Source organism: Erythrolamprus reginae, chromosome Z (assembly GCF_031021105.1).
Source record: "Erythrolamprus reginae isolate rEryReg1 chromosome Z, rEryReg1.hap1, whole genome shotgun sequence".
Taxonomy (NCBI): Eukaryota; Metazoa; Chordata; class Lepidosauria; order Squamata; family Dipsadidae; genus Erythrolamprus; species Erythrolamprus reginae.
Genome location: NC_091963.1, coordinates 148,918,007 through 149,057,881, shown reverse-complemented (window position 1 = coordinate 149,057,881; position 139,875 = coordinate 148,918,007). Strand labels below are relative to the sequence as shown.

General features: G+C 44.2%; 11 protein-coding genes, 7 non-coding genes and 1 pseudogene across 22 annotated transcripts; 8 read left to right on the top strand and 11 right to left on the bottom strand.

Annotated features, from left to right (window-relative positions):
• Nucleotides 1-3,847: 3,847 nt before the first annotated feature.
• LOC139154778 (histone H1.4-like) lies at nt 3,848-5,004 on the top strand. The gene has a single exon (XM_070729750.1). It carries the CDS (start codon nt 3,875-3,877, stop codon nt 4,502-4,504), a length of 630 nt encoding a protein of 209 aa, XP_070585851.1. The 5' UTR covers nt 3,848-3,874; the 3' UTR covers nt 4,505-5,004.
• Nucleotides 5,005-5,085: 81 nt separating this feature from the next.
• Nucleotides 5,086-5,564, bottom strand: LOC139154779 (histone H3). The gene has a single exon (XM_070729752.1). The coding sequence runs from the start codon at nt 5,553-5,555 to the stop codon at nt 5,145-5,147; it is 411 nt and encodes a 136-aa protein (XP_070585853.1). The 5' UTR covers nt 5,556-5,564; the 3' UTR covers nt 5,086-5,144.
• A 210-nt stretch (nt 5,565-5,774) lies between these two features.
• LOC139154780 (histone H4) lies at nt 5,775-6,296 on the top strand. The gene has a single exon (XM_070729753.1). It carries the CDS (start codon nt 5,856-5,858, stop codon nt 6,165-6,167), a length of 312 nt encoding a protein of 103 aa, XP_070585854.1. The 5' UTR covers nt 5,775-5,855; the 3' UTR covers nt 6,168-6,296.
• Nucleotides 6,297-11,457: 5,161 nt separating this feature from the next.
• Nucleotides 11,458-12,475, bottom strand: LOC139154727 (histone H2A.J-like; annotated as a pseudogene).
• A 1,073-nt stretch (nt 12,476-13,548) lies between these two features.
• LOC139154768 (histone H2A type 1-E-like) lies at nt 13,549-13,973 on the bottom strand. Its single transcript, XM_070729739.1, has one exon. It carries the CDS (start codon nt 13,958-13,960, stop codon nt 13,592-13,594), a length of 369 nt encoding a protein of 122 aa, XP_070585840.1. The 5' UTR covers nt 13,961-13,973; the 3' UTR covers nt 13,549-13,591.
• Nucleotides 13,974-15,790: 1,817 nt separating this feature from the next.
• On the top strand, nt 15,791-15,861 carry TRNAG-GCC (transfer RNA glycine (anticodon GCC)). The gene has a single exon. It is a non-coding gene; the product is annotated as a tRNA-Gly (tRNA).
• A 4,675-nt stretch (nt 15,862-20,536) lies between these two features.
• PDZD11 (PDZ domain containing 11) lies at nt 20,537-28,675 on the bottom strand. The gene is made up of 7 exons (XM_070726266.1): nt 28,435-28,675; nt 27,012-27,141; nt 26,701-26,784; nt 26,529-26,585; nt 24,182-24,280; nt 22,456-22,516; nt 20,537-21,807 (listed from the first exon to the last, which is right to left on the bottom strand). Exons 2-7 carry the CDS (start codon nt 27,108-27,110, stop codon nt 21,773-21,775), a joined length of 435 nt encoding a protein of 144 aa, XP_070582367.1. The 5' UTR covers nt 27,111-27,141; nt 28,435-28,675; the 3' UTR covers nt 20,537-21,772.
• A 623-nt stretch (nt 28,676-29,298) lies between these two features.
• Nucleotides 29,299-102,426, top strand: LOC139153468 (chromosome-associated kinesin KIF4-like). Of its 5 annotated transcripts, none has more exons than XM_070727430.1 (31): nt 29,301-29,589; nt 36,102-36,244; nt 39,244-39,358; nt 42,949-43,139; nt 43,920-44,012; nt 45,035-45,201; nt 47,950-48,044; nt 51,808-51,927; nt 53,917-54,092; nt 54,261-54,322; nt 56,633-56,765; nt 63,415-63,473; nt 65,772-65,877; nt 68,044-68,100; nt 70,144-70,194; nt 71,977-72,165; nt 73,927-74,030; nt 74,112-74,256; nt 76,746-76,856; nt 79,865-79,948; nt 81,598-81,711; nt 83,064-83,219; nt 83,403-83,488; nt 86,284-86,413; nt 86,593-86,763; nt 89,847-89,945; nt 93,399-93,476; nt 95,027-95,158; nt 96,756-96,875; nt 99,261-99,386; nt 102,114-102,426. In XM_070727430.1, exons 2-31 carry the CDS (start codon nt 36,119-36,121, stop codon nt 102,312-102,314), a joined length of 3,597 nt encoding a protein of 1,198 aa, XP_070583531.1. In that variant the 5' UTR covers nt 29,301-29,589; nt 36,102-36,118; the 3' UTR covers nt 102,315-102,426. The 5 variants fall into 5 exon arrangements, with proteins under 5 accessions (XP_070583533.1, XP_070583531.1, XP_070583532.1 ...); XM_070727435.1 differs by having other exon boundaries at nt 29,414-29,589; nt 36,106-36,244; XM_070727432.1 differs by lacking the exon at nt 96,756-96,875 and having other exon boundaries at nt 29,299-29,589.
• A 1,382-nt stretch (nt 102,427-103,808) lies between these two features.
• On the bottom strand, nt 103,809-114,418 carry LOC139153469 (transcription initiation factor TFIID subunit 9-like). The gene is made up of 7 exons (XM_070727436.1): nt 114,311-114,418; nt 112,866-112,947; nt 111,536-111,672; nt 109,276-109,410; nt 107,976-108,057; nt 106,449-106,562; nt 103,809-104,838 (listed from the first exon to the last, which is right to left on the bottom strand). The coding sequence occupies exons 1-7, from the start codon at nt 114,401-114,403 to the stop codon at nt 104,672-104,674; spliced, it is 810 nt and encodes a 269-aa protein (XP_070583537.1). The 5' UTR covers nt 114,404-114,418; the 3' UTR covers nt 103,809-104,671.
• Nucleotides 114,419-114,679: 261 nt separating this feature from the next.
• TRNAG-GCC (transfer RNA glycine (anticodon GCC)) lies at nt 114,680-114,750 on the bottom strand. Its single transcript has one exon. It is a non-coding gene; the product is annotated as a tRNA-Gly (tRNA).
• Nucleotides 114,751-119,588: 4,838 nt separating this feature from the next.
• Nucleotides 119,589-119,660, top strand: TRNAQ-UUG (transfer RNA glutamine (anticodon UUG)). The gene has a single exon. It is a non-coding gene; the product is annotated as a tRNA-Gln (tRNA).
• A 2,343-nt stretch (nt 119,661-122,003) lies between these two features.
• Nucleotides 122,004-124,397, bottom strand: LOC139176008 (tigger transposable element-derived protein 1-like). The gene is made up of 2 exons (XM_070767482.1): nt 124,176-124,397; nt 122,004-123,414 (listed from the first exon to the last, which is right to left on the bottom strand). Exons 1-2 carry the CDS (start codon nt 124,270-124,272, stop codon nt 122,150-122,152), a joined length of 1,362 nt encoding a protein of 453 aa, XP_070623583.1. The 5' UTR covers nt 124,273-124,397; the 3' UTR covers nt 122,004-122,149.
• Nucleotides 124,398-125,785: 1,388 nt separating this feature from the next.
• Nucleotides 125,786-125,867, top strand: TRNAS-GCU (transfer RNA serine (anticodon GCU)). The gene has a single exon. It is a non-coding gene; the product is annotated as a tRNA-Ser (tRNA).
• A 133-nt stretch (nt 125,868-126,000) lies between these two features.
• On the bottom strand, nt 126,001-126,082 carry TRNAL-AAG (transfer RNA leucine (anticodon AAG)). Its single transcript has one exon. It is a non-coding gene; the product is annotated as a tRNA-Leu (tRNA).
• A 3,603-nt stretch (nt 126,083-129,685) lies between these two features.
• On the top strand, nt 129,686-129,757 carry TRNAD-GUC (transfer RNA aspartic acid (anticodon GUC)). Its single transcript has one exon. It is a non-coding gene; the product is annotated as a tRNA-Asp (tRNA).
• Nucleotides 129,758-131,514: 1,757 nt separating this feature from the next.
• On the top strand, nt 131,515-132,135 carry LOC139175917 (histone H3). Its single transcript, XM_070767311.1, has one exon. The coding sequence runs from the start codon at nt 131,539-131,541 to the stop codon at nt 131,947-131,949; it is 411 nt and encodes a 136-aa protein (XP_070623412.1). The 5' UTR covers nt 131,515-131,538; the 3' UTR covers nt 131,950-132,135.
• Nucleotides 132,136-133,041: 906 nt separating this feature from the next.
• On the bottom strand, nt 133,042-133,507 carry LOC139154996 (histone H2B 8-like). Its single transcript, XM_070730167.1, has one exon. The coding sequence runs from the start codon at nt 133,483-133,485 to the stop codon at nt 133,105-133,107; it is 381 nt and encodes a 126-aa protein (XP_070586268.1). The 5' UTR covers nt 133,486-133,507; the 3' UTR covers nt 133,042-133,104.
• A 4,131-nt stretch (nt 133,508-137,638) lies between these two features.
• TRNAA-UGC (transfer RNA alanine (anticodon UGC)) lies at nt 137,639-137,710 on the bottom strand. Its single transcript has one exon. It is a non-coding gene; the product is annotated as a tRNA-Ala (tRNA).
• Nucleotides 137,711-138,069: 359 nt separating this feature from the next.
• LOC139153376 (histone H4) lies at nt 138,070-138,460 on the bottom strand. Its single transcript, XM_070727204.1, has one exon. The coding sequence runs from the start codon at nt 138,447-138,449 to the stop codon at nt 138,138-138,140; it is 312 nt and encodes a 103-aa protein (XP_070583305.1). The 5' UTR covers nt 138,450-138,460; the 3' UTR covers nt 138,070-138,137.
• Nucleotides 138,461-139,875: the final 1,415 nt, after the last annotated feature.

Below are 139,875 nucleotides of genomic sequence, written 5' to 3'. Positions count from 1 at the left end.
CTCCCCACCCCCCTGCCAGCCCACCTGGAACATTCAAAGTAAGAAAAACCTTCGGCTGCCAGGGGGATGGGGAGAGTGCGCGCCAGCCTGCGCGCCCGACATTGAAAATCACTTTCACCAGCCTCCAGAGAATGAGAGAGAGTGAGAGCTACAGAGCAAGAGAGAAAGAGAGAAAGAGGGGGGAGAGAAAGACATAGCAAGAGAGAGAGAACGAGAGAGAGAAAGAGTGAGAGAAATTTAAAAAAGAGAGAAAGTGAGAGAGAGAAAGCAAGAGAGAGAGAAAGAAAACAAGAGAGGGAAAATGAGAAAAAGAGAGAGTGAGCAAGAGGGGGAGAGATAGAGAAAGAGAGAGAGAAAGAAAGAAAGAAAGAAAGAAAGAGAGAGAGAGAGAGATGAGAGAGGAAGGAAGAGAGTAAGAGAGAGGAAGAAAGCAAGATAGAGAAAGAGAGAGAAAGAAAGAAAGAGATGGGAGAGGAAGGAAGAGAGAGAGAAGAGTGGAAGGAATAGAGAGAAAGAAATGATAGAAAAAAGGGGAGAAAAAAAGAGAAATGAGAAAATGATTGAGGCAGAGAATGACAGGAAAGAGAGAGAAGCAGAGAGAGAAGTGACTCTTGATTTAAAGCATATGGTAAAAGCACTTAAATAATAACAGAGAAAAAAAACCAGTCCTCACCTGTTTTTATTAATAGTTTTGCTGGTTGTTTTAGTTTTAATAGTAATGGATTTTGGGTTTTTAAAAATTATTAATTTCTTTTAATAAAAAAGAAGGGATTTATTTATTTATTTGTTTCTTTCTTTCTTTATTTATTTCTATGCCGCCCAGTCCCAAGTTTTTCCTTATTTCCAGATTGCATTTCTTCTTAGTGAGGTTCCGCCCATTGCTTCTTGTACTACCTTCAGGTGGCATGGAGAATAAATAGATGCCATCTGCTCTGTGGCAGCCCTTTAAGGATTGGGAAACTACTATTATATTCCCCCTCAGTTTTCTATTTGTTGAGCTAAACATACTCGTTCTCTTAGCCCTTGGTCATAGGATTTAGCCTCTAGGCCAGGGGTGTCAAACTCAATTTCATTGAGGGCCACATCAGGGCTGTGTTTGACCTCAGAGGGCCGGGAGAGGGCTTGCCCAGGGTGTGTGGCCATGGTGGCATGGCATGGGATTTGGGGGGCAGTAGTTTTAAAATGGCGGGGGGGGGGCAGACACTTAGGCTGTATGGGGCCCCAAAATTCCGGATGGCGGCCCTGCTGAGCAGGAATCCTAAAGCATCCCAGCCAAATGGCAGTCCAATCGAAAGTGTCCAGAGTTGGGGAGTTCACAACCTCCGCAGGCAGGTTGTTCCACTGGTTGATCGTTCTGACCGTCAGGAAGTTCTTCCTTACTTCTAGGTTGAATCTCTCCTTGGTCAGCTTCCAGCCGTTGTTCCTCATCCGGCCCTCTGGTGGTCTGGAGCAGTGATTTTCAACCTTTTTTGAGCCGCGGCACATTTTTTACATTTACGAAACCCTGGGGCACATTGAGCAAGGGGGGGGGGGGGCGGCTAAAAAAAGTTTGGACAAAAAAATCCTCTCTCTCTCTCTTCCTCCCCTTCACTCTATTTCTTTCTCCCTCCCTCTTTCTCTCCCTTCCTTCCTCTTTCTTTCTCTCTCTCTCCATCCCTCTTTCTTTCTCTTCCTTCCTTCCTCTCTTTTTTGCTCTCTTTCTCCCTCCCTCCCTCCATGTCTTTCTCTCTCTCTCCTTTCCTCCCTCTCTTTCTCTCTCTCTCTTTCTCTCTTTCTTTCTCTTGTTTTCTCTCTCTCTCTTGTTCTCTTTCTAGCTCTCTCGCGCTCTTTCTCTCTTGCTTTCTTTCTCTCTCTCTCTTGCTTTCTTTCTCTCTTGCTTTCTCTCTCTCTTGCTTTCTTTCTCTCTTTTTTTCTCTCTCTTGCTTTTTTTCTCTCTGAGCTTCGCGGCACACCTGACCATGTCTCGCGGCACACTAGTGTGCCCCGGCACACTGGTTGAAAAACACTGCTCTGGAGAATAGAGTGGCCCCCTCCTCTCTGTGGTAACCCCTCATATACCTATATACAGCTATCATGTCCCCTCTGCCCCTCCTTTTCTCTAGGCTATCTGTGCCCAGTTCCTGCAATCTCTCTTTGTAAGTCTTGGTTTCAAGTCCCCTTCTGTGGCTGTAGGCAGTAAGATTGCCTCCAGAAGTTGTGGATGCTCCAACAACTGGAGGTTTTTAAAGAAGGCAAACCATTTGTCTGAAATGGTGTAGGGTTTCCTGCTTGAGAAGGGGGTTGGACTGGAAGACCTCTAAGGTCCCTCCCAACTCTGCAATTCTATTCTAATTCTAGTTCCATTCCATATTCCATTCTATTTTCTAATCTAGTGAATAGAATAGAATAGGACAGAACTAGAATAGAATAGAATTAAAATAGAATAGTATACAATTAGAACAGAACAGAATTAGAATAAAATATAATTAGAATAGAATAGAATTAGAATAGAATAGAATAACAGAGTTCTATTCTACACCACTTCAGACAAATGGTTATCCAACATCTTCTTAACAACTTCCAGTGTGGGAGCATTCACAATTTATGGAGGCAAGTTGTCTAATTATTTAATTAATTAAACTAATTAATGGATTAATTGTTCTAACTGTCAGGAAATGTCTCCTTAAGTTGCTTCTCTCCTTGTTTAGTTTCCACCCATTGCTTCTTGTTCTACCCTCAGGTGCTTTGGAGTATAGGTTGACTCCTTCTTCTTTGTGGCAACCCCTGAGATATTGGAACATTGCTTTCATGTCTCCCTTAGTTCTTTTCATTAAACTAGCCATGCCCAGTTCCTGCAACTGTTCTTCATATGTTTTAGCCTCCAATCCCCGATCATCTTTGTTGCTCTTCTCTGGACTCTTTCTAGAGTCTCCACATCCTTTTTGCATCGTGGGGCCAAAAACTGAATGCAGGATTCCAAGTGTGGCCTTACTAAGGTCTTACAAAGTGGTGTTAACAGTAGCAGGGTAGTGCAAAGGGGGCTTAATTAGGTCTATTTTTCAAAATTATAATTTCTTTTTCTTTTTGCCTTTCTTTGCTTTGCATAACATTTTTTTTCTTCCCGAGAATGTAACTCCTGCTTTGAAGTAATATTATGATTATTAAGCAGAGAGATATACAAGGTATTTTTAAATGTAGGTTACTGAGTTTGAGAAAAAAAAAAATATAAATCAGAGTGCTTAAAAATAACCCCCCCCCCTTAAATTTTTAACTTGTCACTTGTCCCGGGCTTCTTTAACTACAACCCAATTCTCCAACTTTTGTGCGTTTGTCATTTTCAAGTCCCCGCATAAAACGAATGTTTCATCTGTGTAGGTTGTTCGATGTGTTACTTCGCTGGATTAAAGAAGCAATTGCGGGGAAATCGTCAGCCGAGATCCTTGCCTGGCGGGCGGGTCAAGATGCGGACCCCTCCAGGGTGCTGTTTCCAAGGGCTTTACACGGGGGTTTCCTAAGAGGCCCCTTCAGCATCTTAAGTTTACACGTGTCAAGGCGGAAGAAACCGAGAGAAGTGGTGCTCCGCGCTTTCTCCCCGCAATTCCGACGCTGTTCCAGCCAAGGAAAACTGGGATCCCGAAAGAGGACATCCTCCCCTCTAGATCCCCCTGGGAAGGGAAAGGATCCGCCCGAAGGATTTGTATTAATCGGCTGTTTTATGCGGATTCAGAAACACAAAAAAGTTTGCAAGCACCCAAAGAGCAGATTTGGGCCGGCAAAACGCAGTGCTGGCAACGGACCAATCAGCGCTCAGTTCCTCTCCTATAAATAGCAGCGCCGGCCGCGCCTCAGGGCAATTTTAGGGCCCTGTCAGAGCAGTGAGGTTTCCTTGTTAAAGATGGCAGAAGTCGCTCCGGCAGCGCCCGTGGCGGCGGCTCCGGCTACCAAGGCGGCGGTGGCGGCGAGGAGAGCGGCGGGGGCGACGAAGGTGCGGAAGGCAACTGGCCCCAGCGTGACGGAGCTGCTGATGCAGGCGGTGGCGGCCTCTAAGGAGCGCGGCGGCATCTCCTTGGCCGCGCTGAAGAAATCCTTGGCGGCTTCGGGCTACGACGTGGAGAAGAACAACAGCCGGATCAAGCTGGGCCTGAAGAGCCTGGTGACTAAGGGGATGCTGCTGCAGACGAAGGGCACGGGCGCCTCTGGCTCCTTCAAGCTTAACAAGAAGCAGGCCGATCCCAAGGACAAGGCCCGCAAGAAGCAGCAGCCGGCGGGAACCAAGAGCGCCAAAAAGCCTACCGGACCCGCCAAGAAACCGAAAAAGGCCTCCGTTGCCGCCGGGGCAAAGAAACCCGCCAAGAAGTCTGTCAAGAAAGCCCCCAAGGGTGTCAAGAAGCCTAAAGCCGCGGCAGCCAAGGCCAAAAAGACGGTCAAAAGCCCCGCCAAGGCTCGGGCAGCGAAGCCAAAAGCGAAGCCCAAGACACCCAAAGCGAAAGTGGCGAAGCCCAAGAAAAGCGTGGTGAAGAAGTGAGCGCTCTGGTTTTACCTCAGGCGCGCGAGTCTCTAAAAACCCCAAAGGCTCTTTTAAGAGCCACCTACAAATGGTTTTTAAAAGGTGCTGTTTTCACTCGAATAACTAGGCTACCTTGCAGGGCTGTTAAGTGCGGCAGTCGCCAGTGTATATAGTAGACCAGCGATTTTTTTTAATCAGGCAAAGTAAAGAGCAATTAAGAATAAAAAACTGGATGGTTTTGGGGGCCAATCATTCTGTCCAACCCACGTTCTACCGGATTGATAAAAGTAAGTCATCAAAGATATTTATCGTTTTATTGTATTCCATTGTAGTTACAATAATTTTTTATTGCCAACCCCTTATCTGAGAATTCCCCCAGGCTTTTTATATTTTATTATACTGTATATCTAATGTTATATTTTTATTGTTGTGAGCTGCCCCGAGTCTACATACCGTACGCTATTCCCATAAACCCACGTTAAATTAAGGCTCCAATTTTTTACGTGGATGTAAAGCAGATCCCAAGCGAAATGATTGGAACTTTGCGCGTTTGATTATTAGAAATAGAGGCGGTTGTGATCAGCACTTTCTTTTGAAAATTTGGTGGCTCTTAAAAGAGCCTTTGGGTTTCTGAATCGGAGTGGCCTGTTGAGTGATTTTACGCCCTCTCCCCACGGATGCGACGGGCCAGCTGGATGTCCTTGGGCATGATGGTGACACGCTTGGCGTGGATGGCACACAGGTTGGTGTCCTCAAAGAGGCCCACGAGGTAAGCCTCGCTCGCCTCCTGCAGCGCCATCACGGCCGAGCTCTGGAAGCGCAGGTCGGTCTTGAAGTCCTGCGCGATCTCCCGCACCAAGCGCTGGAAGGGCAGCTTGCGGATCAGCAGCTCCGTTGACTTCTGGTAGCGCCGGATCTCCCTCAGGGCCACGGTGCCGGGGCGGTAGCGGTGAGGCTTCTTCACGCCGCCCGTGGCCGGAGCGCTCTTCCGCGCCGCCTTGGTGGCCAGCTGCTTGCGGGGCGCCTTCCCGCCGGTGGACTTGCGAGCGGTCTGCTTAGTACGAGCCATCTCTAAAAATCACAGTTGAAATAGTATATTGCCGTGCCGCGCTTCAGGGTATTTATAGGCCCTTCGCACAGCCTGATTGGCTGAAGCATAGGAAACATCCGTTAGGATGTTTGAATTTCGAGGGCTGAGCTGCAATTGGCTGTAGAGGTCAGGCTAGAAATTCAATTACGTTCGCCTCTGATCGAGCCATTTCAAAGAAGCCCCAGTGCCTAAGTTTTCTTTCTGGTCCGACATTCTTCTTTATAAACCGTTCCTTGCGGACCATTGACATTAGTTTGTGCTGCTCGTCGTTCTTTAAACATGTCTGGTCGTGGCAAAGGCGGAAAAGGCTTGGGAAAAGGGGGAGCAAAAAGGCATCGGAAGGTGCTCCGGGACAACATCCAAGGCATCACTAAGCCGGCTATCCGGCGCTTGGCTCGCCGGGGAGGCGTGAAGCGCATTTCTGGCTTGATCTATGAAGAGACCCGTGGAGTGTTGAAGGTTTTTCTGGAGAATGTGATCCGCGATGCCGTGACTTACACTGAGCATGCCAAGAGGAAGACCGTGACGGCTATGGATGTGGTGTACGCGCTGAAGCGCCAAGGTCGTACCTTGTATGGCTTTGGGGGCTAATTTTCTAGACTAAGATAAAACCAACGGCCCTTTTAAGGGCCACCCACAATTTCAGAAAAAAGAGTTGGAGCATATGTAAACCTGAAATGATTTTATTTAATGGGAATAAATGGTGATCATGAAAAGCTAGTAGAGCATAGTGGGAATAAATGATATACAGTACTTTCAATTTGTATTGGACAAAATAAATATACTGTATACCGTAATTGAATCAGTGGTTCCTACCAGTACACCTAATTGGGTGCAGCTCCATGGGTCCTATTCTTTTTAATATATTTGTGAGTGACGGGAAGGTTTGGTAGGGAAGGTTTGCCTATTGCAATAGGGTTGATATTCCTGGAGGCGTCTGTAATATGGTAACTGATTGAGCTTTACGAGATAAATGGTCAAAGCAATGGAAACTGCAGTTTAATGTTTCCAAATCTAAAATAATGCACTTGGGCAAAAGGAAGCCTCAATCTGAGTATTGGCAGTTCTGTGTTAGCAAAAACTTCAGAAGAGAAAGATTTAGGGGTAGTGATTTCTGACAGTATCAAAATGGGTGAACAGTGCTGTCGGTGGTAGGGAAAGCAAGTAGGATGCTTGGCTGCATAGCTAGAGGTATAACAAGCAGGAAGAGGGAGATTATGATCCCTCTATATAGAGTGCTGGTGAGACCACGTTTGGAATACTGTGTTCAGTTCTGGAGACCTCACCTACAAAAAGATATTGACAAAATTGAACGGGTCCAAAGACGGGCTACAAGAATGATGGAAGGTCTTAAGCATAAAACGTATCAGGAAAGACTTCATGAACTCAATCTGTATAGTCTGGAGGACAGAAGGGAAAGGGGGGACATGATCAAAACATTTAAATATGTTAAAGGGTTAAATAAGGTCCAGGAGGGGAGTGTTTTTAATAGGAAAGTGAACATAAGAACAAGGGGGCACAATCTGAAGTTACTTGGGGAAAAGATCAGAAGCAATGTGAGAAAATATTATTTGACTGAAAGAGTAGTAGATGCTTGGAACAAACTTCCAGCATACGTGGTTGGTAAATCCACAGTAACTGAATTGAAACATGCCTGGGATAAACATATATCCATCCTAAGATAAAATACAGGAAATAGTATAAGGGCAGACTGGATGGACCATGAGGTCTTTTTCTGCTGTCAATGTCCTATGTTTCTAAGAAGGAAGAAAGAAAGAAAAATAAATATGTGAGCAAATCGATGATGGGGGGGTGGGGGTGGGGTGGTGGAAGGATTCTTTCAGGCTGCAAACCAAATTAAGGGCCTGGATAAAACACAGATGTGTCTCTCCTCCTCTTCCAGGGCCATCCCATTTGCCCTAACTGGAGCCTGGGTTCAAGCCCTTCACTGGCCTCCTCTGCAAACAAATCACGGGGGGGGGGGGGCATTCCTCCTCCTCTCTTTTTCTTCTCTTTCCTTCTCCCTCTGCCCCTTCCTCTTCCTTCTTTTTTGAGGTGGAGGGGGGTGGTAGTTCAATCAGGGAGGGGTCTAGAAGGACCCTTTCCAATGTTACCCCCCCACTCCTTTGATACCCAGGCAGTAGTTGTGTGTGTGAGAGAGATAGACTGCGCTGGCTGAGGGAGGTTCTGCTGCCGGGGTGGAAGCTGTGTGCGGAGGGGATGATGGGCTCTGTGGTCCCTTTCCTCCCCCCCTCCTGCCCCCTTTCATACCCAGGCAGGAGTTGTGTGTGTGCATGTGTGTGTGTGAGAGAGAAAAAATAGCTTTTTGGCAGGAATCACATTGAGCCCCTTGCCTCGAGGAGGGAGTGTGGCCCAGGCAGGGAGGAAGAGGGCGTTCTTGCACGGAGGGGGAGGAGGAAGAAGGGAAGGAAGAGGAAAGAGGAGAAAGAGGAGAGAAAGGCAGGATAGAAAGAAGGGGGAAGAGGAAGGAAAGGAAGAGGAGGAGGAGAGGAAGAAGGAGAGGAAAAGAAAAGAGAGGAGGAAGAGGAAGAAGGGGGGGAAGGCAGGATGGAAAAAAGGGGAAGGAGGAGGAGAAGAGAGGGGGAGAGGGAGAAGAAGAAAAAGAAAAAGGAAAGGGGACCACCCGAAACTTCAATGGGCTCTTCAGGGTGAGTTAAATGCAGCAATAAACTCCATCCTTCCACTGTTTTTAAAATTTTTATTTTTATTTATTTATTTACTTATTTATTCATTTGTCCAATACACAAATACATAGGAAGAAAAATAGACATGTAGTAATATATATAAGGGTAAAGTGAACTTAGAGGAGAGGATATATGAAAGGAAGAGAATATATATGATAAGTGAGAGAAAGGAAAGACAATTGGACAGGGGACGAAAGGCACACAAGTGCACTTATATATGCCCCTTACTGGCCTCTTAGGAACCTGGAGAGGTCAATCGTGGAGAGTCTAAGGGAGAAGTGTTGGGGGTTAGGGGCTGACACAATTGAGTCCGGCAATGAGTTCCACGCTTCGATAACTCCATTGTTGAAATCATATTTTTTACAGTCAAGTTTGGTGCGGTTCGTATTAAGTTTGAATCTGTTGCGTGTTCTTGTGTTGTTGTGGTTGAAGCTGAAGTAGTCATTGACCGGTAGGACGTTGCAGCATATGATCTTGTGGGCAATACTCAAATCATGTTTTAGGCGCCGTAGTTCTAGGCTTTCTAGGCCCAGGATTGTTAGTCTATTTTCGTAGGATATTCTGTTTCGAGTGGAGGAGTGAAGGGCTCTTCTGGTGAAATATCTTTGGACATTTTCAAGGGTGTTGATGTCTAAGATGTGGTATGGGTTCCAGACAGATGAGCAGTAGTCTAGGATGGGTCTGGCAAAAGTTTTGTAGGCTCTTGTGAGTAGTGTGAGATTGCCAGAGAAGAAGCTGCGTAGGATCAGGTTAACAACTCTAGAAGCTTTTTTGGCGATATTGTCTATCTTTGTTCAAAAATCCCCTTTGCAGTTTGCAATGCCAAAGGGTTTTTTCCCCTCCACCCGGCCTCTGTTTCTCTTTACCTTGAAGCCCAGAAGGGGAGGACGCTTTTTAGTCTTTTTGAAAGAAACACTTGGGATCTCCCGGACGGAAGAATTGAAATAAAGCTGCCAGGCGTTCAGTTAAATGGGAGGAAAGCCGGTACAGCCCAGCATAGAAACATAGAAATATAGAAACACAGAAGTCTGACGGCAGAAAAAGACCTCCTGGTCCATCTAGTCTGCCCTTATACTATTTTCTGTATTTTATCTTAGGATGGATCTTTGTTTATCCCAGGCATGTTTAAATTCAGTTACTGTGGATTTATCTACCACGTCTGCTGGAAGTTTGTTCCAAGGATCTACTACTCTTTCAGTCAAATCATATTTTCTCATGTTGCTTTTGATCTTTCCCCCAACTAACTTCAGATTGTGTCCCCTTGTTCTTGTGTTCGCTTTCCTTTTAAAAACACTTCCCCCCTGGACCTTATTTAACCCTTTAACCCCCAGCAGAGAGGAGGCGGAGGGGGCGGGCCACCCTCGGAAGAAACGGCCGAGGCAAAACTCTCGCCAGCGGTCCCAGGCTGCGCAGGGAAGGCAGCTGGAGACTGGCCCCCCCACCCCGACAACCCGCCTTGGCAGCAGCTCGAGCCCCTGCACCACCCCACCGTTCCGGCAGTGGGGGCTCCTGGGCGGCCTCGGCGTGTGCGTGAGGGGAGACGGGCAAGGCAGCCGGGTGGGAAGGCAGCGGCTCCGGGCTGTCCTGCCTCTCCAGGAGCCAAAGGTTTCACCCTTCCCCACGTGGGGCTTTGGTCCCCGCGGGCTTCTGGCAGGAGGGGGCGGCGGGCGAAGGATGGCCGGTGCTCCCACCACACATTTTGGTAGGGAGATGGGGGAAATCCTCTGCTCACCTTCGAAGGGGGGAATCAGCAGGCAGCGAGATGGGGCAATTGCGGAGAGCTCCTCGGACATTTATAAAAATAATGTTTATTTTTTATTTAAATTTTTATTTTTACGGAAATAATGCCAAAGGAGGCGAGGAATCCCACGAGGGGATTCCGGGGGGCGGGGCTTTGACGTCACGGAGACTCCTTCCTGACGCGTGCCTTTATTTACTCAACTCCCCGTTTCGGCCGGCCAGGAAGGAGTCTCCGTGACGTCAAAGCCCCGCCCTCGGCATGCCATGCTGGGATTCCCCGGCTCCTTTTGCGCCTCCCGACCAGCCGACAGTTCCCCAGTGTTCGCCTTCTTCTTCTAGACTAAGATAAAACCAACGGCCCTTTTAAGGGCCACCCACAATTTCAGAAAAGAGTTGGAGCATATGTAAACCTGAAATGATTTTATTTAATGGGAATAAATGGTGACCATGAAAAGCTAGTTAGTTCAGTATAATGGGAATAAATGGTGACCATGAAAAGCTAGTTAGTTCAGTAAAACGACTATATAAGTAAACTAAAAACGCTTTATTTATAATCTGCCTCGGCTCTTTTCTAGTGGATTAGCCTGGAACCAGGATATTCATATTGTATAGCTTAAATGTGGATATTCTAGGAGAAACACTCCTGGTCGCATTTTGAAAAAAGCCCCTTTGCTATATAACACATTTTTATATTTCGAGTGCTATAATTAGCATTTTTATCTTTACACTGTTTTTATTGTAAACCAAGATTGTAAAAAGCATCTACATAAAAAAAACCCCACCCCGTTAATTCTGGTGGAAGTCTGAGCCTCTTCAGGCTTTGCGTTTTTCACGGAGGCTTTTGCAATCTTAGCGGTTTATGATAAAGCTGTTGGGGGCTAATTTTCTAGACTAAGATAAAACCAACGGCCCTTTTAAGGGCCACCCACAATTTCAGAAAAAGAGTTGTAGCAAAGGGAAGGCGTTACATTTTCAGTTTGAAATGTAAAAATTGAGCAAAAGTTGCAAAAGTCACTTTTGATAGTGATAGAACTGCAGATTATCTCCGGGACCGCCTTCTGCCGCACGAATCCCAGCGACCAGTTAGGTCCCATCTCCGGGTACCATTTGGCGGGACCCAGGGGAAGAGCCTTCTCTGTGGCGGCCCTGGCCCTCTGGAACCAACTCCCCCCACAGATTAGAATAGCCCCCACCCTCCTTGCCTTTCGTAAGCTCCTTAAAACCCACCTCTGCCGCCAGGCATGGGGGAACTGAGATATTCTTTCCCCCTAGGCTTCTACAATTTATGCATGGTATGTTTGTATGTATGATTGGTTTTATAACAAGGGTTTTTAGCTGTTTTTAGTATTGGATTGTCACATGTTATTTTTACCATTGTTGTTAGCCGCCCCGAGTTCACGGAGAGGGGCCGCATACAAATCCAATAAATAACTAAATAAATAAATGTGTATTTATTACATAGGTGTATCTGAAAGGTCATGGACACTTCCAACTTTTTAAGTCGAACCCAGGATAAACTCAATAATGTATGGAAACGTTACCTAGAATAATTTTTTTAAATTTCTCTCAAACACGTGGTTTCACAATCCCCTGCAATTTAGGGACCACCGCAAATCTTCCAGTCCACACCCCTGCCCAAAATCCTTCGTACCATCCAGGCGGCGTGAAAAGTAGTCCTTTGCAAGACAAGCCTGCCCAACATTGTCCAACGAGCTACTGAAAAAGTTCGCTTTTTTCCGTGGGGTTGTTGTGGGTGGCTCTTAAAAGAGCTTTTGCAAAGGGTTTTTTTTCTTTCTGTTCCGAGAAGGTGGAAATGTATTTCGCCTGGGCCTCTTGGCTCCTGGTCTTCTTGGGCAGGAGCAAAGCCTGGATGTTGGGCACGCCGCCGCCCTGGACGATGGTCACCCGGCCCAGCATCTTGCTCACGTCCTCGTCGTTGCGGATGGCCAGGTACAGGTGATGCGGGTCTTCTTGTTATCCCGCGCCGCGTTGCCCGCCAGCTCCAGGATCTCGGCCGTCAGGTATTCCAGCACGACGGCCAGGTAAACCGGGGCGCCAGCACCCACCCGCTCAGCGTAGCGGCCCTTCCGAAGCAGACGGTGCACTCTGCCCACGCGAAACTGCAGCCCGGCACGGACGGAACGACTCATTCTCTTGGCTCGGGTCTTGGCGCTTTGCTTGCCGCGTCCAGTCATGGCCACTTCGAATTCCTCCCTTTCCCAAAGAAACGCCGCCAAAATCTTTGCAAGCCAGCGAGCCGACCCGCCTGTTAAGTTACTCAGCGGGTTTCTAGACTGTTTTGGATTGGACGGCAGCCGCGCGTGGGTAGTTCTTTCGGCCAATGGGAATGTGGCTGGTCTGTTTGTTTTATCCACTCGGGGGCCCGGCATGTTTTTAATTCCCGCCAAAATCGGAAGCCGCCTTCGAGCGGCTTGGCTGACATTTTTTTGTGGCTGGATTGGGGGATTTTGGTATGAATAAATAAATTAAATAAATGAAACAAACTTTCTCTTAAAGAAAAACCATTTATCCATCTATCCATCAACCATCGGTTCCGGCTAGAACAGAATCTTGGTGCTCAATCTCTCTGTTCAAAACTACTACACACTTGTACTGTTTACACACCATCCCACGCCAAATTTAGTAAAATTGTACACATTTTGCAGGCTAAACTATTTATAAATTGAAAAAAAAACACAAAAAAAGGGAGGCGGGCGGTCTTTTATGAACAAAATAAACCAATAAGCATTATTTTATTTCAATTTTCATTTCATTGTGTGCAGAAATGTTTAACCTAGTTTCCAAGGGAAAGACGTTTTCAAATATAAGCACTTAAAATAAAAGAATGTTTGGTGCAAGTCAGACTTGTAAACAGTACAAGTGCCCAGCAAAAACAAAGCCCACCCCCCTAAAAAAATTCTCATAGAAAGAACCCCATAATTGATGGAAGTCATGAAATTTCAAGTTTCAGAAATGTAGGGAAATTTTTTTTACACGGTCTCAACTTTCGATTTCGTGTTGCAGACTCGGAACAGAACAGCAGGGTTAAATGCGCACACACATATATATCACGTTTTTTTGCAGAATTTGAAAGTTAAATTAAAATTATGTTTTCGTAGATTTTCACGGGTATATGTACGTAGATTGTTGAGACATGCAAAATATTACACCGGGCAAAACCCAAACTCAGAACAATCTACATATATGTACAGTATGTCACACACTATGAAAATCTATATAGCTGGTATTGGTTTAAGCCAATTCCAAGACCCAAGTCAGCTCTTAGAGGAAAGGCTATTAAAGTCAATGAAAAATTCCCAGTTTCCCTTCTGGTCGGCTTCTGGGCGCCAGGAAGAAACTCAAACCCTGCTTTTACCACTAAAAACTTCGCGGGTTTTTGGCACCCTGCCGTAGACCCAAAGAACCTTTTGGGTTTGTTGGGGAGTGGGGGAGGAAATAAACACTAGAAAGCGCAACTAGCTCTTTCAAGACTTACGTGTGCGGCTCTGAAAAGAGCCTTTTGGAGGGTATGCGGGAGATCGAACCCGATCGCAAGGCGGAAGCGAACTTTTAATTCTTCTTGGGCAGGAGCACAGCCTGGATGTTGGGCAGGACGCCGCCCTGGACGATGGTCACCCGGCCCAGCAGCTTGCTCAGCTCCTCGTCGTTGCGGATGGCCAGCTGCAAGTGACGCGGGATGATGCGGGTCTTCTTGTTATCGCGCGCCGCGTTGCCCGCCAGCTCCAGGATCTCGGCCGTCAAGTATTCCAGCACGGCTGCCAAGTAAACCGGAGACCCGGCGCCCACCCGCTCGGCGTAGTTGCCCTTCCGAAGCAGGCGGTGCACTCTGCCCACGGGAAACTGCAGCCCGGACCGGGAGGAACGAGTCTTGGCTTTCGCTCTGGATTTGCCGCTCTGCTTGCCGCCGCGTCCGCTCATCGTGAGTCTAGCAGGAGTCAGATTCCAAGTGAGGCGCTGCGTCGCTGTCCACCTGTCTTTATAGCCCGCGCGGCTCCTGAGAGGTTAGAGATGATTGGACGAGAAACGAGCCGGTTCTCCAATGAGACAACGAGCAGGTCCTCTTAGCCAATCGAAGAAGGGCTCTTCAAAGGCGCCAATAGGATTGGTGGGGAGAAAGACCTAAGAAAATTTTAGAAGGGTTTTTTCTTTCTTTCTCAGAAGGGTCGCTTTGAACTTTGGAGAAAATGGTGAAACGGGGTTCTAGTTGAATGGTGCGATAAAGGGAATAATTTCTGGCAAAAGGAACCCCCCCCTCTGTCCCTCCCTCCCTCCCAAAACATATAGATATACTGTATATACATTGAGATAGTTAGGCAGGTAATAGATGGATAGACAGATAGATAAGTGGAAGATAGATAGATAGATAGATAGATAGATAGATAGATAGATAGATAGATAGATAGATAGATAGATAGACAGACAGACAGGTAAGTAGGTAGATAGACAGATAAACAGACAGATATAATGATAGAAGATATAAATGGAAAATAGATAAATGATAGATAGAAGATATAGAAGATAGATAATGACGGATAGAAGATAGATGATAGATAGAAGTAGAGCAGACAGATAAATGATAGATAGAAGATAGACAGACGATAGACAGATATAGATGATAGATGATAGAAGATAGATATAGAAGACAGATAATGATAGATAGAAGATAGATAGAGAAGATAGATATAGAAAGATAAAGATAAATGGAAGATAGAAGATAGATATAAAAGACAGATGGAAAATAGAAAAAAGATAGACAGACAGACAGACATAGAAGACGGTGTGTTAGAGAGACACTATAGAAAGATGGAAGAATAGATAGATTACATGTGTGTATGTTTGGGTTTTTTTATAATAAGGGTTTTTTAGTTTTTATTAATTGGATTGTTCATGTTGTTTTACCACTATTGTTAGCCGCCCCGAGTCTCTGCGGAGAGGGGCGGCATACAAATCCAATAAATAATAATAATAATAATAATAATAATAATAATAATAATAATAATAATAAATAAAACTGAAGGGGATATGCTTGTTTTCCATATACGGCACTGCAAACTGTGTCTTTTTTTGAAATTCTGTCAATAGTTTCCCTGAGGAACAAACCCACAATCCAGAGAAGGGAAGTGTGAGAGAGAGACACAAATGAACAGTTTCGAAACGTGCACAGGAAAACAACCCAACTCGGAGAACAATAAGGACCCTTCCCAGATACGAATCAATTGGCCCGATTTCCTCACCAAAATTTCAGGATCGATGGCACAGGACCAGCGTGACGGTTACGGCAGAACCAGAAAAGGTGGTTTGAGTGTGAAAGGGTGGAAATGGTTGCAATAAAATTGGCCGGCAACGAAAGCTGGTTTTGACACCCCCAATAAAACAGGAAGAGAAGAGAGTAGAGTAAGAATGGGAATAGATAGAAAGAATATAGAAATAGAATAGATAGAATATAGAAAAAGAAATACAACCGTAGAATAGAAAATACTAACATATTAGTTAGTATAGAAAATAGAATTAGTATTAGAATAGAAAATAGAATAGAATAGAAAATGTTACTAAAGTTAACAACTTGCAGGGGTTCCCTTAGGTGTCAAGAAAGATCGTAAAACAGATTAAAGCCTACTTAACAACTGTGGATCTGATGGGCTGGACTGGTTGTAAATCGAGGAGTGCCTGTAATTGACTTTGCAGTCCCAGCTTGAGCACCCAGCTGGAAAATATATAGGAAGTATTTCAAGACCAGCGTCCAGTGGCGCATTGGTGGTTCAGTGGTAGAATTCTCGCCTGCCACGCGGGAGGCCCGGGTTCGATTCCCGGCCAATGCAACATACATTTTTTTAAAAAATGTTACTTTTATTTGATTTTTTTTTAAAAAAAAAATATTTATTTGTGAACCGCTCAGTTTGGCAGAAGTGAGATGCCCCTTTTTTCCTCCCCTTCCTTGTAATCCACTCTTTTCCACTTCCACGACCTTGCCTACCCCCACCAAAGGAAAAAGGAAGGGGGAAATGAGAGGAGGAGCTCCGGGCAAAACCTGCTTCGGTTCCGCTACTGCGCACGCGCTCAGACGTTCAAGAGTGGGGAGGGCGGGGCTTAATCAGCGCATGCTCTCTTCCTCCCCGACGAAAGGCAGCTCAGTGCTGCGATGGAAGCGGCCAAAATGGCGTCGCCGGCGTCGCTGAAAAGTTCTCCGAAGGACGCGCAGGTTGGACCGGGCTGGCCGGGCAGCGGAGGGGAAGACGACCGCTCGAACAGCTCTGAGGAGCCGCGGGGATTACGCCGGCTGTCGCTCTCGCTTCCTCGCTCGCTCCTGGCGGCGGTTGGCGCTGCTGGATGGTGGGCTTTGTAGTCCGCTGCCTCTTGGGCTGCTCGCAGTGGCGGCCTCGCTTGTTTTTCCTCGCCTGTCCCGCTCGGTGGGATTGAGAAGGAGAGGGGAGGCCCGAAGTCTCTCTCTCTCTCTCTCTCATCCATCTCTTCTAGCTCCCTTCCTTCCTTTCCCTCTTTTCTTCTATTTCTCTTCCTTCTGTCTTCCCTCCCTTCTTCTTCCCTCATTCTCCCATCCATCTCCCTTATTTATTTTTATTTATTTCTCTCACTTTCTCCTCCCTCTCTCCCTTCCTCTTTCTTTCCCCCATCCATCTCTTCTAGGTCTCTTCTTTCTTTCATTCTACCTTCTTTTTACTTCTTTCCTTCTCCCTCCCATCCGACTATTCATCTCCCTTATTTCATTCTACCTTCCTTCCTTCCTCTCTGTCGCTTTCTTTCTCTCTCTCCCTCCTGCCATTTCTCTTTGTCTCTCCTATCTATTCCTTTTTTCTCGCTCTCATTCTAGCCCCTTCCTTCCTTCCCTCTTCTCTCCCATCTATCCATCTCCCTTATTTCTTTCTATGGTCCTTCCTTTCTCTCTCTCCCTCTCCCTCCTTCTCTCTTTCTCCCATCCATCTCTTCTCGCACTCTTCCTTTCATTCCACCTCCTTCTTTCTTCAATCTTTCCTTCCTTTCTTTTTCTTCTCTCTCCTTCTCCCTCCCTTCCTCTCTCTTTCTCTCTTCCATCCATCTCTTCTCTCTTCCTTCTTTCATTCTACCTCCTTTCTTCTTTCTATTTACCTCCTTCCTTCCCCCTCCCTCCATATCTTCATTCTTCATTTTCTTTTTCCTCCTTTCTTCCCTCCCTCCCTTCATTTATTTCTCTCTCTCCTATCCCTCTTCTATCTTTCTTCTTTCATTCTTTCTTAGTGTACTTCCTTCCTTTCATCCATATGTCTATTATTTCCTTCCCTCTTTTCTTCTCTTTCTCTTCCTTCTCCTTCCCTGCCATCCATCCATATGTCCATTTCTTCCTTCCCTCTTTTCTTCTCTCTTCCTTCTCCCTCCCTTCCATCCATTCATCTCCCTTATTTCTTTCCACAGTCCTTCCTTTCTTTCACATCCATCCATCTTCTGTGCTTCCTTGGGTGTCTTGCTTCCTCTTTTCCTCTGCACCCTCAGGTTTCTCTAAACGCTGCCCAAGGGAGGGTTTATAGGGGTGTGTATGTAATAATTGGCAGTCTGAGGGCGGAGCTCTCAAGAATCGCTTAAAAAAAGACCTGGGCGCCTGAATCCAAGCAGTGGCTCCTCCGGAGATCTAGCCTCTTGCATTGCCTGATCAAGAGTCAAATATTGCTCAAGCAGAGCCGGTTGAACTTAGCCAAATTGAATAAACATAGAAAAGACAAAAAAATAAATAAAAATGAAATGAGATATAAATGAATTGGCTACAGAAAGAAGAAGAAGCATTATTAGATTTGTATTTTACATTGTTTTTTTCTATTACTATTGTGAGCCGCCCCGAGTCTACAGAGAGGGGCGGCATACAAATAAATAAATAAATAAATATGATGGGCTTTCTGGAAGGAGTCTTGGTCTTCCCCCCCCCCAGTGCCGTCGTAACTTCAAAAAGTCACTAAAAGAATGGTTGTAAGTATGGGGAGTCCTCAACTTACACAAAAATTGACTTTCCCCCCCAATATGTAAAAGGTTTTTTAATTTTTTAACTCTCCCACAATGCACATCAAGAAATATACCATAACAACTTATCGAGTCTTAACATACATTGTTTTTACAAATAGACATAATAATATTCAAGCCTATAAAAAAGTGACTTTTGACTGTTCCTCACGGTTAAAACATTTGAAGCATCACCATGTCCATGTAATCAGAAGTCAGATGCTTTGGTCACTGCTTCGTACTTATGACCGTTGCAGCATCTTGGGGTCATGTGATCCTCTTTGCGACCGTCCATGGGGAAACCAGTTTCTTTTTCTTTTTAAAATATTTTTTTTATTATTTTCAAAAAGAACAAAACAAACAGAGAAACCAGACAAAACACATAACACAAAGAGGAACTACAATCACTCCACTCAGAATAAAAGTCCATAATACAATAAGGGAAAACTTGTTGATTAGATCAATTCAGAGGAATAAAAACCTCTATTACATATCTATTTATACACATTTCAGAATAAATATTTTTAAATTCATTGAGAGTTTCTTTTGTTCAACCAGGTATAGACCCTATCCCAGATTTTATAAAATTCTTATTCTTCTTGGTTATTCAACCGCCTCATCATGTCCAGCTCTGTGCATTCTATAATTTTTCTGATTACTTCCTCTTTTTTTGGGACTTCCGCTTCTTTCCATTTTTGGGCAAAAACAATCCTGGCAGCTACTAAAATATATATCTTTTTTATATTTATGATTTGTAATGCCTAGTAGGAAAAATTCTGGGGTTTTCTTGATTTCACAGAAAGTAATTTCCTTTATCCATCTTTCTACTTTATTCCAGTACAGTTTAGCTTTTTGGCAGGTCCACCATTGATGATAATAGGAACCTATTTCTCTTTTACATTTCCAGCAAGCAGTTGGGTGATGTGTTTGGAAATATTTTTGAAAGTCTATTAGGGGGGAGGTGCCATCTATAAAATATCTTAATCTGATTTTCCTTAAATTAAACTGATTTGGTTATTTTCCAATTATATATCCAAACCGTTTCCCATGTGTTTAACTCTATTTCTCTTCCAAAATTTCTGCACCAACTAATCATAGTGTCTTTTAAAATCGTACCAACTGTTTTAGAGCTAATCAGATATTTGTATACTGTGCCAATCAATTTCATATGATTTTTAGTTAGTAATTTCCCTAAGATATTCTCTTTTCAAAATATCTTACATATTTTTGAAATCTAGACTGAATCTGAGCGTAAAGCCACCAATCCATTGTTACTCCTGCCTCATGTAATTCTTGTCTAGTTTTTAATTTCAATTGATCATCTAGTAAGTCCTTATATTTCCATGTCTTACCTTCTTGTAGTAAATTAGAGCGGCATATGGCTTCAATTGGGGAAATCCATTCTGGAATTGTTAAAAAACATTTTTTTATGTCAATCCCTACTTCTAATAATGACTTTCTGATTATATGTCTTTTGAAATATGAGTGAGTTTTATACTTGTCATACAAAAGCATGCCAGCCTAGCATTAAATCATGGCCCTCAAGATTCAATAATCTTCTATTTTCCAAAGTAAGCCATTCCTTAATTCATGATAAAGCCGCGGCTTCGTAATATAGTTTCCAATTGGGGAGGGCAAACCCGCATCTCTCTTTTACTTCTTCTAATGCACTTAATTTTATCCTTGCTTTTTTCCCTTGCCAAATGATTTTTTGATAATCTTTGTTAATTCTTTAAAAAAAATTCCCCCAGGATTGATTGGGATAACCTGGAATAAAAACAATAATTTAGGCAGACTATTCAGACTATTCAATTTATATGTGGTATGTTTGTATGTATGTCTGATTAATAATTAATATTTAATAATAATAGTTCTACAGAGGAATCATTGAGTCTGTCATCTGCACCTCTATAACTGTCTGGTTTGGTGCTACAACCCAACAGGACCGACACAGACTTCAGAGGAGAATCAGAACTGCAGAGAAAACAATGGCTGCCAACCTGCCTTCCATTGAGGACTTGTAGACTGCACGAGTCAAAAAGAGGGCGGGGAAAATATTTACTGACCCCTCACATCCTGGACACAAACTGTTTCAACTCCTACCCTCAAAACGTCGCTACAGAACACTGCACACCAACACAACTAGACACAAGAACAGTTTTTTTCCTAACGCCATCACTCTGCTAAACAAAAAAAAGCTTTCAAAAAGACCAAATGTAAGTACCTAAAATGAACAATTTGCAGTCCGGGTCAAATAGACCTGGGAACATAGCATTAGGGTGTGTTTTTGAACAGAACAGCAAGGTTAAGTATTGGATTTGTACTGTTTGTTGTTATGGCTGGATGTCATTCCTGTCACCAATGCGGAGTTAAATTCAGCCCATAAATTCTTATCCTGCTCAGAGAGTGAAAAATATCTGCCTCTACCTAGGATCGAACTCACAGCCTCCCGTTTGTGAGGCGAGATCTCCACCTCTAGGCCCACCATAGCACTCATACACACGCCAGTCAGTATGATAGGAATACTTTTTTTTATTAAAGATGGAAAGTTATCCAAATCAGGGCCCCGATTACAAAAACCCAAGGAAGAGAAGACAATGTGGCAATGCAGCTTTGAAGCAGTGGGGAGCTTAGGAGGATTAAAATATATATACATATATATCTGTCCCTTCTAAGGCTGAACTGCAAGTCCCAAGTCCATGAAAAACAGCCATTATTTGTTCTTTGGGTTTACAAGGAGTTTTTTGGGTGGATCAAAGGCCAAACTCCGGAAGGGAACTCTTTTCTAGGCAAACCCTCTGCTCAGGTGAAGATCTACACAACTCCCTCCTGTTAACGCCTTAATGGCAAGAAGAAGAAAAAAAAGGACAGAAGCACCATGTAATCTATCTTCTCTAAAATCAAAGTACCAACTATTCTCCTGAGTTGGAAGAACGAGTAAAACGGGAAGGTGAAGGAGGATTCTTGCTTTGAAGGGGAAACAAAAAAAACCTGGAATTGCCTGCTTTTTGAAAGCAACAGATGTTCATGCCTGGCTGTGAGCCCTGAACCTTCCTCCCGGGCGTCCATTATCCCGAAAGAAATTTTGGAACCCAACAGGTGAACTGGGCGCCTCTGGAGGGCAGGTGCCCGCTCCTCTTCCAATTATGGAGAATAAAGGAAAGGGAAAAAAATGCAGTTCCACAGGGACATACAGCAGGACTGTTGACCATCCATCAGGGATGAGTTGAATTGGTCCGAGATCCCTCGATCTTTTGGTCCACAGGATGAAGTAAAAGGAAAAATGGAGCACTTTTATCTTGGTAGAACTTCCACGATGCATCTGATCGGAGAGGAACTCTTACCACCACCACCATCACCCAAAAAAACCCCTACTTGGGGCCTTCAGAATCCCTCTAAAGGCTCCAAGTAGGGGGTTTTTTGGGTGCTGGTGGTAAGAATTATTTATTTATTTATTAGATTTGTATGCCGCCCCTCTCCATAGACTCGGGGCAGCTCACAACAACAATAGAAAACAGTTCATAACAAATCTAACAATTTTAACAATTAAAAAAGAAAACATACATACACACAGACATACCATACTTAAATTGTATAGGCCTGGGGGAGATGATTCAATTCCTCTCCGATCAGATGCATCGTGGAAGTTCTATATATTAGCAATACTAATACACCATGGAATTTCACAAAGGAATGAAAAAATCGGAAGTAGCTGGGCACTGGAGAAAGGTGGTCATCTGGAAGGGACATCTAGTGGACTGTTCTCTCCTTTTGCCTGTGGTAATCTGGAACAAGCAGAAATGAAAACCAGAAAGTCAAATGGCCAGAATGACAAACTCAACAGCCTGCTTCTGGTGGATGGGGGTCAGTGTGAAACTCGACAAGGTGTGGATGAAGACACACACACACCCTCTTTTGGTTGGGGGGGGGGAGTATTGCTACCTTCAACCGGTATTCGGCACAGTGGGCACAGAAGTTGTGTTCCCTCATCCCAGCAACAACCCTTAGACTTATATACCCCTTCACAGTGCTTTTACGGCCCTCTCTAAGCAATTTACAGAGTCAGCCTCTTGCCCCCTAACAATCGGGGTTCTCGTTTTATCCGCCTCAGAAGGACGGAAGGATGAGTCAACCTCGAGCCTGGGGAGATTTGATCTGCCAAATTGCTGGCAGCTGGCAGGCAGTAGAAGTAGTCTGCACTACTGAACTCTAACAACTGTGCCACCATGGCACGTCACAAATGATATGAGTCACGCAGGATATTTTATGTATATATATATGTGACTTCTAAAGCTGCCTTATCTTTGGATTTGAAAATATACATTGCAGTTAAAATCTCTTTAAAAAAAACTATTTTAAAACAAACCAGTGAAAACTATTGAAACAAATCATTTAAAAAATATTTCCCCGTAGAAAGTACCAACAATACTTACTGTACGGAAAGAAACGGACTCTCATAATGATTTCCCGAGCGGTTTTTAAGATCTCTACAGCCTGGGAAAGGGAGGGGGGAGGGAGAGGGAAGAGAAAGAGAGGGAGGGAGAAAGGGAGGGGACAGAGAGAGGTTGACTATTAACAGCAGCAATCATATTGGTCTGGTCTAGTATTTGAAGTTTGAGGCTAGGAACTAGGATAGTGTAAATTCATATTTGGCCTTAGCCACGAAAGCTGGCTGGGTGACCATATGGCTGGTCCCTCACTCTCAGTCCAGATTGGCTCACAGGATTGTTATTGTGGGGGAAATAGGAGGAAGAAGTCCTAGGTTTGTCGCCTTGAGTTGTTCATAAAAATAATAAAAAGCAGGACATAAAATAAATAAATAAATAAATAAGGCTTCCTTGATGGATTTCAGCAGCCCTTAAAGAGTGCAAAACAATCTTCCACCCAGCCGTGGAGTGACTGTGCTGTGGTTATCTCAGGGACGCCTTCTGTCGCACGAATCCCAGCGAACAGTTAGGTCCCACAGAGTGGGTCTTCTCCGGGTCCTGTCAACTAAAGAATGTCGCTTGGCGGGACCCAGGGGAAGAGCCTTCTCTGTGGCGGCCCCGGCCCTCTGGAACCAACTCCCCCCAGAGATTAGAATTGCCCCCACCCTCCTCACCTTTCGTAAGCTTCTTAAAACCCACCTCTGCCGCCAGGCATGGGGGAATTGAGATACTCTTTCCCCCTAGGCCTTTACAATTTTATGCATGGTATGTCTGTATGTATACTTATCAACCCTGATAAGACGGAGTGGCTGTGGGTTTTGCCTCCCAAGGACAATCCCATCTGTCTGTCCATCACCCGGGGGGGGGGGGGAAATCATTGACCCCCCCTCAGAAAGGGTCCGCAACTTGGACGTCCTCCTCGATCCACAGCTCACATTAGAGAACCATCTTTCAGCTGTGGCGAGGGGGGCGTTTGCCCAGGTTCGCCTGGTGCACCAGTTGCGGCCCTATCTGGACCGGGACTCACTGCTCACAGTCACTCATGCCCTCATCACCTCGAGGCTCGACTACTGTAACGGTCTCTACATGGGGCTACCTTTGAAAAGTGTTCGGAAACTTCAGATTGTGCAGAATGCAGCTGCGAGAGCAGTCATGGGCTTCCCCAGGTATGCCCATGTCATACCAACACTCCGCAGTCTGCATTGGTTGCCGATCCGTTTCTGGTCACACTGCTGCACGAATCCCAGCGATCGATTAGGTCCCACAGAGTTGGCCTTCTCCGGGTCCCGTCAACTAAACAAGGTCGGTTGGCGGGCCCCAGGGGAAGAGCCTTCTCTGTGGCGGCCCCGACTCTCTGGAACCAGCTCCCCACAGAGATTAGAACTGCCCCTACCCTCCTTGCCTTTTGCAAACTCCTCAAAACCCACCTTTGTCATCAGGCATGGGGGAATTGTGATATCTCCCCCGGGCCTATACATTTTATGTATGGTATGTTTGTAGGTATGTCTGCTTAAAAATGGGGTTTTCTTAACTACTTTAAATTGTAAATTATCAGATTTGTTATGAATGGTTTTATTGTGTTGTGAGCCCCGAGTCTTCGGAGAGGGGTGGCATAAAAATCTAATAAGTAAGTAAGTAAGTAAGTAAGTAAGTAAGTAAGTAAGTAAGTAAGTAAGTAAGTAAGTAAGTAAAGAAATAAATAACCACCCCCAAACAGCCATATTCCTCTCACCTTGCTGTGCTCGATATCTTGGAAGTCCACACTGTTCACAGCCAGGACCTGATCGCCCTCCTGCAGCCCAGCTCGATGAGCGTCAGAATCTGGGATCACCTAGCACAGGAGAGAAGAGAGAGTGCCACATTGCAGAGACTGGTCAAACAGCCTTTTCCTCCACTTAAGGATAACAGATTTTAATCTAGATTTAACAAATGGATAATAGATTTTATAGTTCAGAATCTGGGGGAGAGGGATGCACAAGGCCAGGGAGGGCGAAGTCAAGACATTGTATTGTTTCCTTTGCCCAGGAATGTGTCTAGATAAATGTTTGTAATATTTTAGGATTTTATATTTCCTATTTTTGTTGGAATATTCATGAGCTGGAAGAGTCATGTGGTACCTCAGTCTACATTGAATTAGGTCTGCTAAGGAGAGTTACTAACAATGTCTCTCTCCATGAAGCCTGTCTGTCTAAACTGAACTCTTCATTATGCTAGGATGTCTGTAAGAGGTATACTCTCAACTTCCTGTAGAGACAAATGTATGGTACTGTAAATATTTTGATATGATTGTAAAGATATTATTTGAATCAGCTAAATGAAGTCAACTGGGAGCTTCTGGTTCATTAACAGAGATAAAATTCTGTGACAATTTTGATATTTTCAATCTCTTGGGTTTTTATCAAAACTTGATGTGAGTATGTCGTGCAGTAAATAAATAATAGGGAAAAAATTATTTGGATTAAGGCAAAATAATGTAAAGGGGAACTGAAAAGGCCCAAATGACATCTTGATTCTCATTTTGAAACCTAAAACAATCAGGAATCAGCTAAAACAAGTTACATACAATCCCATATATTCTATTTCGGCTTCAGTTTCTGTTGAATTACTGTATTTTTCGGAGTGTAAGATGCACTTCGCCCCCCCCCCCCCAAAGAGGGTGGAAACGCTGGTTCATGTTAATATGCAGCTGCGAGAGCAATCTTGGGCTTTCCCAAATATGCCCATGTTACACCAACACTCCGCAGTCTGCATTGGTTGCCGACCAGTTTCCGGTCACAATTCAAAGTGTTGGTTATGACCTATAAAGCCCTTCATGGCACCGAACCAGATTATCTCAGGGACTGCCTTCTGCTGCACGAATCCCAGCGACCAGTTAGGTTCCACAGAGTGGGTCTTCTCTGGGTCCCGTCAAGTAAACTATGTCGCTTGGCGGGACCCAGGGGAAGAGCCTTCTCTGTGTCGGCGCCGGCCCTCTGGAACCAACTCCCCCCAGAGATTAGAATTGCCCCCATCCTCCTTGCCTTTCGTAAGCTTCTTAAAACCCACTTCTGCCGTCAGGCATGGGGGGACTGAGATATTCTTTCCCCCTAGGCCTTTACAATTTTATGCATAGTATGTATGTTTGGTTTTATAATAAGGGTTTTTAACTGTTTTAATATTGGATTGTTATATGCTGTTTTTATTACTGTTGTTAGCCGCCCCAGTCTACGGAGAGGGGAGGCATACAAATCCAATCAATCAATCAATCAATCAATCAATCAATCAATCAATCAATCAATCATATACTGAGTACATCCATTTTTTGGCCTCCCAAAGCCCTGCCCGAAAATGGGGTGCACAGAGGGTTTGGGAGGTCTGCAGAATGCTCCCGGGGCCTGGGAGAGGACAAAACTTTTTTCTTACTTAACTCTTGTGTCTTATACACAAGGTGTGTCCTATAGTCTGAAAAATATGGTACATCCTACGGTCCAATGTTTTGAAGGAAGCCACACAAAACTAAGTGGCCTTTCCTTCTGTGTAAACATACAGGGGGAAAAAAACCCTGACAGAAGCTGTCCTACTTCTCCATTGCAGTTTTTTCAAACAGAAATGGGATGATGACTAAATAGGCCCTAAGTCTGGGGTCAGCAACCCACATGTGGCTCTTTCATACCTCTGCTGCGGCTCCGTCACTCAAAATATGCGTCACAACTGCCAATGCGCGACACCCACCAATGCATAATTTATTAAGCTTTACGACCCCCAGTAGACCAACCATGGATAAATCCAAGAAAAGAAAAGTTTCTAAAGAAAACAGAATCTTTAATTCAACTATATTTGCTAGTTTTGTGGCCGCTCAGGAAATAGTGAGACATGGGAAGAGTTTTGTGGCTTCTGGTATTTTCTTTTCTGTATGAAAGGGGTCCAGATGACTCTCGAGGGTTTAAAGTTGCTGACCCCTGCCCTAGGCATCTGGCTAGAGAAGATAAAGGAAGAGGTCCCAGATTCTGCAACCAACATAGAATCGCAAATCCCAATTCACGTGCTTAAGGAGGAAGGAAGATTGGCCAGGAACCAGAGTGAGACAAAAGAAAATGTACCTTTGAGATGAAAATACCCAACTGAGAAGCTTTTCCTCCTCGGATGTTAAAGCCCAGCTAGGAAGAAAAAAGAAACAGAGAAAGCTGGCATAAAAATGGAATTGTTTCTTTCAAATGTTACGAATTTGCTGCTCAACATGGATCTCCTCTCTGAGAAGGAGTCAAGTCTCACCTGAGCCCCTGAAGGCTTTTTCAGGATGATGGTACGAGGTAGGAACTGAGTTAACTCGTTGTTGTAATCTGAATGGTAAATCCTCTAGGGAAAAATCAAAGGACACACCAAAAAATAGCACTGTGGGTTCCATTCTGGGAAATATAAAATCTTCCTGGTATGTACCCCTCCCACTGGTTCTATCAAGAGGAAAGCATCAGAATTATTGTGCTTGCTGCAAAATATGTCTTTTTAAATATATACATCAAATCCAAGCAAGGCAGATCACCCAAAGGTTACTAAAAACCAGAAGGGAATGCACAGTGACCCACCTCATGAGGGGGAATCCATGTTGGAGGATTTTCATACGGAGGGAGGAAGACCACTGGGTAATCATCATAGGGGATCCGGCTACTGCCTCCCATATCCATGTTGGCTCAGTTGAGAAACAGGAAAACTCACCTAGCAGGAGAGATCAGAAGGATTTCCACCAACAATAATAATTAATGATCCCCCCCCTCCAGACATAGACATACAGTAGCTGTTCTTTGGAACTATTTGCACAAGAGAACAAATGCATCTTATCCATTTTTGCTTCTGGCTTAAAAACCACTTCTGGATCTTTTTGTGCTCAAGAAGAAAACAACCTGAAATTCTGCCTTTGGGATTTGACAATTAAATAGGTTTGTTGTTACTGAAATGGTTACTATACATGTAAAAGTAAATCGTTGAGGCTGTATTATACTATTTTTATTGTATACACTGAAAAGTTTGGAGGGAAGGCTTTACACCCTATTTTTACCATTACCCCATTCCTTTACTCAGTTCCCTATTATATGTTTTCATTTCTATTCTATATTCTCTCTCTAAATATATATACTGTACAACTTTTTAATACAATATGTATGTATGTATGTATGTATGTATGTATGTATGTATGTATGTATATACAGATGTACATAGAGGCGTGTGTGTGTATACCATGTTTTCCCCAAAATAAGACCCTGTCTTATTTTTTTACCCCCCTCCCCCGAAATAAGCACTTGGACTTACTGCCATGGACTCAAAAGCACGATTGGCCTTATTATCAGGGGATGTCTTATTTTGGGAGAAATAGGACAAACACACACACGGCCATGTATATAAATACACAAACACACACATACATGTTTTTGTATACATACCAATTTTGTCGTGTACATGATGTACACTGACAATAAAGGCTATTATTATTACATATACACATGTATACAAACGTGTGCGTGTATGTTGTGTTTTCCTCAAAATAAGACCCTGTTGCCATGCACTCAAAATTGGGATAATTATTGGGGGGGGGGGACTGGGACAGGACACATACACAACCATATTAGAACGGAACAGAAAACAATAGAATTCTTTATTGGTCAAGTGTGATTGGACACAAAGACAATTTGTCTTTGGTGCAGACACTTTCAGTATACATAAAAGAAACGATAATAGTAATATTATATACATATTAATCAATTTCCTATATACAGGAAATATACACAGAGCAATTTTTATTGATAAATACAGCACACATTATAGAGAATTGGGGGCCTCCCGTCCCTAAGGCCTTTCGGTCGTAAAACGAGGACACTGAAGGAAGTAAAGGGAGGACGGAACTCCAAAGGCCCGGCCGCCGTTCCGTCCTTCCCTCATTTCCCTCCTCAGGAAAGGAAGCTCTCCCACAGCGTCTCTTGAATCCCCGCAGCCCCGACTCTTCCGAGAACCGACCTGGCTCCGCCTCAAGTCTCCGTGAGTTCCGCAGGCCACCCTCGTCGCTCCCTTTCCGCGGTCCCAAATTTTGGGCCTGGCTTTCCAAGGGAAGGAGACGGCCGCGAATCGGCCTCGCCCTCAGTTCAGCTTCAGCCACCCCCCGCACCGGTTTCACCAGCTGGTTCTGAGGGAATCCGGGAGGTTCCACCTCCCATTTTCCTCCCCTCTTCCTCCAATCTAAGCAGGCCCTTCCTCACCAGCAGAGCCAATCAGGAGGAGGGAAAGGCGTCCCTTCTGTACTATTGGTTCGCCTGTTTTTGCCCTGCGGTAAGACGGCGCTCGGATTGGCTGGAAGCGCGAGGGAAGGAAAGGTTTCCGCTGCTGAGGGGGGATAGCCATGGCAACGGCGGCGGGGAACGTAACACAAACGGCCATCACTGACAAAGTACCCTTTTAATAATAATAAAAAGGACGCACTTCATCCAGGCCACGTGACGTGAAGTGGGCTGGGCTAAAATTGTTTTTTATACAGTACATTGTTTTTATTATTACTGTGAGCCGCCCCGAGTCTGCGGAGAGGGGCGGCATACAAATCTAATAAATAATAATAATAAAAGGGCGGTTTTGGTAGTCGCCTTCGTACGCCATAGAGTCCGGAGGGCTAGAGTAACGCCACTCAGGGGTCAGAAAAATGGCGGCCGCGATTATTTCCCTCAGGGAGCAGAAAAGGCCACCGTCCTTTGCGCCGCCTTATCCCCACCGAGAAACCGCCCGCAACGCCCCTTCCAGCCCCGACCGCCACATTGAGAATCATTTGGTGGTTTTCCCAACCTCAAAAAAACCCTCCACCATCTATTAAAAAAAACACAGGCTAATGCGCACGCGCCACTAGGGGGGGTGTGTGTGCGCGCGCCGTTATGACGTCACACCCTACGTACCCCGCCCCCAGGCTTGGCGCCACTTTGAAATGCCGGACGTGAAGGAGGGAGGCTGCTAACCGTCGGCATTTGAGACCAGCGGGGCGCTTCGCTCCCTCCTTCACGCCGGGGGGAGCCGCGCCCGGAAGGCTTCGGGAACGCCGCCTGATGGAAGAAGAGGCGCCCGTCGTTCCCCGCCTTCTGTATCTGTGTTTGTAAGGGGGTGTTTCTCCTGCGTAACCAACAACCTAGTCAGGTAGGCCTGGGTTGTCGTTCCGGGGGTCTTTTCCTGATAACCGGGGGCTTTTGAGGGCCTGGCCCTTCGGAGCAAGGAACCTCCCGGGACGGGAAAGGAAGACAGCCAGCCAGCCCTTGGCCGGAGCTGGGGTACGCCTTGCTTATCCCCTCCCCTGTCTTCTCTTCCGAGGGATTCCTGAAGAAGAATATGTCAGAAGAAATCCTCTCTGGGGGCTTTGACATTCCCCCCCCTCGGACTTTTAAAATTTGAGGTGGGGAGGCTATTAAGAAGCGAGGCTCCTTTTGGGAAGAGGTCACCCCTTTCCACACACACACATACCCAACGTTTTCTCCCAAAATTATTTGGCTGGAGAATTCTGAGAGTTCACAAGTCTTAGTTGCCGAGTTAAAGTAAATGGGTGAACCAAAGTTAACTTGGATGAAGGCCCAAGGCTTTGGTTCAGGTCACTATAACCTTGGCTATTATTGCTTTCTGTATAATCAGCAGCTGCAGCTACGATAAGGAAGTAGGGAAAATGTGTAGGGGGGACTTGCTTACTGGAAATGTGCTTTTGTGCTTTTGTGCTGGTATAAGATCCTCTTTTTATGTGAGGAGAAACAGGATGTTCCCATGTACACATGCCAACTGATGATATATATCGAAAACTGTTATTTTCCACAAACTGTTATAACCATATATGGCAACTTATGCTCCCCCAAGCTACTGTGTATTCCAAGGGTATATAAGATAGTTTCTGACACCCATTCGGGGTTCAGGCCATTTATTTTGTTATCTTGTGCTTGAACCTGCGCAATAAACCTTTCCTTCATCTAAAGTGCTGGCTTCTGTCTCGTCAATTCTACAACAGAGTCCCTGATAGAGACAGAGCGCTAGAAACCAGGAAATTATTAGCTGAAATGGCAGAGAAAGGAGACAGCTTTGTGTCAGATAATAGTAAAAATAAAAATTCCTGAAAAACTTGGAAAGACTTGGACTTTCCTTCATGGGAAATCTTTTATAACTTTGTTGCTTTTGGTATTGTTTTACGTTTGCTTATTTGCACCCTGTGACATTGATTAAATGTTGTGCCTCATGTTTCTTGACAATGTATCTCTTCTTTTATGTATTATATTCAGATTCTATTTCATCCCATTATTTCCTTATTCTATTTTCTTTCTTATTCTATTCTGTTTTTTTCAACTTATTCTGTTCTATTTTCTTCAACTTATTCTATTCTATTTCATGTGGCTCATTATTGGGTCCATAAGGTGTTCAGAACCAAGACTGCTTGAAGATTTTGCGGGGAGGGGAGTTGCCTTGGTACGTTTGCCCATTGCTCACACAGAAACCATCCCTTTCCCCCTCCTGTCTGTAGAGCTGGAAAGTCTGGGGAAGGGGTTTTTTTGGGGGGGAGGTAGGGGAGATAATAAAAGGAATGTTACTTTGGGGAACAGGTCAATCCCGTCTACAGTCCTGGTAACCTTTTCTCTACTATTGAAAGGCTTGGGAGATTCGGGTTGGGCCTTTGACTGCCAAAAGAGAATTCATGGTTAGTGAGAAATTGCAGAGAAGAATAGAATTTGTGACTTTTTAAAAAAACAAACCACACTCTGTAACAAACCACTGTCTATAGCAAACCACACCCATGCAAGGGTGTTCCTCCTCATATAGGTTACAGCCTAACCCCTTTTAATATCACAATGTAATTACACACATTTTCTTTAACATTACTTTGTGCTTCTTATTTAACCATAGTTTGTTAATCTGCAATGACAATATAACACGGTTTGGTCTCTTTCTTTTGCACCGTTTGTTTCACCTGATACCAATCATCCACATAATTTGTTCTTTTCCTTCCCAGATATTATTTCAAGTCTATGTTGGCTAGTTCCCTTTAAATAACTCAATACCTCTTTAAGACCCTTCCTTCCATCCATCTTCTCTTCCTTCCTTCTATCCCTCTCCCCCTTCCTTCCTTCCTTCCATCCATCATTTCTTCCTTCCTTCTATCCCTCTCTTCCTTCATTCCATCCATCATTTCTTCCTTCTTCTATCCCTCTCCCCCTTCCTTCCCTCCATCTTCTCTTCTTTCCTTCTATCCCTCTCCCCCTCCCTCCCTCCCTCTTTGGAGTAGGCGAAACTTCAATGGGCTCTTCCCCGTAGTGGATCCTGAGGCTTCAGTGCCACGAACCCCCCCTCCCCTCCGTGAAGAAAGGTGAATCCCCCGCCGGTGTCCCCCTCTGCTCAAACCCCTCCCGCACAGGGATGGAGGCACCAATTCACTGGATGGTGGTTTAATACCACTCTTCATGATCAGCCAAATGCAGCAATAAACTCCGTCCTTCCACCCGCTGCCTTCCCTTCTTCAAAAGTTCCAACTCTTTTGATTGTCTATCTTTGTTCAAAAAAACCCCCATTGGAGTCTGCAAGGCCAATGAGTGACCCAAAGATAAGTCAGGTGACTCGTGGCAAGACTTGCGGCACAGGGTTTTAGCCAGAATTATTTGGAAGCTACGGCAAAACATATTCACCCACAGCTAAAGCGGAATCTTTGTTAAGATTGATGTTGGGTTTAGCAGTATAAATAGGCCCTAGGATAAAGCATTTGAATTTGGAATGTGCTTACTTAAATGCAAGCTTAGATGAAGGTGTCTATATAAAACAGTCACAAGGTTTTGAATTGAGTAATGGGAATAAAGTTAAAGAAAGCTTTGTACGGTTTTGAAGCAGTGTTTGGAACAAGCTGGAATGCTTGTTTGAGTGAGAGGCCTGATATTGCCTACGCCAGTGTCTCCCAACCTTGGCAACTTGAAGGTGTCAGAATTCCCAGAATTCTCCAGCCAGCATTCGCTGGCTGGGGAATTCTGGGAGTTGAAGTCCAAATATCTTCAAGTTGCCAAGGTTGGGAAACACCGGTGTAGGCAATGGGTGCAGGAAGAGCAGTAAACCTGCAGGCAAGGATTGGAAGGGTCTTAAAGAGGTATTGAGTTATTTAAAGGGAACTAGCCAACATAGACTTGGGATAATACCTGGGAAGGAAAAGAACAAATTATGTTGGTGATTGGTATCAGGTGAAACAAATGGTGCAAAAGAAAGAGACCAAACCCTGGTATATTGCCACTGCAGATTAACAAACTATGTTAAAATAAAAAACCGTTGGAGTCTCCATTGCCAAAGGGTTTTTCCCCCCCTCCAGCCGCCTCTCCTCCCTTTCAGAAGCGCCCAGGGAGTGTAGAAATGCAAAAGTGCATTTTGGCACAGAAGGGAGAAAAAATCTAGGAGCGCTGTTTGTGTGTGTGTGTGTGTGTGTGTAGAAATGCAAAAGTGCATTTTGGCACAGAAGGGAGAAAAAATCTAGGAGCGCTGTTTGTGTGTGTGTAGAAATGCAAAATTATGGTTTTGCCACAAAAGGGAGAAAAAAATCTAGGAGCGCTTTGTGTGTGTGTGTGTGTGTAGAAATGCAAAAGTGCATTTTTTCACAGAAGGGAGAAAAAATCTAGGAGCGTGTGTGTGTGTGTGTGTGTGTGTGTATGTGTAGAAATGCAAAAGTGCATTTTTTCACAGATGGGAGAAAAAATCTAGGAGCGCTGGGTATTTGTGTTTCTGTGTGTGTGTGTGTGTGTAGAAATGCAAAAGTACATTTTGGCACAGAAGGGAGAAAAAATCTAGGAGCACTTTGTGTGTGTGTGTGTAGAAATGCAAAAGTACATTTTGGCACAGAAGGGAGAAAAAATCTAGGAGCACTTTGTTTGTGTGTGTGTGTGTGTGTGTGTGTGTGTGTAGAAATGCAAAAGTACATTTTGGCACAGAAGGGAGAAAAAATGTAGGTGCTTTTTGAAGTTGAGAAGATGAGCAATGCTTTTTGAGCGGGATTGCACACACACAAGGACCTCAGGGAGGAGGAGGTGTGTGTGAGAAAGGGGGGTGGGGTGGGACATTTTGCCTGCACCAGTTGGGAGAAGCTCTTTCTTCCGCAGCCTTTGATCTCTTGACAATTGACGGCTGCCTTTTCTCCCTCTCCGAAGGGCCCCTGGCTGTTCCTCCCAGCCCTTGTGTCACAAAAAAACCCCACATTCAGCATGGGACACTTCTCCGCCAGCCAATCAGAAGGGTCCTAACAAAATGCTACTTTGGGAAGGAAAGAATGCGACAATTCACCTCCTCTTGAGTGATGCTAAATCTTTAAAAAGCTAATTTGTGAGGTCCAGGGACCCTCCAGGGCATCTAGATGAGCCTCTTTCGCACCCACACATACCTACACACTGCAGAACTGGGGTGGAGAGGGGGCTTTGAGGGAGAAAGAGGGGGAGGTCTAATGATCCTGCCCCATTCCCACAGAGAGAGAGGTCCGGACATGCTCTGGGCATCTAAACGATCCCATGCCACTTTTCACTCCCTCCTTCATTCGTCATGAGGGTCCCCAGAAGTGGGGTGGGGAGGGGGCTTTGGGAGCTCTTTCACAAACACACACACACATACAAACCAGTTCTACTCAGCAGCCCTCCTCAAGCAGGAAACTGATACACAATCATAGAGATGGATGGGACCTCAGAGGCCATCTAGCCCAACCCCCTTCTCAATCAGTAGACTGTTACAGAATGATAGAGTTGGAGGGGACCTCAGAGGCCATCTAGTCTGACCTGCTGCTCAAGAAGGAGATTTCTACAGAATCACGGAGATGGAGGGGACTACAGGGGTCATCTAGTCCAACCCTCTGCTCAAGCCTATGACATCTACAGACTCCCATACAAATTATTAACAAGAGTTGGAATGGACCCTGGAGAGAAAGAGAGAGAAATGTGAAGGGAGTTTGAGAGGACCATGTGGCAGAGAGTTCCGCCGGCCAGTTTAGCAGCTCAGAAATTTGTCAAATGTATATGGGTGGAAGACGGGGTGAGGCTAGATGACCTCTAAGGTCCCTTCCAAATGTTGTTGAATGTGTATGGGTGGAGGGTGAGAGTGGCCCCCTAGCCCCACTTCTGGGGGCCTCAGAGGTTTTGCCTCTCTTTGCAAACACTTTCTTTCAAGCAGGGGACCTCATAGGTCATCTAGTCCAACCCCCTTCTGAAGCACGAGACTGATAGAGAACCATAGAGATGGAGGGGACCTCAGAGACCATCTAGTTGGACCCTCTCCTGAAGCAGAAAACTGATACAGAATGATAGAGTTGGAGGGGACCTCAGAGGCCATCTAGTCCAACCCTGCTCAAGCTGACTGATTGTGTATCAGTCTCCTGCTTGAGAAGGGGGTTGGACTAGATGGCCTCTGAGGTCCCCTCCATCTCTATGTGTATCAGTCTCCTGATTGAAAAAGGGGTTGGGTTAGATGGCCTCTGAGGTCCCTTCCAACTCTATCATTCTGTATCAGTCTCCTGCTTGAGAAGGGGAATTGGACTAGATGGCCTCTGAGGCCCCCCTCCATCTCTCATTCTGTATCAGTCTCCTGTTAGAGCAGAGGGTCCGACTAGATGCCCTCTGAGGTCCCTTCCATCTCTATGATTGTGTATCAGTCTCCTGCTTGGGAAGGGCTGCTGAGTAGAACTGGGAAAACCTTGACTATACGCACTTTTGTTGGCAGGGTGATTATAATGTTAGCAATATTCATATGAGGGATTCTGTTATCAGCCTCTGCTGCACGAATCCCAGCGACCAGTCAGGTCCCACAGAGTGGGTCTTCTCCGGGTCCCGTCAACTAAACAATGTTGCTTGGCGGGACCCAGGGGAAGAGCCTTCTCTGTGGCGGCCCCGGCCCTCTGGAACCAACTCCCCCTGGAGATTAGAACTGTCCCCACCCTCCTTACCTTTTGTAAGCTGCTTAAAACCCACCTCTGCCGCCCGGCATGGGGGAATTGAGATCCTCTTTTCCCCTAGGCCGTTACAATTCTATGCATGGTATGTCTGTATGTATGTTTGGTTTTCATAATAATGGGTTTTTAACTGTTTTTAGTATTGGATTATTATTGTATGCTGTTTTATTATTGCTGTTAGCCCGCCCCGAGTCTGCGGAGAGGGGTGGCATACAAATCCAATAAATAAAATAAACAAATTAGTAGATGTAGGTTGCTGATTTTGATGGTGGGTTGTCTGTCTGTCTGTCTGTGATCCATGTAGATCTTGCCTGGAGTCTGTAAGATTCATCACTGATCTTCATTGTGGTGAAATGGCCCTTAATTCAATAACAATATTCAGCTGTAGTTTTGGAATTTTAATTTTTTCTTTTCTGTTGTACTCTTCAAATATCGACCAGAGCTGGCTTAATGAAATGCTCAGAAAAGCTTTTTAACTCGATGGCTTTTGTGTACTACATCTGGCATTTCCTTTTTAAAAGAATAAACAAGTTCTGATAGAGGGAGGTGGGGAAAAGGACATTTTTGCACAAAGCTTCTCCTTTCTACACGGTTGATCCACACCAACCTATCCATGGACGCCGATGTCGCTGCTTACTGGGGAAAGAAAGGTTTGGGGGGTGGGTGGGGTGGGGAGCTGCACTTGTTTATTATTTTTTAAAATAACATTTGTGATTTCTTTCAGGAAGGTACGGATACAAAATGATGCCTAAAGGGGAAGACACTGCAATCCCGGTCAAGGTAGCGTTGAGATGCCGTCCGCTCCTCCCAAAAGAAATTGCAGACGGTTGCCAGATGTGTTTGTCTTTTGTCCCTGGGGAGCCACAGGTGAGGGTCTATTCGCAGCTGGCAGGTGCTCTGCATTCTCGACTTCCCAAAGTTGTATGGCTCTCCTGGGAATTTCTCACTGTAGGAAGATCCTCAACTTAAAAGCGTTTTGTTTATTACAAACATAGAAGACTGACGGCAGACGTCATGGTCCATCTAGTCTGCCCTTATACTATTTTCTGTATTTTATCTTACAATGGATCTATGTTTGTCCCAGGCATGTTTAAATTCAGTTACTGTGGATTTACCAACCACGTCTGCTGGAAGTTTGTTCCAAGGATCTACTACTCTTTCAGTCAAATAATATTTTCTCATGTTGCTTTTGATCTTTCCCCCAACTAACTTCAGATTGTGTCCCCTTGTTCTTGTGTTCACTTTCCTATTAAAAACACTTCCCTCCTGAACCTTATTTAACCCTTTAACATATTTAAATGTTTTGATCATGCCCCCCCTTTTCCTTCTGTCCTCCAGACCAGCGTTTCCCAACCGGTGTGCCGCGGCACACTAGTGTGCCGCGAGACATGGCCAGGTGTGCCGCCAAGCTTCAGCTGGGTGGGGCGCTGCCGGTACTTCCGTCCTGGGGCTCCCGCTCGCAGCTGTCCCCCGCCTCCTGCTCGATGCCGCGGTTTTCAGTGCTCCCCTGCTGGGCCCCAAAGAAGGAAGGCAGGAAGAAGGAGAGCTCCATTCTTCGCACCTTTTTCCCGCCTTCCTTCTTTGGGGTCCAGCAGGAGAGCGCCGAAAACCGCGGCATCGAGCAGGAGGCGGGGGACAGCTGCGAGCGGGAGCCCCAGGACGGAAGTACCGGCAGCGCCCCGCCCAGCTGGAGCTTCTCTGGCGTCGACGGCAAGTGTCCGATGGGAGCGGGGGGGGGTGGGGGTGGCCGCAGCGGCCGCAGGCAGTCGCGGGGAGATGGCAGCGGCGAGAGGGATCGCTCTCTCTCTCTCTCTCAGCTGACTGCAAGCGGGAGCCCTGACGGTGGTGGTTGGACGTGCTGCTGGACGTCGTACATGCTGGCGCTGCGTGCCTGGCATATACGGTGTCCAGCACCACGTCCAGCTGCCGCCGTCAGGGCTCCCGCTTGCAGTCAGCTGAGAGAGAGAGAAAGAAAGAGAGACATATAAGAGAGGCAGAGAGAGAGAGAAAGAGAGACAGAGCAAGAAAGAGAGACAGCAAGAGAGGCAGAGAAAGAGAGATAGAGAAAGAGAGAGAGAAAGAGAGACATAGCAAGAGAGGCAGAGAGAGAGAAAAAGAAAGAGAGACATAGCAAGAGAAAAAGAGACTTAGCAAGAGAGGCACAGAGAGAGAGAGAAAGAGAAAGAAAGAGAGACATAGCAAGAGAGACAGAGAGAGAGAAAGAGAGAGAAAGAAAGAGAGATAGCAAGAGAGGCAAAGAGAAAGAAAGAGACATATAGCAAGACAGTGAAAGAGAGAGAGAGAGCAAGAGAGAGAGAAAAAAGCAAGAAAGAGATAGCAAGAGAGACAGAGAGAGAGAGCAAGGGAGAGAGAAAGACATAGAGGAAGGGAAGGAGGGAGAGAGAAAGAGAGCAAAAAAGAGAGGAAGAAAGAAAGAAAGAGGGATGGAGAGAGAGAAAGAAGGGAAGGAAGGAAAAGAGAGAAAGAGGGAGAAATAGAGCGAAAGGGAGGAAAAGTTGTCTAAACTTTTCTTTAGCCCACCCCCCCCCCCTTTCAGTGTTCCCCAGGATTTTGAAAATATGAATAATGTGCCGCGGCTCAAAAAAGATTGGGAAACACTGCTCCAGACTATACAGATGGAGTTCATTAAAATTGAACGGGTCCCAAGACAGGCCACAAGAATGGTGGCCCGTCTTTGGACCTGTTCAATTTTGTCAATATCTTTTTGTAGACGAGGTCTCCAGAACTGAACACAGTATTCCAAATGGGGTCTCACCAGCGCTCTATATAAGGGGATCACAATCTCCCTCTTCCTGCTTGTTATACCTCTATCTATGCAGCCAAGCATCCTGCTTGCTTTTCCTACCGCCCGACCACACTGCTCACCCATTTTGAGACTGTCAGAAATCACTACCCCTAAATCCTTCTCTACTGAAGATTTTGCTAACACAGAACTGCCAATGCAATACTCAGACTGAGGATTCCTTTTCCCCAAGTGCATTATTTTACATTTGGAAACATTAAACTGCAGTTTGATGTAAACTTTGACTCTTCAAAGTTTACAGCGGCGGTGAATAAAATTGCTTGGGACCCTTTTTCCACATTTCTCAACTGTGGCAAGCATCCCCATGGTCACGGGGACAAAATTAGAACTGACCTGTATTTATGACAATTGCAGGAATCCTACTGTCATCCCCCCCCCCTTTGGTAGCCTACTGACAAGCAAAATAGAGTGGGGGGGGGAGCCGGAGTCACGTAACAACTGTGGCCAAATAGCTTGTAAATTGAGGCAAAGCTCATCGACCAGCTGTAGTATTATTATTATTATTATTATTATTATTATTATTATTTATTAGATATGTATGCCGCCCCTCTCCGAAGACTCGGGGCGGCTAACAACAATATAAAAAGACAATGTAAACAAATCTAATATTAAAAAAACAATCTAAAAAACGCCTATTTAAATAACCACTCATACATACAAGCATACCATGTATAAATTCTATAAGCCTAGGGGGAAGGGAAATTTCAATTCCCCATGCCTGACGACAGAGGTGGGTTTTAAGGAGCTTGCGAAAGGCAAGGAGGGTGGGTGCAACTCTGATATCTGGGAGGAGCTGGTTCCAGAGGGTCGGGGCCGCCACAGAGAAGGCTCTTCTCCTGGGTCCCGCCAAACGACAATGCTTAGTCAACGGGACCCGGAGAAGGCCAACTCTGTGGGACCTAACCGGTCGCTGGGATTCGTGTCTTGCTTAGCAGCAGAAATTTTGAGCTCCATTGTGGCCGTAGGACAAGGACTGGGGGAATAACGTGAGTGGACAGGATGGTAGGGTTACAGCTCTTCTCTTTCTGCTCCTTTTCTGCAGGTGATTCTAGGCAGCAACAAATGTTTCACCTATGATTATGTCTTTGATCCATCAACGGAGCAGGAGGAAGTGTTCAATGTTGCTATTGCCCCTCTTATGGATGGGATTTTCTCTGGTAAGACTCTCAACTGCTGTTGGTCATGAGCTCTTTGGAGGAGTTTTCAAACAACCCTTCCACAGAGGTCGCCAAAGACCATCAGAAAACACACATTCCCAATTGTCCTAGGAACTGAGACAACCACCCCTATATCCGTCTCCAGGCTGGTTGAACCACGTGCAAATAGACTACTGCAAATATAAATACCCTCTCCCCCACCCACACACACACTGCTCAAAAATAAATAAAATAAAGGGAATCCTTAAATAACACAACTGCAAGTAAATCAAACTTCTGTGAAATCAAATTGTCCACTTAGGTAGAAAGACTGATTGACAATCCATTTCACATGCTGTTGTGCAAATAGAATAGTAGTGCAAATGAAGTATTCTGTGAGAATATTCCATTCATTCAGATCTAGGATGTGTTATTTGAGGGTTTCCTTTATTTTTTTTGAGCAATATATATAAAATAGGGGTTTCTTATACCAGTGTTTCCCAACCTTGGCCACTTGAAGGTATCTGGACTTCAACTCCCAGAATTCCCCAGCCAGCATTCGCTGGCTGGGGAATTCTGGGAGTTGAAGTCCAAATATCTTCAAGTGGCCAAGGTTGGGAAACACTGTCTTATACTATAGGGCAGTGATGGCGAATGTATGGCACCCGGAGCCTTATCTGCTGGCCCAAACTCATTGCCTAAGCTCAGCTCCAACATGTATGTGTGTTGATTTTTGGCTCGCCCAGAGGCTCTGGGAGGGCGTTTTTGGCTTCCAGAGAGCCTCTGGGGGATGGGAGAGGGCATTTTTACCCTCCCTTGGCTCCATGGAAGCCTTTGAAGCTTGGGAAGGCTAAAACATGAGTCCACTGGGCCCACCAGAAGTTGGGAAACAGGCTGGTTCTGGCCTCCAGAGGGCCTTCTTGGGGTGGGGGAAGTTGTTTCCACCCTCCCCAGGCATTGAATTATGGGTGTGGGCACTCGCGCAAGTATGATAGTGTGCGCGTACGCTCTTTTGGCCCCTGGGGGGAAAAAAGGTTCACCAGCGATGCTATAGCTATCTAGGGTTTTAGCTATCTATTTTAGTGTTAGGTTGGGTTTCACTTTTTATATATATGTATTGTATTTTGTTTATATTATTATAAGCAACTTTATATTGGAATAGATATTGGAGAATAGAATAGATATTGGAATAAAACATTGAAATAGAATAGAATAAATATTAGAGAATAGAAAAGAACATAGATATTGGAATAAAATATCTTTATTTTATAAAGATATTTTAAATAAAATAAAATAGCCCTTCATGGCATCGGACCAGAATATCTCCGGGACCGCCTTCTGACGCACAAATCCCAGCGACTGATTAGGTCCCACAGAGTTGGCCTTCTCCGGGTCCCGTTGACTAAACAATGTCGTTTGGCGGGTCCCAGGGGAAGAGCCTTCTCTGTGGCGGCCCTGACCTTCTGGAACCAGCTCCCCCCTGAGTTTAGAACTGCCCCCACCCTCCTTTGCCTTCCGCAAACTCCTCAAAACCCACCTCTGCTGTCAGTCATGGGGGAACTGAAATATCTTCCCCAGGCCTATACTGTTTATGTATGGTATGTTGTGTGCATGTTTTTTTTAAAAAATTATGGGTTTTTAGCTTTCTAATTATTGAATTTGTATTATATATTGTTTTCTGTTGCTTTTGTGAGCCGCCCCGAGTCTGCGGACAGGGGCGGCATACAAATTTAATAAATAAATAAACAAACAAACAAACAAACAAACAAACAAATAAATATATTGGAATGGAATAGAATAGATATTGGAATAGATATTATAGAATAGAAGGGACCTTGGAGGTCTTCTAGTCTAGCCCCCTGCTCAATCAGGAGAACCTATACTATTTCAGACAAGTGACTGTTTAGACTACTCTTAAGAGCTTCCAGTGACGGAGCACCCACAATTTCTCAAGACAAGCTGTTCCACGTTATTTCTCCTCATTGTTTCTCCTTAATTAAGTTTTTCCTTAATTCCAGGTTGCCCCTATCTCTGATTGGTTTCCAAACGTTGTCCTGCCCTCAGGCGCTTTGGAGAATAATTTGACCTGCTTCTTTGTGGAAGCTGTTCAAATACTGAAACACTGCTACCATGTCCCCCCTAGTTTAGTTTAGTTTAATTGGATTTGTATGCCGCCCCCTCCAATGACTCAAGGCAGTTCCAGCATATATAAAAGACATAATAATACAATTGATCCAATTAATATAATTAAATGTCTTAAAAAATTCTAAAACATTCATTAACATTCACTCAATAAATCACACTAAAAACACTTGTTGGTCGGGGGGGGGGGGGATCTAATGACCCCAGGCCTGGAAACAAAGATGAGTTTTTAAACTCTTTCAGAAGGCAAGGAGGGTGGGGGCAGTGCGAATCTCCGGGGGGAGCTGATTCCAGAGGGCCGGGCCCTCCACAGAGAATGCTCTTCCCCTAGGTCCCACCAGCCGACATTGTTTGATTTACGGGACCCTGAGTAGACCAAAGCTGGCAGGGTGACTAAGCAATGTCGTTTGGTGGGACCCAGGAGAAGAGCCTTCTCTGTGGCGGCCCCGACCCTCTGGAACCAGCTCCTCCCAGATATCAAAGTTGCCCCCACCCTCCTTGCCTTTCGCAAGCTCCTTAAAACCCACCTCTGTCGTCAGGCATGGGGGAATTGAAATTTCCCTTCCCCCCTAGGCTTATAGAATTTATACATGGTATGCTTGTATGTATGAGTGGTTCTTTAAATTGGGGTTTTTTAGATTGTCTTTTAATATTAGATTTGTTTACATTGTCTTTTTATATTGTTGTTAGCCGCCCCGAGTCTTCGGAGAGGGGCGGCATACAAATCTAATAAATACAAATAGAAATACCTCACCAGACGCTAGGATTCGTGCGGCAAAAGGCGGTCTCGGAGATAATCTGATCCAATGCCATGTAGGGATTTATAGGTCATAACTAACACTTTGAATTGTATCCGGAAACCGATTGGCAGCCAATGCAGTCCACCGAGTGATGATGAAATATAGGCATGTCTTGGAAGGCCCAAAACCGCTCGCGCAGCTGCATTTTGGACGATTTGACGTTTCCGAACACTTTTCAGAGGTAGCCCCATTTAGAGAGCATTGCAGTAATCAAACCCCGAGGTGATAAGGGCATGAGTGACCGTGAGCAAAGACTCCCTGTCCAAAAAGGGCCTCAACTGGTGCACCAGGCGAACCTGGGCGCACGCCACAACTGAAAGATGGTGTTGTAAAGTCAGTTGTGGATAGAGGAGGACGCCCAAGTTGTGGATCCTCTCTGAGGGGGTCAATAATTCCCCCTCCCCCAGGGTAATGGATGGACAGATGGATGTGTCCTTCTTTTCTCCAGATTGGCGAAACTTAAAATCCTACAGCCATTTTTCCTATGTTTTAATCTCTGGGCCTTTGATCATCTTCTTTGATCATCTTTTTTCCAAAAGTCTCAAGCCCCTTTTAAAAATTTTTTGTAATGCAGTGACCAAAATGCAGGTGGTAGCCTTACTCAAACGTTTGACAAAACGTTACTAATTATTCAGGTGACCTTGATTCTATGCTTGTCTCACTGCTTAGGCTACAACGCCACGGTTTTAGCGTATGGACAGACAGGCTCCGGGAAGACCTATTCCATGGGTGGGGCTTATACCTGTGAGCAAGAGAGCGACCCCATGATGGGAGCCATTCCACGGGTCATCATGCTCCTTTTCCAAGAGATGAAGCAGAGAGAGGAGTGGCAGTTTACCGTGAAAGTCTCCTATTTGGAGGTAGGTTTGTATTGGAAACCAAAGGTTGACAGCTCTGTGCCACAGATCTGCTTATTGAGTTTGCAAAAAGCAAAACCAAACAAGGCTGCAATTAATTAGGAGCCTGCTGCTTTTTGAGCATTGGGAATCAACTCCCCCCGGAGATTAGAACGGCCCCCACCCTCCTTGTCTTTCGCAAGTTACTCAAGACCCACCTATATCGCCAGGCATGGGGGAATTAAGACATCTCCCCCAGGCTTTCTTATGTTTTATGTTTGGTATGTATGTGTTGTATGGTTTTTAAATTGTTGGGGTTTTTTAATGTAATTTTATTATTAGATTTGTTCCATTGTTATACTGTTTTTATTGTTGTTGTGAGCCGCCCCGAGTCTTCAGAGAGGGGCGGCATACAAATCTAATAAATTGAATTGAATTGAATTGGAATAGTCAAGAAGAATCGAGTTGATTGACTATCTGGGGCCCTGAACAACTAATCCAGCCCTTCTCAAATAGTGGGGCACGGAGTGAACTTGGAGGGGTGCGTGTAACCTGGGTAACGTGTGGTCCCTCTTTTTTTTTAGAATGATTTTATTTTTTATTTTTTTAACTCCATACCCATACATATATCAATGCATAATTCCTGAGCTAGTTTTCTGGGAATTGAAGTCCACAAGTCATTAAGCCCTACTGGCTCAGGAATCCTGGGAGTTGAAGTCCACAGGGTTGTTAAAAGGGCCACAGTTCCCCACGCCTGATTTATTGACTGCTCTGTTCAACTTGATGGTCTTCTAATGCCTTCAGATTTACAACGAAGACATCTTAGATCTCCTGGCAACTGGCAAGAGTAAGCCGTCTCAGATAAGCATTCGGGAAGATTCCAAGGGAAGCATCAAGGTAGGGTTTTTTCTTAATTCTTTTCTAGACAATTGTAAAGGGATCAACATTGAGTATCTAGAACTCAGGAGAAATTTCCTGACAGGGAAAACAACTAATCAGTGGAACAACGTTGTAGCTGCTCCCACATTGAAGGTTTTTAAGAAGAGGTTGGACAACTGTCTCTCTGGGATAGCATAAGGTCTCCTGCCTTGAGCAAGGGGGGTGGGGGTTGGACTAGAATAAATCTGAGGTCCAGCGCTGAAATGGATATGATGACAAGACGCTTAAATGATCAAGAAGATACTGATTTTTATGAAACATGGAACAAAGTTTATATATGGATAAATAAGAGGAAACACTAGAAGGTTAAGATAAATAAATAAATGTGCAAAGTATTTTGGCAAAAATTGCTGTATTATGTGTTACAATACCACTAGATACCGTGTTTCCCCGAAAGTAAGACAGTATCTTACTTTCTTTTTATCCCCAAAAGCCCCACTATGTCTTACTTTCGGGGTATGTCTTATATTGGAAAAAGTGCGGCTGTCGGGGCTTTGGCGGAGCAATATATTAGAATTAGTTCATATACATAGAATTACTGTGAGAAGAACTTTGAATTTATGTTAGTACTATTTTAAATATGAAAAGCTTTAATGCAAAATTTAACAAATTATTTCTTAACATATACAATAATGAATTGTATTTAAATATGTACTCTTTTTTCTGTATTCAAATTTATACTTTTGAGATAAGCGGGGGAAATACAACCCCATCTTTTATGTTAAATGTATGTGCGTCTGTCTGTCTATTTTAATAAAAATTTATGAGAAAAAAAAAGAAAAGAAATCTGAGGTCCTTCCAGCTCTAGGGTTCCATTTCTAAATGCGGAACCACAACTTTGTGTCTCTCGAGGGCTGGAGCCCTGAAGCAAGTCTAATGGAAAGGGTAAAAAAATTCCATTGGACAAAGTCAGAGGCGTTTGGGATGCCAAACCCCTTGAGCACGAGGATTCTTTTTCACCTTCCTTTGCCTCCCCACAGATTGTGGGCCTGACAGAACACAGGGTGACAAATGCACACGAGACCGTCCTCTGCCTGGAACAAGGCAACAACTCTCGAACAGTAGCGTCAACAGCGATGAATACGCAGTCCTCACGATCCCACGCAATCTTCACCATGATCGTTGAACAAAAACAGAAGGCGAATCAGTAAGAAAAAGGGTCTGGATAATTAATCATGTTTGGGGGCTTATGGTCCTATTTGAGAACTTTGAGCTGGTGGGGAAGGCACCCAGGCTAGAAACCAGGAGACAGTGAGTTCTAGTCCTGCCTTAGGGATGAAAGCCAGCCGGGTGACTTTGGGTCAATCACTAGGGGACTGTGAGTTATAGTTTTATCTCAGGCATAAAAACCCGCTAGGTAACTTTTGGGTCAATCTATTTATTTATTTATTTTACTTATTTATTTATTGGATTTGTATGCTGCCCCTCTCCGCAGACTCGGGGCGGCTAACAACAGTAACAAAACAGTATACAGTGTTCCCTCGATTTTCGCAGGTTCGAACTTCGCAAAAAGTCTATACCACGATTTTTTAAAAATATTAATTAAAAAATATTTTGCGGTTTTTTCCCCTATACCATGGTTTTTCACGCCCGATGACGTCAGATGTCATCACCAAACTTTCATCCGACTTTAATAAATATTTTTTTTAATAAACTTTAATAAATAAACATGGTGAGTAATAATCTAAATGGTTGCTAAGGGAATGGGAAATTGCACTTTAGGGGTTTAAAGTGTTAAGGGAAGGCTTGGGATACTGTTCATAGAAAAAATGGTGTACTGTATTTACTTCTGCATTTCTACTTCGTGGAAATTCGACTTTCGCGGGCAGTCTCGGAATGCATCCCCCGCGAAAATTGAGGGAACACTGTAATCCAATACTAAAAACAGTTAAAACCCATTATATAAAAACCAGTCATACATACAGACATACCATGCATAAAATTGTAAAGGCCTAGGGGGAAAGAGTATCTCAGTTCCCCCATGCCTGGCGGCAGAGGTGGGTTTTAAGCAGCTTACGAAAGGCAAGGAGGGTGCGGGCAATTCTAATCTCTGGGGGGAGTTGATTCCAGACGGCCGGGGCCGCCACAGAGAAGGCTCTTCCCCTGGGTCCCGCCAAGTGACATTGTTTGGTTGACGGGACCCGGATCACTAGGGGACTGAGTTCTAGTCCTACCTTTGGGATGAAAGCTGGCAGGGTGAATGGGCCAATCACTAGGGGACTGAGTTCTGAAAGCCCTGCCTTCGGCATGAAAGCTGGCAGGGTGACTTTGGGCCGGTCCCCCTCTTTTCTCATCTCGCAGGGTTGTTGTGAGCAAAACAGGAGGAAGAGAAAGAATTATCTATATTTTCCACCTTGAATTGTTTATAAAAATGATAAAGACAGGATAAAAAGAAACCTCTAATCAACAGGAGTTATTCTAGGAGCACAAGAGATATTCTTGTTTTGTCCTTGTGGGTTTCCTAATTTAGTTAATTAATGCATTAACAAAGGAATACAATCAAAATTAAGGGAGGTACTAATACCACATTACTAAGCCTTAATAAGACCATGCCTAGAGTATGACATCCAGTTTTGGTCATCACACTATAAAAAAGATGTTGAGACTCAGGAAGAGAACAGAGAAGAACAACCTGGATGATTTATAGGACTGGAGACTAAAATGTAAAATGTACGGTTGCAGGAACTGGACATAGCCGCTCCGAGTCTTCAGAGAGGGACGGCATACAAATCTAATTAATTAATTAATTAATTAATTAATTATTAATCAGATTTGTATGCCTCCCCTCTCCGCAGACTCAGGGCAGCTAACAGCAATAATAATACAATGTAAACAAATCTAATATTTAAGTTAATTTAAAAACCCCAATTTAGAAACCAATCATACATACTGACATACCATGCATACATTTTATAAGCCTAGGGGGAGGGAAAGTCTCAATTCCCCCATGTCTGACGACAGAGGTGGGTTTTAAGGAGCTTACAAAAGGCAAGAAGGGTGGGGAAACTCTGATATCTCGGGGGAGTTGGTTCCAAAGGGTCGGGGCCGCCACAGAGAAGGCTCTTCCCCTGGGTCCCGCCAAACGACACTGTTTAGTTGACGGGACCCGGAGAAGGCCAACTCTGTGGGACCTAATCGGTCACTGGGATTCGTGCGGCAGAAGATGGTCCCGGAGATATTCTGGTCCTGTGCCATGAAGGGCTTTATAGGTCATAACCAACACTTTGAATTGTGACCGGAAACTGATCGGCAACCAATGCAGACTGCGGAGTGTTGGTGTGACATGGGCGTATTTAGGAAAGCCCATGATAGCTCTCGCCACTGCATTCTAGTTAATTAATTATTATTATTATTATTAATATTAATAATAATAATAATAATAATAATAATAATAATAATAATAATAATAATAATGGCTAGTCTAATGAACAAAATGGACCAGGAGAGACAGGATAGCAATGTTCCAATATTTGAGGGGCTGTCACAGAGAGGAGCGGGTCACGTTATTCTCCAAAGCACTTGAAGGCCAGACAAGGAATGATGGATGGAAACAACAGGGAGGTTCAATCTGAAAATGAGGAGAAATTGTCTGATAGTGAGAACAATCCACCTATGGAACAGAAGTGGCCTTCGGAAGTTGTGGGAGTTTCATCCCTGGGGGCTTTCAAGAAGAGATTGAACTATCACCTGTCAGAAATGGTGTAGGGCCTCCTGCTTGGGGAGGGGGTGGGGGCAGGGTTGGACTAGATGACCTCCAGCTCTGTTAATCTGTTAATTAAATTGGGCCCTGGAAGATCCAGTTAAGTGATTGAAATATTTCACGTTAAAGCTCTTTGTCAAATCCCAGCCTTTGCTGTTGGTTGCCTTCTGAGTTAACTGAATGTTTTCGATTTAGGGACCTTTGTTACCTCTCTAAACTGCACCTGGTGGATCTTGCCGGCTCAGAGAGACAGAAAAAAACGAAAGCCGAAGGCGACAGGTTACGCGAAGGTAAAAAGGGGGATTACCAAATCAAGGCAAAGCTCTTTGGTGAAATTAAACTGCTAGCTGTTGAAATGGTCCTTATTTAATTTTTCCTTTATGTTACTATAATGGATATAGCTGAACTAGCTGGTTTACAGATATTTATTTATTTATTATTTATTTATTTATTAGATTTGTAGGCCGCCCCTCTCCGTAGATTCGGGGCAGCTCACAACACGATAAAACAGTTCGTAACAAATCTAATAATTTACAATTAAAATATTTTTAAAAACCCCATTATTAATCAAACATACCTACAAACATACCATACATAAATTGTATAGGCCCAGGGAGATATCTCAATTCCCCAATGCCTGACGACAAAGGTGGGTTTTGAGGAGTTTACGAAAGGCAAGGAGGGTAGGGGCAGTTCTAATCTCTGGGGGGAGCTGGTTCCAGAGAGTCGGGGCCGCCACAGAGAAGGCTCTTCCCCTGGGGCCCGCCAACCGACATTGTTTAGTTGACGGGACCCGGAGAAGGCCCACTCTGTGGGACCTAATCGGTCGCTGGGATTCGTGCAGCAGAAGGCGGTCCCTGAGATATTCTGGTCCGGTGCCATGAAGGGCTTTAAAGGTCATAACCAACATTTTGAATTGTGACCGGAAACTGATCGGCAACCAATGCAGACTGCGGAGTGTTGGTGTAACATGGGCATTTTTGGGAAAGCCCATGAAAGCTCTCGCAGCTGCATTCTGCACAATCTGAAGTTTCCAAACACTTTTCAAAGGTAGCCCCATGTAGAGAGCGTTACAGTAGTCGAACCTCGAGGTGATGAGGGCATGAGTGACTGTGAGCAGTGACTCCCGGTCCAAATAGGGCCGCAACTGGTGCACCAGGCGAACCTGGGCAAACGCCCCCCTCACCACAGCTGAAAGGTGTTTCTCTAATGTGAGCTGTGGATCAAGGAGGACGCCCAAGTTGTGGACCCTCTCCGAGGGGGTCAATAATTTCCCCCCCAGAGTGATGGACGGACAGATGGAATTGTCCTTGAAAGGCAGAACCCACAGCCACTCCGTCTTATCAGGGTTGAGTTTGAGTCTGTTGACACCCATCCAGGCCCCAACAGCCTCCAGGCACCAGCACATCACTTCCACTGCTTCGTTGACTGGACATGGGGTGGAGATGTATAACTGGGTATCATCCGCATACTGATGATACCTCACCCCATCCCCCTGGATGATCTCACCCAGCGGTTTCATGTAGATATTAAATAACTTATTTGAAGTTACAACCGACCTCTCAAGATTTGTTAACTATAGGTTGCCCTTGACTTACAGCCATTCATTTAGTGAACATTGGAAGCACTGGGGAAAAAAAAGTGAACTGATGATCGTTTTCACACTTGACAATCGTTGCAGCCTTCCTATAGTTACGGGATCAAAATTTGGACTATTGCCACACGGTTTCGTATTTATGACGTTCCTGCATACCAGGAACACACAAAGATCCATTTTTGCACCCTTCAGACAAGCGGTTGGCTGGCCCCAGGGGAAGAGCCTTCTCTGTGGCGGCACCGGCCCTCTGGAACCAACTCCCCCCAGAGATTAGAACTGCCCCTACTCTTCCTGCCTTCCGTAAACTCCTTAAAACCCACCTTTGCCGTCAGGCATGGGGGAACTGAAACATCTTCCCCTGGGCATGTTTAATTTATATATGGTATGCTTGTGTGTATGTCTGTTAGTATATGGGGTCTTTTTTAAATCTTTAATATTTTAAATTGTTAGATTATTTATGATTTGTTTCCACGTGTTGTGAGCCGCCCCGAGTCTTCGGAGAGGGGCGGCATACAAATCTAAGTAATAAATAAATAAATAAAGCAAAGGCCAGATTCTTGTAGTGACCATGTGACTCGCTTAAACAATTTGCAGCGATTCGTTTTAAAGACCGTGGCAAGAAAGCTTGTAAGATGGGCAAAACTTATTTAACAGCTGCCTTGCTTAGTGAAGAAAATGTTGAGCTTCAGTTGTCATAAGTTAAGAAGTATCTGTACTGTTTCACAGTTATCACACACACACACACACACACATATGGTTGCACCAACATATTTGGGGGCTTGTCAAAGTTTGTTTGCAGCATCCCAAAGTTACGTGGCCACAATTTTGCCTGAAATTGATGTCCACTTCCGATTCTAGACATAAACACCTATAGTGAACCATGGGTTCGTTTAATGACTGCAGTATTTATGGCCACCACAAAAAAGGTGGTTAAAAAAACAAAACAAATCCAGGTCACATAATTCTCTTGTAGAACGAGGGTTGGTCCAACATACCAGTTTCTCTTTTTTCTGAAGGGACAGAAAGTCTCATTCAGCTCACCTACAAAAAGATATTGACAAAATTGAACGGGTCCAAAGACGGGCTACAAGAATGGTGGAAGGTCTTAAGCATAAAACGTATCAGGAAAGACTTAATGAACTCAATCTGTAGAGTCTGGAGGACAGAAGGAAAAGGGGGGACATGATCAAACATTTAAATGTGTTAAAGGGTTAAATAAGGTCCAAGAGGGAAGTGTTTTTAATAGGAAAGTGAACACAAGAACAAGGGGACACAATCTGAGGTTAGCTGGGGGAAAGATCAAAAGCAACATGAGAAAATATTATTTGACTGAAAGAGCAGTAGATGCTTGGGACAAACTTCCAGCAGACATGGTTGGTGAATCCACAGTCACTGAATTTAAACATGCCTGGGATAAACATACCGTAGATCCATCCTAAGATAAAAATACAGGAAATAGTGTAAGGCCAGACTAGATGGACCGTGAGGTCTTTTTCTGCCGTCAGACTTCTATGTTTCTATCTATCTATCTATCTATCTATCTATCTATCTATCTATCTATCTATCTATCTATCTATCTATCTATGTCTATCTGTCTATCTATCTATCTTTCTCTCTCTCTCTCTCTCTCTCTCTCTCTCTCTCTCTCTCTCTCTCTCTCTCTCTCTCTCTCTATCTTTCTATCTATCTATGTCTATCATAGAAACATAGAAGTCTGACGGCAGAAAAAGACCTCATGGTCCATCTAGTCTGCCCTTATACTATTTTCTGTATTTTATCTTAGGATGGATATATGTTTATCCCAGGCATGTTTAAATTCAGTTACTGTGGATTTATCTACCACATCTGCTGGAAGTTTGTTCCAAGGATCTACTACTACTATCTTTCTATCTATCTATCTATCTATCTATCTATCTATCTATCTATCTATCTATCTATCTATCTATCTATCTATCTTTATCTCTCTCTCTCTCTCTCTCTCTCTCTTTCTTTCTATCTATCTATGTCTATCTGTCTATCTATCTATCTTTCTATCTCTCTATCTCTCTCTCTCTCTTTCTATCTATCTATCTATCTATCTATCTATCTATGTCTATCTATCTTTCTATCTATCTATCTTCTATCTATCTATCTTTCTATCTATCTATCTTTCTATCTATCTTTCTATCTATCTATCTATCTTTCTATCTATCTTTCTATCTATCTATCTATCTATGTCTATCTATCTATCTATCTATCTATCTATCTATCTATCTATCTATGTCTATCTATCTATGTCTATCTATCTATCTATCTATCTATCTATCTATCTATCTATCTATCTATCTATCTATCTATGTCTATCTATCTATCTATCTATCTATCTATCTATCTATCTATCTATCTATCTATCTATCTTTCTTTCTATTCCGAAAAACTGTGTCAGATGAGCCATTGTCTTCCTTACCTGTCTGCAGGAATCAGTATCAATAAAGGACTGCTGTGTCTGGGGAATGTGATAAGCGCCCTAGGGGACGAAGCAAAAAGAGGCACCTTTGTGCCCTACCGTGATTCAAAACTAACCAGACTTTTGCAAGGTGAGAAGGATGGTGTGAGCCGGATCTAGAGCATGGGTTGTCTGAATGTTCTTGTTGTTGGCTGCCATATGAATGAGGAGGGGCCACGGGCATTTGGGATAGAGAAACGAGCTGGCGAGTAATAATCCCGTGGGAACAGGGAGTGAAGTTTTCACACATGAATTATGGCAATGCTGAGAGGAGGAGTTTATACTCCGTCAAAGCCAGCCATCCTGAGATTCCAGATGTGAGAAATACAGTCATACCTCATCTTACAAACGCCTCATCATACAAACTTTTCGAGATACAAACCCAGGGTTTAAGATTTTTTTGCCTCTTCTTATAAACTATTTTCACCTTACAAACCCACCGCCGCCGCTGGGATGCCCCGCCTCTGGACTTCCGTTGCCAGCGAAGCACCCGTTTTTGCACTGCTGGGATACCCCTGAGGCTCCCCTCCATGGGAAACCCCACCTCCGGACTTCCGTGTTTTTGTGATGCTGCAGGGGAATCCCAGTAGAGCAAAAATGGGCGCTTCGCTTTCAACGGAAGTCTAGGGGTGGGGTTTCCCAGCGAGGGGAGCCTCAGCAGCATCGCAAAAAAACAGAGGTCCGGAGGTGGGGTATCGAGGACTTCCCTGCAGCATTGCAAAAACACGGAAGTCCGGAGGTGGGGTTTCCCATGGAGGGGAGCCTCAGGGGAATCCCAGCAGTGCAAAAACGGGCACTTCAGCTGGCAAAAGGGGTGAATTTTGGGCTTGCACGCATTAATTGCTTTTCCATTGATTCCTATGGGAAACATTGTTTCGTCTTACAAACTTTTCACCTTAAGAACCTCGTCCCGGAACCAATTAAGTTTGTAAGACAAGGTATCACTGTATCTTGAAGAGGGGCTTTCCTATCACCCCAAGACTTAGAGTGCAACACTGCAAGCTACTTCCGCTGAGCACCGGCTGCCAGCAGTTTGGCAGATCGAATCTCAGTAGGCTCAAGGTTGACTCATCTTTCCATCCTTTTTCAAGGTCGGTAAAATGAGGACCCAGATTATTGGGGGCAATAGGCTTTCCTCTATGTAAACCGCTTAGAGAGGGCTGCCGAGCACTGTGAAGCGGTATATAAGTCTAAATTTATTTATTTATTTATTAAATTTATATGCCGCCCCTCTCCGCAGACTCGGGGCGGCTCACAACAGCAACAGAAAAACAGTGTAAAATACAAATTCAATAATTAGAAAGCTAAAAACCCATAATTAAAAAAAACATTCACACAACATACCATACATAAACATTATAGGCCTGGGGAAGGTATTTCAATTCTCCCATGCCTGACGACAGAGGTGGGTCTTAAGGAGTTTGCGAAAGGCAAGGAGGGTGGGGGCTGTTCTAATCTCAGGGGGGAGCTGGTTCCAGAGGGTTGGGGCCGCCACAGAGAAGGCTCTTCCCCTGGGACCCGCCAAACGCTAAATGCTCTTGCTCTCGTACTGGATGTTGATTTGGGGTAAACTTACTAGGTGTAACATTCACGCATTTTGAATCAGATCTCGCCTTGCTTTTGCCACTCCCAAACTTAGCAAAAGTACCTCTTCTCTAATCCAATGAAGTAGTGGGGGGGTCTTCTTTCTTGAGTTTTGAATGGAGGCAGGCTTGATAGACAGTTCGGCCACTTTGAGAGGAAACCACCAGGCTTCTTAATAGGAAAGTGAACACAAGAACAAGGGGACACAATCTGAAGTTAGTTGGGGGAAAGATCAAAAGCAACATGAGAAAATATGATTTTACTGAAAGAGTAGTAGATCATTGGAACAAACTTCCAGCAGACGTGGTTGGTAAATCCACAGTAACTGAATGTAAACATGCCTGGGATAAACATATATCCATCCTAAGATAAAATACAGGAAATAGTATAAGGGCAGACTAGATGGACCATGAGGTCTTTTTCTGCCGTCAGTCTTCTATGTTTCTATGTTTCTTGCTGCTTCACAATTTGATATCTCTGGATATTCCCATTGCAGATTCATTAGGAGGCAACAGCCATACACTAATGATCGCCTGTGTCAGCCCAGCAGACTACAACATGGAGGAAACTTTAAACACCCTCCGCTACGCTGACCGGGCCCGTAAAATAAAGAACAAGCCGATTGTGAACGTTGATCCCCAAGCAGTCGTGATCCAACAGTTGAGGGAACAGGTGAGATGGCCACAACCTGGGGCAGGTTAATTTGGGCACGCGAGGAGGCGGGCATTTAAAAGATGTGAGAAGTCTTCTCTTTGACTGGGACAAGTTCCTTAACCTTTCGTTTCTTAAGTCTTGTAAAATTCTAAAATCCAATCCCTTTGTCTCTGTTCTGGTCTCCAGGTCCAGGAATTGCAAGTGTTACTACTTCAAGCCCAGGGAGAAACTCAGTCGTTGTCTTTCCAGTAAGAAATGAGGGTCCCCAAAGACCTGAAAATTTTTCTCTGGCCTCTGAGGAAGTCCTCACTCTTCTTTTTTTGTGTGTCTTAAATCTTGACTTGTGGGGTCATTGCTGATCTCTGAGCTAGTTAATTTTTAAAAAAAGTTTTAGCACTGATGATGTTACATAGTTGGGTCAGGAAATGTCTGCAAGAAATCACCAAGCTCAGAGACCAACAAGAACCTCACAGTGCTTCCTCTCCTCCTCCACCCCTCCCATCTCCACTCCACAAACTCCCTTCTGTTGTAGCATTGATGTTGTTACCTAGTACGGTCACGAAATGTCTGCAATAAATCCACAAAGGTCAGAGTGCCAAGGACCACACAATTAATTAATTAATTAATTAATTAATTAATTAATTAATTAATTAGCTTGCTTGCTTGCTTGCTTGCTTGCTTGCTTGCTTGCTTGCTTGCTTGCTTGCTTGCTTATTTACTGGATTTGTATGCCACCCCTCTCCGTAGACTCAGGGCGGCTAACAACAATAATAAAAACAGCATGTAAATCCAATACTACAACAACTAAAAAACCCTTATTTTAAAACCAACCATAAAACCAAACAATCCAATCCTGAACTATAAATATACTCTCATTCATTCATTCATTCATTCATTCATTCATTCATTCATTCATTCATTCATTCATTCATTCATTTGAACTTCTAGGCTGCCCTTCTCCATAGACTCAGGGTGAACCTGATTGCATAGTTCCTCTGAAGTACCTGATTTATGATCAAATTAAATTTTCTCCATAGTGAGTGGGGCTAACATCTAGGAATGGGCTGACCTCATCAATTCAGCCAATAGGACCAAATCTGTTAGATTTGTTAGGCTCCACCTCTGTACTGATTTCCCAGTTACGATTCTGTCCTCCTACTGGGCGGACGTTGTTACTTCTGTCCTCTTTGCTACCTTTCGTTTTTTCCTACCTGCGGTCACTGATTTCCCTGGCTGACTTCAATTCCATCTCTGGATCGCCGGGGAACTTTGTTTTTTTCATCGGATCAAGAGATCATCGTAGCGAGTGTATATTTGGGGATCAACTGCTGAAAGCCCAAAGCACCGGGCGAAGGCAGGAGAGGGCAGTGAGCTCCGGCTCAAACTGCGGCGGCCATTGCCACCGGATTGGTCCTTCAGCGTGTTGCTTCCTTGCTAAGCACCTTGAGGCACGGCTCAAGCTTCTGCAGTCCCACTCGTTGATCTACCGTGGCATCGAACCGCCAAGGGGTTGGCCCCAGGCCTATGGTTTTTCCCAACTAGGAAACCACAGCCTTGAGTAGACGTACTTTCGTTGGCAGGGTGATGTCTCTGCTTTTTAGTCCACTGTCTAGCTTTGCTATGGCTTCCCTCCCCAGGAGTGAGCATCTTTTAATTTCTTGGCTGCCGTCTCCATCTGCGGTGATCATGGGGGCCCAGGAAAATAAACTCTGTCACTACCTCCATTTCTTCCCCATCGATTTGCCAGGATTTGAGAGGGCCGGATGCCATGATAACAATTTTCTTAATGTTGAGTTTCAAGCCAACTATATACAGTGATACCCCGTCTTACAAACGCCTCGTCATACAAACTTTTCGAGATACAAACCTGGGGTTTAAGATTTTTTTACCTCTTCTTACAAACTATTTTCATCTTACAAACCCACCACCGCCGCTCGGATGCCCCGCCTCCGGACTTCCGTTGCCAGCGAAGCGCCCGTTTTTGCGCTGCTGGGATTCCCCTGAGGCTCCCCTCCATGGGAAACCCCACCTCCGGACTTCCGTGTTTTTGTGATGCTGCAGGGGAATCCCAGCAGGGGAATGGGAGGTGGGGTTTCCCAGCAAGGGGAGCCTCAGTGAAATTGCAGCATCGCAAAAACACCGAGGTCCGGAGGTGGGGTTTCGAGGATTTTGGTGTTTTTGCGATGCTGCAATTTCACTGATGCTCCCTTCGCTGGGAAACCCCACCTCCGAACGTCCGTTGCCAGCGAAGTGCTCATTTTTGTGCTGCTGGGATTCCCCTGCAGCATTGCAAAAACACAGAAGTCCAGAGCACAAAAACGGGTGCTTCGGCTGGCAAAAGGGGTGAATTTTGGGCTTGGACACATTAATCGCTTTTCCATTGATTCCTATGGGAAACATTGTTTCATCTTACAAACGTTTCACCTTAAGAACCTCGTCCAGGAACCAATTAAGTTTGTAAGACAAGGTATCACTGTATATATATAGCAATAGACAAATCCCAATAGATATATACATATTAAGATGGATCTAACGCTTCCCTTCTTCCCTCTCAATAGAGGCAAAGCAACAGGATGCTTCTCGGATTTAAGAGACAAAAACAATTCACTTGAGGAAGAGAATGAAAAACTCAGCCGTGGCTTGAGCGAAGCAGCTGGACAGATTGCCCAGTTGTTGGAAAGAGTTATTGTGGTAAGTCCCACTACAGCTACCCAGAAGTGTTGTTCATTCCCCTTTGGGCAGAAATGTTCTGCTAAAGGACACTGCCCCTCCATCCCATCCCACCCCTTCCCTCACCTTCGCTCCAAAAAGAGGAATTCACATCCTCCTTTGGTAGGGGAAAAAAAATGTAGCACAATTCAGGTGTTAAGCCTTCCTTTTTCCTCTACAGTGGTACCTCTGCTTAAGAACTTAATTTGCTCCGTGACCAGGTTCTTAAGTAGAAAAGTTTGTAAGAAGAAGCAATTTTTCCCATAGGAATCAATGTAAAAGCAAATAATGCGTGCAAACCCATTAGGAAAGAAATAAAAGCTCGGAATTTGGGTGGGAAGAGGAGGAAGAAGAAGAGGAGGAAGACAGTCACTGCCGAAGGAAGAAGGTGAGGTGGGAAGAATAAAAAAAATCCAAAACTTAAGGCTTAAGGCTTAAAAAAAAAAGGTACTCTGAGGCAGTGGCCAGAGAAAAGGAAAACGCTCCGTTCGCTCTGGGCTGCCCAGAGTGAAGGGAGCGTTTCTTTTCTCTCGGTGCTGGCAGAGGTTTATTCCCTCTCTAAGTGACCAGAGAAAGGAAAATGCTTCGTTCGCTCTGGGCTGCCAAAGCTTCCTTAAGCACCACCAAAAGGCTCCTCTGGAAGCCCAGAAAAGCCCGAGATGGCCGGGATTAAAGGGAGAATGGCAGGAAACTGGCTGGGCCTTCGTGCCGCTCTCAAATTTCCTGGGAAATTTTTCTGGGCTCAGGTTCTTAAGTGGAAAATGGTTCTTAAGAAGAGGCAAAAAAATCTTGAACACCTGGTTCTTATCTAGAAAATTCTTAGGTAGAGGCGTTCTTAGGTAGAGGTACCACTATATTTGGAATGTGTTTTCAAGAGACGCAGAGAGATGAGGAAGGAAAATAATACTGTTAGTCCTCAGTTTACACGTTTCCTTAGGTCACATCTAAAAAACTCCACACCTGGGGAATAGCATTCAGTTTTGGTCACCATGCTATTAAAAAAAGATGTTGAGACTCTAGTGCAGAGAAGAGCAACCAGGATGACGAGGGGACTGGAGGCTAAAACATATGAAGAGAGGTTTCAGGAACTGGGCATGGTTAGTCTCGGGAAGAGAAGGACCAAGGGAGACAGGATAGCAGGCTTCCAATATTTGAGGGGCTGCCACAGAGAGGAGGGGGCCAAGCTATTCTCCAAAGAACCCAAAGCCAGACAAAGAATAGTGAGAAGAGAGATTCGCCCTAGAACTAAGGATAAATTTTGTGACAATGAGAACCATGGAACAGACGTTGCCTTCAGAAGTTGTCATCAATGGAGGCTTTCAAGAACAGAGTGGACTTCCATCTATCAGAAACTGCTATAGGGTCTCCTGTTTGGGCAGGGGTTGGATTAGATCAGTGTTTCCCAACCTTGGCAACTTGAAGGTATCTGGACTTCAACTCCCAGAATTCCTCAGCCAGCATTCGCTGGCTGGGGAATTCTGGGAGTTGAAGTCCAAATATCTTCAAGTTGCCAAGGTTGGGAAACACTGGATTAGATGACCTACAAAATCCCTTCCATCTCTGTTAATCTAATCTAGCGACCATTCAAAGTTGGAAATGATGCTGGAAAAAGTGACTTAGGACCATTTTTCAGACTTATGACCGTGGCAGCATCCCCGCGGTCATGTGTTTCACATTCAGGTGCTGACAACAGATTCATACTTACAATGTATGTCCCGGGTTTTGCGTGATACCTTTTTGCAACCTTCTGACAAAGCCAAGGGGGGGGGGGGGGTCGTCTTAGTTTAACTTAGATTAACAACCACTTAAGTGATTCACTTAAGAAATGTGGGAAGAAAAGTCGTGAAATGGTTACAAAACTCCCCTTCAACAAATTTCTCATTTAGCAATGTACATTTCGGCCTTGATTATGGCCATAATTTGAGGAACTACCTGTACAGGGGCCCTCTTGCTTCATAGAAACCCCTCCTCATAATGAAATTCAATGGTGAAAAAAGTAATGTTCTACATTTGCACATTTCTACATTTCTGCAAAATGCACAGGCACAGTATATGTAGTACCTTGCTGAACAGTAGTAACTGTGAGAGGATCTTGGAGTCCTAGTGGACAACCATTTAAATAGGAGCCAGCTGTGTGCAGCAGCTGCCAAAAAAGCCAACACAGTTCTAGGCTGCATTAACAGAGGGAGAGAATCCAGATCACATGAAGTGTTAATATCATTTTAATGTGGCCTTGGTAAGGCCACACTTGGAATACAGTGTTCCCTCGATTTTCGCGGGTTCGAACTTCGCGAAACGTCTATACCACGGTTTCTCAAAAATATTAATTAAAAAATACTTTGCGGTTTCCCCCCCCATATCACGTTTTTTCCCCGCCCAATGACGTCATATGTCATTGCCAAACTTTCGTCTGCCTTTAAAAAACATTTTTAAAAATAAACTTTAATAAATAAACATGGTGAGTAATAATCTAAATGGTTGCTAAGGGGATGGGAAATTGTAATATGTAATTGTTTAAAGTGTTAAGGGAAGGCTTGGGATACTGTTCATAGCCAAAAATAGTGTATTTACTTCCGCATCTCTACTTCGCGGAAATTCAACTTTCGCGGGCAGTCTCGGAATGCATCCCCCGCGAAAATCGAGGGAACACTGTATTTGCATCCAGTTATGGTCACCACAATGCAAAAAGGATGTTGAGACTCTAGAAAGAGTGCAGAGAAGAGCAACAAAGATGATGAGGGGACTGGAGGCTAAAACATGAAGAACGGTTGCAGGAACTGGGTATGTCTAGTTTAATGAAAAGAAGGACCAGGGGAGACATCATAGCGGTGTTCCTATATCTCAGGATACAGCCACAAAGATGAAGGAGTCAACCTATTCTCCAAAGCACCTGAAAGTAGAACAAGAAGCAATGGATGAAAACTAAGCAAGGAAAGAAGTAACTTAGAACTAAGGACAAATTTCCTGACAGGACAATTAATCAGTGGAAGGGCTTGCTTCCAGAAGTTGTCAATGCTCCAACACTGGAAGTATTTAAGAATATGTGGGATAACCATTTGTCTGAAGTAATGTAGGGTTTCCTGTCTAAGCAGGGGGTTGGACTAGAAGTCCTCCAAGGTCCCTTCCAACTCTGTTGTTTATTTATTTATTGGATTTCTATGCCGCCCCTTTCCGAAGACTCGGGGCGGCTTACAACATATAAAAACAGTAAATTACAATAAAATTAATCCAATTAAATTAAAATTACATAGCTATCTAATAACCTACTATCAAAAAACCCAATTTGGATTCAGAAAGAAACTATCCTGCAACCTTCAACTACTTCACTGCAAAAACATCTGGACTACCCACCTTGATCAAGGAAAATCCATCGATGCAATTTATATCGACTTCTGCAAAGCCTTTGACTCAGTGGTTCACGACAAACTTCTCCTAAAACACAAATCCTATGGCATCTCAGGACTCCTCCACAACTGGATTACTGCTTTCCTGTCAAACAGGCAACAAGTTGTCAAAATCAGAAGTGCCATTTCCTCCCCTGTCCCTGTCAAAAGCGGCGTTCCCCAAGGCAGCGTACTAGGTCCTACTCTTTTCATCCTATACATCAATGACCTCTGTGATAATATCGTAAGCAACTGTGTGCTTTTTGCCGACGATGTAAAACTTTTCAACACCACTGACAACACACTCACTCTCCAAAAAGACCTCAACTTTGTCTCAGATTGGTCTAACACCTGGCAACTTCAAATATCAACCAACAAATGCTCTACCCTCCATATCGGCAAAAAGAATCCAAACCACATTTATGAACTGAATAAACAAATTCTCGCAGCCAACCCACACTCAGTAAAAGACCTTGGAATACTAATATCAAATGACCTAAGTGCTAAAGCCCACTGCAACTATATCGCCAAAAAGGCTTCCAGAGTTGTTAACCTGATCCTACGTAGCTTCTGCTCTGGCAATTTCTCACTACTGACTAGAGCCTACAAAACCTATGCCAGACCCATTCTCGAATACAGCTCATCTGTCTGGAACCCATACCACATCTCAGACATCAACACTCTCAAAAACGTCCAAAGGTATTTCACTAGAAGAGCCCTTCACTCCTCCACTCGAAACAGAATACCCTACGAAAATAGACTAACTATCCTGGATCTTGAAAGCTTAGAACTGCGGCGCCTAAAACACGATTTTAAGTATTGCCCACAAGATCATATGCTGCAACATCCTTCCGGTCAACGACTACTTCAGCTTCAACAGCAACAACACAAGAGCACGCAACAGATTGAAACTTAATATTAACCGCTCCAAACTTGACTGTAAAAAATATGACTTTAACAATCGAGTTGTCGAAGCGTGGAACTCATTGCCGGACTCAGTGGTGTCAGCCCCCAGCCCCCAACACTTCTCCCTAAGACTCTCCACGATTAACCTCTCCAGGTTCCTAAAAGGCCAGTAAGGGGCGTACATAAGTGCACTGGTGTGCCTTTCGTCCCCTGTCCAATTGTCTTTCCTTTATCTCATATATCATATATTTTTTCTCCTTTCCTTCTACTTCTCTTCTTTCTTACTTTCTATCTTTATATATATTACTTAATGTCTATTCTCTTTCATATGTATTGTATATTGGACAAAGAATAAATAAATAAAAAATCTAAAACTCCCTAATTATATAAAAAAATCAATCACACTCATTCGTACAGCAATCATTTATTTATTTTTATTTATTTTGTCCAATACACAATACATATTGAAGAGGATAGACATGAAGTATTATATATAAAGACAAGATATAAAAGTAGAGGAGAAGATATATATGAAAGGAAGAAAAGATATATGACATATGGGATAAGGGGAGACAAATTGGACAGGGGTCAGAAGGCACACTAGTGCACTTATGTACGCCCCTTATTGGCCTCTTAGGAACCTGGAGAGGTCAATCGTGGAGAGTCTAAGGGAGAAATGTTGGGGGTTAGGGGTTGACACTACTGAGTCCGGTAATGAGTTCCACGCTTCGACAACTCGATTGCTAAAGTCATATTTTTTACAGTCAAGCTTGGAGTGATTAATATTAAGTTTGAATCTGTTGCGTGCTCTTGTGTTGTTGCGGTTGAAGCTGAAGTAGTCATACAATCCTTCGTTGGCCAGGGGCTAAGATCTAATCAGCCCAAGCCTGAAACGTGCAAGAAATCCAAGAAATGTGCAAAAACTTCACCAAAGTAGTAAGAGAATATGGGGTTACATCCATTCAACCATAATCTGAGAACAAATAGCTTTGATTACAACGATTAACTAAAAAAACAGATTCTTAAACAAATGTAAGTGAACAGGCAGCATCAAAACTATACTACGCAGGATGTTTTCCGTAGTTTGCGATTCGCGTTGTGTAGGGGGTTGGTGCAGGTTTCTAAGACGGGCTAATTGCTGATTGGCCTTTATAATCCGATTAATAAGATATTCACTCTCCTGTCCCACTTCTTCCAGTCTGAGATCAAATTCCACTACTGTCGTTATCAGACATGCCTTCCAGCAATTATTATTATTATTATTTATTGGATTTGTATGCCGCCCCTCTCCACAGACTCGGGGCGGCTAACAATAGTGGTAAAACAACATGAACAATCCAATTAATAAAAACAACTAAAAAACCCTTATTATAAAAAACCAAACATACACACAAACATACCATGCATAACTTGTAATAGCCTAGGGGGAAAGGATAACTTAACTCCCCCATGCCTGGCGAAAAAGGTGGGACTTAAGTAATTTGCAAAAGACAAGGAGGGTGGGGGCCGTTCTAATCTCTGGGGGGAGTTGGTTCCAGAGGGCCGGGGCCGCCACAGAGAAGGCTCTTCCCCTGGGGCCCGCCAAACGACATTGTTTGGTCGATGGGACCCAGAGAAGGCCAATTCTGTGGGGCCTTATCGGCCGCTGGGATTCGTGCGGTAGAAGGCGGTTCCGGATGTATTCTGGCCCAATGCCATGTAGGGCTTTAAAGGTCATTACCAACACTTTGAATTATGACCAGAAACCGATCGGCAGCCAGTGCAGGCCACGGAGTGTTGCAGAAACGTGGGCGAATCTAGGAAGCCCCACGATGGCTCTCGCGGCCGCATTCTGCATGATCTGAAGTTTCCGAACACTTTTCAGAGGTAGCCCCATGTAGAGAGCGTTGCAGTAATCGAACCTCGAGGTGATGAGGGCATGAGTGACTGTGAGCAGTGACTCCCAGTCCAAATAGGGCCACAACTGGTGCACCAGGCGAACCTGGGCAAACGCCCCCCTCGCCACAGCCAAAAGATGATGTTCCACAGTCAGCTGTGGATCGAGGAGGACGGCCAAGCTGCAGACCCTCTCTGAGGGGGTCAATAGCCCCCCCCCCCAGGGTAATGGACGGACAGATGGAATTGTCATTAGGAGGCAAGACCCACAGCCACTCTGTCTTGTCTGGGTTGAGTTTGAGTTTGTTGACACCTATCCAGGCCCCAACAGCCTCCAGGCACCGGCACATCACTTCCACTGCTTCGTTGACTGGACATGGGGTGGAGATGTATAGCTGGGTATCATCCCTCTTCCCTCCCTCTGCGCTTAATTATTATTATTCAAAAGCCTTTTCCAATTTCCACAGATAGAACAGCAAAACGAGAGGATAAACTTGAAGCTGGAAGAAATCCGAGAGCATGCCGTGTAAGTAGCCCCTTTGCGTACCTGCTCCTGCCTGGGATCTACCGCTGCATCAGAAATACAGAAACGGAGTTTGATGCAGGATCTGCCCTTCTTTAGCGACTGTTCAACGCTAAGGCAGCGCTGAAAAGAAGGGACTTATGATGGGCTCTCCCCTTAACGATGGAGTGTTACACCGTTCCCCCACAGTCACCTGACCAAAATTTCAGACCCTTGGTAACCAGCATGTATGATTGCCGCGTCCTTGGGAATGATCTCAAATCCGTCCTTTTGAGGTCAACCCAAGCAGCAAAGCCCATAGGAGGGGAAACCCAATTCGCTTAATGGCCCCATTAGGTTTAAGGTCACGTAATGCTTTTTCAACTCAGTCTTCAGTGAAGTCTATTTGGGTTAGGTCATTGAGATAGTTTGAGGTGCGAGTGATGAATTTGGGGGATGAGCCGTTGCTGTTGACAAAGACAGAGCCAAAGAATGAATTGAGAAAGTTAGCTTTGGATGAATGGTCGTGGTATTCTCTGTTGTTGGGTCCTTTGAGAGGTGGGACAGGTCTAGATTCCTTGAATTTGTTGTTGACAAAGTTGTAGAAGGTACAATTGGATTTGGTGCGTAGAAGGTTTTCCTCTTGTATGCTGTGGTAGTTGAGACATTCTGCTTTTATTTGTTTGCATGTGCTTTTATAACGGCTTTTGAAGTTTACTACTTGTCCTTTTTTGTTTTTACGCCAGAGATATTTTTTTTAATTGTAATTTTCTTATTGAGATGGGGAGGTTATTTTTCTTAGTTGAGGCAGATGCAGATGGTACGTAAAGTCTGATGATTATTTTCATCTCAAGCAAGAATGTGTTGTAGAGGTCATCCATAGAGTTGCAGTTAGAGAATAAAGTTTGCCAGTTTAATGTTGAAAAACGGGCATCAGTGAGTTTGCAGTTCGCTTTTTTGAAGTTGAATTTCAGAGTTGCGTTATTTGGGTGGATCTTAGTGTGGCTTAGGTTGAGACTGAAGTTTATCATGCTGTGGTCACTGTTGGAAAAAGACTCTTTTTATTTGTAAGCCATATATTGTACTGTTGCTGTTGCAGAAGCTGAGATCCAGACAGTTATCTAATCTAGTATTGTCACTTACTAGTTGGTCAAGTCCCAGATTGTTGATTGTGTTATATATAGTAGAGTGGATAGGTTCAGTGCTACATTCATTTAATGTCCAGTTAATGTGTGGTAGGTTGAGGTCATCAAGGAAGATGATGGGGCGTGGTCAGTGGGTAGCCCACGTTAGTAGTGCTGATAATTTGTTTGCATGTGCGATGTCACATTCAGGAGCTCTGTAGCAGATTGGTCAGCACAGATTTTTAAGCAGGAAGGAGTCATCTTATTTATTTATTTATTTATTTATTTATTTATTTATTTATTTATTTATTTATTTATTTATTTATTTTGTCCAATACACAATGAGGGTTTTAGTGGGTATACACATAGTAAAATACATGATGAAGGTTATAGAGGAGATACTCATAGTAAAATATATCTAAGAAAGAATAGAAAAGAAGGTATAGTAATAGAACATATCAATGAAAGAATAGAAGAAGAGATATAGGAATAGAAGAAAGGTATAGGAGATATAGGAGAGCAATAGGACAGGGGACGGAAGGCACTCTAGTGCACTTGTACTCGCCCCTTACTGACCTCTTAGGAATCTGGATAGGTCAACCGTAGATAATCTAAGGGTAAAGTGTTGGGGGTTTGGGGATGACACTATGGAGTCCGGTAATGAGTTCCACGCTTCGACAACTCGGTTACTGAAGTCATATTTTTTACAGCCAAGTTTGGAGCAGTTAATCTTGTCTGGGCCTAGTGCTTTTCCAGGCTTCTGACGGTGAAATAGATCTTGCACTTCCTTCTCTGTGGTCACTAGGGATCGTAAACCCAATAGGATGGATTCAGTTGTAGAAGATTTGGCTGTGTTGATGTGTCGGATGGAGGTTGTGGAGATAGGTGGCTGTAGTTTCTTTTCAAACCTGCAATAAAACACTGTCAGTTGCTGATTTCCTTCGGCTTGGGAAGGTGGTTTGCCGCAACTGGTGATGTTTTTGAGAGTTTGCTGGTTCATTTGTTGAGAATTGATTCTTTAGCTTTTCAGAGTAGTTTCTTTTTGCTGCTCTGATCTCCCTTGTTAATACCTTTCTGGCCTGATTGTACAGCATTCTATCATTAAGGTTTCCTGCCTTAAGCAGGGCGTTGGAATAGATGACCTCTGAGGTGTCTCCCAGCCCTACGATTCTATTTCTATTTCATCTTGAAAATTCAGGTTACAACTGGACCTGCCAACGTTGCTGTCATCGGTGGAGGACAAAGAACTGAAGGAGCAGCTGGAAGGATTTCTCCAGATACAAGAAATTATCACTCAGTTTCTGGTGAGGCTTACCTGGAAAAATACAATAAAATAAATTATTGAACAGTTTTAAAAAAACAACAACACCTAAGTACAAATATACATATCTACAAAATCAAACACAAACACCAAACACAACCCCCCCTAAACCAACATATAGTCTCAACATTACATAACATGACCTTGCAAAACATAATTTGTATTAATATTCATTTTGCAGCTTTGCATGTCATCGTATCTTTTGTATTACTATATCTCTTATTCTTTGAACTTATCTATGTTTACAAATTTCTTAACTCTTACTCCTTACTATTTTCTTTGACTTTTAACATCGTATCCAAATCTGTCTATTTATCATATTACATTCTATATACGTTACTAACTACTTAAACATACTTTTGTATTCTAACCATTTGTTACACATATTTTGCAAAATTCTGTTTCCTCTTTATCCTGTACATCCATGATTCATTTATTCATTTCCACACATTATAGTATTTTTGTTATGATCATTGAGCTCGAAGGGACTGTTTCTGCTTTCCAGTTTTGAGCATAGGGGATCCTAGCTGCAATTATTATATGTAATATGAAGTATTGATTGCTTCTACTTATCTTCTCTTTCATAATACTTAGCAGAAACAATTCCAGTTTTAATTCTATTCGTTTTGTAATTGCTTCTACCCATCTCTAGCATCTGGAAGTATTTTTCCAGTTACAACAAATTATCACTCAGCTGCCGATAAGGCTTACCCTGAAAAATGCGGGTCTCTTTTTAAGGGGAACCCAGCTATTGACAGCCTCGACTTCCTAAACGATTCTATAGAGGCCCAACCTACAAAATAACGTGAACACTTGTAGCCTGAATACTTGCTGTTCTGTCGGGCTCTCTGGCAGACTCCTCCCAAAAATTTACAGGTACAAATTTCAGACACACACATGTTTGAAAATTCAAAACAATGTTCTTTATAATGAAAATTCACTTAACCTAAGCCCCCTTTTGGTATAGCCAAGAGCACTCGTCTCCAAACAAACTGGTAATTGGTACAAGTCCCTTATCAGTTCTGTGATACTTAGCGTGCAGCTGTGAGGCAATTCACAGTCCTTCTTCTTTCACAAAGTGAAACACACTTGGCTCTGGTTTAGTTTCAAAGCGGGGGGAAATCAGCACACAAAAGGTCAAAGTCAGTAAAGCAGGCACGAAACACAACGATCAGATAATCCTCCACAATGGCCAAACCCACAGGCTGCTCTTTATAGCAGCCTCACTAATGACCACAGCCCCACCCAACCACAGGTGGCCTCATTTTCTTTGATAATAATCTCTCAGTTGTTGCTGCCTATGCATCGCTCTCCGCATGCGTGGCTGTATCATTAACTCTTGTTCTGAATCCAAGGAGGAGCTAGATAATTAATCTCCTTCTGAGCTGTCTGCCACACTCTCCTCCTCCCTGTCACTCATGTCTTCTTGGTCAGAGGAGCCTTCCTCAGCAGATTCCACCGGGGGCAAAACAGGCCTGCCGCATATGGATGTCTCCCCCACATCCACAGTCCTTGGGGCAGGAGCTGGGCCAGAGCTAACCACAACACTTGCAAGAGCTCACATTAAGACTTACAAAGTGGCGCTCAAGGCGGCAAGATGCTGATCATGAGTAGTTAGGTTAACAGGCTCTTTTCTGTTTGATGCAAGGAGGTAAATTGCTGGTAGGCAGAGGCCAAAGGATGCAGGTCACTGAGTGGGGCTACATTTGGTATATAAGACACACCTCTTTTTGGGGAGGTAAAAAGTGTGTCTTACACTCAGAATACAGTAGAATAGCCATTTCTATAAAAGATCTTGTTAGTCGAATTGGTAAAACCCCAAATCAAAGTTTCATTCTTTTTCCACGTCAAGCCCAAAGCTCAAAAGCGGTTTCCTGTGGAAACAAAAGGGTTCATATTTTTTCTTTAATCAAAATTAGTCAATTTTGCCATTTTTCTTTTTTTCAGTTCTGTACATTCCTCTTCTCAATCTTCAGAATCCAGAAACCTAGCATTATAAGGAAATCAGGAAAAAAAAATGGCAATTTACACACCCGCGTGTGTGTGTTCTGTGAAAACGCATCCATCGTTGTTTTATCTCTCCTCCCACCCCTCTCTCTCCCTCTTTCTTTCCACCCTAAAATTGTATTTTTGTGTGTGTGTTCTATAGGAAGAAAATCTTCCTGCTGGAGCTGACGTGGGCCTAAAGGAAGGGGCTGCCAGTCCTGTAAGTACATATAGTTCTCAACTTACAACTGGATGTTTTCATGACTTCACAGTGGCGCCATAAAGCATTTCTGGCGGTCATTAAATTCCTCTTTTCTTTGTGGTCACATGACTTCATTTGGTTGTTCTTGGGCACTGCCTTTCCTTTTTTACCGCCAGTTCGAGCACGCTAAAACATAAAAAAGAGGCTAAAGCCACTGGTTAGGTGGTTCCGCCCCAAGCGTCTGATGGACGACCCGGAGGGCTTTCAGAGGGCGCTTGGGGTTCTGGCGGATTCGCTTATCCACAGTTCCATAGACGATTATCTAGGACAGTGATGGCGAACCTATGGCACGGGTGCAAAGAAAGCAAGAGCGAGGGAAGGGTCCCATCAGCCCACCTCATCATTCATTCATTCATTCATTCATTCATTTATTAAATTTGTGTGCCGCCCCTATGCGCAGACTTGGGGCGGCTCACAACAGCAACAGAAAACAATATACAGTGATCCCTCGAGTTTCGCGATCTCGATCTTTGCGAAACGCTATATCGCGATTTTTCCACCCGATGACGTCACTCCCTTCCTTTCTCATCTTTCTTTCTCTCTCTCTCTATCTTGCTTCTTCCTCTCTCACACTCTCTTCCTCCCTCTCTCATCTCTTTCTTTCCTTCTCTCTCTTTCTCTATCTCTCCCCCTCTTGCTCTCGAGCGGCGGGCGGCACCCAGGGAAGGTTCCTTCGGCCGCCCAGCAGCTGATCTGCTCGGCAGCGCAGTAGCAGCGAGGAGCCGAAGATGGGGTTTCCCCTTTGCGTGGGCAACGGGGAAACCCCATCTTCGGCTTCTCGCTGCTACTGCGCTGCCGAGCAGATCAGCTGCTGGGCGGCCGAAGGAACCTTCCCTGGGTCTTCAACTCCCAGAATTCCCCGCCGCCCACGCAAAGGGGAAACCCCGATCGTGCACCGAGCGGCGGAAAAGCGGCGGGCGGAAAAGCGGCGGACAAGCGGCGGGCGGAAAAGCGGCGGACAAGCGGCAGGCGGACAAGTGGCGGGCGGACAAGCGGCGGGCGGAAAAGCGGCGGACGGAAAAGTGGCGGCCAGAGAAGCGGCGGGCGGAAAAGCGGCGGAAAAGCGGCGGGCGGACAAGCGGCGGGCGGACAAGCGGCGGACAGACAAGCGGCGGGCGGAAAAGCGGCGGGCAGGCGGGTAGGCAGGCGGCTCCTCAGCTGCTGGGCGGCGGAAGGAACCTTCCCTGGGTCTTCCCAGGTGCGGAAGTAAAAACACCATCTGCGCATGCGCGGCCATGGAAAAAGGGGCGCGCATGCGCAGATGGTGTTTTTACTTCCGCACCACTACATCCCGAAAAATCGATTATCGCGAGGGGTCTTGGAACGGAACCCTCGCGATAATAGAAGGATCACTGTATAATACAAATTCAATAATTAGAAAGCTAAGAACCCATAATTTTTTTAAAAAAACCATGCACACAACATACCATACATAAACAGTATAGGCCTGGGGAAGATATTTCAGTTCCCCCATGCCTGACGGCAGAGGTGGGTTTTAAGGAGTTTGCTGAAGGCAAGGAGGGTGGGGGCATTTCTAATCTCAGGGAGGAGCTGTTTCAAGAGGGTCGGGGCCGCCACAGAGAAGGCTTTTCCCCTGGGACCCGCCAAACGACATTGTTTAGTTGACAGGACCCGGAGAAGACCCACTCTGTGGGACCTAACCGGCCGCTGGGATTCGTGCGGCAGAAGGCGGTCCTGGAGATATTCTGGTCCGATGCCATGAAGGGATTTATAGGTCAAGACCAACACTTTTATAACACTTTTATGATATATAATGTAGCACTTTTCTTAGGCTAGAAGCAAAGAAGGCAAGATAAGAGTGCTGGGAAGGAGGATGTTGCTAGAGAAACGGGGTTATCCCACGTGTCATGCTCAAGGTCTGTGCTTTTTGCACGCACGTCCCAAGACACTAGTTCCCATGTTCCCACAATCTCTCCTCCCACCCCTCTCTCCCTCTGTCTTTCCACCCTAAAATTGTATTTTTGTGTGTGTGTTCTATAGGAAGAAAACCTTCCCGCTGATGTGGGCCTAAAGGAAAGGGTTGCCACTTCCGTAAGTACATATAGTTCTCAACTTACAAACTGGATGTTTTCATGACTTCACAGTGACACCATAAATCATTTCTGGCGGTCATTAAAGTCCTCTTTTCTTCATGGTCACATCATTTGGTTGTTTTGCAACAGGTGGCAACAGGTGGCACGTGGAGCCATATCTGCTGACACGTAGACTATTGCCCCAGCTCAGCTACAACATGTATGTGTGTGCCAGCCAGCTGATTTTGGGCTCACACAGAGGCTCTGGGAGGTGTTTTGGCTTCCAGAGGGCCTCCAGGGGGATGGGGGAGATGTTTTTCCTCCCCCTCCGGCTCCAGGGAAGCCTTTGGAGCCTGGAACATGAGCCTAGTGGGCCCATCAGAAGTTGGGAAACAGGCCATTTCTGGCCTCCAGAGGGCATCTGTTAGGTCAGGGGAAGTTGTTTTCGCCCTCCCCAGGCATTGAATTATGGGTATGGGCACTCACGCAAGCGCAATAGCACGCACACACACTCTTTTGGCATCCGAGGAAAAAAAGGTTCGCCATCACTGATCTAGCACCTCGGCAGTCAGGATTCAGCCCTGGCTACAGCACTGAAACTGCTTTGGTCGCACTTATGGATGACCTCTAGCTGGCCTGAGATAGAGGGAAATCCCCTGTCCTGGTGCTTCTTGACCTCTCAGCGGCTTTTGATACCATCGGTCATGGTATCGTTCTGTGCCTGCTGGAGCGGTTGGGGGTCCGGGGCACTGTTTTACAGTGGTTCGCCTCCTACCTCTCCGATCGGTCGCAGTCGGTGTTGGCAGCTGGCCAGAGGTTGACTCCTAGGTCCCTTCTTTGTAGGATTCCCCAGGGGTTGGTTCTCTCGCCCCTGCTGTTTAATATTTACGTGAAACCACTGGGTGAGATCATCTGAGGGCACGGGGTGAGTTACCATCAGGATGCTGACGATACTCAGCTATACATTTCCACCCCATGTCCACTCAGTGAAGCAGTGGAGGAAATATGCCGGTGTCTGGAGGTTGTCAGGGTCCGGATGGGCATTAATTCTGTCCTCCAGACTATACAGATTGAGTTCATGAAGTCTTTCCTGATACGTTTTATGTTTAAGACCTTCCACCATTCTTGTAGCCCGTCTTTGGACCCCTTCAATTTTGTCAATATCTTTTTGTAGGTGATGTCTCCAGAACTAAACACAGTATTCCAAATGGGGTCTTACCATCACTCTATATAGCGGGATCATAATCTCCCTCTTCCTGCTTGTTATATATCTAGCTATGCAGCCAAGCATCCTACTTGCTTTTCCTACCGCCTGACTGCACTGTTCACTGCTTTGAGACTGTCAGAAACCACTACCCCTAAATCCTTCTCTTCTGAAGTTTTTGCTAACACAGAACTGCCAATACAATACTCAGATTGAGGATTCCTTTTCCCCAAGTGCATTATTTTACATTTGGAAACATTAAACTGCAGTTTCCATTGCTTTGACCATTTATCTAGTAAAGCTAAATCATTTGCCATATTACAGACGCCTCCAGGAATATCAACCCTATTGCACACTTTAGAGTCATCGGCAAATAGGCAAACCTTCCCTACCAAACCTTCCCCTATGTCACTCACAAACATATTAAAAAGAATAGGACCCAGAACAGACCCTTGTGCCACACCGCTTGTAACCTGACTCTGCTCAGAATACTCGCCATTAACAATAACTCTCTGATGTCTATGCTTCAGCCAGCTGCAAATCCACTGAACTATCCAGGGATTAAGTCCATCTTCCCGTATCTTCTCTCCCCTCCAGATGTCTCCAGTAGATGTGGAGATGACCCCAGAGTCTTCAGATGAGTACGCCGCGCAACACGCTCTTCAACAAGCTCAACTTTCCAAGGAGCTCCTTGAGCTTAACAAAGCTCTCCAACTGAAGGAGGTCCTGGCACGGAAGATTTGCCAGAGCAGTCGCCAGATGGAACCGCTTGAGTGCGAATCCAGAGTAAGCTTGCGCCGTGGTTAGAACACAGCCCTCCGGGCAACTTCTGCGGACTGCCGGCTGCCAGCAGTTTGGCAGTTTGGATCTCACCGGGGCTCAAGATTGACTCGGTTTTCCTTGAATGCAGTCGATTTTGTCACCTGCCAATTATTAGTCCATAATTTTTCCCATTTTTCTAGTTCAATTGTGTAGCCAAAGTTCATTCCCCAGCTTATCATATTTTCTTTTACAATTTCCACTTCTGTTTCATAACGGGTCAAGAATTTATATATTTTACCAATTAGGCCTGGGGCCGTTGAACATTGATATCTAGACTGGCTTTTAGTATGATTGTAATATGAGTGAGTTAGGGTATACGATTTTTTAAATTTGGGGTTTTTAGACTGCTTTAAACATTGGACTTTTTGCATTGGTTTTTGTATTTTTTAATATTTATTTATTTATTCAAATTTTTATGCCACCCTTCTCCTTAGATATTAGCAATAGCACTTTTTTTAATAAAAAAAGTCTTTATTAATTATTTACATTAATAAGCACAAAACGACAGAAATGTTTTTTTAAAAAAGGCATACAAACATACATACAATAAAAACTTGTTGCTTCCTGCCTGTTAGGAAGCTTGTGATCCACTTACAAGTACGTTCAGGTACTGCCAGCTGTTTTAGTTCAGTTAAAAGAATGTCCGGTGTGATGATGTTGAATGCTGAACTGAAGTCTACAAAAAGTACCCTAGCGTAGGTCTTTGGAGATTCAAGATGTAGTAGGAAGTATTGTAGAGCCATATTAATAGCATCATCTGTCGATCTATTTGCTCAGTATGCAAATTGCAGGTGTGTGTGTGTCTAACGGTGGATCCGTGATGGTTTTCAAGTGGGACATCACTAGCCTTTCAAAGGTTTTCAAAACTATAGATGTTAGAGCAACTGGTCTGTAGTCATTCAGTTCCTTGATGGAGGGCTTCTTCGGCACTGGGATGATAATAGAGCGTTTGAAGCAGGAAGGAACAAAGCACAACTCTTGTGATTTGTTTATTTATTCTATTTGTTTATTTATTAAATTTGTATGCCACCTTTCTCCTTAGACTCAGGGTGGCTTACAACATGTTAGCAATAGCACTTTTTAACAGAGCTAGGCTATGGCCCCCACAATCCGGGTCCTCGTTTTACCCACCTTGGAAGGATGGAAGGCTGAGTCAATCTTGAGCCGGTGATGAGATTTGAACTGCTAACCTGAAGATCTAGCAGTCAGCTCCAGTGGCCTGAAGTACAGCACTCTACTTACAATACCACCCTGGCTCTTATATGTTGTAAGCCGCCCTGAGTCCTTGGAGAAGGGCGGCATATAAGTTAAATAAATAAATAAGTAAGTAAGTTGAGGACTATCAATACAGGGGATTCCGCCCTAACCAGTTTGCTCTGACCGAAGAAGCTACTTAAATTAAAAGCAGCCAAATAAACATTTCAATCTAGAAATGTTCACCAGAAATTTAGAAGAAATTCATGTTCAAGAAATTTCATGTTTCTACACTGCTCAAAAAAATAAAGGGAACACTTAAGCAACACCATGGAACTCCAATTAAATCAAACATGATTTAGCCGCTGGGTGGGCCATCAGCCGACAGGCTGCCACAGTAAGAGCAGAAGAGTTGAGTGAGGCTGGTTGGCCTGAGGAAGTGACCCTTTGTGGCATCTGGGCAGGTTTGACCTGGGAAAAAACCCGCTTCCAAGATGTCAAATTGCCCTTTCTTTTTTCCCTTTCGTCAAGATCAATGTCCAGAACTTGGAAGAGGAGGTAGCCAAGCTACAGAAAGAAAAGGAAGAGCTGTTCCAGGCCCTTCAGATGGCCAAAACAGACGTCAGCCAAGCCAAGTAAGAAGCAGGGGTCCCTGGCCTTGGGGAAGGGTCTCTGGAGGGGGCGCTGGACTCGCTCAGACTCCAATCTCCTTTCAGGGTGAGCGAGCGTCGCCGGAAACGCCTGCAGGATCTGGAGAAGGAGTTGACTGAGCTCAGGAACAAGCTGAAGAACCAATCCAAGCTGCTGAAATTGAAGGAATCCAGCGAACGGAGCATCTCCAAACTCAACCTGGATATCCAGGTAAACCATCTTTGTTTGTTTTATTTCTTTGTTCCATCCGATTTCCCCCACCACAACAGCCCTGTGAGCTAGGCTATGCTGAGAGAGACTGGGCCACAGCCTCCCAGCTCGCTTTCATTCATAAGGCAGGACTGGAACTCCCAGGCTCCTGGTGATTGGCCCATAGTCACCTCCTTGCTTTGATACATAAGGCGGGATTAGAACTCACAGGCTCCTGGTGATTGGCCCAAAGAACTCACAGGATGCTGGTGATTGGCCCAAAGTCTCCCAGCTTGTTTTCATTCATAAGGCAGGACTGGAACTCACAGGCTCCTGGTGATTGGCCCATAGTCACCTCCTTGCTTTGATACATAAGGCGGGATTAGAACTCACAGGCTCCTGGTGATTGGCCCAAAGAACTCACAGGATGCTGGTGATTGGCCCAAAGTCTCCCAGCTTGTTTTCATTCATAAGGCAGGACTGGAACTCACAGGCTCCTGGTGATTGGCCCATTAGAACTCACAGGATGCTGGTGATTGGCCCATTAGAACTCACAGGATGCTGGTGATTGGCCCAAAGTCTCCCAGCTTGCTTTCATTCATAAGGCAGGACTGGAACTCACAGGCTCATGGTGATTGGCCCATAGTCACCTCCTTGTTTTGATACATGGCAGGATTGGAACTCGCAGGATGCTGGTGATTGGCCCATTGGAACTCACAGGATGCTGGTGATTGGCCTAAAGTCACCCAGCTGAGTGTACCTTGGGATATTAAGGAAAACAAATACATAGATCACTGATGGTGAACCTTTTTCGGCCAGGTGCCAAAAGGGTATGTACCCACACAATACTTTGCGCCCATGGGCCCACACCCATAATACAATGCTCCCTCCCCCATGGGCCTCACTGAAGCCACCGGACATCTAGGAGGCCGACTGAGCTGTTTTTCGTTCTTCTCAGGATTCAGGAAAGGCTCCCGAAGCCTTGGGAGAGCGAAAATGACCGGGGAAAACCCCCCAAAAATCAGCTGGCCAGCACTCAATTCAATTCAATTTATTAGATTTGTATGCCGCCCCCCTCCGAAGACTCGGGGCGGCTCACAACAATAATAAAAACAATATTCCAGCGAAAACAAATCTAATATTAAAAAGCACATAAAACCCTATCATATTTAAAAAAGCAAACACCATATACATACCCAAACATAAATATAAAAAAGCCTGGGGGAAAGGTGTCTCAACTCCCCCATGCCTGGAGGTATAGATGGGTCTTGAGTAATTTACGAAAGACAAGGAGTGTGGGGGCAGTTCTAATCTCTGGGGGGGGGGGAGTTGATTCTAGAGGGCCGGGGCTGCCACAGAGAAGGCTCTTCCCCTGGGGCCCACCAAACGACATTATTTAGTCGACGGGACCTGGAGAAGGCCAACTCTGTGGGACCTTATCGGTCGCTTGGATTCGTGCGGTAGCAGGCGGTTCCGGAGGTACTCTGGTCCAATGCCATGCAAGGCTTTAAAGGTCAAAACCAACACTTTGAATTGTGACCGGAAACTGATTGGCAGCCAATGCAATGCTCCATGCTGGAGCTAACAGGGCGACTAACGTGTGCCCTCAGATATAGGTCCACGTGGCACCTGCCATAGATGAATATAATGTATACTTCTCAAAAAATAAAGGGAACACTCAAATAACACGATCTGAACGAGTGCAATACTCTCATGGAACACCGTGTTCTGTTGAATGTGCACAACAGCCTGCGAAATCCATTGTCAATCAGTGTTTGCTTCCTAAGTGGGACAGTGTGATTTCACAAAAGTTTGATTTACTTGAAGTTATATTCTGTTTTTTAAGGGTTCCCTTTATTTATTTATTTTTTATTTTTGAGCAGTGTATACCTTTGAGCGTCTATGACACACTGAAATGTGGAATTCTGCTCCTTTAATTATAAAACATAAAGATGGCTAGTGTCATAATCCCTCCGTCCCCAAAGGTGGCTGGTGAAAACGTGTGGGGCGTTTTACTATTTCTATTTATTTCTATTTATTAGATTTGTACGCCGCCCCTCTCCGTAGACTCGGGGCGGCTCACAACAATAACAAAGACAATGTAAGAACAAATCTAATAATTTAAAAAAGCACTAAAAACCCCATTATTAAAAGCAAACATACACACAAACATACCATGTATAAACTGTATAGGTCCGGGGGAGATGTCTCAGTTCCCCCATGCCTGACAGCAGAGATGGGTCTTAAGAACTTTACGAAAGGCAAGGAGGGTGGGGGCAGTTCTGATCTCCAGGGGGAGCTGGTTCCAGAGGGTTGGGGCCGCCACAGAGAAGGCTCTTCTCCTGGGTCTTTTATCGACAAAACGCCTCCCATTAAACCAGCCGGCCCTTCTAAGAGTGATTTCCTCCCAATTTGAAACTGGAACTCTTGTCCACTGTATCCCACATATTTTTTTTCCATTTTTTAAACCCCCCCCCCCCCCATTTTACTCCTTCCTGCTTGGCTCGCAGACCATGAAAAGCCAACGCGTTCACCTGATTCGGGAGATGAAGGAAGATGCCGAGAAATTCCGACGGTGGAAGCAGCAGACGAACAAGGAGGTCATCCAGCTGAAGGCCCAGGTGAGCTTGGTCACTTGGTCGCTCTCCCAGAAAAGGTATCTTCCTCGCCGTCAGCTGACCCAGAAGCTGACCGTCTCCACTCCGTGAAATGTGGAACCTCAGTCCTCCTAGATCAGGGGTGGTGTACTTTTTCCTGCTTTGGTGCCGAAAAGGTACACATGTGTGCAATACTTTGTGCGTGCGTGCCCATACCCCTAATGCAATACCCTTCTCCCCCCACGCATGCGCACAACCTCCGCCCTCCCGCGCATGCGCACAGACCCCAATGAAGCCTCCAGGGATGTGTGAGACCTGGCTGCAACTGTCCAAAGCCAAATAAGAAGTTATGATGATGATGATGATGATGATGATGTCAGTACAACACAGCAAACGAGATCACTATGCTGGATTTCGTATTTCATCACCAGTCGGGCGCTTCCCAAGCACCTAGGACTGCGTGATGTAGCGGCGAATTATGTTTGCCGATCCCAGTAAAGCGGCCTTTTGCAATTGACAGATGGAGATTTTATTATTATTATTATTATTATTATTATTATTATTATTATTATTAGGATCTGTTCTGGGTCCTATTGTTTTTAATATGTTTGTGAGTGACATAGGGGAAGGTTTGGTAGGGAAGGTTTGCCTATTTGCTGATGACTCTAAAGTTTGCAATAGGGTTCATATTCCAGGAGGCGTCTGTAATATGGTAAATGATTTAGCTTTACTAGATAAGTGGTCAAAGCAATGGAAACTGCAGTTTAGGTTAGGTTTAGGTTTAGGTTTATTGGATTTATATGCCGCCCCTCTCCGCAAACTCGGGGCGGCTCACAACAATAATAAAAAAACAGTACAGTACACAATACCAAATCCAATGCCCACCCATCCAGATTCCAATTGAAATTAATAATCTCATAAAAAAAACAAAAACAAAACAGTATATATAAAAAACAGGCACACAGTCAATCAATCAACAAAACAACATGGGCAAGGGGGAGGTGTTTTAGTTCCCCCATGCCTGACGGCAAAGGTGGGTCTTAAGGAGTTTACGAAAGGCAGGGAGGGTGGGGGCAATCCTAATCTCAGGGGGGAGCTGGTTCCAGAGGGTCGGGGCCCCCACAGAGAAGGCTCTTCCCCTGGGTCCCGCCAGACGACATTGTTTAGTCGACGGGACCCGGAGAAGGCCAACTCTGTGGGACCTAACCGGTCGCTGGGATTCGTGCGGCAGGAGGCGGTCCCGAAGATATTCTGGTCCGGTGCCATGAAGGGCTTTATAGGTCATAACCAACACTTTGAATTGTGACCGGAAACTGATCGGCAGCCAATGCAGACTGCGGAGTGTTGGAGTGATATGGGCATACTTGGAGAAGCCCATAATTGCTCTCGCAGCTGCATTCTGCACGGTCTGAAGTTTCCGAACACTTTTCAAAGGTAGCCCCATGTAGAGAGCGTTACAGTAGTCGAGCCTCGAGGTGATGAGGGCATGAGTGACTGTGAGCAATGACTCCCGGTCCAAATAGTTTAATGTTTCCCGATGTAAAATAATGCACTTGGGCAAAAGGAATCCTCAATCTGAGTATTGCATTGGCAGTTCTGTGTTAGCAAAAACTTCAGAAGAGAAGGATTTAGGGGTAGTGATTTCTGACAGTCTCAAAATGGGTGAGCAGTGTGGTCAGGCGGTAGGAAAAGCAAGTGGGGTGCTTGGCTGCATAACTAGAGGTATTACAAGCAGGAAGAGGGAGATTATGATCCCGCTATGTAGAGCGCTGATGAGACCCCATTTGGAATACTGTGTTCTGGAGACCTCACCTACAAAAAGATATTGACAAAATTGAACAGGTCCAAAGACGGGCTACAAGAATGGTGGAAGGTCTTAAGCATAAAAGTGATCAGGAAAGACTTAATGAACTCAATCTGTATAGTCTGGAGGACAGAAGGAAAAGGGGGGACATGATCGAAACATTTCAATGTGTTAAAGGGTTAAATAAGGTTCGGGAAGGAAGCGTTTTTAATAGGAAAGTGAACACAAGAACAAGGGGACACAATCTGAGGTTAGTTGGGGGAAAGATCAGAAGCAACATGAGAAAATATTATTTGACTGAAATAGTAGTAGATGCTTGGAACAAACTTTCAGCAGACGCCGTTGATAAATCCACAGGAACTGAATTGAAACATGCCTGGGATAAACATATATCTATTGTAAGGTAAAATACAGGAAATAGTATAAGGGCAGACTAGATGGACCCTGGCAGTGTTCCCTCTAATTTTTTTTGGGGGGGGGGGGGCGGGGGGGCGGAAAAATATAGTGTCTGAGCGGCAGTCCCTTTGGGACTGGGCGGCACAGAAATAATAAATAAATAAATAAGTAAATAAATAAATAAATAAACAAACAAACAAACCTTAGAGAATTTTGCCTTAGAGAATTTCAAAATAAAATGCTGTACTGTGTGTCTATAACAGTGAGCTCATAATAGGGCAACTCTATCAATATCAAAATGCCACTTAAATAGTTGAGCTAGTTTCAAACTAGGTTTTGATTTTCTTTCTCTCTTCCTTACTCCCATTCTTTTTCTTTCTCTTTTCCTTCCTCTCTTTTTTCTATCTGTTTCTCTCTCTTCCTCTCTCTCTCCTTCCCTCTCACTCTTTCCCTCTCGGCTTCTGGGCAGGTTTGGAAAACTCTGAGTTGATGATGATTTTTAAGTGAGCCATGGCTCACTGCTCAGCTTAGAGGGAACTATGGCCCCTGGAGGTCTTTTTCTGCTGTCAATCTTCTATGTTTCCATGTTTCTATTTCACTTACACGTAATGGCCAAAGAGGTAGGAAATTCTGGGAATTACCTTCTAGCTCACCTGGATTATCCCTAGGGTTAGGGTGGATTTGAACCCTCGGTGGCATATAAATAGCCCTAAAGTTCACACACACCTCAGGTAAACAGACCTAGAAGCTCTGCGATGATCCCAACACCACTTCCTCCTCCTCCTCGTTCTGTTTGGACCTGCCACTTTTCCGTTCTTCTCTTGTTGCTCAGGATCGCAAGCGGCAGAATGAACTGGTCAGGATGGAGCGGGACTTCCGGAAACAGGCCATGGTCTTTCGACGGAAAACAGAAGAAGTGAGAGGCTCGGAAATACTTTCTCTTTTCCTCTTTTAGATATCTCCTGTCTTTCCCCCTCCTTAAAGTAGTGAACTTTTTGGAGTATAAGGCACACCTGAATATATGACACAAGTTAGTTGGGAGGGTGTTTGTTAGTATGAGGCCATAAGAGATGGTTCAGGGACTGGCTGTGGCTTAGATTCTCTGGCGTGTGATTGTGTGTGTGTAGATAGATGTGAAGATAGATAGATAAATATAGGTACAGTGATACCTCATCTTACCAACGCCTCGTCATACAAACTTTTCGAGATACAAACCCGGGGTTTAAGATTTTTTTGCTTCTTCTTCCAAACTATTTTCACCTTACAAACCCACCGCCGCCGCTTGGTTGCCCCACCTCTGGACTTCCGTTGCCAGCGAAGCGCCCGTTTTTGCACTGCTGGGATTCCCCTGAGGCTCCCCTCCATGGGAAACCCCACCTCCGGACTTCCGTGTTTTTGTGATGCTGCAGGGGAATCCCAGCAGCGTAAAAAGGGTGCTTCACTGGCAACGGAAGTCTGGAGGTGGGGTTTCCCAGCGAAAGGAGCATCAGTGAAATCGCAGCATCGTAAAAACACAAAGGTCCGGAGGTGGGGTTTCGAGGACTTTGGTGTTTTTGCGATGCTGCGATTTCACTGATGCTCCTTTCGCTGGGAAACCCCACCTCCGGACTTTAGTTGCCAGCGAAGCGCTCGTTTTTGCACTGCTGGGATTCTCCTGCTGGGATTTCTCTGCAGCATTGCAAAAACACGGAAGTCCGTAGGTGGGGTTTCCCATGGAGGGGAGCCTCCAGCAGCGCAAAAACGGGCGCTTCGGCTGGCAAAGGGGGTGAATTTTGGGCTGGCACGCATTAATCGCTTTTCCATTGATTCCTATGGGAAACATTGTTTCGTCTTACAAACTTTTCACCTTAAGAACCTCGTCCCGGAACCAATTAAGTTTGTAAGACAAGGTATCACTTTATATGAGTGAATCCATTATATTAGTCTTTATTATATTGCTTCTCTGAATATTTCAGGAACTACTCTGAAAAGCTAAAGAATCACCTCCCACTTAGGACTGTATGACTGTAACTTGTTGCGTGTATCCTAAATGTTTTATTAATATTGATTGTTTCTTCATTGCTTATTTGACCCCTATGACAATCATTAAGTGTTGTACCACATGATTCTTGACAAATGTATCTTTTTCTTTTATGTACACTGAGAGCATCTGCACCAAGACAAATTCCTTGTGTGTCCAATCACACTTGGCCAATAAAATTCTATTCTATTCCTATTCTATTCTATTCTATATTCTGTAACAATTGGTTCTGGATTTTTCTGTACAGTATTGTATATAAAGAAGTTTCTTACATATAATCGAATGCTGCTGAAGTTCATTTACTTGTGCGCTGCAAACTCTGACATCCCTCTCTATTTCTTTGTTGGTAAATATACATTTAACACACACAAAAAAGGTCCCAAATTAAACGTCTGTGGAGACTCTCAGTCATCCACATCCCAGGTGCCTTTAAAAAAAAAAAAGGACCTTTGGTCATTAAACTGATGGTTGCAAGTGGAGGACTTGCCTGTAAATGCTCCATCTCCTTCTTCCCAAATCCTCACCTTTCCTTTTCGTTCTGCCAGGCCGTTGCAGCTAACAAGCGTTTGAAAGATGCTCTCCACAAACAACAAGAAGCAATAATCAAACGGAAAGGTTTTCAGAAGGAGAGAGTCGAAGAAATGACCGCTAGAGTTAAAGTAAGGCTCCAGAAATGTCTCCTTTCGCTCTTTAGAACCTGTTAGGATTCCCCCAACAGCAAGGGAAACAGGCTTGCCTTCTTCGCCGGGAGGGTCCCTGCGGGTAGGGGATGATGGGAAGGGTCAGCCAGTGCAAGCGGGAGAGGCTCCCATGGGACCCTGCACATCAGCAGGTGTCAAACTCTAGATCTGGCCCACGGGGTTGCTTAAGTCTGGCCTGGGAGCCAGCCTGGAAATATCAAAGGATTGACCCATGGTGCCTCTGCTGGCCAAAACAGGCCACTGCGGTCTGTTTTCAGCCTCCACAGCTTCCTGTAGCCCTTTGCTGGCCCAAAACAGGCCTCACAGAGACTCCAGGAAGCCTCCGTGTGACACATTTTTGGCCGGCAGAGGAGGGCTGGGTTACAATTACGTGGTCTCAAGTAAGTGCCTGATCTGCATAGAAGACAAACAACCTCCTCTGTTAATACTACAGTATACAGTGTTCCCTCGATTTTCGCGGGGGATGCGTTCCAAGACCACCCGCGAAAGTCGAATTTCCGCGAAGTAGAGATGTGGAAGTAAATACACCATTTTTGGCTATGGTCAGTATCACAAGCCATCCTGTAACACTTTAAAACCCTAAATTACCCTTTCCCATTCCCTTAACAACCATTTACTCACCATTATTACTGGTACTCACCATTGAATAAGACACTTAGTGATCCTGATATTTATAAACATAATTATTTATTAACAATAATTATTATTTTTTTGTTATTTGCAAAAATTATTAGTTTGGCGATGACATATGACGTCATCGGGCGGGAAAAACCATGGTATAGAAAAAAACCCCTGTGAAGTATTTTTTAATTAATATTTTTTGAAAAACCGTGGTATAGGCTATTCACCAAGTTCGAACCCGCGAAAATCGAGGGAACACTGTAATGCCAGATTTTACATGCTGCAGATCCATCAATTTATTTGTTTGTTTGTTTGTTTGTTTATTTATTTATTTATTTATTATTTAGATTTGTATGCCGCCCCTCTCCGCAGACTCGGGGCGGCTCACAACAAAATGCAACAATTCATGACAAATCTAAATTATAGTTTAAAATATTTTAAAAACCCCATTTACTAATTGTTTGCCCGTCATGTCTGGTAGAAGAAATAGGAAAATGGTTATAGTAAAGAACTGTGGAAAGAAAGAAGGGGGGAAAAGGCATCTTGAGTCTGTGTCAAACACCCACCATGGCCATGCAACACACACACACACATAACACACCAACCCTCCGAGGCCAAGCATAACGCCCGATGCAATCCTCAGCGGAATCGAACTCGAGGCCCCTGCAAGATTCTCTCCTCCCTTCCAGAATTGCCTAGAGAATGAAATCGAAGTCCTGGTGAGCGCAGAAGAAGCACAGCTCCACGTGAATGAACTCCTAGAGGAACGCAAAAATCTGGCCAATGATATCAACATGATGAAAGAGAAGCACAAGGCTGGGGAAGTCGTCCCGCCCAAAATCAGAGTGAGTGACCTCCAGGGCTGCGGTTGGGTGGGGCTCCTTCCTTCTTAATCTGGGTCCTCGGAAGTGGTCTGGGGGTTGATGCCCTTCCCTTCCCTGGCTTTAAATGAATTTCTCCTCCCACCGAATTCACCCTTGTAGTTCTTCTGGTGTTGATTTCTCTCTCTCTCTTTCATTCCTCCCCAGAGACGGACTTTTTCCTACCGGTCCATGGAAATGAACGAATCCACCGCAAAGGAAATTGAGGATTTGCAGGCCGAAATGGAACTTAGGTAAGAGAAGAAGACAAGAAGCTGCCCCTTAAAGTGGGGGGTTTCTCAACCTTAGCCCTTGTTAAGACACGTGGACTTCCAGAATTCCCCAGCCAGTTATTTTTATTTGCACTTTCCTGAAGTCGGGATATGTTATGTCGACCGCATTCCCACGTCTATTAAGAAAGTTATGTGTTTTGTTTTTGTTTTTTTAAAAAGACTATTTTTTGTTCCTCACACATGTACCGTCTCTACCACATTTTTGGAGTATAAGCCACAGCTTTTCCCTCCCTAAAAAAGATTGAAAATTTGGATCTTATGCTGCGAACCCTAATCAGGTGCTAATGATGTTCCCAGCTCTTACCAGCTTGCAAGCTCTTTCATTGTTACTCTCTCGAATAAGGTTTAATTTAAGCCCTAATCAGGGGATAAAATAATGTGCAGAAGCTGAACAGACCAAGGACGCTGGCCAGATGAATATCTGATAGGCAGATTTTACTTCCCCATGTTCCTCTCCAAAAACTAAGGTGTGGGAAGGTTTGGTAGGGAAGGTTTGCCTATTTGCCGATGACTCTAAAGTGTGCAATAGGGTTGATATTCCTGGAGGGGTCTGTAATATGGTAAATGATTTAGCTTTACTAGATAAATGGTCAAAGCAATGGAAACTGCAGTTTAATGTTTCCAAATGTAAAATAATGCACTTGGGGAAAAGGAATCCTCAATCTGAGTATTGCATTGGCAGTTCTATGTTAGCAAAAACTTCAGAAGAAAAGGATTTAGGGGTAGTGATTTCTGACAGTCTCAAAATGGGTGAACAGTGCAGTCAGGCGGTAGGGAAAGCAAGTAGGATGCTTGGCTGCATAGCTAGAGGTATAACAAGCAGGAAGAGGGAGATTATGATCCCGCTATATAGAGCACTGGTGAGACCACATTTGGAATACTGTGTCCAGTTCTGGAGACCTCACCTACAAAAAGATATGGATAAAATTAAATGGGTCCAAAGACGGGCTACAAGAATGGTGGAAGGTCTTAAGCATAAAACGTATCAGGAAAGACTTCATGAACTCAATCTGTAGAGTCTGGAGGCCAGAAAGAAAAGGGGGGACATGATCGAAACATTTAAATATGTTAAAGGGTTAAATAAGGTCCAGGAGGGAAGTGTTTTTAATAGGAAAGTGAACACAAGAACAAGGGCACACAATCTGAAGTTAGTTGGGGGAAAGATCAAAGGCAACATGAGAAAATATTATTTCAGTGAAAGAGTAGTAGATCCTTGGAACAAACCTCCAGCAGACGTGGTTGGTAAATCCACAGTAACTGAATGTAAACATGCCTGGGATAAACATAGATCCATCCTAAAATAAAATACAGGAAGTAGTATAAGAGCAGACTAGATGGACCATGAGGTCTTTTTCTGCCGTCAGTCTTCTATGTTTCTATGTGTGTCTTACACTCCAAAAAATATGGTACCTTATCTTTTAGCATTCATATTAATTTATCATCCTAAAACTGAAACATATAGTCGGTGTTGCTCCTTATCTTTTCTATTCTATTCTATTCTATTCTATTCTATTCTATTCTATAGAGTGAGAGGTGAGCATTTTTCCGTACCATCTGCACATAAGCAGGGTGTCGGATTTCCAAATAACATCAAAAATTAGAGCAGAGTCCGAGGCATAGCATTCCTCAAAGCTCCAATTTATTAGCAAAGCCATGTTGGCACATCTGGGAGAAACCTGAACCTGAAGTCCCAGGGGTTTTTCCACCCAGTTTAAAGTTCACTCCCTTCCTCCCACACCCACACGTTCGTCACATTGACCACTCTTATTCTGCCAATGTGTCCATTACTTTCATCAGCTTCCGGGCATGCGCTGAGCAAAGGATAATAATAATAATAATAATAATAATAATAATAATAATAATAATAATAATAATAATAATTTATTAGATTTGTATGCCGCCCCTCTCCGAAGACTCAGGGCGGCTCACAACAATAATAAAAACAATATTATATTAGAACAAATCTAATATTAAAAAACATATAAAACCCTATCATTATTTAAAAAACCAAACAACACATTCATACCAAACATAAAACAAAGTATAAAAGAGTCTGGGGGAAAGGTGTCTCAACTCCCCCATGCCTGGCAGTATAAGTGAGTCTTGAGTAGTTTACGAAAGACAGGGAGGGTGGGGGCAATTCTAATCTCTGGGGGGAGTTGATTCCAGAGGGCCGGGGCCGCCACAGAGAAGGCTCTTTCCCTGTGGCCTGCCAAACGACATTGTTTAGTCGACGGGACCCGGAGAAGGCCAACTCTGTGGGACCTTATCGGTCGCTGGGATTCGTGCAGTAGCAGGCGGTTCCGGAGGTACTCTGGTCCAATGCCATGTAGGGCTTTAAAGGTCATAACCAACACTTTGAATTGTGACCGGAAACTGATCGGCAGCCAATGCAGGCCATGGAGTGTTGTGGAAACGTGGGCGAATCTAGGAAGCCCCACGATGGCTCTCGCAGCTGCGTTCTGCACGATCTGAAGTTTCCGAACACTTTTCAAAGGTAGCCCCATGTAGAGAGCGTTGCAGTAATCGAACCTTGAGAATCTAGAAGGAATTTGTTATGGCTACATCTCTACATCCCTCATGCATGGGAACAGCCGCTCCCAAATTCCCACAGCAAGAACACATTCTAAAACATTAAGTGCGGCAGGCCAAACTCTCCAATCGAAGATGGGTTCGGGCTGGCGCGGGGACTTTGTCCCCCAAGATATCTTTTTTCTCAGAATCAAAGTCCACCAACTCTATGATTCCTTCCACAGAAATGCTCAAATTTCGGACCTGCAACAGAAGGTGTTGGACGCGAAAACCTGCGACTACACCAATCAGCGTTGGCAGAACATAGCCATGCTGTCAGAAACCATGTGCGCTATCAACTACTTGATTGGAGAAGTAAGTTGAGGTGGGAAGGGGCTACAAAGACACCGTTAGGGCCCTTCTTTTCTTGGCGCTCCCCAAGATGTAGCCGGTTGGCACCTTCAGGAGGAGGCCCAAACCTTCAAGAGTCAGGGGTGGCAGGAAGGCTCTCCTAATGCCCTCTCTGTGTCTTTTGAATGTCCTTGCTCCTGAAGGTGGTTGCGGCCAAAGTCCAGAATGTAAAAGCGGAAAAGGCCATGGATGAGAACAAAGCCACCTGCACCGACCTAAACAAGACGCTCGAGGAACTGCAGAAGAGGCTTGAAGAAGCGGAGGCCGAGTATAAGAGGCAGGTGGCCCAGGTGGAAGAGGACTTCCAGGAAAAGGTATTGCCGGGACATCTACAACCACCTTCGCTTTCCAGAAACACTGCATTAGCTAGTATGGCGACCCTGCAAAAATCGTCTTCTTTTAAATGAGCCCCATAATCCCTTGCATTGGTTTGGTGTTTGGGCAACTGAGTGTTTTACTGGCCAGATTTTATTTTATTTATTTATTTATTAAATTTGTATGCCGCCCCTCTCCGTAGACTCGGGGCGGCTCACAACCATAGCAGAAAACAATGTAAAAATACAAATCTAATATTTAAAAAACTAAAAAACCCATTGCATACACACAACATACCATACATAAACTATATGGGCCTGGGGAAGATGTCTCAATTCCCCCATGCCTGACGGCAGAAGTTGGGTCTTAAGAAGTTTACGAAAGGCCTTTCCCGTTGCTAGTGTAGAGTTTTGTTCAGCAGATTTGTTCAGTAGGATGCTTAGCTGCATAGGAAGAGGGAGATTGTGATCCCCTTATATAGAGCGCTGGTGAGACCCCATTTGGAATAATACTGTGTTCAGTTCCGGACACCTCACCTACAAAAAGATATGGACAAATTGAACGGGTCCAAAGACGGGCTACAAGAATGGTGGAAGGTCTGAAGCATAAAACGTATCAGGAAAGACTTCATGAACTCAATCTGTATAGTCTGGAGGACAGAAGGAAAAGGGGGGACATGATCGAAACATTTAAATATATTAAAGGGTTAAATAAGGTCCAGGAGGGAAATGTTTTTAATAGGAAAGTGAACACAAGAACAAGGGGACACAATCTGAAGTTAGTTGGGGGAAAGATCAAAAGCAACGTGAGAAAATATTATTTGAAAGAGTAGTAGATCCTTGGAACAAACTTCCAGCAGACGTGGTTGATCAATCCACAGTCACTGAATGTAAACATGCCTGGGATAAACATATATCCATCCTACGATAAAATACAGGAAATAGTATAAGGGCAGACTAGATGGACCATGAGGTCTTTTTCTGCCATCAGTCTTCTATGTTTCTATGTTTCTATGTTTCATTTGTGATGGATGCCGCATGTCACGTGACAACCTTTAAGCAAACGAAGCTGGATTTACTTAACTGCGTCAGTCATTTAACAGCCACGGTGATTCGAGGGGACCAGAAGGGCGAGGAAAGTTGTTAAAGGGGGCTAAAATTCACAGAAGACTTAGCCACCTGAATTTGGGGGGGCTCGATTGTTTTAAGCGTGGTGGCCTAGAGGTGGCGCTCTCGCCTCACAATCGGGAGGAGGTGAGTTTGATCCTAGGTGGAGGCAGATAGTTCTCTCTCTCTCAGGGCACGTGAGAATTTGTCAGACCGCTGTATAAGACGCACCAAGATTTCAAAGTAGTAAGTAAGAAAAAAGAAAGATTTTGTCCTCTCCGGCCCCAAGAACACTCTACAAGCCTCCCAAAACCTCTGTGTACCCCGTTTTTCACAAAGGCAGACATGATTTTCATCCATTTTTTGCAAAAATGGGGTGGGTAGAGCGTTTGGGAGGCCTGCAGGGAGCTATCATTATTATTATTATTATTATTATTATTATTATTATTATTATTATTATTATTATTTATTAGATTTGTATGCCGCCCCTTCCGTAGACTCGGGGCGGCTCACAACAGTGATAAAAACAATACACAATGACAAATCTACTAATTAGAATCTAAAATAGTACATTTAAAAAGTCTAAAAAGCAAGGAACCTCAATATATAAAAACATACATACAGTCATATCATGCACAAAAGCTACATAGGCAGGGGGAGATGTCTCAGTTCCCCCACCCTTGACGACAGAGGTGGGTTTTAAGGAGTTTATGAAAGGCACTGAGGGTGGGGGCAACTCTAATCTCTGGAGGGAGCCGATTCCAGAGGGTCGGAGCCGCCACAGAGAAGGCTCTTCCCCTGGGTCCCGCCAGACGACATTGTTTAGTCGACGGGACCCAGAGACTCTGTGGGACCTAATCGGCCGCTGGGATTCATGCGGCATAAGGCGGTCTTACAGATATTCTGGTCCGGTGCCAGGGTATCTCCCAGCTCGTGGGAGAAGTCAAAAATGCGTCCGGTTTTGCAAAAAATTGTCAGTTTTTGCCCATTTTTGCAAAAAATCCCTGGGTTTTTACCTCCCTGCAGCTTGCAGGAGCACGCTGTAGGCCTTTCAATCTCCCCGCACATCCCATTTTTGTGAAAAATGGGAATGGGGCCATAGTTCCCTCTAAGCTGAGCAGTGAGCAATCGCTCACTTAAAAATCATCATCAACTCAGAGTTTTCCAAACCTGCCCAGCAGCCGAGAGGGAAAGAGTGAGAGGGAAGGAGAGAGAGAGGAAGAGAGGAAGAGAGAGAAACAGATAGAAAAAAGAGAGGGAGGAAAAGAGAAAGAAAAAGAATGGGAGTAAGGAAGGGAGAAAGAAAATCAAAATCTAGTTTGAAACTAGCTCAACTATTTAAGTGGCATTTTGATATTGACAGAGTTGCCCTATTATGAGCTCACTGTTATAAACACTCAGTACAGTATTTTATTTTGAAATTCTCCGAGGCAAAACAGGGTTGTTTGTTTGTTTGTTTATTTATTTATTTATTTCTGTGCCGCCCAGTCCCAAAGGGACTGCCGCTCAGACACTATACTTTTCTGCCCACCCCCCAAAAAAAATTAGAGGGAACACTGAATGGGGCTTCGGTAGGCCAAAAATGGGTGTATTTGGTGTATTAGACACACCCACAATTACACTCTTTTTTGGGGGGGGCGGTGAGATGCGTCTTATACTGTACTCTGAAAAATATGGTATATCTGCTGAACAGATCCAGACAGTAAACTCAGTCGCCCAGACTCCACCCCGCAAGGGATTACGGGGTCATTAAAAGAAGATGAAGGCGATTGTGATGATTAAAGTTGAGATAACACTGTGGTTAAGTGAAACCATCTTCTCCCTCCCCAGTGAGTCGACTCCAAAGCCGGCTTGGCGCTGAAATTCTGTAGGGGGAGGGAAGCTGTGCACCATGGGACTCCCGGTTCCTGGTTAGCTTCGCCATCTCTTCCCCAGTCGCCGCTACTCTCTCTCTCTCTCTCCTGTCCCTTTGATAGTTAGTCTGCGTGCTCCAGCAAAAGGAGGCAATTGAAAAAAGGATGCAAAGCTTGATTTCCAGCAAAGACCAGGAGCTTGAGGGACGTGTCCAATTCCAGGTAAGAGGAAAGAGAAGGGGAGGGAGGGAGGCCTTGGATCCAGGGAGGGGTTGGACTCGGTGGAGTTTCAGGCCCACAGGGTCCAGACACCCCTCGGTTTGAGTCTCAGCTGAGGTTTGAGGAGCTCTTTGTGGGTGGAAGAAAGAACCAGCCAACCTCGGAGGGTTCTGATTTAGCTGAAGGGCCCTTGGTGCTCCCTGAGGTGGCTTGTTTTCGTGCAGACATTTTGTGGCCCAACTAGGTAACATCATCAGTGCTGCAAGAGATGAGAGGGTTTGCAGACAGGAGCAGGGGGACTGTGGAGTCCTTGGTAGTCTCTGGGATCGGTTGTTCTCTTGCAGACCTTTCAAGATCCAACTAGGTATCAACAGGAGTGCCAGCAAAGGATGCTGTTTGCTGGGGGTGAAACGCTACTGGGTCAGACGGGTTTGCCCAAACAGTTGCTTGTTGCAAGGGCCCATTTGGTGTGCTTTTGCACTGTGTGTGGGTTAGGTTGTGTGTCTTTGGGTGTGTGAAGTATGAAAGTTGGTTTTTGAGCTCATCTGGTCACATGGCCTGACCACCACCCTCCCCAAGCCATGACCATAATGTATGGTCCAGATAGGGCCGCAACTGGTGCACTAGGCGAACCTTGGCAAACGCCCCCCTCGCCACAGCCGAAAGATGGTGGTCTAAAGTCAGCTGTAGATCGAGGAGGACGCCTGAGTTGCGAACCTTCTCTGAGTAGGTCAATAATCCCCCCCCCTCAGGGTAATGGACAGACAGATGGACGTGTCCTTGGGAGGCAGTACCCACAGCCACTCTGTCTTGTCTGGATTGAGTCTGAGCTTGTTGGCACCCATCCAGACCCTGACAGTCTCCAGACACTGGCACATCCACTTCTTTGCTGAGTGGACACGGGGTGGAGATGTACAGCTGACTCTATCATCAGCATAATGATGGTAACTCACCCGGTGCCCTTGGATGATCTCACCCAATGGTTTCATGTAGATATTAAACAGCAGGGGGCAGAGGACCGACCCCTGAGGAACCCCACAAGGTAGGGACCTTGGAGTCAACCTCTGACCCCCCCCCCCCCGCTAACACTGACTGCGACTGACCAGAGAGGTAGGAGAAGAACCACTGTAAAACGGTGCCTCCCACTCCCAACCCCTCCGGTTGGTGCAGAAGGATACCATGATTGATGGTATTGAAAGCCACTGAGATATCAAGAAGCACTAGGACAGAGGAAAAAACCCTGTCCCGGGCCCGCAAGAGATCATCCATCAGCATGACCAAAGAGGTTTCCGTGCTGTAGCCAGGTCTGAATCCTGACTGCCAAGGGCCTAAATAATCGGCTTCTTCCAAGGACCTCTGGAGCTGGAACGACACCACCTTCTCAACAACCTTCCCCATAAAGGGAAGATTGGAGACAGGATGGTAGTTGTTAAATACGTCCGGGACCAGGAAAGTCATCTTGAAGAGGGGGCGCATGAGTGCCTCCTTGTAGGGAGCCGGGAAGGACCCCTCCCTCTGAGAAGCGTTGGTAATCTCCTGGACCCAGCTCCGTGTCACCTCCCTGCTGGCCGAGACCAGCCAGGAGGGACACGGGTCCAGCAAGCAGGTGGCGGAACTCACAGCTCCAATGGCCTGGTCCACTTATTTATTTATTTTATTTATTTATTCGATTTTTATGCCGCCCTTCTCCTTAGACTCAGGGCGGCTTACAACATGTTAGCAATAGCACTTTTTAACAGAGCAAGGCTATTGCCCCCACAATCCGGGTCCTCATTTTACCCACCTGGGAAGGATGGAAGGCTGAGTCAACCTTGAGCCGGTGATGAGATTTGAACCACTGACCTTCAGATCTACAGTCAGCTTCAGTGGCCTGCAGTACAGCACTCTACCTGCTGCGCCACCCCGGCTCATTCATCAGGTGTCACCAGGTCAAACTCGCTCTAAACAGGTGGACTGGTTGTCAGACGACTCTGCACTCCAATTGGAATCAACGTCAGTCCGGTGGAGCTGCCCCATGATCCCGCTTACCTTAGGACCGCTGCAGGCAGGCTGCCCGTGCTCCAATACCTGTGGCATCGCTGCCTGGCTTCTGTGGCCCCTTGTGGCAGGAGGCCCCTGTAGATCATTGTGCTGGTGCCGCCACTCAAACGTGTAACAGCACAACACCGCCATAGGGCGTCCTGCTGCAGAGGTTGGTCAGTGGGTGCTGTAGGTGTTGTGGCACAGCTGCAGTGGTCCTAAGGTAAGTGAGTAAGACGCATTCCCCCCAAAATATTTAATGTTTCCAAATGTAAAATAATGCACTTGGGGAAAAGGAATCCTCAATCGGAGTATTGCATTGGCAGTTCTGTGTTAGCAAAAACTTCAGAAGAGAAGGATTTAGGGGTAGTGATTTCTGACAGTCTCAAAATGGGTGGACAGTGCAGTCGGGCGGTAGGGAAAGTAAGTAGGATGCTTGGCTGCATAGCTAGAGGTATAACAAGCAGGAAGAAGGAGATTGTGATCCCCTTATATAGAGCGCTGGTGAGACCACATTTGGAGTACTGTGTTCAGTTCTGGAGACCTCACCTACAAAAAGATATTGACAAAATTGAACGGGTCCAAAGACGGGCTACAAGAATGGTGGAAGGTCTGAAGCATAAAACGTATCAGGAAAGACTTCATGGACTCAATCTGTAGAGTCTGGAGGACAGAAGGAAAAGGGGGGACATGATCGGAACATTTAAATATGTTAAAGGGTTAAATAAGGTCCAGGAGGGAAATGTTTTTAATAGGAAAGTGAACACAAGAACAAGGGGACACAATCTGAAGTTAGTTGGGGGAAAGATCAAAAGCAACATGAGAAAATATTATTTTACTGAAAGAGGAGTAGATCCTTGGAACAAACTTCCAGCAGACGTGGTTGGTCAATCCACAGTAACTGAATTTAAAAATGCCTGGGATAAACATATATCTATTGTAAGATAAAATACAGGAAATAGTATAAGGGCAGACTAGATGGACCATGAGGTCTTTTTTTGCCAGTCTTCTATGTTTCAATAAGATCTGTTGCTTATTTTGTGACTCATTTTCGGGAAAACGTAGGTAAGTGAACCACAGCTGTCCTTAAGTTTGAGTGTAATACAAGCTGTTGAGTTGGTCTGCCTTCCCCATTGGCTTTGCTGCTCAGAATGTTGCAAAATAGGGGGAAATGACGTAACATCGCAACAGTCATAAACACGAGTCGGTTGCCAAGCAAGTCCGAATTTTAATAGTGGGGATGGTGCAACGGTCGTCGTTGTGAAAAGCAGCCATTAGTTCGTTTTTTTTCAGTGGCATCGTAACTTCGGTCGCTAAGTGAACAGTTGTAAGTCGAGGACTACCTGCAGCCCATGCCTGAGAATTAATCTCCCTCTCTCTGTCTCTCTCTCTGTCTCTTTCTCTCTCTCTGTTTCTCTCTCTCTGTGTCTCACGCAGAAAGAGCAACAGGAACATATTGAAGCGCTAGCGAAGGATAGTCAGGATTTCTGCAGAAACGTGCAAGGCCTCCAGAAGGTGAGTCTAAGGTCGGCTTCACCTTCCAGGACAGGTAACCTCATTAGCTCACACACAAGTCCTCCTCCACTTTTCCTTCCCGCAGAATTACAGTTTTGTTCTGGCTGCTTCCAGACAGAAGTCCTGCAAAGTGGACTCTGGCCTTTCCGAATCTCCTTTTGATTATAATCCCCTCCTAAGGTGGGTGTTCTCAGGGACGCGGGTGAGATTACAGCCTCCTGAGGGAGAGGACTGCGCCCCCGCCCCTCCTGTTAGTTGACCAGTTCGGCAGGGTTTATAAATAGGGAAATGATAATACAGTGGTGCCTCATGATACGAACTTAATTGGTTCCAGGAGGAGGTTCGTAAGGTGAAAAGTTTGTAAGACGAAACAATGTTTCCCATAGGGATCAATGGAAAAGCAAATAATGCGTGCAAATCCTTCAGGAAAATCCCAAACTTTAGAAGGGAGGCGAACAGAGGGCAGGGAGGAGCAGCTAAAGGGGGCGGGTGGAAGAAGCAAGGCTAGGCTAAAGGGTGAGTGGGAAGGAAGAAAGGCAAGGGGGGCGCCCCTCCCTCTTCTTTCTTCAAAAGACACCGTTTCAGTTCCTTTGCAAGCACGTTGTTCTCTGCAAAATCTTTCTTCCTCCAAGCCGCCCCTCCCTTTTCTTTCTTCAAAAGACACCCTTTCAGTGCCTCTGCAAGCACGTTGTTCTCTGCAAAATCTTTCTTCCTCCAAGCCGCCCCTCCCTTTTCTTTCTTCAAAAAACACCCTTTCAGTGCCTCTGCATCTCCTACTTTAGTTAATGCAAAGTCTTTCCCCCTCCAAGCCACCCCTCCCTTTTCTTTCTTCAAAAAAGGGGGGAAAAAGAAACCCCTTCATCCCAGCAGCAGCGGCTTGGGTTCGTAAGATGAAAATAGTTCGGAAGAAGAGGCAAAAAACCCCACCGGGTTCGTATCTCGAAAAGTTTGCTAGAAGAGGCGTTCGTAAGATGAGGTACCACTGTATTTTCCTTGGCCCTGTGAACTCTTAAAACAGTAGCCGTATACTTACTGCTCCCACTTAAGAGCAACCACGTTAGCTAAAAATGCTGGAACTCTTTTAAGTCCACATGATGATGATGATGAAGATGATGATGATTTAATAAATTCATTTGCCACCCATCTTGCCACAAGAATTCCCCAGCCAGCCTGCTTTAAAATGGATGGCCTAAAGTTCAAGAATTCTCTAGTAAGTTTGATGGGAGAATTTCGACTCTCAAAATTCTCCAGTCAACATGGAGACGTTAAGATGGGGTGGATGTCAACCCCCAGAATTCCTTAGCCTGGGATAAACATAGATCCATCCTAAGATAAAATACAGGAAGTGTAGTACAAAGGCAGACTAGATGGACCATGGAGGTCTTTTTCTGCCGTCAATCTTCTCTATGTTTCTATGTTGCTATGAGCCTTATCTGTACCTCTGTGTTCCCAAGGCTCCCTAAATTAACCCTCTGGAATATTCTTTGCCCTCTCTTCAGTTTAAAAATCTGAGATTTCTTCCCTTCTTTTTTCTTCTTCTTCTTCTTCAGCAAAAGGCCGGCGCAAAGCGAAAATCCACTGAGGAGGTTTTCGCAGAACCTGACGATTCAGTAGAAGAAGAAGAAGAGGGAGAGACGTCAACGCCAGCCGAAATGACCCATAGGAAGAAGAGAGGGTTTTGGGTATGTTCCCGGAAGAATGCTCCTGAAGAAGGAGGCTCGCCTTTTCTGCCTTAGCTAACAACCTTTGAGTTGAATTCCTTTCTTTCCCTACTTAAAGGCAGAGGCCAGCTTGGTCTCTCGGGGCCCTACGACTCGTAAAAGCAAATGAGGGCAAAAGGAGTGATCCAGAGGCCTCCTCCGTATGACCAGGAGGGAATGACACAATTGGCAGGATGCTAAACCTCAGTTGCTAGGAAGGATTCCTGCAGGCTGGGAGCACCTGGTCCTTGGGAATCTCTCTGTTCTGTCCCAGTGTCGCCAAGAAATAGGCACACATACACACTGATTTTACAAGATTTAAGCATGTAATTCTAATACAGTAGAACCTCTAGATACGAGCTGCTCCACATGCGAGTATTTCAAGATACGAGCCACGAGGGGAGAGAAATTTCTGTTCCAGACCCGAGCTCAAATTCAGGATACGAGCCGAGCGTCCACTAGGTGGCGCAAGAATCCTTGCTTCTGGTTATCTCGGAGGGGAAAAAAAAAGTCTAAAGCCATTTGTTCCAGATACGAGTTGCTCGACATACAAGCTCCCTTCTGGAACGAATTATACTCGTATCTAGAGGTACTACTGTATGTTGTTCTAATAATAGGAGCAGGGAGGTTTGGGTTTAGAGATCCAGCAACAAGGCAAGAAATAAGTCTGTTTGATGTCGGCTGCTAATTAGAGTCCGAAACAGAAATCAAAACTCACAGATATTTTCTTTGATCACACCGCTCTCATTAGTTGGCAGGAAGCCCCAGAGATAATGAGCCCAAATCTCCAGTTTGTAATATATTGAAATAATAATATCCCAAATTCAGAAATCTGAGCGGACATTTGGAACATGACGAAAGTTGACTTCTGCGCCGAAATGTCACCTAGCTCCCTTTAAATAGCCTAAGGGGTGTGGCCAATTGTTCTAGATATCTATTCATACAGAGACCTCCTCTTGCGTAGCCACTCGTGCCTTCTGGCCACTCTGCGTAGCCTAATATCAATAAGAAACTCCTACTATTTGTCCCCACAGCAACCCTGTAAGGTAGGCTGGGCTGAGAGAGAGAGAGGCACTGGCTCAAGGTCACCTAGTTGGCTCTCACGCCTAAGGGAGAACTAGAACGTACCACCTGCTAATTGGCCCAAAATCACCACCCAGCCAGTTTCTCAGGCCAAAAGTGGAACTAGAACTCACTATCTCCTGGTGACTGGCCCAAAATCACCCAACCAGCTTTCATGGTTAAGGCAAAACTTGGAACTTTCCCATCACCCAACCGACTTTCAGGCCAAAGATGGGACTAGAACTCCCCGTCTCCTGGTTTCTAAGCCCTCCCCTTCGCTGGTACATCCACCTGGCCCTCTTTCATTTGTCTTCTCAGCCCACTTGGCCTTGGGGTGAGGGGCGGGGTGGGTGGAAAAGATTCCCAGGCATCCCCATCCCCATTGGGCCTTGGTGACGGTGTTTTTTCCCCTCTGCCCTCACTGTCCTTTCCTGGTGAGATCTCTCTCTCTCTCTCTCTGTCTCTCTCCCTCTCTTTCTCTTCCTGACTTTTCTCCCCGTGCTTCCCTCTGCTTTAGTGCATCTGCCAAGGCATGTGCAAAAACACTTACTGCTGTTGCTGGAGCCAGAAAGAGCCCTGCATAACGGATTGCAAGTGTAATACACGGATCTGTTTTAACCGGAACCGAGAGATCTGGGTGAGTTGCCCCCACTCCGCCCCCATCCCAGGAACGAAGCCCTCTTGCTCTCCTTCCAAGCTTGCCTGCAGCGTCACGAAAAGAGGACTTTGTCCTTGTGTGATGGCTTGGGAAACTCAAGAGGGGGAAAGTTAAAAGAACAAACTTTCATTCGCTAACCCAAGCTAACTACATTTCATCTTCAGAACCACAAGGGGTTGGAAGGGACCTCGGGGGTCTTCCAGGTCCCTTCTGCTCACGTGGAGGACCATACCTAGGGGTCTGTTAGAGATTCTCAAGTCACCCAGGACACAGTTGTCCACAAGGGTTCTTTTTTCAGGAGGCAGATGGGCTTCCTGGGTTTTGGTTTTTTGGTTTTGTTTTCCTGGCCATTCTCCAGCCCTCAGGAACATCTCCTGTTAAATAAATCAGTCGGGAGTAGCAATGACAGATCTGAGTTCTTTAAGAACTCTGGGGTGGATGCCATCTGGACCCACTGCCTTATTTATCTTTAATCGTTCAAGTTCTTCTAAGACATCGGCTTCTAAGATCACTGGAGCTGAATCCGTACAGCTGGAAGCAATGCTATATCCCTCTATAGTATTATTTTGTAAGGTGTCTTTTGAGAAAACTGAACAGAAGTAGCTATTGAAATGGTCAGCAACCTCGTTATTCCATTAATGTATGTATTATTCCTGGTACTAAGCTTCATGATGCTGCAGTTTTTCTTCCTATCACTAATATATCTGAAGGTTTTATCCCCCTTCTTTACAGATTTGGCAATTTCTTCCTCTTTTGAGGCTTTAGCTGCATATATTATCTGTTTCGCCTCCTTCTGTCTCATTTTATACACCTCCCTATCAGCTATACTTCCAGACTCTTTATACCTCCTATAGGCAGCCTTTTTTTCATTGACTATAGTCCTTACATCATTGCTAAACCATAGCGGTTTCTTCTTCCTTTTACCTTTAGTTATTTGTCTTACATACAGACCAGTGGCTTTTAAGATGGCCTTTTTTAATACAGTCCACTGGGTGCTCGCTTCTGCTATTTTATCCCTCCCCTTTAATTCATTATTTAAATATTAAAATTTGTTTTTCTGAAATCCAATACTTTGGCTGCAGCATAGGATTGCTCACAATCAGTTTTTACATCAAACCACAAACATTGATGGTCACTGCAACCTAAATTTTCTCCCACCTTGACATCTGAAACCCAATTCCCATTCGTAAAGACTAAATCTAGAATATTCTCCCCTCTAGTTGGTGTCTTAACCAGCTGTGCCAGAGCTGCTCCTGTAAAGGCCTCTACTATATTCTTACTTTTGCATGTAAGGGCACTGGAGATATTCCAGTCAACATCAGGCATGTTGAAATCACCTATGACCATCCACAAGCAAATCACCAGTGACACCCCCCCACCAGTCCTCCTCCTCCTCTCTTACTTCCTCTGCAAACCTCACTCCCTTCTAGCACTGATGATGTTCCCTAGTTGGGTCATGAAACGTCTGCAAGAAAACCCACCGAGCTCAAAGAGCCCCAGGGACCCTTCATTTCATCCCCTGAGCTACCAATATTCTCTTCTATTCATGTACCGGATTGCAGGTCCTATTGTCTGCTCCGTCTGGGCCCAGCAACGGCCAGAAATAAAGAACCAAACACAGCAGATCCAAAGCTGATCCTAAGCAAAATTAATTGGTAAAACAAATCATGTGCTTCACTAGTTAATTCCTAAGGAATGTCATGCTGGCTGCTTTCTCTCTAGTGAGCTGGAGATAAACTTCTGGGCTGTAAGCCAGAGGGCTATAAATCTTAATTGTGGAAAATGTCCCTGGCAGCTTGAACAGACTCATGATTCATTGAAACTATGCAAAGCATATATTCGGCTTGAAGGGAAAGGATTTGAACTCATAAATTCCTCTCAGCTTTGAGTTTCTGGCATCCATAATGATGAACGTTGTCTGCCACGCTCACCTTCCCTTAGGAAGTCCTTTATATACCAGCAAGGCGTGACCAGGTGTCCCATAGATCTAGTAATGCCGAGAACCCTTCGTCTAGATATTCCTGCCTAGACCACATTCTGCCGACTCTTGCATCTAACAGAAGGGGCCTCCTCTGATTCCCCATCCTTCTCTGACTCTCACTAAGTTTCATAACTGGGGGTGCTAAAGTCTCTGGTGGTCCCCCAGTCTCTAATTTATTTATTTATTTATTTATTGGATTTATATGCCGGCCCTCTCCACAGACTCGGGGCAGCTAACAACAGTAATAAAAAACATCATATAAATCCAATACTAAAACAACTAAAAAACCCCGAGGATTTTCCCCTCTCCTGGTCCAGCTTTAACTGGCAAGGGCCAAATTCGGCAGGTGTGACGCTTGACCGTCTGTCTTTTTTTCCCCCTAGCTGACGACATCTACTGAGGAAGTGACGGAAGATGATGACGACAGAATAGTTAGCGTGGAAGACCCCACCCAGGTGATTTCTGGGAAAACCTTCTTTCAGCCCCCTGTAGCCTCAGGCACCACAAAGGTATGTGGTATTTTACTCCCGTTCAACTCGCACACTTTCAGCAGAATGTCAGGGGTAATTGTTGGCACGGGTATCAAGATAAAAGGAGTGTTTATGCATATATTTTGGGAATGCCCGATAGTGCAGGAATTTTGGCAAAAAGTGAAAGAGGACATCAATAGAATGCTAAATATACAATGGACAAGTACTAGTTAAAATGGCAGTACTAGTAGAAAGCAATGCGATGGGAGAATTTAGAAAAATAAAACAAGTAGCAATAGAAAGCGCTCAGGCAGTAATAGTTTTGGGTTGGAAGGATGCGACAAAATGGACAATGCAAAATTGGTATAGGTACATGGTGGACCATATTCAATTTGAAATTATGGATAAAAGGATGAATTCGGATAATGAAACTGAGTTGGGACAACTGATGGGACGGTGGGACAAGGTAAGACGATATATGACGAGCAGAATCCGAGACCAAGCTACAAGACATAAATTGGAATCACTCTATAATATGTAAATAGATATATTGCTCTTAGGTCAAGTGGACTATACAAGAAACACCCCCGATTTGGTGGTGGGGAATGTGTGTGTGTCTGAGTGGTGGGCACATTTCACTATGCACTGCTTTATGTTGTGTGTAATATAAATTTGTGAAAAATTAATTTAAAAAATTATATTTAAAAAAAAGGTACAAAGAGGCCATCGGGGTGGGTTAAATAAGGTCCAGGAGGGAAGTGTTTTTAATAAGAAAGTGAACACAAGAACAAGGGGACACAATCTGAAGTTAGTTGGGGGAAAGATCAAAAGCAACATGAGAAAATATTGTTTGACTGAAAGAGTAGTAGATGCTTGGAACAAACTTCCAGCAGACGTGGTTGGTAAATCCACAGTAACTGAATGTAAACATGCCTGGGATAAACATAGATCCATCCTAAGATAAAATACAGGAAATAGTATAAGGGCAGACTAGATGGACCATGAGGTCTTTTTCTGCCATCAGACTTCTATGTTTCTATAAATAGATTGGGGGGGGGGGGGCTTTTTGAGTTTTCACCGGGGTGGGGGGAAAGTTGTGGTTTTGGGGGAAGGAGCAGGGAGGAGGGGCGTTGTTTAAGAACTGGACACTTGTTGGCCAACTGGTGACTCCTTTTGAAAAGAACAAGTATGGGTTGTCCTCAACTTATGACTGTTCATTTAGTGACCATTTAGAGACAGATGGATGGATCAGCTCTTGGGCCACATCAAAGTGCAGAGTTCGAGAAACAAATGATGACTGAAAGTTTGATTAAAAATATGATTTAAAATGGAATTGGAATAAACCATTTAAGATGCAATTGGAATCAAATACAATTTAAAATTGAATTGGATTCAGACTCCATTTAAAATGGAATTGGAATAAAATAATTTAAAATGGAATTGGAATCTGATACGATTTAAAATGAAATTGGAATCAAATATAATAGGGACCAAAGTTAAAAATTCAGACACTTGGCAACTGCTTAAGATTTATGATGGTCACAGCGTCCCGGGGAGAGGGGTGGGGGAGTATCATGCAATCCCCTTTTTGCGACCTTCCAACAAGCAACGTCAAGGCCCAATTCACTTAACGACCTGGTTACTCGCTTAACCCCCACGGCAATTCACTCAACAATTGTGGCAAGGGAGGTTGTAAAATGGGGCAAAATTTTACTTGACACCTCGCTTAGTGTTCTGTCGGGCTCTCTGGCAGACTCCTCCCAAAAATTCACAGGTACAAATTTCAGACACACACACGTTTGAAAATTCAAAACAATGTTCTTTATAATGAAAATTCACTTAAACCAAGCCCTCTTTCGGTATAGCAAAGAGCACTAGTCTCCAAACAAACTGATAATTTGTACAAGTCCCTTATCAGTTCTGTGATACTTAGCTTGCAGCTGTGAGGCAATTCAAAGTCCTTTCACAAAGTCAAACACACTTTGCCCTGGTTTAGTTTCACAGCGGGGGGGAAATCAGCACACAAAAGGTCAAAGTCAGCAAAGCAGTCACGAAACACACTGATCAGATAATCCTCCACAATGGCCAAACCCACAGGCTGCTATTTATAGCAGCCTCACTAATGACCACAGCCCCACCCAACCACAGGTGGCCTCATTTTCTTTGATAATAATCTCTCAGTTGTTGCCTATGCATCGCTCTCCTCATGCATGGCTGTATCATTGACTCTTGTTCTGAATCCAAGGAGGAGCTAGATAATTGATCTCCTTCTGAGCTGTCTGCCACACTCTCCTCCTCCCTGTCACTCATGTCTTCTTGGTCAGAGGAGCCTTCATCAGCCGATTACACTGGGGGCAAAACAGGCCTGCAGCATGTGGATGTCTCCCCCACATCCACAGTCCTTGGGGCAGCAGCTGGGCCAGAGCTAACCACAACGCTTAGCGATGGCAATTTAATTCTCTGCCGTCGTCGTAATTCGAGGACTCCCTATAGGAAGGGTGAGCATTAACATCGTGCGAGCAAAAATAGGATGCACCAATACTCATAAGCTCGGTGGGCGGTATTCGAAGTATGGCTGCAGGTGAGAGCCAGAATTTTGAGCTACTCTGCCAGACAGTTACTGGGCGGGTCACAAACCTTTTTTTTTAGGGGGGGGGGGCATTGGCCGTAAAGCGAGTCGCTGCAGTGATATCAGGCGGCCATTGAGCGACTTCTCTTAACGATTCCCCCTGGATTCAAGTCCCCCCTCTCTCCCTCTCCCACCAGACCATGGAAGACACAGAGCAGCCTGGAACCTCGTCTGACTTTCCAGGGAGCAAACCAGCCTTATTCCCACCTTTACAACGCTTAGGAGAGGACGAAACCACGGAACCCACTGGGAAGAAACGCCGGATGCGGCTTCTTGGAAGCACCACCGCCTACCTTGGCTACACCACCCCCAGTGACTATTCCACGGAGGAGGATTGAAACCCCAGCTGACCTCTTTCCTATCTTTTGTCTTCCCCCTTTTTTAAATGTCGAAATAATAAATTAATAATGGAGTAAAATTTAAAATGGAATAAATGAATGAAGAAATAAAGAATATATTGTGTTCTGTGGGGCTCTCTGGTAGAATCCTCCCACAAATGCACAGGTACAATTTCAGAGACACACACACGTTTGAAAATTCAAAACAATGTTCTTTATAATGAAAAGTCACTTAAACCAAGCCCTCTTTTGGGATAGGAAAGAGCCCTCGTCTCCAAACAAACTGGTAATTTGTACAAGTCCCTTATCAGTTCTGTGATACTTAGCTTGCAGCTGTGAGGCAATTCACAGTCCTTCTTCTTTCACAAAGTGAAACACACTTTGCTCTGGTTTAGTTTCAAAGCGGGGGAAAATCAGCACACAAAAGGTCAAAGTCAGTAAAGCAGTCACGAAACACAATGATCAGATAATCCTCCACAATGGCCAAACCCAGAGTGCTCTTTATAGCAGCCTCACTAATGACCACAGCCCCACCCAACCACAGGTGGCCTCATTTTCTTTGATAATAATCTCTCAGTTGTTGCTGCCTATGCATCGCTCTCCGCATGCGTGGCTGTATCATTAACTCTTGTTCTGAATCCAAGGAGGAGCTAGATAATTGATCTCCTTCTGAGCTGTCTGCCACTCTCCTCCCTGTCACTCATGTCTTCTTGGTCAGAAGAGGCTTCATCTTCAGATTCGACCAGGGGCAAACCAGGCTGCAGCATATGCAAAGTGTTGGTTATGACCTATAAAGCCCTTCATGGCATCGGACCAGAATATCTCCGGGACCGCCTTGTACCACACGAATCCCAGTGACCAGTTAGGTCCCAGAGAGTTGGCCTTCTCCGGGTCCCGTCGACTAAACAATGTTACTGGGCGGGACCCAGGGGAAGAGCCTTCTCTGTAGTGGCCCCGACTCTCTGAAGTGTGGCATAGAAATCTAATAAGGATGATAATATTTTATTATTTATTTATTTATTTTTATGCCGCCCTTCTCCTTAGACTCAGGGCGGCTTACAAGATGTTAGCAATAGCACTTTTTAAACAGAGCAAGGCTATTGCCCCCACAATCCAGGTCCTCATTTTACCCACCTCGGAAGGATGGAAGGCTGAGTCAACCTTGAGCTGGTGATGAGATTTGAACTGCTGACCTTCAGATCTACAGTCAGCTTCAATGGCCTGCAGTACAGCACTTTACCTGCTGCGCCACCCCAGCAATAATAATAATAATAATCATCATCATCATCACTATGCTGGATTTCGTATTTCATCACCAGTCGGGCGCTTCCCAAGCATCTAGGACTGCGTGATGTATAACAATAATAATAATATAATAATAATAATAATATTTCTATTTTGGGGGTGAGGAGGAAAGAGGCAAATCCCCCCAGCCTTAAATCCACAAGAATTCAACCCCTACCCTCCTACCGTCCTAGAAAAACAAAACATATCTGTGTTATTATGCCTCACGAGGGAAAAAAATGTTTATTGTACAGCTCTCAAAAAAGAGAGCAGAAATTGTACTTTTTATGACAAAATAACAAAATAACATGAGAGTAGGAAGGATGCGTTTTACAGCTGGACTATTACAATAACGAGAAAGAAAGAACGGCAACACAAGTCGACACCCCTGCACCAACACTACGCTGTGCCTGTTTCCATACACAAACACAGGAGCGATGCAAACTGAACAAAGGTTTGTGCCGCACACCCAGGATACAACTGTTCCTTTTGGAAAAAAAAACCCAAGCAAAACCCAGGGAAAAAATAGGACATCCTTTCTTTTCTCATTCCAGTATCAGGATTTAAAATAAACACGAGAGATAAGTGGGTTTTCCACAACCCGAGGAGGGGGGGGGGGGTGTCTCAAAAGACAAAGAAACACAATTCTGAGAACCCAACAGCCCCCTGCTCAAATTCCCTTCCCTTCCAAGCTAAATGAGGCCTGATAAATGCAGGTTTTAACTCCCTCCCTCCAATCACTGCTTAGCAGTGTTCTTTTCACAAGGGGTGGGAGGGGGGCTGGGTGGTTTGACTTCCTCCTTCCAGAGACCCCACCACCAACTCAGCTCCCCCCCAGCTCTGCTGCCTGCAAACAGTTCAGCAAGCCTGGAGAATAAAGTTAAATTGGGGTGGGGAAAATGAGAGGAGGGGGCGCAGAAGCCAGGGATAGACAGGAGCCAACTCCAAAGTGGTCATTTTTAAGTTTTGGGGGTGTTGGGGCTGAAAACACATCTGGTGCCAAGGTGGAAGGAGAGCAATACAGGGGAGGGTAGATGAGAATGTGGGGGAGGGGGGGGCCAGCCGCATGCAACTCATAAGGTGTCGTAGTCCTCCTCTTCCTCGTGTTTCCGCTTCAGGACGTTGGCTTCACCCACCACGCTCTGCGAGGAGACCATGTTGGTGGCGATGAGGATGTTCTTGGAGCCAATCAAGGAAGGGTTGATGAGGACGTTCTGGACGGTGGGGGTGGTCGGGGTGGCTGGAGAGAGAGGAGGAAGAAGAAAGTGAGCGTCAGCCACGCACGAAGGACCTAGGCAGGTCATCGACTTACGGCCACTCGCTTAGCGACGGTCCGAAGTTACGTTCAGCCAGTGGGGGGAAAAAGGTGACTTAGCGCAGGGGGCTCCAAGCTTGGCAACTTTTTTTTTTTTAAAATATATAAAGTATCTTTATTGTTTTCCAGAAATAAAAAAGAAGAAAAGAAAAAAGAAAAAAACAGTAAACGAATAAGGAGTAAAAGCCGTATTTCTCACATGCTTTGTTCTAGTTTAACAGATCTTAATCCATTTCTATTACCTTTCTGATACATTTCTTTATATTTTGTATATTTACATATAATTATCATAAGTAAATTTTACTAATTGATATAGAAAGAGATACATTGAGAAGAAAAAGAGTAATAAAAGTCATACTTCCTAAGGTAATTATTACCCTTCTTTTGTACACTGATACTTTGCATTGTTACATTTTCAGCCTTTGTTTCGAATCCATTCGTGCCATTTTTCCCAAATTCGTTTAAATTGTTTACTTTCAATCCCCTTAATTGAATTTGTCATTTCATCCATCTCAATACATTTATATATTCTATCAATAATTAAGCTCCCTGATGGAGTTTGTTCATTTTTCCATGTTTGTGCCAATGAGATTCTGACTGCGGTGCTTATATGTGTTATGAGGAAGAGCCTTGGTTTGGTATAAGATCTTTTCCAAATTCCTAAGAGTAAACCTTCTGGTGTGTATTCTATCTTCTCTTTTATAATTTCGGTGAGCCAATTATGAGTTGTTTTACACATTCTTTGAATTTTGGGGCAGGACCACCACATATGAAAAAAAGGAACCTTTTTGTTTTTTACATTTCCAACAGGTGTCTTGTAATGTTGGGTATATTCTTGCTAATCTTGATGGTGGCATATACCATCTGTAGAAGAGCTTGTAATAGTTTTCTTTATATGCAGCTGACAGTGTTATTTTAGATATTGTATTCCATGATTTTCCAAGCTTGGCAACTTTTAAAGACTTGTGGACTTCCTACTCCCAGCTGTTTCGGTTTCCTTTTCTCTTCCCACCTAAAGCGGAGAGATTGCAGAGGAAGGGATTGCAAGAGAGTAAAGCCGGCTGAGGAATTCTGGGAGTTGAAGTCCACAAGTCTTTAAAACTTTCAAGGTTGGAGACACTTAACTTACAGGCCTGGATTCAACTCCGTGATCGCTTGATCGAACTTTTCAACCACTCGGCATAAAACGGGTGCAATCCGTGGCCATTTGCACTATCCAGGGATCGCGTGCCCTAATTTTATGATGTTTTTTGCTCTAAGCTTGTTTTATTATTACAGTTGGCATTTAATTTTGTTGTACGAGGTATAACGACAATAAAGTGCCACTACACACATCCCAAAAACATTTCCTATATCTCTTCTTCTATTCTTTCATTGATATGTTCTATTCCTATACCTTCTTTTCTATTATTTCTTAGATGTATTTTACTATGAGTATCTCCTCTATAACCTTCATCATATAAACCCACTAAAACTCTCATTGTGCATTGGAAAAAATAAATAAATAAAATAAATAACTAAAAAAAACCTCTCACCTGATTTTATGGATGTTTGAGAGGTAGGGATCTGGACAGTAAACCTCTGTCCGGTCAGAGAGACGGGGGTCCCGACCTTCGAAGAAACCGACACCGCTTGTGCCGAAGGAGGCCCTGCAAATGGAAACAAGGTTGAGGGTTCGAGGCCAGGCAGGTCAGAGTGGAACGGCAGCAAAGAAGGGGACATCTCTCCCCCACCCCGAGCCCTAGAAGACCCTCACGCACCCATCCACAACTAGAAAATGCAGGATTCCAGGTTCCATAAGGCTGAGAAAAATCCAGGCCTCTCCAGCAACTCCCCACCTATTCAGCTTGGTAGCTCGTGGGCTTGTTTGTTTCATATACCGTACCTTTTGGACTATAGGATGCACCTCCCCCCCCCCCTAAAAGAGGCTGAAAATTTGGGTGGGTCTTATACTCTGAATGTAGAAACATAGAAATGTAGAAGACTGACGGCAAAAAAAGACCTCCATGGTCCATCTAGTCTGCCCTTATGCTATTTCCTGTATTTTATCTTAGGATGGATCTATGTTTATCCCAGGCATGTTTAAATTCAGTTCCTGTGGATTTACCAACCACGTCTGCTGGAAGTTTGTTCCAAGGATCTACTACTCTTTCAGTAAAATAATATTTTCTCACGTTGCTTTTGATCTTTCCTCCAACTAACTTCAGATTGTGTCCCCTGGTTCTTGTGTTCACTTTCCTATTAAAAATGTAGGATTGGGAGGGGGATTGAAGCTTTCCCCCCAGCCCTAATGAGGCGCTAAAGATCTTCCCAGCTCAAAGCAGCTTGCAGGCTTTTTCATTGCTGCTCTAAAGTCTTTGCAGATTTTTTTCATTGCTACTCCCTATTAAAACTAAATCAACCAGCAAAACCAAAAACATAACTATTAATAAAAACAGGTGAGGGCTGGGGTTTTTTTTCTCTGTTATTATTTAAGCGCTTTGACCATATGCTTTAAATCAAGAGTCACTTCTCTCTCTGTTTCTCTCTCTTTCCTGTCATTCTCTGCCTCAATCATTTTCTCATGTCTCTTTTTTGCTCTGTCTGTTGCTCTCACTCTCTCTCGTTCTCTCTGCGTTCTTCTCACAGCGGAGACCGGCAAGCGAAGGTGATTTTCAATTACAGGGAACAGTGGATCCAACCCTGAAAGCTGGTTTGGAAGTAGCCAGGTTTGGCAAGGTGTTGCCATCTGCTGGAGCACTATGGAACGGCCGCATATGAAGAGAAAGGCTTTGAAGAAGGAAGGAGGGAGGAAGGAAGGAAGGAAGGAAGGGAGGAAGAGCGGAGAAAGAAACACCTTGAAAGATATGAGAAGGTAGCACCCCAACTCAAAAAATGGAGGGATGTTGAAAGTATTATTAGCGCTTTTTTCTCTCTCTGAATGTTTAACATATCTAGAAATATTATTATTATTTTAAGCACTGATTCTGTGTTTTTTACTGCTCGTGTTATTTTATTGTATGGTGAAAGAAAAATAAAGAAAAATTTTATACACGGAAAAAAAAAATGGAAGGACAGCTTACCTAGGGTTGGTGTGCTAGGCCTGCTGGTGATGGCGCCAACACTCAGCCGGGGCACCGTGATCCTGCCAGCGGAGGATGAGATCTGGTTAAAAAGAAAAGAAAAGGCAGATCTGAGAGTTGGTCGAAGTTACAGAGCCCACAGATTGTCCTCGGCTTTCAACAATTCACTTAGTGACCATCCAAAAGTACAATGGTGCTGGGGGAAAAAGCGGCTTAAGAGGGGGGGGGGGTTTAGTTAGTTAATTAGTTAGTTAGAAAGATTTCTCCTTGCGGACTCAGGGCTGCTCACAAGAATGAAAATATGGCTGATATGTTGGAGAATCAGGGCAAGCTGATCTGGTATAAAGACATAATCTTGGAACATAAACATTGGACCAGATTACCTCCGGAACCGCCTGCTACCGCACGAATCCCAGCGACCGATAAGGTCCCTCAGAGTTGGCCTTCTCCGGGTCCCGTCAACCAAACAACATCGCTTGGGCCAAGGGGCAGAGCCTTCTCTGTGGGGGCCCTGGCCCTCTCGGATCAGCTCCTCCCCATTCACACTGCCCACATCCTCCCTGCCTTCCGCAAGAGTCTTAAGACTCACTTATATCGCCAGGCTTGGGCTGATGAGGTCTTGCCCCTGGCCAATAAATGTGATGAATGGTTGAGATCTGAATCTGTATGATTGATTTTTAATATATTGGGATTTTAGGTTATGTAGTTTTAATTTATTAGATTTGTCTTTGTATTTCATTGTTTTATGTGCTGTAAGCTGCCCCTAGTGTTCAGAGAGGGGATGCATACAAATCTAATTAATAAAATAAATAAATAAATAAATAAATAAAATTCTGTGACATGGATATGTTTATCCTATCCCTTAGGTCCGTTCATGCATGAATGGATAAAAGAAACATAGAAACATAGAAGACTGACGGCAGAAAAAGACCTCATGGTCCATCTAGTCTGCCCTTATACTATTTTCTGTATTTTATCTTAGGATGGATATATGTTTATCCCAGGCATGTTTAAATTCAGTTCCTGTGGATTTACCTACCACGTCTGCTGGAAGTTTGTTCCTAGGATCTACTACTCTTTCAGTAAAATAATGATGGGTGGACTTCAACTCCCAGAATTCCCCAGCCAGCAGGCCGGTCTAAATGTTTTAAATTGAGAGGCTACCAAGAAGGAAACATGGATTTTTAAAAGTCAACCTCCTCTTTGAGGATATTTTCAACCCGGCACCAAGGAAAAACGGTATTCACCTGGTTATCTGGTTTTATACCAGCCATACAACGGTTTATTTTTAGTCCCTTACCTTTTTCTGCAGACATTTCAGTCTGAAGTTTGGAGCACTCAGGCAGTACCGGTCTGGAGGCAACCTTGGCCCGGAATAAGGTTTAATCAAAGGCAATGGGGTTTGGTTTCTTTGCCTTGCAATGTCCAGCAAAAACTGTGGGACACAGAGACGGTTTAAGCAAAATTAGGACTTTCCCCCACCCCCAAAATTTAGAAGCAGCCGCGAGTCCCTTTCCTCTCAAATTACAGCCCAGATTCTGGGATCCAACTCAAGCTAGGCTGATCTCCTTCCACCCAGTCTGCCACCAAGAAGTATTTTACAGGTAGTGCTCGACTTACGACCGGTGGCTTAATGGTCATTCCAAGTTTAGAACAGGTTCTCCCCAAAACCATTTATGATTTAAATGTCTGCGGAGATTTTCAAGTGACCCAGATCCTGGTTGTCCCAAAGGTGCTTTTTCAAGAGGCAGCTGGACTTTCTGGTTTGTCTTTGAAGACGTTTTGCTTTTCCTCCAAGAAGCTTCTTCAGCTCTGGCGGGATGGTGATACCCAGTTATACATCTCCACCCCATGTCCAGTCAACGAAGCAGTGGAAGTGATGTGCCAGTGCCTGGAGGCTGTTGGGGCCTGGATGGGTGTCAACAAACTCAAACTCAACCCAGACAAGACGGAGTGGCTGTGGGTCTTGCCTCCCAAGGACAATTTCATCTGTCCGTTCATCACCCTGGGGGGAGAATCATTGACCCCCTCAGAGAGGGTCCGCAACTTGGGCGTCTTCCTCGATCCACGGCTCACATTAGAGAAACATCTTTCAGCTGTGGCGAGGGGGGCGTTCTCCCAGGTTCGCCTGGTGCACCAGTTGCAGCCCTATCTGGACCGGGACTCATTGCTCACAGTCACTCATGCCCTCATCACCTCGAGGCTCGACTACTGTAACGCTCTCTACATGGGGCTACCTTTGAAAAGTGTTCGGAAACTTCAGATTGTGCAGAATGCAGCTGCGAGAGCAATCATGGGCTTTCCCAAATATGCCCATGTTACACCAACACTCCGCAGTCTGCATTGGTTGCCGATCAATTTCCGGTCACAATTCAAAGTGTTGGTCATGACCTATAAAGCCCTTCATGGCACCGGACCAGAATATCTCCGAGTCTGCCGAGAGGGGCGGCATACAAATCCAATAAATAAATAAAATAAAATAAATAAACACAGACAAACCCCCAAGTGGCCTCAACAACTCTCTAAAAAGGATGCAAATGACCAGCTTTCTACAAGGAGTAAACCCTTCCGTTCCCCACCATCCAGTCAGAGCTGAAGAAGCTTCTCGGATGAGAAGCGAAACGTCTTCGAAAGAAAAACCAGAAAGTCCAGTTGCCTCTTGAGAAAAGGCACCTTTGGAATTACTTTGGGCAGTGATGGTGAACCTATGGCACACCTGCCACAGGTGGCACATAAGCTGTTGCCCTAGCTTTGCTCCAGCCTGCATAAGCGCACCGGTTAGCTGGTTGCTGGCTCACGCAGAGGCTGTGGAAGGGCAGTTTTAACTTCCAGAGGGCACTTTCACCCCCTCCAAGGCTCTAGGGAAGCCTCTGGAGCCTGAGGTGAGCGAAAAACGGACCTACTGGGCTCACCAGAAGTCAAGAAACGGGCCATTTCCGGCCAGCAGAGGACTTCGGGGGGGGGGGGGGAAGGTTGTCATTTTTGCCCTCCCCCGCGACTGAATTATGGGTGTGGGCACTTGTATGTGTGCGATAGGAGACGTGGGAAACAAGTGTCACCATCACTGACGTAGGCCTAGTTTTGAAATTTTGAGGGCTGCGGGGGCCTTAAGGTCATGTGACCTCATTTTAGGGTGCTCAGCAACCAGCCCCAATTTAACAACATGGTCACGCAACTGCAATTTACAACATTTTTGCCAGACAGACAAAAAAATTAAAAAACCCCAACGGTTACTTCAGGTTTTTCGGCAAACCTGCGCCATAGGGGAAAAAAAAAAGGTTTGTTGAAGGACAGTCAATTCACTTAACAGCCGCTGCAAAAGGGGGGAAAAGAGAAGGGGGGGTTTTCAGATTGGCGTTTCCCTTTATGGCGACCCCGACTTAGGACTGTTTTGGGCAGGGGTCCATTATGGTCAATAAGTTGAGGACTGGGCCTGCAATGTGTGACAGGTTCTCCCGAGGCCTTTTCGGGAGCTTCGCCTGCGGACCCCTCCTTCACCCCCAAATTGCTATTCCCTCCCCCCCCCCCCGCCCCAAGATTTGAACAGGGCGAAAACATACGTCTCTGGGTGGCGGGGAAGTGAACGACTGGTCTGCCCGACACTGGATGGCCAACCTCACGTCATCTGCATCGACGCTCGACTTCTTGGCGTGGGTGGAGTAGATTTTCGCATCTTCCAGGATCGTTGTCACGTACCCTTTTCGGGGGATGGGGGGAAACAACAGGTTAAAAAAAAAGAGAAACCCGAAGTTCAGGCCAGTTGAACCAGACACCATCGTCCTCCCATCCCTTGGTATTACAGGATTAATAGTGGTCAGTGCGAGAGGGATGTTGGAGTCTTAGCGGACAACCAGTTAAATATGAGCCAGACATGTGCAGCGGCAGACAGAAAAGCCAATGTAATCCTAACTTGCATTAGAACAAGAGAGGTACCGTGTTTCCCCGAAAATAAGACACTGTCTTATATTAATTTTTGCTCCCAAAGTTGTGCTACGTCTTATTTTCAGGGGGTGCCTTATATTTCTCAAATAAGACAGATTCACAGGCAGAAAAGCTGACACCCCCAAAGAAAGTGTACTGTACGGTACACTGATTACGGTACGGTACCTGTCAGTATGGCACCCACACACACAAACGACGGCACTTATATGGTACAACAGTATACTCCCGCTATTGCAGCTTCCGGCCACCAGAGGCACTACAGTCTACGCACTGTAGTGGAGACTGTAATGGCGGTGTGACAGCAGCAGACTGTGTCTGCTGTACTGGACGGTACAAAGCGATGGAAGGGGCCAGCAGGGGACACCACATTATTACGGTACCACTATGAACAGCTTTGAATGGTACCGTATGTTTTTCCACCGGGGTGCCTTATATTAGCAAATTCTGCAAAACCTCTGACATGCCTTACTTTCGGGGAAACGGTATTTGTTGATGTGTATTGTGGGAGAGTTACCGTAATTAAAAAAAAAATTAAAAAAATATTTTTTTCAGTGCTGTTGCAATGTTGAATGGTCACTAAATGAAGTGGTGTAAGTTGAAGACTTCCTGTACTTACAACCATTCATTTAGTGACTGTTCGAAGTTACGACCGTTGAAAAAAAAAGATCAAAAAGAGCCCATCATGTCCCAGAAGGAAATATGGCAGCAGCCTGTTCTCTACAAAATAAATAAATAAATAAATAAAATTGACAGGGTTTAGTACTATGGGGGTAACTCAACATTAAGAAAACTAAGATCATGGCATCAGGCCCTCTCAATTCCTGGCCAGTCGATGGGGAAGAAACGGAGGTGGTGACTGATTTTATTTTCCTGGGCTCCAAGGTCCCTGCAGAGAGAGAAAACAGGAAGGTGTACGAAGAGCCAAAAGGCAACTGAGGCAGCACTTACTGTACGCGAATTCCAACATCAGATTTATAACCCGTGGCTCATAGTCTGTGATCCCCGTGTCTTTCAGGATCTGGGCCATCACCTGTGTAAAAAGGAGGAGAGTCAGGCAAACCTCCACATAGTATCAACGACAACACAAACCAGACTTTGGATGGATCCCCCCCCCCTCCCTAACGTCTCTCGGCCTCTGAAAAGTATACTAAGTTCTACAGCTTCTCTCTGGGTTTTCCCTTCAGATCGTATCAATTTTTCTGCCCCTTTTCATCTGCTTCTTCTTCTTGCAGCCAATTCATTCAGATCTCGGTTTCTTGTTTGTGTGTGTTTTCTATATTTGTTCAGTTTGGCTAAGTTCATGGCGACCGATTGAATAGGTTGAAAGGAACCGGCTCTGCTTGAGCAACATTCGACTCTTGATCATGCAATGGAAGAGGACAAATCTCTCGAGGAGCCACTGCTTGGATTCAAGCACCCAGGTCTTTTTCAAAGCGATTCTTGAAAGCTCGAACTGTCAATCATTACATATAAACCTATACAAATGCTGCGTCAGGTGGCCTTTAGAGAAACCCGAAGGTGCAAAGGTAAAAGAGGGAGGAAGACACCCAATGAAACACAGAAGATGGATGGATAAATAGATGGACAGATGGAGAAGGAAGAACCATAGAAAGAAATAAGAGAGATGGATGGATGGGGAATGAATGAATGAACGACCGCAGAAAGAAATAAGGAAGATGGATGGATGGTAGGGAGAAGTAAGGAAGATGTGAGGGAAGAAGGAAGAGAGAGAAGAGGGAAGGAAGGAAGGAATGGGAGGGAAGGATATGGATGGATGGAAGGAAAGAAGGAGGTAGAATGTAAGAAGGAAGAGAGCTAGAAGAAAAGAGATGAATAGGAGAGAAGAAGAAAGAAGGAGGGAGGGAAAGGGAGAGAAAGAAAGAAAAGAGAGGAAGGAAGGACTATAGAAAAAAATAAGGGAGATGGATAGATAGATGGGAGGGAGAAGGAAGAAAGAAAGAAGGGAAATAGAAGAAAAGAGGGAAAATAAAGAAAGAAGGACCATAGAAAGAAATAAAGGAGATGAATGGATGGGAGAATGAAGGAAGGAGAAGGGAGGGAAGATAGAAGGAAGAGAGATAGAAGAGAAGAGGGAAAGGAAGGAACGAAGGAAGGGAGCTAGAAGAGATGGATGAGAGAGAGAGAAAGAGAGACTTCGGGCCTCCCCTCTCCTTCTCAATCCCGCCGAGCGGGGCAGGCGAGGAAAAACAAGCGAGGCCGCCACTGCGAGCAGCCTAAGAAGCAGCGGACTACAAAGCCCATCATCCAGCAGCGCCAGCCGCCACCAGGAGCGAGCGAGGAAGCGACAGCGACAGCCGGCGCAGTCCCCGCGGCTCCTCAGAGGTGTCCGAGCGGTTGTCTTCCCCTCCGCTGCCCGGCCAGCCCGGTCCCACCTGCGCGTCCTTCGGAGAGCTTTTCGGCGACGCCATTTTGGCCGCTTCCATCACGGCTCTGAGCTGCCTCTCGTCGCGGGAGGAAGAGAGCATGCGCGGATCAGGCCCCGCCCTCCCCCACTCTTGAAGCGTCTGGGCGCGTGCGCAGTAGCGGAACCAAAGCCGGCTTTGCCCAGAGCTCCTCCTCTCATTTCCCCCTTCCTTTTTCCTTAGGTGGAAGTGGAAAGGGATGGATTGCAAGGAAGGGGAGGAAAAAAGGGGCATCTCGCTTCTGCCAGCTTGTGGTGGCCAAACTGAGTGGTCCACAAATAGATATACTGTATATTTTTTGTAAAAAATGAAATAAAAATAACATTAAAAAATATGTGTTGCATTGGCCGGGAATCGAACCCGGGCCTCCCGCGTGGCAGGCGAGAATTCTACCACTGAACCACCAATGCACTATTGAGAAAGGGTCTTGCGACATTTCCTATAGATTTTCCATCTGGGGGCTCAAGTTGGAACTGCAAAGTCAATTACAAGCACTCCTCGATTATGACCTATAAAGCCTTCATGGCACTGGACCAGATTACCTCAGGGACCGCCTTCTGCTGCACGAATCCCAGCGAGCAGTCAGGTCCCACAGAGTGGGTCTTCTCCGGGTCCCATCAATTAAACAATGTCGCTTGGCGGGACCCAGGGGAAGAGCCTTCTCTGTGGTGGCCCCGGCCCTCTGGAACCAACTCCCCCCCCCGAGATTAGAATTGCCCCCACCCTCCTTGCCTTTTGTAAGCTCCTCAAAATCCACCTCTGCCGCCAGGCATGGGGGAATTGAGATCCTCTTTCCTCCTAGGCCTTTACAATTTTATGCATGGTATGTCTGTATGTATGCTTGGTTTTTATTATAATGGGTTTTTAACTGTTTTAATATTGGATTGTTATATGCTGTTTTTATTACTGTTGTTAGCCGCCCCGAGTCTACGGAGAGGGGCGGCATACAAATCCAATAAATAATTAAATAAATAAACTAACTAACTAACTAACTAACTAACTAACTAACTAACTAACTAACTAACTAATTAACTAACTAACTAAATAAATAAATAAATAAATAAATAAATAAATAAATAAATAAATAAACCACAGCCCAACAGTTGTTTAATCCGTTTTTCAATCTTTCTTGACACCTAAGGGAACCCCTGCAAGTTGTTAACTTTAGTAACACGGTTACTAGAATTAAGGAATAAATGAGCTGGAAGGGACCTTGGAGGTCTTCTATTCGAGCCCTACCCTCAAGCAGGGAAACCTAGACCATTTCAGATAGTAAGTGGCTCTCCATTGTCTTCTTAAAAACCTCCAGTGATGGAGCAACCATGCAAGCAGTTCCGCTGGTTAACTATTCTCACTGTTAGGAAGTTTCTCCTTACTTCCAAGTTGCTTCTCTCCTTGATTGGTTTCCATCCATTGCTTCGTAACTTGCCTTCGGGTGGGGCTTTGGAGGATAAGCTGACCCCCTCCTCTTCTTTGGGGCAACCCCTGAAGTACTGAATCCCTGTTAAGCGAATCTGGCTCTTCTCCTTCAACTTTGCTTGTCGGAAAGTGACGGAATGTCATCAGGTGACCTCAGGACCCTGCAAACTGTCATAAGTTTAGACATAACAATCCTGGGTCTAGAAAGCTTAGAACTACGGTGCCTAAAACACGATTTAAGTATTGCCCACAAGACCATATGCTGCAACGTCCTACTGGTCAATGACTACTTCAACTTCAACCGCAACAACACAAGAGCACGCAACAGATTCAAACTTAATATTAACCGCTCCAAACTTGACTGTAAAAAATATAACTTTAACAATCGAGTTGTCGAAGTGTGGAACTCATTATCAGACTCAATAGTGTCAACCCCTACATTTCTCCCTTAGACTATCCATGATTGACCTCTCCAGGTTCCTAAGAGGTCAGTAAGGGGCGTACATAAGTGCACCAGTGTGCCTTTCGTCCCCTGTCCAATTGTCTTTCCTTTATCTCATATATCATATATATTTTCTTCCTGTCATATATCTTCTCCTCTATTTTTACATATTATCTTTGTATATATTACTTCATGTCTATTCTCTTCAATATGTATTGTGTATTGGACAAAAGAATAAATAAAATAAAAAATAAAAATAAGTATGGGTTGGTTGCAAGCATCTGAATTTTGATCCCAGGATCAAGGAGAGGATGATGCCGCAGCCATAACTGTGAAAAACGGTCGTAGGTTACTTTCTTCTCTCCCGTCATTACTTCAAACTGTTGCTAAGCAAATGGCTATAAATCAAGGACTGTCTGTGGTTATTTAGAAATTTAGTAACAACACTAAATTGTTCTGGGTAGTGAAAAATGAAACTGATTGTCGGGAGCTCCAGAAGGATCTCTCGAAATTGAGTGAGTGGGCAATGAAGTGGCAAATGCATTTTAACCTAAACAAGTGCAAAGTTATGCATATTGGGGCAAAGAACCCCAATTATACCTACCAACTGATGGGGACCAAGCTTTCTGAGACAACCCAAGAAAGGGATCTTGGGGTTTTGGTGGACAGCTCAATGAAGATGTCAACCCAGTGCGCAGCAGCAGTGGAAAAAAAGAAAATTCCATGCTTGGCATGATTAGGAAGGGAATCAAAAATGAGTCAGTAAGTGTTGTATTGCCTCTGTAGAAATTGATGGTGAGACCACACTTGGAGTCCTATGTACAGTTCTGGTCACCGCACCTCAAGGAGGATATAATGGAACTGGAAAAGGTGCAAAAAAGGGCAATGTATGATCAAGGAAATGGAGCCCCTCCCTTATGAAACCAGGTTGCAACGCCTTGGTCTCTTCAGCCTTGAAAGACGGCGTTGAAGGGGTGACTTGATTGAAGGGTATAAAATCATGCAAGAGATAGAAAAGGTGGATAGAGAAAAATTATTTTCTCTATCACACAATACTAGGACGAGGGGGCCACTCCCTAAAACTCACAGGTAAGAAAGTGAGGACAAACCAAGGGAAATATTTCTTCACCCAGAGGGTCCTTGGTTGATGGGATTCCCCTCCAGAAGAGGTCGTGACAGCTGTCAGCCTGGATAGCTTCAAGGCAGGATTAGACAGATTCATGGATGCCAAGTGTATCCATGGTGGTTATTGAAACGGATGTCCAAGTGCCGCCTCTATGTTGGTTGAGGCAGGCAGGATTCCCTTGAGTACCATTTGTTGGGGGTCAAGGGAAAGGGAGGGTCTTGCCTTCTCTTTCTGCTCAAGATCCCCATGGACAATTCGTGGGCCACAGAATGCTGGACTCGATGGGCTTTGGCCCAATTCTGCAGGGCTCATCTTAGGTTCTTATGTTTTTTAATCAAAACCAACTGGTTGCAGAATTATTCTTTTCTAAGTGACTCAGTCAGCAAACAAGAAATACCCCCCCCTCTTCTGCACAGTCAAATACATTTACAATGAAAATTAAAGATAAAGAAGATTCATCTGGGGGAATGGATTGAAAGTAGAAACAGATAAAATAAATAAGTATTTTAAAAGTAATACAAATGAATTAATGAGTTAAAACCCCACTGATAAAAAGAGAAATAGTGGCAGCATTAAATAAATTATGTAACACAGTTTTAAAAGGATTTAAGTCTGCGGAGAGGGGCGGCATACAAATCTAAATAAACATAAATAAACTTAATGAAGTGTGAATATTGAAAACTGGAGAAGATAAAATGCAACTTTTAAAATGTTTTTTGTCTATCGTTTTCTTTTTTAGATTAAAGTTAGCCTTTCCTTCAACTTGAAACATACTTTAGCTGTTAGATGAATTGAATGATGATTGGTGAGATAAAAATAGAATTCTATGCTGATGTATTAATTTATGTTTATGTTTATGTTTATTTAGATTTGTATGCCGCCCCTCTCCGCAGACTCGGGGCGGCTCACAACAAAGTGCAAAAAATACAATTTATAACAAATCTAAATTTCTACTAAAAACATTTAAAAACCCCATTTCTAAACACACGTACATACACACATACCATTCATAAATTGTATATGCCCGGGGGAGATGTCTCAGTTCCCCCATGCCTGGCGACACAGGTGGGTCTTAATTTACTATACAAGATGGTTTATATATAAATATATACGTATATATATCATTAGATATCGATGTATGGATGTATTCACTTAGATATGATTGATAATGATGATATATGTGTTTTCATTTATGTATATTTTATCGTGGAGAAAAATACCGTAATTAAAAAAATATACCTTAAAGGTGCATTTCTGATTTTTGACATCTGTCTTGTTCCCTTGCAGTCAGCGAAACAAAATGTTAGTACTGATAAAAATGTTAGTACTTTTTAAAGAAGACATTGGACAACCATTTGTTGGAAATGGTAGAAGGGTTTACTGCCAGAAGAGGGGATTGGACTAGAAGATTTCCAAAGACCCTTCCAATTCATTTCAGTTCCTATTCCTATTCCTATTCTGTATCCTATCCTATGCTATTCTGTTCTATTCTGTTCTATTCTGTTCTATTCTATTCTATTCTATTCTATTCTATTCTATGGAAACAGTTCTATTTCTACATTCTATTCTATTTTTTCTGTAGTCTAATTAGATCACCATTAGAATATAGACTATCTCCAAGGTCCCTTCCAATTCAACTCAACTCAACTCAACTCAACTCAATTCAATTCAATTCAATTCCTATTCCTATTCCATATTCTATTATCCTACAAGACCTCTTCCAACTCTAATAATTTAATCCTGTGCTGGTCTGGCTCTTAGATTTAGGATAAGAAATGAAAATAAAATTAAAATTAAAATGTAACATTACCATTTACCCCAGCTCCTTTTCCTAGCTAAATCTCGTTATTTTTCGGAGAGGTGTGAAAGGAAGGGCGAACGCCATCCATCTGCCTTTGAAAATAAATACGCGGTGCTTTTAAACCAGCAGACTCGCTATTGCCCCATTCCGTCTCTCCCTCCTCTCCCCCCCAAAAATCCTAAATTCCTCCCAGCAAAGGAAAGCGGAGTGGGATCGCCAGGTGGTCTCCTCTCCCGCCTGCTAAAATCAGCTCACCGGGAGCGAGGGGGGGGGATCAGCCCGACTTACTTTTGGGGCCGAGACCAACATAAAAAAAAGGGCGATGTGGCTCTCGGCTTTGCCTGTTTCTTTTACCCTTGTTCCTCGATGCCGTCAGAACGGGAGAAAATTATGCAGGAAAGCAGGCAGGGAGGCTTTAATGGCAGACAAGAGAGGCGGAGGACAGTGCGGAAGCGTCGCCGGTTCCATGGTGTAATGGTTAGCACTCTGGACTTTGAATCCAGCGATCCGAGTTCAAATCTCGGTGGAACCTCCTTTTTCTTTATTATTTTTGTTTTTTTATTTTTTATTTATCTAATAAATAATAATAATAATAATAATTGTTATTGTTGTTTTGTTGTTATTATTATTGTTATTTTGTTTTGTTATGGTTATAATAATAATAATAATTATAATAATTACAATAATAATAATTGTTTTCACTGTTATTATTGCACATTGTTATTATTGCACATTGTTATTATTGCACAATTATTATAATAATTATTATTGTTATCATTGTCATCATTGTTATTATTGTTGTTGCTGTTATTATTAGGTTCTTATGTTTTTTATCCCTCCAAAAACTGCGGTATTTTTCCAAATAAGATTTCTTTTCTTTCTAAAAAAAGCCCTTTCTAAGAGCTGCCAGCCTCTATTTCTTTTTCTCCCTATCCCAACTGGCAATTTGCTGCTTTTTATAATAAAAGGGGTTTGGGTCCTTTTAATGCCTTCTTAGGGTGGAAATAGATCAGCATGAAGCAAGTCCCAGCCACCGGTTAGGTCCCACAGAGTTTGTTTGTTTATTTGATTTGATTTGATTTGTATGCCGCCCCTCTCCGTGGACTCGGGGCGGCTAACAACAGTGACAAAAAACAGAATGTAAAAATCCAATACTAAAACAACTAAAAAACCCTTGTTATAAAACCAATCATACATACAAACATACCATGCATAAATTGTAGGAGCCTAGGGGGAAAGAATATCTCAGTTCCCCCATGCCTGACGGCAGAGGTGGGTTTTGAGGAGCTTACGAAAGGCAAGGAGGGTGGGGGCTATTCTAATCTCTGGGGGGAGTTGGTTCCAGAGGGCTGGGGCCACCACAGAGAAGGCTCTCCCCCTGGGCCCCACCAAGCGACATTGTTTAGTTGACGGGACACAGAGAAGACCCACTCTGTGGGACCTAACTGGTCGCTGGGATTCGTGCGGCAGAAGGCGGTCCCGGAGGTATTCTGGTCCGGTGCCATGAAGGCCTTTATAGGTCATAACCAACACTTTGAATTGTGACCCGAAACTGATCGGCAACCAATGCAGACTGCGGAGTGTTGGTGTAACATGGGCATATCTTGGGAAACCCATGATTGCTCTCACAGCTGCATTCTGCACGATCTGAAGTTTCCGAACACTTTTCAAAGGTAGCCCCATGTAGAGAGCGTTACAGTAGTCGAGCCTCGAGGTGATGAGGGCATGAGTGACTGTGAGCAGTGACTCCCAGTTGGCCTTCTCCTGGTCCCGTCGACTAAACAATGTTGTCTGGCGGGACCTAGGGGAAGAGCCTTCTCTGTGACAGCCCCAACCCTCTGGAAGCAGCTTCCCCCGGAGATTAGGATTGCCCCCACCCTCCTTGCCTTTCGCAAACTCCTTAAAACCCACCCCTGCCATCAGGCACGGGGGAATTGAGAAATCTCCCCCAGGCCTATATAGTTTATGTATAGTGTGTTTGTGTGTATGTCCTGCTTTTTAAATAAGGGCTTTTTAGAGATTTTTAAATATTAGATTTGTTGTCCATTGTTTTATTATTGTTGTGAACCGCCCCGAGTCTACGGAGAGGGGCGGCATACAAATCAAGAAAGAAAGAAAGAAAGAAAGAAAGAAAGAAAGAAAGAAAGAAAGAAAGAAAGAAAGAAAGAAAGCCAAGAGGCCAAAATGTGCGATCTGTTAACAAATTTGGTTGGGGAATAGAATAGAAAATATGGAATAGATAGAATGGAATACAATAGAATTATAATAGACTAAAATAATAATAAGAGTAAAATAGAATATAGAATGGAAAAGAATAAAAGGATAAAATATAATACAGTGATCCCTCGATTAGCGCGGGGGTTACGTTCCAAGACCTCCCGCGCTAATCGATTTTCCGCGTTATAGTGGTGCGGAAGTAAAAACACCATCTGCGCATGCGCGCCCTTTTTTCCATGGCCGCACATGCGCAGATGGTGGAGCGACGCAAGTTCGGAGGCTGGCAATGGTGATTTTTCCGGGCTCCTCGCCGCTACCCCCCGCCCGCCCGATTCGCCCCTCTCACCGGCTTTCTTGGGGCAGCGCTGGCGGCAATGGCTTCCTTCCCTCCTTCCCTTCTCTCCCTCCTTTCTCAAAAAGCACTTAAATACTGTACTGTACTGTGTAATGACAGAATAAAACCCCCCACCCCTCACCTGTGTTTGAATTTCATTCACTCATTCATTCTTCTGTACAGTATGTACAGTACTGTATGCCACTCAGTCCCAACACTTTTAACCCATAAATTACCATTTCCCATCCCCTTAATTACCATTTCCCCTTCCCATTACTGTACCTCTACCTGTACCTGTACACATTGAATAAGACTCTTAAGTTAACAATAACATATTTATTTACATTTTTTGGGGAGGGGTGGGGGTTAGCATAACTGGGATAACTAGGGATCTTCTTCTATCACCATTTCTACAATGGACGCTGCAGGTGATGGTGTGACAGACCTCTTGGTTTTCGTGACAAACATGGTCATGGCAGTTGTTGGCGCCGTTTCTTTTTCTGGGCTAACATGGATCTGTATGGTGCAAAGATGTTGTCAAGGGAGGCGTTAAACTGTATAGAGCGAGTCATGTTGGGATCCCAAAGTTCCACCATGTGTTGTACATTTGAAGTAGCTCTGTTCAGTTCTGCAAGCCGCTCAAGCGTTAGGCCAACATCTTCTTCTTCCTCAGCTTCTTCAGCTCCCTCTTCCTCCTCTTCTTCACTCGCTGACCTGGTCAGCTCCTCCAGATCTCTGTCTGTCAGCGGTAGGCCATGCTCATCAAGCAAACCATTGACTTCCTCTGGTGTCATGTCAACGAAGCCTTCTCCACCCAGTGCCTGTGCCAGCTTCACAGAGGTCTGGACTGCAGCATCTTGGATTTCTTCGGGAGCAAATCCCTTGTAATCATGCACCACTTCTGGCCACAATTTCCTCCAGCAGGCATTCATTGTCTGTGTCTTCATATCCATCAAGGCATTCTGAATATTCTTCAGACAAGATGCAATTGTGTACTGACGCCAGTAAGCCTTCAATGTGAAGTTTTCATCAGCATCCATTGCTTCCACGATGCTTCCAAGAGAATTGCGCGTGTACAGTGCCTTAAATGAACGGATAATACCTTGATCCATCGGCTGGATAAGCGATGTGGTGTTTGGTGGCAAGAATTCGACTTGCACCCCATCATGTTCATGGTCCAGGTGATCATGGCCTCCAGCATTGTCCATTAGGAGAAGCACTTTGAAATTGAGTCCTTTGCGAGCCAAATACACCTCCACCTGTGGGATGAAGCACTGATGAAACCAGTCCTGCGTGAGGGGTTTTGTAATCCATGCTTTAGGATTATGCATCCAGTACACTGGCAATGAATTCTTGTTTCTGTTCTTGAGGGCTCTTGGATTTCGTGACTTATAGATTAGCCCTGGCTTCAGCAAAAAGCCTGCTGCATTCCCACACATGATCAAAGTCACTCGATCTTTCATGGCCTTAAAGCCAGGGGCTTTGGCTTCATCTCGCATCAAGAAAGTCCTTGAAGGCATCCTCTTCCAGAACAGGCCTGTTTCGTCCATGTTGAACACCTGTTCTGGAAGGTAGCCCCCTTCTGCAATTAGGTCTTTAAACGTGCGCTGGACAAAGTTTTCTGCTGCACCTGTATCTGCTGAGGCAGCTTCTCCATGCAATGACACACTCTTCAGGCCATAGCGCCGTTGAAATTTCTCAAACCACCCTTTGCTTGCTGTGAATGTGGCTGGGGCTGAAGAAGCAGAAGAATGACAGGAAAGGGAGAGAGAAGTGACTTGAATGAAAGCATACAGTACAGTACTGCAGTGATTTTCAACCTTTTTTGAGCCGCGGCACATTTTTTACATTTACAAAACCATGGGGCACATGGGGGGGGGGGGGGCTAAAAAAAGTTTGGACAAAAAAATTCTCTCTCTTCCTCCCTTTCGCTCTATTTCTCTCCCTTCCTTCTTTTTTTCTCTCTTCCTTCTTTCCTCTTTTTTGCTCTCTTTCTCTCTCCCTCCCTACCTCCCTCTATGTCTTTCTCTCTCCCACCTTCCCTCCCTCTCTCTCTTTCTTTCTTGCTCTCTTTCTTTCTTTCTCTCTTGTTCTCTTTCTCTCTCTCTTTCTTTCTCTCTTGCTCTTTCTTTCTCTCTTTCTTGCTTTCTCTTGTTTTCTTTTTCTCTCTGAGCTTCGTGGCACACCTGACCATGTCTCGCGGCACACTAGTGTGCCACGGCACACTGGTTGAAAAACACTGCAGTACTGTATGGTAAATGCCCACCTCCTTCCTTTCCTCCTTCCCTCCCTCCTTCCTTCCCTTCTCTCCCTCCCTCCTAACATCCCTCCCTCCCTCCTTCCATCACTCCCTCCTTCCATCCATCCCTCCCTCCCTCCTTCCATCCTTCTCTCCCTCCCTCCTTCCATCCTTCCCTTCCTTCCATCCCTCCCTCCTTCCTTAAAAAACACTTAAATACAGTATGTAATGACAGAATAAAAAACCCCAGCCCTTACCTGCGTTTCCCTCATCTGTGTCTTCCTTAATTGTGAGTATCCTCCTGCTCTTTTTAGCGTCGCCGCCTCCACTCCGTGTGCAACGTTTAGGAGCCATCTTCCAACAAGTCTGAACAAGTTCCAACAGTTGCAAAGCTTTTTTTTGCGTTTGCAACGATTGGTCGAGATTTTGGCCAATCAGCAATGGCCAGTCAGTTTGGTGATGACGTATGACGTCATCGGGCGGGAAAAACCGTGGTGTAGAAAAAAAACCGCGGACTTATTTTTTAATTAATATTTTTTGAAAAACCGTGTTGTAGCGTTTCGCACTAATCGAGACCGTGCTAATCGAGGGATCACTGTAGACTAGAATAATAACAATTAGAATATGGAATGGAATTGAATAATAATTAGAATAAAATATAATAGAAAAATAATTAGAATAAAATAGAATATGGAAAGGAATAGAATAATTAGAAATAGAATAGAATATTAGAATAAAATAAAATAGAATATGGAATGGAATAGAATAAATAGAATAAACTAATAATTTGAATAAAATAGAAAATATGGAATGGAATAAAATAGAATTATCATAGAATAAAATAATAATTAGATTATGATTGAACACAAGGAATTTGTCTTTTGTGCATATGCTCAGTGTACATAAAAGAATGAAACATATATACGATTCAACTATTTTAGTGACCTATTTTTCCAGTTCCTGCATCGTCTCCATCCCATCTCCCTTGTTGTAAAGTGGATCAGCTGAAGACCGGAGGAAACCCCTCATTTTGCAGGAGAAAAAAGGTGAAAATGAAGGAATTAAAAAGCAGGCAAAACAGCCAAAAGCCATTCATGCTCTCTTGGCTTTAAAAACCAACCTCCTCCAAAATAATGTTTGGCTGCATAGCTAGAGGTATAACAAGCAGGAAGAGGGAGATTATGATCCCCTTATATAGAGCGCTGGTGAGACCACATTTGGAATAATAGTTCTGGAGACCTCACCTACAAAAAGATATTGACAAAATTGAAGGGGTCCAAAGACGGGCTACAAGAATGGTGGAAGGTCTTAAGCATAAAACGTATCAGGAAAGACTTCATGAACTCAATCTGTAGAGTCTGGAGGACAGAAGGAAAAGGGGGGACATGATCGAAACATTTAAATATGTTAAAGGCTTAAATAAGGTTCAGGAGGGAAGTGTTTTTAATAGGAAAGTGAACACAAGAACAAGGGGGCACAATCTGAAGTTAGTTGGGGGAAAGATCAAAAGCAACGTGAGAAAATATTATTTCACTGAAAGAGTAGTAGATCCTTGGAACAAACTTCCAGCAGACGTGGTTGGTAAATCCACAGGAACTGAATTTAAACATGCCTGGGATAAAACATAGATCCATCCTAAGATAAAACACAGGAAATAGTATAAGGGCAGACTAGATGGACCATGAGGTCTTTTTCTGTCATCAATCTTTCTATGTTTCTATAATCCTGGATGGAAAAAGATACACGAGACCAGAAACAGTAAGCCACAAGTTTTATTTTAATAACACATAAAAGCAAGAATGATTTTTTCTTAAAAGAAACTCCTGTATACTTGGGCAGGGAAAAAAAACCCGCAAAACCCGCAGGCGACGAGGTGGCCGAGTGGTTAAGGCGATGGACTGCTAATCCATTGTGCTCTGCACGCGTGGGTTCGAATCCCATCCTCGTCGATGTTTTGCGAACGTGAGGATGACATTTTAAAGATGTGTCTATTTTGTTCTCGCAAAAGATCTGACGTGTCTTTTAAAAAGGTTTTTTAAAAAGATGCATGCAGATGGGGGAAAAAATAAAAAGAACTGTTCCTGGCAGCGGTGGGATTCGAACCCACGCCTCCGAAGAGACTGGAGCCTTAATCCAGCGCCTTAGACCGCTCGGCCACGCTACCTTCCCGCTACTTCCTCTCTCCAATAGTTCCCTCCAAACCAAGGTAAGTGAGCGAAGTTTCCACACCGGTCCGTCTTTGCTGCACTCTTTTTCAGAGACCTTCGAGTGACCCTTAAAAGAGCCGTTGGGGTTGGAAGCGAAATGTCGCCCCCCAGTGTTTCACTTTTTTTTACGGGCGGCCTTAGGCTTTTGCCTTTGCCCTCAGGGGTTTAGCGGCACTTTTTTCCGGCTTCTTAGCCACCACTGAGGCGGGCTTTTTGACCGCCTTGACGGGCTTCTTCGCCCCGGCTGTACCCGAAGCCGCTTTCACCTTGGCGGCGGGCTTCTTAACCCCCACGACCTGATGCTTCTTGCGGGCCGCCTTATCCTTGGGGTCGGCTTGCCTCTTGTTGAGCTTGAAGGAAACCGAGGCGCCCGTCCCTTTAATCTGCAGCAGCATCCCTTGGTCACCAGGCTCCTCAGGACTTGTTCTTCTCCACGTCGTAGCCCGAAGCTGCCAGAGACTTCTTCAGCGCCGATAAGAAGATGCCGCCTGCATCGGAAGCTCCGTCACACTGAGGCGGGGCGGTTTTCCCGCCTTGGCACCGACCGCCGCTTTCTTCGCTGGGTTTACCTCAGCGATCCCGAAACACGACCCTCGCCTTCGAACTTCAACTGAAGCCGCGACCGGCTTCTTAACACAGATAGTCCTCGAGTGATGACAACAATGGGGATCTTGAAATATCTCTTTAATATGTGGTGATTAGCGTACATTCAAAATGACAATAAAGTTAGTCTATTCTATTCTAGTTTCTATTCTATGTCATTATTCTGTTCTGTTCTATTCTTCCATTCCATGTATTTTATTCTTTTCCATTCCATTTCATATTTTCTATTTTATTCCTGCTTCAAAGGAGATAGACAAAAATATTACAATAAAAATATTTCCACTATCGTGAGCTGAATGCTACGTATCTTGCCTTGTGGCGTGATAGGCAGCAAATAGATTTAATAAATATAAATCCAACAAAAAGAAAGAATGCAGTTTCTCATAACCAAAGGCACAGAGCAAAAAAACTGAAGTAAATTGAGGGAATGATACCACTCCAAAAACCCAGGGGAGGATGTAACTGCATCGGCTTATGGAAATAAGGGGAAAATAGTTTTCACCCTATCCCCTAACCCAGTTTGAAACAAAAAGTTAAAATTTGGCTCTTCCTCAGGTTTATTTTCCATTGATTTTATAACTCAATTCTTTTTCCATCAAGCTCTTTAGGCAGCTGCTTGTAAATTGCAAAGGCCTAATTTAGCTGTGAAACTTTACCTCAGCAGTGTTCAACCTAAATTAAGACCTAATTTTTAAAAAATGGTTAAACAACCAAGAAGAATCAGAATTTTATGATATTTGGCAGAAGGTATATACTTAGTGGGAAACAAGGAAAAAGGGATAAGTATTGTTATATTACTTTGAATATTCTATTCTTCTATTCCTATATCTCTTCTTCTATTCTTTCATTGATATGTTCTATTACTATATCTTCTTTTCTATTCTTTCTTAGATATATTTTACTATGAGTATCTCCTCTATAACCTTCATCATATATTTTACTATGTGTATATATACCCACTAAAACCCTCATTGTATATTGGACAAAATAAATAAATAAATATTTGAATTTAGTAGTAAAATTGTACTAGATGGTAATTATTTACTAATATAAACATAAATTCTTCTCTTAATTTTTATATATATATATACCTTTATAAACTTTTATATAGGTTTAGATTTACTATGTTAAAACTGATATTTTCATTTTATATATCTTCATACATTTTATAGGTGATGTTTTTCTTTTATTATGATGATGATGACTTCCACTTTGAGCGGAGCGACTGTAGCTCCACTAAATGTTGTATGTTATGTCTGTTATTTTTGTTTTTGAAAATTAATAAAAATATATTTTAAAAAAAGACCTAATTTAAGTCCCCAGGTTTTAAAGTTTCCAAGATTGGATACTTACTATATATGATCACAAATATTTCCCAAACTCTTTTCCCACAGAATTTGCAGTTTCTTTTCCCGGAGAAAGCAAGTGCTCAAAGAGCTTAAAAATTGGATTTGATGTCTGGCAACTTGTAAAAAGCCCTTTTTAAAAATAAAATCAGATGATTTTACTCTAGTTTATAAAAAGACATAAAAGAACTTCTTTCCAGCTACTTACTGTACATAAAAGACAACTTCAAACCCTATGGATTATTCTTGTCGAAGTGCCCTGAAAAATAATAAATTATATTTATCATAAATAATATTAATGTTTCCAAATGTAAAATAATGCACTTGGGGAAAAGGAATCCTCAATCTGAGTATTGTATTGGCAGTTCTGTGTTAGCAAATACTACAGAAGAAAAGGATTTAGGTGTAGTGATTTCTGACAGTCTCAAAATGGGTGAACAGTGCAGTCAGGCGGTAGGGAAAGCAAGTAGGATGCTTGGCTGCATAGCTAGAGGTATAACAAGCAGGAAGAGGGAGATTATGATCCCGCTGTATAGAGCGCTGGTGAGACCCCATTTGGAATACTGTGTTCAGTTCTAGAGACCTCACCTATAAAAAGATATTGACAAAATTGAACGGGTCCAAAGACGGGCTACAAGAATGGTGGAAGGTCTTAAGCATAAAACGTATCAGGAAAGACTTCATGAATTCCATCTGTAGAGTCTGGAGGACAGAAGGAAAAGGGGGGACATGATCGAAACATTTAAATATGTTAAAGGGTTAAATAAGGTTCAGGAGGGAAGTGTTTTTAATAGGAAAGTGAACATAAGAACAAGGGGGCCCAATCTGAAGTTAGTTGGGGGAAAGATCAAAAGCAACGTGAGAAAATATTATTTCACTGAAAGACTAGTAGATCCTTGGAACAAACTTCCAGCAGACGTGGTTGGTAAATCCACAGGAACTGAATTGAAACATGCCTGGGATAAACATATATCCATTGTAAGATAAAATACAGAAAATAGTATCAGGGCAGACTAGATGGACCATGAGGTCTTTTTCTGCCGCCAGTCTTCTATGTTTCTATTGTTATTAATATTTACAATATAATAAAATCAATATCAATTATTATTATTAAAATGAATATAAATCACATTTATAATAATATTAATCGTTAATATTTATAATATAGTAATATGAAATTAATAATATTAATCATTATTGTTAGTAACATTATCAAAACTAATTCAATCTTTTTAAAATGCAATTTTAAGCAATTCGTTAACCGGGACCATGCAAGACACCAGACCTCATGGCATTTTGCCCGGGGGACCTGATTAGTTCTGGAGATTTCCTGTCTCCCCATGCAGGGAAAAAAAACAGCATTATTTTAAAATTATATTTATAAACGTCTTTATTTAAAGGAAGACCCAAACAATTGAGGCCACTCAGTATTTGGATGGGAAAGGCAGGCGGAAATTAGAGAAGAGACCCTGGAAGAAGACTGCGAACATTGCTTTCTTGCTGTTGCTGGAGAAGCCCCAGAAAATATTTTAATAATAATAATAATTCTGCCCATTTGTTTCTCTTCCCATGCCTTGAAAGGCGGCAGGCGGAAGGACGCTCCCAGCGTTCTCCTCGTTAGTATAGTGGTAAGTATCCCCGCCTGTCACGCGGGAGACCGGGGTTCGATTCCCCGACGGGGAGATGCCCTATGTTTTTTTTAATTAAAAGAAGTTTAAAATTTTTGGGTATTTTGGGAAGCTTAAAATGAAGCGCAGAAAAACGGGACGAATTGAATTGGTGGGGGTGGGAGCACCCCCCCAGTGTGTGAACGATCGCATGACGTCATGGATGGGGAATCTCCCATGGATGGAATTTTGCCGCTGGTGCTTCCGTCCTCCGCGGTTCACGCCCCCCCCCCCGCCCCCCGCCCCGGTCTTTGTACATAAGGGAGAGGTGGGAAGAAATAAGCGGCTGAAGACCACGTCGCCTCCTCATCTTTGAAGACTTTCCTTCCATCTCTTTCTTGCTTTGATTTTATTATCCCAGTTAATATACTACAATATAACTATACTATGCACTAATATCCTATACATTATATGGTCTTCTACACTATACTATGTTAGGAGTATATGCTGTAATATCAGGCATTAATATAGTCTAATATTAATAATATAATATAATTTCAATATCATTATAAACAAAAATATGTTATCTATCTATCTATCTATCCGTCGATCTATCCGCCTACCTATCTAATCATCTATTTCTCTATTTATCTATCCATAGCTAATCTGTCTGTCTGTCTCTCTATCTGTCTATCTATCCTATCTATCATCTACCTACCTATCTCTATCTATCTATCTATCTATCTATCTATCTATCTATCTATCTATCTATCTATCTATGTAATCTATCTCTAATCTGTCTCTCCTTATATTCTATCTACCTATCTACCTACATCTACCTACCTATCATTTACCTACCTATCATCTTCCTCTACCTATCCAGCTATATCTATCTTTCTATCTATCCATCTCTAATCTCTCCCTCCTTATATTCATTTATTTTCTCTCTGCCTGCCTGCCTACCTACCTATCTCCATCAATCCATCCATCCACCTATTATACCCATCCTTCTATCTATCCTTTATCTCTCTGTTTATCTCTACACATCCATCCATCCGTTTCTTATAATACTATATACGCATTATATAATATAGTTACATTAGTGTGGTATGCTATGTTCTAATTATATTAGAATATCATATGGATTTTATTAGTACCTTGGCAAGACAAGCTGGCGATTCAAAGGTCCCGAAGGACTGTAATCGCTTGGCAGCGCCTTATCCCGCAGCCTTTCCTGCTGCTTCTTCTTTTTTTAAAAAAAGAACAGCACCAGGATTGTTTAGCTTTTTTGGTAGTCTGAGTTCTGACCTACGTGTAAAATCGCACTGCGTCAACCAACAGCTCTTCGCTTCCAAGTCGGGCAGAAGCCTCCTCCCCCCATTCCCTTCCTGTGCACAAAACAAGCGGGGAGGGATGGTGGGTTGAGGGGGGCACCAGCCAAAGAGAAAGTTTCAACCCAATTATTTTTCTCACGAGAATTTTTTTTTAACTTTTAGGAAACATTACACTAAAGAACTGTGATTTCTTTTTTCCCCCTTTTAATTTACATGGAAATGAAGCTCTTAATTTATTGGGAATGGAATCTCGATTTATTCTGAGTAATTGGTGAATTAATTAAAAAGAGTTTTAATCGTTGCACATTTATCCCGGCAAAACGAATGCTGTAAAGTAAACAACCAAGTCGCATTTCCCATAAAACTCCGCAGCGCGCGGAAAGTTTAAATTCAGCACGTGATTGGCTGCAAGCGACAGCCAATCAACACCAAGGAAGCAGTGTATAAATAGCACGCCGGTTGGCAGTTTCTTCCCATTCTTCTCTCCGTGGGTTTCTGGTTTGTGTTCTTCCTTCCTCCTGAAATGGCTCGTACTAAGCAGACCGCTCGCAAGTCCACCGGCGGGAAGGCGCCCCGCAAGCAGCTGGCCACCAAGGCGGCGCGGAAGAGCGCTCCGGCCACGGGCGGCGTGAAGAAGCCTCACCGCTACCGCCCCGGCACCGTGGCCCTGAGGGAGATCCGGCGCTACCAGAAGTCAACGGAGCTGCTGATCCGCAAGCTGCCCTTCCAGCGCTTGGTGCGGGAGATCGCGCAGGACTTCAAGACCGACCTGCGCTTCCAGAGCTCGGCCGTGATGGCGCTGCAGGAGGCGAGCGAGGCTTACCTCGTGGGCCTCTTTGAGGACACCAACCTGTGCGCCATCCACGCCAAGCGTGTCACCATCATGCCCAAGGACATCCAGCTGGCCCGACGCATCCGCGGGGAAAGGGCGTAAAGAAGAAGCGCTTTTGGTTTTCTTTGGTTTTTTTTTTTTAAAGGCTCTTTTAAGAGCCATCCAAATAGTCCAAAAAAGTGCTGGAACCTAACTCCAAATTAAGCAAACGTGGAATCGTGTACATTTTCCTCAACCCCTTCCCTGGCACACTTGGGTTGGTTCAAAGTAGAATAGAAAATTTTGGAGTGGAATGTAATGGTCACATATGTGCTATTAGATATAAAAAGGAATTTTGTCACTACTGGTGCGTATGCTTTCTACATTAAAGAATCATGAGGTACAACGTTTAAACTTTAGGAAACAATTAAATTATTAAGTTATAGTCAAAAGTGGGAGTTGATGGGAATGATTTTATTAAGATTTGCCAACTACTGAAAACACCTATGCCGCCAGGTTTAGGAGACATAACTGACCCCCTTAGCTGTTCCATTAATTGTTTTTAATGCCTGGGATAAACATCCGTCCTAAGGTAAAATAGATTACAATCTTTTTCTGCTGTCAATCTTCTATGTTTCTATTAGATTTGTGCTTTGTATTTGTTGTGAGCCACTTCCAGTCTTCGGAGAGCGGCAGCATACAAGTGTAATAAATTTTATAAGCCGACCTTTGCTTGACGGGCTCATAGCTAGTATGAAACATACGAGCATTGACTCGTTTTCAGGCAACGCGCTGAATTTAAATCCGCGCGCTTGCGGGAATGTTACGTAAAACGCAGCTTCGTTGTTTAAGCATTCATCGAGATTAGTATTAAGTTATGCTTCCTCAGTAGTAGTTTGACAAGTGGTGAGGGAATTATTTCAGCAGAAAAGATTGGGAAATTCTGAAATATTTATACTTAAGTTTCTCATCTTGATCTCTCCTCGAAGGGCTTGGCTTATTCCGTTGAGCCAGGAGGCACATGGCTATTTGAATGAATGAAACCTTTATCATTCCCCTATAAATTTTTAAGCTGTTAAAATTCACTCAAAATCAAGTGTCGAAAAACCTCTACTCGCAACAAGTCCTCGCATACGAGTCAAGCCATTTTAGTTTTTAAGCCACACCTACAATACATTATATAGCGCGCTTGCAAGCCCTTTCAGAAGAAAGTGGGTGGCTCTTAAAAGAGCCTTTGGGGTTGTGGGTCTTCCCTACGGTGCACTCGAAAGCTGCGGTCTACTTGGAGCTGGTGTATTTGGTGACAGCCTTGGTCCCCTCGGAGACGGCGTGCTTGGCCAGCTCTCCGGGCAGTAGGAGGCGGACGGCCGTCTGGATCTCCCGGGAGGTGATGGTGGAGCGTTTGTTGTAGTGGGCCAGGCGGGAAGCCTCGGCTGCGATGCGCTCAAAGATGTCGTTGACGAAGGAGTTCATGATGCTCATGGCCTTCGAGGAGATGCCAGTATCGGGGTGGACCTGTTTGAGCACCTTGTAGACATAGATGGAGTAGCTCTCCTTTCGGGTCTTCCTGCGCTTCTTGTCGCCCTTCTTCTGGGTCTTGGTGATGGCTTTCTTGGAGCCCTTCTTGGGCACGGGAGCGGATTTAGCTGGTTCAGGCATCTTGACACTTCCCTTGCCAACGGAGATATCGCACTGATGCCTGCCAGTCCCGTACGCTCGTATTTATAAGAGCTTTATGCAAATGAAGTCTTCGAATGTCTAATTGACTATTGGCCACCGGAGGAATGTGCCGCGCCCCCGTTTTTCAAATGGTGGATTTCTATAGGGTAAGAAAGCAACGTTTCTATTGGCTGTGACTGTGTAGAGTCGCGCTGTTATTGGTTAGTTTGAACTTAAACGGCTATCCAATGAATGCTTGCCAATTTGAACACCACCGAAGATAGAACTACCCTTAGTTACAAATATTATTTTCAGACATGCGAAATTCTCACGGAGAATTTATGGTTGAAGAGGCCTCAAAGGTGCTTTTTTTTTTCAAGAGGCAGCTGGACTGGTGTGGGTTCCCCCATCTCAGTAAGAGAAAAAAAAAGTCTTTTGAAAAAGAGCACTTTTGAGAAACTAACCTGGATGCCTGAGAATCTCCATATAGACAAGTTTGAGCTTATGTTCTCCTATTTGAAAACGTCGATCCCAGTCACGTTTTTTTTTGCTTTGTTCATTTTTCTGTTGAAGTTTCTTCGGCTTGACCTCCTACAGATTCAGAGATCACTTTTTTAAAAAAGTTTTAAGTATGCAGAATTGTAAGATTTATTTATTTTTTTAATTATTGTTGTTGTTGAAAGGGACTGTCAGGTCATCATGTCCAACCCCCTTCCTGAGCAGGAAATCCTATAGCACTCCAGCCAAATGGCTGTCCAATCTCCTCTTGAAAATGTCCAGAGTCAGAGAGTTCACAACCTCCGCAGGCAGGACGTTCCACTGGTTGATTGCTCTGATGGTCAGGAAGTTCTTCCTTATTTCCAGGTTGAATCTCTCCTTGGTCAGCTTCCAACCATTGTTCCTCATCTGGCCCTCTGGTGCCCTGGAGAATAGAGTGACCCCCTCCTCTCTGTGGCAACCCCTCAAATACCTGCATACTGCTATCATGTACCATCTGGCCCTCCTTTTCTCTAGGCTATCCATGCCCATTTCCCTCAATCTCTCTTCGTAAGTCTTGGTTTCAAGTCCCCTAATCATTTTGGTTGCTCTTTTCTGCACCTTTTCCAGAGTTTCAATGTCTCTTTTGAAGTGTGGTGACCAGAACTGAATGCAGTACTCCAGGTGTGGTCTGACCAGGGCGTAGTAGAGTGGTATTAAGACTTCCCTGGTCTTGGAGTGTATTCCCCTGTTGATGCAGTTTAGGATTGTGTTGGCTTTTTTAGCTGCTGCTGCACATTGCTGGCTCATGTTTAATTGATTATCCACCAAGACTCCGAGGTCTCTTTCACAGTCACTACTGCTAAGAGGGGTTTCTCCCAGGTTGTATGCGTGTCTAGGTTTTTTTTTAACCTAGGTGAACACGGAAGGTTCACTTCCAGCCAACAATTTTGCCCTATGCCGACATTTTACAATGAGTGTAGCAAAAAGATAAGGCTTCTGAGAGACAGTGGTGCGTGGGGTGTGAGAAAGATGAATCCATTCCAGAATTAATAATTTTGAGGACCTTTGTGCAAGAACTGCCGTGGGGAGACCCAGTGTTTAATAAAACCATGACAAGAGGAAGATTGGCTTCCATCCTGTCCACCCACATTTGCTGTAAAGCAGCATTGACTTGTTGCAAGGCCTCTAAATGAATGGCGGTTAATTGAATGAGACCATGGGATGATGAACCCAAAGTGAGTGCAGAAAATAAAGGAGCCAATTGAGAGGTGGTAAGTGAAAATGGAGCTGGGAGTGCCACCCACAGCCCTCATAAGCTCCGTTTTCGTTGGCAGGTTGCAGGAGCCCGAACTGTCCAACTGTTCACTAAGTCTGCACTACTAGTAGTCTTCTCATCATCACCCATCTCCTCCCAATAATGACTGTAAATTTGATCCTTGTATCCTTACCGTTTATATCGTTTATGATTTGATTGCTTATTTAAAACATATGAAGGACGGTTGCAGGAACTGGGGATGGCTAGTTTAATGAAAAGAAAGACCAGGGGAGACAGGATAGCAGCCTTCCAATATCTCAGGGGTTGCCGCAAAGAAGAGGGAGTCAAGCTCTTCTCCAAAGCACCTGAGGACAGAACCAGAAGTAATGGATGGCTTTCCCAAATATGCCCATGTTACACCAACACTCCACAGTCTGCATTGGCTGCCGATCAATTTCCGGTCACAATTCAAAGTGTTGGTTATGACCTATAAAGCCCTTCATGGCACTGGACCAGATTATCTCAGGGACCGCCTTCTGCTGCACGAATCCCAGCGACCAGTTAGGTCCCACAGAGTGGGTCTTCTCCAGGTCCCGTCAACTAAACAAGGCCGCTTGGCGGGACCAGGGGAAGAGCCTTCTCTGTGGTGGCCCCGGCCCTCTGGAACCAGCTCCCCCCAGAGATTAGAATTGCCCCCACCCTCCTTGCCTTTCGTAAGCTCCTTAAAACCCACCTCTGCCGCCAGGCGTGGGGGAATTAAGATTCCCTTCCCCCCTAGGCCTTTACAATTTTATGCATGGTATGTCTGTATGTATGTTTGGTTTTTATATTAATGGGTTTTTAATCGTTTTTAGTATTGGATTATTATTGTACACTGTCTTGTTATTGCTGTTAGCCGCCCCGAGTCTCCGGAGAGGGGCAGCATATCAATCCAATCAATCAATCAATCAATAATAAACAAGGAGAGAAGCAACCTAGAACTAAGGAGAAATTTCCGGACACTGAGAACAATTGACCAGTGGAACAGATTGCCTCCAGACGTTGTGAATGCTGCAACACTGGAACCTTTAAAGAAGATGTTGGATAACCATGTGTCTGAAGTCATGTAGTTTCCTGCCTAAGCAGGGGGCTGGACTAGAAGATCTCCAAGGTCCCTTCCAACCCTGTTGCTGTTATTATTCACAATCATTAAGAATTGTACCTCATGATTCTTGGTGAATGTATTTTTTTTAATGTGCACTGAGAGCATATGCACCAAAGAAAAGTTCCTTGTGTGTCCAATCACACTTGGCCAATAAAGAATTCTAATCTAATAACATAGTTTGGCTAAGGGGCTGTGGGAAGAAGGATTAAATATTTTGGGTTAATATTAACAAGGCAGGATCTTATATTTCCCTAAAGAAGAAATGGAGAAATATGGTCTTGAAGACAGAAAGCAGAATCAAAGTCTTTCTTAACAGCCCTTGCAAATACTTTGTGCCCAACAAGAAAGATTGGGTCAGAAACAAAAACCCTTTCACCCCCAATGATGGGATTAAAAAATTTACATTCTCCTCCTCCCAAATTCTAAGAACAGGATATGACCATGGTCGCCACCCAGAGTCCGATATGAGCTGAGTGGCCTATAAATTTAATAAATGGAATTAAGATTAACCCACTACCATTTATTTTATTTATTTATTTTTATTTATTCATTTGTCCAATACACAAATACATAGGAAGAAAAATAGACATGTAGTAATATATATAAGGGTAAAATGAACTTAGAGGAGAGGATATATGAAGGAAAGAAAATATATATAAGTGAGAGAAAGGAAAGACAATTGGACAGGGGACGAAAGGCACACCAGTGCACTTATGTAAATTTATAATTTGTGATGGGCTTTATAATGGGTTTTTATAATTGTTTTTAATATTTAGATTTGTGCTTTGTATTTGTCGTGAGCCGCTCCGAGCGGCATACAAGTCTAATAAATTATTATTAATTATTATTATTATTTAGAGCATATTTATTATTATTATTATTTAGAGCATATTTATTTTTTAAAAATAATCTTTATTAAAGTTTTTACCTATAAAAATAGAAAGAAAAGAAAAACTATTTGAATGAACAACATACAAAGAAAAAAGAAAGAAAATGGACAAATGAGCATATAAACTTAAACAACACAGTTTTGGTAGTACAGTATTCTATTTATGTACATAAATTGGTTATAGACAGAGTATATTTAATTGCACAATCTGCTAAGGGAGCATTTCCAATATTGCACTGAACTTGATTTTTTTCCCCAACAGAGCAAAAACCTAGAGGGTGGGTAGGAGAACGTGGAATATGTTTTCCTGCATTTAGCAGAATTCGCTATTTGTTTCCAAAACCTGGAGCTCTTTCACAGGGAGAAAAGCAAAACAAAAACTGATTGGAGATGCCGGGGATCGAACCCGGGGCCTCATACATGCAAAGCATGCGCTCTACCACTGAGCTACATCCCCTCCCCGTTGAACCCTCTTCGAGTAAGCATAGACAAAGCGCCTATTCCAGAGGACAAAAAAACCCATTACAATCTCATCCTAAAACGCATTAATTAGAAGGGAACTTCGGGGTCCCCTAACTAACCAGCCCCAAGTAGACTGAAAAATCAGGGATACTGGAATGCCAAAACTTTAAACTACAAATGAAAGCACAATCTTATCTTGAATTGGTTTAAATGCCACTAGTTTAAAAAAAAAAATCCAGTAAATTTATTCGCTCCTTTTCGAAATTAACTAACTTAAAATGTTAAAACGCAACGCTATTTTTCCGCTCCCGAGTTTTACTTTTGCATCGGACACAACTCTTTTGGAAAAATGAAGCGGCCCTGAAAAGGGCCTTTTGTCCGAATCTCTTCGGTTCGTCCCCCCCGTCCGGATTCCATCCCAATTAACCGCCGAAGCCGTATAGGGTCCGGCCTTGGCGCTTCAGAGCGTAGACAACATCCATGGCCGTGACCGTCTTCCTCTTAGCGTGCTCGGTGTAGGTCACCGCGTCGCGGATCACGTTCTCCAGGAAGACTTTCAGGACGCCCCGTGTTTCTTCGTAGATGAGCCCCGAAATCCGCTTGACGCCCCCGCGCCGAGCCAGCCGACGAATGGCGGGCTTTGTAATGCCCTGGATGTTGTCCCGGAGGACCTTCCTGTGCCTTTTGGCGCCTCCTTTGCCCAAGCCTTTCCCGCCTTTGCCTCGCCCAGACATGATCTCAGATCGCAAGCAACAGCCGAACTGACAAAGCTGACTGGGGAAGGGGTTGATATACCACCGAATCGGACCAGAGGGAAAACTAAACTGGCATCTCTCTTTCCCCCCCCGCCCGCCTTTTTCCAACGTTGCGCGTAAACTATCGTCACAAACAATTGAAATGCCTTAAGAGACGTGAAGGACGTTTCTAATCAACATAATTTTCTTGGGGCATTGGGATTACAGTATTTGTCCTGAATGTCACGCTGTGATAAATAAATAGAAAGTATTTACAATTTATATCCTTTATTAAGGTCACTGAAAATTTCATAAGGAACGAAGAAAGGAATATTCCCTGGAGTTAAGCTCAGCTTTTAAATGAATTAAGTGAAGCAATTTGGCATTGATTTGTGAGGTTTCGCCTGAAAGCCTGCATTGCCTAGTGTCCCTGTACTAAGAAAATCTGATTTGCTTAGCTTTTAAAGTTCACATTGTTGCCTCAAAACTCAGGTGCCCCAAATTTGGCATGGAACTGATAATTTGTTGTGAGCCGCCCCGAGTCTTCGGAGAGGGGCGGCATACAAATCCAAATAATAAATAAATAAATAAATAAAATAAATTTGATTCCTGTAAAAAAACACTTTGCAAAAGTTACTGGCCTTTATCTGGAAATACAAACCATTGAAGTAATCCAGGCAAAGCAAACTGCATTTATTAATGGGAGTAAAATATTTTTATGGGGGACAAAAACAAATGCATTTGTGTAGATTTTTGTCTAGACTTATGTTGTAGCCACCCCCCCCAGCTGCATTCATTTTAACGTATGCAGATTAGTGTACATTTAAAGTGACAAGTTAATTGTCAGAAAGCAAATTATTTAATCAGAGTGCATACAGGATAAACTGGGTACAGTATATGGAATATATATGATACTGGTGTGCCTCAGACTTTAACAGGATTCACTATTCTGCCAACACTTAATTTGCACCTTCTCACCTTCATAACACCGTTTAAATGGAAAGACAATTTCCTTGTGTATCCAACACACTTGGGCCAATAAAGAAATTGGTTTAATTCTATTCTAAACGGTGCAAAAACAGACTAGTTTCCACAAGTCAATGGGAAGAATGGAGGGAAAAAACAGATGGGAATTAGCAGAAATGGCCAAATTCATATTTAATATTTTCCTCTTCCTTCCCCTATTATCTGTAAAATTGCATTTTGTTAATTTTTAATTAACAGTGCAGGCTCAGCTCACCAAAACAGAAGTTTGGCCGAAAGTTACCTGTAGCTGTCCACTCACATGTAAAGTAAGCTTTAAAAATGGGAGGTCTAGAAAAATGCAGCTAACACTGTAGCGATCATTAGGTTTGAAAAAATACAGGCAGAAGACAAAATTCTAGCATGTTTTTACTCTGGATGGTTCAGAAACTGTCCAGTGGGT

Excerpts from the sequence above, each read along its gene's own strand:
- LOC139154778 (XM_070729750.1), top strand. The coding sequence starts at position 3,875 with ATGGCAGAAGTCGCTCCGGCAGCGCCCGTGGCGGCGGCTCCGGCTACC.
- LOC139154779 (XM_070729752.1), bottom strand. The coding sequence starts at position 5,555 with ATGGCTCGTACTAAGCAGACCGCTCGCAAGTCCACCGGCGGGAAGGCG.
- LOC139154780 (XM_070729753.1), top strand. The coding sequence starts at position 5,856 with ATGTCTGGTCGTGGCAAAGGCGGAAAAGGCTTGGGAAAAGGGGGAGCA.
- LOC139154768 (XM_070729739.1), bottom strand. The coding sequence starts at position 13,960 with ATGAGCGGACGCGGCGGCAAGCAGAGCGGCAAATCCAGAGCGAAAGCC.
- PDZD11 (XM_070726266.1), bottom strand. The coding sequence starts at position 27,110 with ATGGATATGGGAGGCAGTAGCCGGATCCCCTATGATGATTACCCAGTG. Across the intron at positions 24,281-26,528 it reads TGGGTATTTTCATCTCAAAG|GTGATCCCAGATTCTGACGC; the intron begins GTACATTTTCTT and ends CTCCTGTGCTAG. Across the intron at positions 22,517-24,181 it reads AAGATATCGAGCACAGCAAG|GCTGTAGAGATCTTAAAAAC; the intron begins GTGAGAGGAATA and ends TCCCTTTCCCAG.
- LOC139153468 (XM_070727430.1), top strand. The coding sequence starts at position 36,119 with ATGATGCCTAAAGGGGAAGACACTGCAATCCCGGTCAAGGTAGCGTTG. Across the intron at positions 43,140-43,919 it reads TGAAAGTCTCCTATTTGGAG|ATTTACAACGAAGACATCTT; the intron begins GTAGGTTTGTAT and ends TAATGCCTTCAG. Across the intron at positions 86,764-89,846 it reads AAGAGGACTTCCAGGAAAAG|TTAGTCTGCGTGCTCCAGCA; the intron begins GTATTGCCGGGA and ends TCCCTTTGATAG.
- LOC139153469 (XM_070727436.1), bottom strand. The coding sequence starts at position 114,403 with ATGCTCTCTTCCTCCCGCGACGAGAGGCAGCTCAGAGCCGTGATGGAA. Across the intron at positions 106,563-107,975 it reads GCCTAGCACACCAACCCTAG|GGCCTCCTTCGGCACAAGCG; the intron begins GTAAGCTGTCCT and ends TTCCATTTGCAG. Across the intron at positions 104,839-106,448 it reads TCAAACATCCATAAAATCAG|CCACCCCGACCACCCCCACC; the intron begins GTGAGAGGTTTT and ends CTCTCTCTCCAG.
- LOC139176008 (XM_070767482.1), bottom strand. The coding sequence starts at position 124,272 with ATGGCTCCTAAACGTTGCACACGGAGTGGAGGCGGCGACGCTAAAAAG. Across the intron at positions 123,415-124,175 it reads CACAGATGAGGGAAACGCAG|CCCCAGCCACATTCACAGCA; the intron begins GTAAGGGCTGGG and ends CTGCTTCTTCAG.
- LOC139175917 (XM_070767311.1), top strand. The coding sequence starts at position 131,539 with ATGGCTCGTACTAAGCAGACCGCTCGCAAGTCCACCGGCGGGAAGGCG.
- LOC139154996 (XM_070730167.1), bottom strand. The coding sequence starts at position 133,485 with ATGCCTGAACCAGCTAAATCCGCTCCCGTGCCCAAGAAGGGCTCCAAG.
- LOC139153376 (XM_070727204.1), bottom strand. The coding sequence starts at position 138,449 with ATGTCTGGGCGAGGCAAAGGCGGGAAAGGCTTGGGCAAAGGAGGCGCC.